At 51.3% G+C, this 118032-nt stretch overlaps 4 protein-coding genes across 12 annotated transcripts; 1 reads left to right on the top strand and 3 right to left on the bottom strand.

Annotated features, from left to right (window-relative positions):
• Positions 1 to 3998: 3998 nt before the first annotated feature.
• PRAM1 (PML-RARA regulated adaptor molecule 1) lies at positions 3999 to 18435 on the top strand. Of its 2 annotated transcripts, none has more exons than XM_030807896.1 (11): positions 3999 to 4203; positions 5306 to 5416; positions 8158 to 9562; positions 9647 to 9713; positions 10126 to 10202; positions 17324 to 17381; positions 17489 to 17597; positions 17728 to 17890; positions 17975 to 18008; positions 18113 to 18147; positions 18258 to 18435. In XM_030807896.1, the coding sequence occupies exons 1-11, from the start codon at positions 4174 to 4176 to the stop codon at positions 18293 to 18295; spliced, it is 2127 nt and encodes a 708-aa protein (XP_030663756.1). In that variant the 5' UTR covers positions 3999 to 4173; the 3' UTR covers positions 18296 to 18435. The 2 variants fall into 2 exon arrangements, with proteins under 2 accessions (XP_030663756.1, XP_030663755.1); XM_030807895.1 differs by having other exon boundaries at positions 5303 to 5416.
• Positions 18436 to 19681: 1246 nt separating this feature from the next.
• Positions 19682 to 63837, bottom strand: HNRNPM (heterogeneous nuclear ribonucleoprotein M). 7 transcript variants are annotated; one of them, XM_030807890.1, is made up of 17 exons: positions 63500 to 63837; positions 54685 to 54854; positions 47648 to 47700; positions 46725 to 46732; positions 46543 to 46636; positions 44550 to 44588; positions 44397 to 44432; positions 43206 to 43359; positions 42035 to 42084; positions 40758 to 40818; positions 38159 to 38260; positions 35858 to 35902; positions 35325 to 35402; positions 26059 to 26112; positions 22398 to 23200; positions 21723 to 21774; positions 19682 to 20105 (listed from the first exon to the last, which is right to left on the bottom strand). In XM_030807890.1, the coding sequence occupies exons 1-17, from the start codon at positions 63610 to 63612 to the stop codon at positions 19942 to 19944; spliced, it is 2076 nt and encodes a 691-aa protein (XP_030663750.1). In that variant the 5' UTR covers positions 63613 to 63837; the 3' UTR covers positions 19682 to 19941. The 7 variants fall into 7 exon arrangements, with proteins under 7 accessions (XP_030663750.1, XP_030663747.1, XP_030663751.1 ...); XM_030807887.1 differs by having other exon boundaries at positions 44397 to 44588; positions 63500 to 63777; XM_030807891.1 differs by lacking the exon at positions 35858 to 35902 and having other exon boundaries at positions 63500 to 63777.
• A 6201-nt stretch (positions 63838 to 70038) lies between these two features.
• MARCHF2 (membrane associated ring-CH-type finger 2) lies at positions 70039 to 97535 on the bottom strand. Of its 2 annotated transcripts, XM_030807668.1 has the most exons (6): positions 97388 to 97508; positions 91970 to 92239; positions 89167 to 89394; positions 82318 to 82513; positions 78357 to 78566; positions 70039 to 70668 (listed from the first exon to the last, which is right to left on the bottom strand). In XM_030807668.1, the coding sequence occupies exons 3-6, from the start codon at positions 89340 to 89342 to the stop codon at positions 70510 to 70512; spliced, it is 741 nt and encodes a 246-aa protein (XP_030663528.1). In that variant the 5' UTR covers positions 89343 to 89394; positions 91970 to 92239; positions 97388 to 97508; the 3' UTR covers positions 70039 to 70509. The 2 variants fall into 2 exon arrangements, with proteins under 2 accessions (XP_030663528.1, XP_030663530.1); XM_030807670.1 differs by lacking the exon at positions 91970 to 92239 and having other exon boundaries at positions 97388 to 97535.
• Positions 97536 to 102025: 4490 nt separating this feature from the next.
• RAB11B (RAB11B, member RAS oncogene family) lies at positions 102026 to 117210 on the bottom strand. The gene is made up of 5 exons (XM_003281079.4): positions 116956 to 117210; positions 107362 to 107557; positions 104194 to 104387; positions 103907 to 103987; positions 102026 to 103041 (listed from the first exon to the last, which is right to left on the bottom strand). The coding sequence occupies exons 1-5, from the start codon at positions 116993 to 116995 to the stop codon at positions 102896 to 102898; spliced, it is 657 nt and encodes a 218-aa protein (XP_003281127.1). The 5' UTR covers positions 116996 to 117210; the 3' UTR covers positions 102026 to 102895.
• Positions 117211 to 118032: the final 822 nt, after the last annotated feature.

The following is a 118032-nucleotide window of genomic DNA, read 5'->3' as shown; positions in this document are numbered from 1 at the left end:
GTCACTGCCCTCCCACCTTCTCCTTGCCCCCCGCCACCCTCCTTGTCGTCTTCCTGAGATTTTTTTTTTTTTTTTTTTTTTTTGAGACAGAGTCTCGCACTGTCACCCAGGCTGGCGTGCAGTGGCGCCATCTCAGCTCACTGCAACCTCTGCCTCCCGGGTTCACACCATTCTCCTGCCTGAGCCCCCCAAGTAGCTGGGATTACAGGTGCCGTCCACCATGCCTGGCTAATTTTTTGTGTTTTTAGTAGAGACGGGGTTTCAGCATGTTGGCGAGGCTGGTCTCGAACTCCTGACCTCAGGTGATCCACCTGCCTTGGCCTCCCAAAGTGCTGGGATTACAGGCGTGAGCCACCGCACCTATCTTCCTTGGACTTTTAATCCACCAATGTGTCCACCTCAGGCTCTGAGCCAAAGCCATCCAGATAGACAAGCCAAGGGCCACCTGCCCCACACCTGCTCAGTGCCATGTCACCTCAAAGATGGACAGCTCTGGGCTCTGGAAGCCCTTCAGCCACTGCAAGGGGCAGGAGGGGATCCTCAGGCCCTTGGGACCCGTCTGTCTGCCCCACTGCCTACCGCCTCACCAGGGGCCTGAAGACTGCTCTGTCCTTGATGGGGCTGTGATGTGACAGGGCGGCAGCCTCAGCTCACGTGGCTTGGGCTGGGTGTCCACTCTACCAGCACCCGTAGGCCCCAGCTGAGGTGGTTGTCACTCAGGATGGGGTAGGACAGGCCATCAGGAGGCCCTGGGGCTCCGAGGCCCCCTAACTTCCCCCTTCTCAGCCAGAAGCCTTGAAACCACCACTGTGGGACCCTGGAAAAGACTTGACCTCCCCGCCTCCCAGTTCCCTCGTCCTTAAAAGGGTGTCATGATGACAAGTGAGTCCTTTGCGGTGGATGGGAGGATGAAAAGAGAGGCCGCAGGGAGAGGAGGGGCTTGGGAAATGTCTGCTGAGAACTTCAGGTCCCGAGCCCATGGCTGCCTGGGACTCTCTCCACCTGGGGAGGAGGGTGGGACAGGGTGAAGGGGCCCATTTTACAGATACATGGAGAAGGTGAGGCTAGGAGACCCCTAGCCAGCCCCAGTTCCAAGTCAGCAGCACTGATTCTGCACCATCTTGGGAGCTGCGCAGTTACCACGGGAAGAGAAAACCCTGCCAGCAGGTCCAGAGGACACGCCCCTGTTCCCGCACTCTGGAGGTCCCTAGATCTGGCTGTAGTCCAAGTCTCTCCCCCATCTCCAGGGACAGTGCTGTGTTCTCTGTCCCCCAGGCCCCTAACCCCTCTCCAGGGTCCCAGGGGCCCCCAAGAGTCTTCGTCCCCATCAGTTTCTTCATTCGGCCACCCCCAGATCTAGGCCATGCGTCTTTCCAGTCTGTCACTATCTTTCCAGAGAGACCTAGAGCCAACACCTCCTTCCAGGGACCTCTCCCCTACCCCATCACCCACGGAGATGGGACAGCCCTTCTTGTGTGTACAGCGGGCCCACAGCCACCACACTACCCTCTGGAGTGAACTGACTGCCACAAGGCCTGGGGAGCTGGGTAACCACCTGGCCTCCGCCGTTCACCCTGTCCATTACAAAAATGACCTCCTACCCTCAAGCCGGCCCCCAACCCGCATGCACAGGAGCCCAGTCCTCTTGGGCCCCGGCTCCGCCCAGCAGGGGGCGCCCAGGAGTCTCAGACTCGGGGGAATGAAAGCCGGACCAGCAGTGGGAATAGTGGGCAGGTTGGCTGGAAGCCGCGGGCTCGCGCTGAACAGCTCTGAGGCCGGCCAGAGGCCTGTGTCTGGCATTTGTCCAGCCCCAGCTGTCACCTGCAGGTGCGGGTCCGGTTACCCTCATTGCGGGCCGGGAGCGGAGAGGTGGAGGGCGCCCTGCGGCCCTGGGATCCGCCGCCCACGTGCTCCCCGGGCACCTCCCCCTGCGCACCGTTGTTCCCGTTTCCGACCCCGCAGAGTCCCCGAGGCGCGCCCTAACGAACTGTCACTCTCCCGGTCCGGGCTCCCTTCTCCGGGATTCTGGAGCCCTGTCGGTCCCTGTCTGCAACCGCGTCGCGCGGAACCCTGCCGGGAGCCCTTACGGAGGCGCCAAATACACAAAGGGGAGTTGGCGGGGAGGCGCACCATGACGACAGCTCCGGGACCTGCGCTTCACCCCCACCCCGGCGCCCCCGTGGGGCCTTGGTGCGCGCGCCCTGGCTGGACCCTCCTAGCTGCGAGAGTGCACGGGTAGTGATCAGCCCAGGCACCGGGGAATCCATGAGCTGTCATCCAATCCTTTAATTACCTTGATTGAGCTCCTACTGTGGCCAAGCATTGCTTGATTGATTGATTGATTTTTATTTATTATTTATTTTGTTTATTTATTTATTTATTTTGAGACGGTGTCTCGCCCTGTCACCCACGTTGGAGTGCAATGGCGCAATCTCAGCTCACTGCAACCTCCACCTCCCGGGTTCAAGCGATTCTCCCGCCTCAGCCTCCCAGGTACCTGGGATTACAGGTGTGCACAAACAGTATTTTTAGTAGAGACAGGGTTTCACCATGTTGGCCAGGCTGCTGTCTAACTCCTGACCTCAGGTGATCCGCCTACCTGGCCTCCCAAACTTCTGGGATTACAGGCACCGCGCCTGGCCACTTGTTCTTTCTTTCATTCTTTCCTTCACTTGCCAAGGTTCTGGAGACCCACAGAGGGCCCATACTGTCCTCCCGAGACTCCTGTTTGGGAGGGCAACCCACATCCGGGAACTGTGCCCCAGGACAGAATGCAAAGGCACAACAGAGATGGCAGAATCCTGATGTCTGTGCTCTTAAAGGAGGCGTGAAAACAAACGGGCAGGCTGGGCACAGTGACTCACGCCTGTAATCCCAGCACTTTGGGAGGCCCACATGAGTAGATTGCTTGAGGTCAGGAGTTTGATACCAGCCTGGCCAATGGTGACACCCCATCTCTGCTAAAAATCCAGAAAATTAGCCGGGCATGTTGGCAGGCACCTGTAATCCCAGCTACTTGAAGCCGGGAGGCAGCCTGGGCGACAGAGCAAGACTTTGTCTCAAAAAAAAAATTAAAAACTTTTTAAAAAATACTTGCTCGGGCCACACCCCAGACTGATAAGTCAGAGTTTCTTGGAGGTTCTGTTTTTCGGTTTTCTTTTTTTTAGATGGAGTTTCACTCTGTCACCCAGACTGGAGTGCAGTGGCGCCATCTCGGCTCACTGCAACCTCCGCCTCCTGGGTTCAAGCGATTCTCCTGCCTCAGCCTTCCGAGTAGCCAGGATTACAGGCATGCGCCACCACGCCGAGCTAATTTTTGTATTTTTAGTAGAGATGGGGTTTCTCCATGTTGCCCAGGCTGGTCTTGAACTCCCAACCTCAGGTGATCAGCCCGACTCAGCCTCCCAAAGTGTTGGGATTACAGGCGTGAGCCACATCGCCCGACCGCCAGTTCTTTTTTTTTTTTTTTTTTTTTTTTTTTAACTGTTGAGGCAATTCCAACATGAGCTCAAACTGAAAACCAGGGCTCTCTACTCTCTTAGCAGATGTTTTCTCCGTTTGTCTACTGTGACAGAGATTACCGATCTCCTGTGGGCTGAGCCCTGTGGTCAGGGCTTGTCCTTATCTGGCCAGTCCTCGGCACCACAAGTGACTGCCTTCACCCCCTCTTGGCATCTGTCTGTGTCTCCTGGTTCCTCTTCTCTCTACAACCTCTAACCTCTGGGAATCTGGTGTGTCCTCGGGTCCTCAGACCCCCTCACTCCTCCAGAACTGCAAAGCTTTTTTTTTTTTTTTTTTTTTGAGATGGAGTCTCTCTCTGTCACCCAGCATGGAGTACAGTGGCGTGATCTTGACTCTGCAACCTCCGCCTTCCGGGTTCAAGTGATTCTCCCACCCCAGCCTCCCAAGCAGCTGGGACCACAGGCGTGCACCATCACACCTGGCTAATTTTATATTTTTTGTAGAGATGGAGTCTTGCTACGTTGCCCAAGCTGGTCTTGAACTCTTGGGCTCAAGTGATCCTCCTGCCTCAGCCTCCCAAAGTGTTAGGATTACAGGCGTGAGCCACGGTGCATGGCCCAGGTGCAAGGCCTTTGACACCACTCACCCACCGACCCCCAAATCTGCTGTACCAGCTGAGCTTTCTGCCCAGGGCGGCAGCCTGGGGCCTCCATGGCCTATGTGATATCTGCCCCAGAACAGGTGAGTCCTGCTCAGAGCCGGGAATCGGATTTCATGAAAGTGTTGAAATGAGGAAGGCGGATGAGCCAACCAGGGCAGACAGCAGAGGCCTCACCCTGTCACATGGGCCCCCACGTCCTGGGCCTCTGGGCCTCCCCAGGAGCCTCCTAAATCCCAGAGCTGTCCGTACCCCTGACCTGCTGAGCTCTCCCCATCCTGTGGCTCTCTAGCCCAGGAGGTCACCAGGCCTGGCATGGAGTCCTCCCTGGAGTCCAGAGATGGGGACGCCAAAGTAGTAGGAATGATGGGGACTACAGAGAGTAAGAAACTAGTTGGCCAGGCGCGGTTGCTCACGCCTGTAGTCCCAGCACTTTGGGAGGCCGAGGCAGGCAGATCATCTGAGGTTGGGAGTTTGAGACCAGCCTGGCCAACATGGTGAAACCCCGTCTCTACTAAAAATACAAAAAATTACCCGGGCGTGGTGGCGCATGCCTGTAATTCCAGCTACTCAGGAGACTGAGGCAGGACAATTGCTTGAACCTGGGAGGCAGAGGTTGCAGTGAGCCGAGATTGTGCCACTACACTCCAGCCTGGGCAACAAAGTGAGACCCCATCTCAAATTAAAAAAAAAAAAAGAAAAGAAACTAGTGACCATGTTAGGAACATGTGGGCAACCAATGCCCCAAGCTTGGGACAGTAGCAGGCAGGACAGGAATTCAAGGGAAATAGAAGTGCCCGGCAGGGGCCAGGGGCAGTGGCTCACACCTGTAATCCCAGCACTTTGGTAGGCCGAGGCGGACTGATCCCTTGAAGTCAGGAGTTTGAGACCAGCCTACCCAACATGGTGAAACCCCTTCTCTACTAAAGATACAAAAAGTAGCCAGGAGTGGTGGCGCATGCCTGTAATCCCAGCTACTCAGGAGGTTGATGCAAGAGAATTGCCTGAACCCGGGAGGCAGAGGATGCAGTGAGCCGAGATGGCACCATGGCACTCCAGCCTGGGCGACGGGGCGAGACTCAGTCTCAAAAAAAAAAGAAGTGGCTGGCAGGATCTGGAGACAGACTGGAGCCTCCCCACCTCCTTCCCTTCCTCCTCTGCCCTCCCCCGCCCCACCTCTAGCAGCCCCCACCCTGTGTGCTGACCGTGGAGCAGAAGCCACAGTCACTTCCTGAAGGCAGCGGCCCCAGCTCGGGTCCCACTCATCCCGTGGCCCATCACCTGCCTGCAGCCATGGTGAGTGTGGGGAGAGGCCTGTGCCTCGCTGGCCGGGAAGCAAGGGACACAGGTGTTCCTGGAAGGATAGGATCCACCTGTGGAGGGGTGGGGGGTGGCTGCGAAAGACATCTGGGAAACGGGAAAGGTCGGCAAAAAGGACCTGAGGTAGGAGACGGCCAGGCACACCCCAGGACAGCACGGGCTCCTGGAGGCTCAGGCTCAGGTTGGGACTGTGAGGGGGACAGATGGGACTCCCCGGGGGGACAACTCCCATCTCCCCAGGTCAACATGAGCAGCCATGTGGGAACAGGCAGCTGAGGTGAGAGCAGTGCTTTCCTGCGGGGTGACAAAGTGGGTCATGGCCCTCCCCCGTCGTCACCCAAGTTATGACCTGCTAACCCGGACTTATCTAGCCCTGTGGTCGCCCGGGAGCACTTCCTTCAAACCACTCGGGGCTTCGACAGGGGCACTTCAGGCCCCAGGTGGGAATCGCTGCCTTTCCAAGGAGCACTCCTGGTCCCTGGTCCTCTGGATGGGGAAAGTGAGGCACACGCAGGAGGCCCTTTCCCTCTCCCAATCTCCTTGACCACAGGTGAAAGGGGCGTTTGTAGGACTAAGGAGGCCTGGCCTACTTGTGAATCTGCCTACCTCTGTGAGGAGTGGTTGCAGGGCCAGCTAGGAGGGCAGCTGGGACAGCTGGGTATGCAGGAGACGGCGCCTGTGCCCACGGTGTCCGCACCAGTCCTCTCAGGCACTGTCAACTGTGAGCATTCCTGACCATCAGCCCACATGTCAGAGACGGTGTGAGAGGGACCGCATAGCCATCTCCAGGCATCTCTGTGTTTTCCTGATGGTCAGGCTGAGTACATGGCTGTCTCTGTGCTGCCTGAATATTGTTTATTTCAGCAAATATTTACTGAGCACCTACTATGTTCCAGGCCCTGGGAAGACAGCAATGAATGAGCCAAGTCTCTGCCTTGCAGAGGCTGAGGAACTGGGGGAAGTTGCGGTGTAGAGAGACAAAAAAAAAAAAAAAAAATCAAGACACATTAAAAACAATGTAAAATAGTGTGATACGTAGGGGTGGGTACGATGGGGAAAATCATGCATGCTGAATGCAGGGCAGTAGTGGGATGGGGTGATCCATTTAAAATAGGGTGATCTAGGCCAGGCGTGATGGCTCATGCACTTTAGGAGGCCAAGGTGGGTGGATCACTTGAGGTCAGGAGTTCGAGACCAGTCTGGCCAACATGGTAAAACCCATCTCCATTAAAAATACAAAAAAGATTAGCCGGGCGTCATGGCAGACACCTGTGTTCCCAGCTACTCAGGAGGCTGAGGCAGGAGAATCGCTTGAACCCAGGAGGCGGAGGTTGCAGTGCGCCGAGATTTCGCCATTGCACTCCAACCTGGGCGACAGAGTGAGACTCCGTCTCAAAAGAAAGAAAGAAAAATAGGGTGGTCTAGGCTGGGCACAGTGGCTCACACCTGTAATCCCAGCACTTTGGGAGGCTGAGGTGGGTGGAGGGTGAATCACCTGAGGTCAGGAGTTTGAGACCAGCCTGGCCAACATGGTGAAACCCTGTCTCTAGTAAAAATACAAAAATTAGCCAGGCGTGGTCGCAAGTGCCTATAATCCCACCTACTTGGGAGGCTGAGTCACGAGAATCATTTGAACCTGGGGGATGGAAATTGCAGTGAGCCGAGATCGCACCATTGCACTCCAGTCTGGGTGACAGAGCAAGACTCCATCTCAAAAAATAAAAATAAACAAATAGGGTGGCCTTGGACAGCCTCTCTAATAAGAAAATATGAGAACAGAGGCTGGGAGGAGGAAGAGGAGAGACCCAGGTGGTGCAGGGACATGTCCTGGGTCAGGGACAGGGCAGAGGCCCTGAGGTCGGAGGGAAGTGTTCAGGGTGCAGGAAGGAGAAGGTGGCTGGGTAGGGAGGCTGGTTCGCCCAGGCCTTCATGAGGCATTTAGCTTGAACTGTGGGGACATGAGGAAGCATTGCTGAGTTTTGAGCAGAGGGACACAAACAGACTCAGGGTTCAACAGGCTTCTGCCTCCGGCTGCCATGGGGGGAACTGACCAGGGAAGGGGGTAGGCAGTGGCCCAGGGAAGGGCTTGTTAGAATAATCCAGGCAGTTGGTTGGGGGAGGGCAGACACTGCCTCCCACTACCTCCTGGGGTGACAGTGATGAAGGCAGTGAGAAGTGGTTGGATTCCGGATGTGTTTTGAAATTAGCACAGAAGGGACTGGGGGCCTGGGCGCGGCGGCTCAAGCCTGTAATCTCAGCTACTGGGGAGGCCGAGGTCAGGGGATCATTGGAGCCCAGGAGTTGCAGGCGGCAGTGAGCTATGATTGCACCACTGCACTCCAGCCTGGGCAATGGAACAAGACTGGAGACATGCAGTGGGAGGGGTGAAAGAACGAGGGGGTCAAGGATGCTGGGAGGGTGGGGTACCACCCACGGTGGGAGGGCTGTGGGACTGGAGGCTGCGGGAGGGATGTCGGGAGTTCCAGTCCTGCTAGAGGAGGTTGGGTGTGGAATCAGCATTAAATGGAGAAGTAGGGAGGGGTGTGGGTCCCAGGATCCTAGGATCCATGGGGGCTCCTCGGAAAGAGAGCTGAGGGCCGATGGGGCCTGGGCGCAGGGGTGGTGGTTGTGGGCTGTGCCTGAGGGTCCCCAGGCCCTTCCTTCCATGCCCCTTCTGTGTGTTTGAGCCCCTGCCTCATTGGCTCTGCGTCTCCTAGGAGAGCCATCAGGACTTCCGGAGCATCAAAGCAAAGTTCCAGGCCTCTCAGCCGGAGCCCAGCGACCTGCCCAAAAAACCCCCGAAGCCTGAGTTCAGTAAACTCAAGAAGTTCTCCCAGCCTGAGCTAAGCGAGCACCCCAAGAAGGCCCCGCTGCCTGAGTTTGGTGCAGTGTCCTTGAAGCCCCCGCAGCCTGAGGTCACTGACCTCCCCAAGAAGCCCCCACAGCCTCAGTTCACTGACCTCCCCAAGAAGCCCCCGCCGCCTGAGGTCACTGACCTCCCCAAGAAGCCCCCGCCGCCTGAGTTCACTGACCTCCCCAAGAAGCCGTCCAAACTGGAGTTCAGTGACCTCTCCAAGAAGTTCCCACAGCTGGAGGCCACTCCATTTCCAAGGAAGCCCCCACAGCCTGAGGTCGGTGAGGCCTCTTTGAAGGCCTCGCTGCCAGAGCCTGGTGCGCTGGCCCGGAAACCCCTGCAGCCCGACGAGCTCAGTCACCCCGCCAGACCCCCCTCCGAACCCAAATCCGGCGCATTCCCCAGGAAGCTCTGGCAACCCGAGGCCAGTGAGGCTACCCTGAGGCCCCCGCAGCCTGAGTTGAGTACCTTTCCCAAGAAGCCCGCGCAGCCTGAGTTCAACGTGTACCCCAAAAAGCCTCCGCAGCCTCAGCTCGGTGGCCTCCCTAAGAAGTCCGTGCCGCAGCCTGAGTTCAGCGAGGCGGCTCAGACTCCCCTCTGGAAGCCTCAGTCCGACGAGCCAAAGCACGACTCCAGCGCCTTTCCCAGAAAGGCCTCCCAGCCTCCGCTGAGTGACTTTCCCAAGAAGCCTCCGCAGCCTGAGCTTGGGGACCTCACCAGGACCTCCTCAGAGCCCGAAGTCAGCGTGCTTCCCAAGAGGCCGCGGCCGGCCGAATTCAAAGCACTCTCCAAGAAGCCCCCGCAGCCCGAGCTGGGCGGCCTCCCCAGGACCTCCTCAGAGCCCGAGTTCAACTCACTCCCCAGGAAGTTGCTGCAGCCGGAGCGCGGGGGGCCGCCCCGCAAGTTCTCACAGCCTGAGCCCAACGCTGTCCTCAAGAGACACCCGCAGCCTGAGTTCTTCGGTGATCTCCCTCGAAAGCCTCTACTCCCCAGCTCCGCTTCCGAGAGCTCACTGCCTGCGGCTGTGGCCGGCTCCAGCTCCCGGCACCCGCTCAGCCCTGGGTTTGGAGTCGCTGGGACACCCCGCTGGAGGTCAGGAGGCCTTGTTCACAGTGGAGGGGCCAGGCCAGGCCTCAGACCCAGCCATCCACCCCGGCGGAGGCCTCTGCCCCCTGCCAGCAGCCTGGGACCCCCTCCAGCCAAGCCCCCGCTGCCCCCGGGCCCCGTGGATATGCAGAGCTTTCGGAGACCCTCTGCAGCATCCATAGGTAGGTGAGGGCGGGCGGCACCGGCAGGAGGGGGTCTGAGGTCCAGGCGGTGCCGGCCTCCCTGCCTCACTCTCTACCCCACAGATCTACGGAGGACCCGCTCGGCCGTGGGGCTCCACTTCCAGGCCCGACAGCCTGAAGACATCCCGCAGTGAGTGTGGGGAGGAAGCGGGGGTGGGTGCGGATTGTGGGCCTCAAAGAGGCCTCATCTTGGCCGGGAGCAGTGACTCACGCCTGTAATCCCAGAACTTGGCGAGGCTGAGGTGGGCGGATCACCTGAAGTCATTAGTTCGACATCACCTGAAGTCATTAGTTCGACAGCAGCCTGGCCAACGTGGTGAAACCTCGTCTACTAAAAATACAAAACTTAGCCCGGTATGGTGGGGGGCACCTGTAATCCCAGCTACTTGGGAGGCTGAGGCAGGAGAAACACTTGTACCAGAGGCTGCAGTGAGCCGGGATCATGCCCCTGCACTCCAGCCTGGGCGACAGAGCAAAACTCCATCCCAAAAAAAAAAAAAAAAAAAAAAAAAAAAAAGGCCTCATCTCAGGTATCCCCACAGGGTCCCAGAAGAGATCTACGAGCTGTACGACGACGTGGAACCCGGAGATGACTCCAGCCCCAGCCCCAAGGGCAGAGGTTTGTTGGTGGCCTGCCCGAGTCCCTGCAAAACATTTGGGGCAAGGCCATTTTCTGCCAGGCTCCTGGTGTAAGAGCAAGTAACATTTTAGGACCTGATGGCTCCTGCTGGGTGGAACTACATAAGGGGAGCCCATAGCTGGGCATGGTGGCGGGCGCCTGTAGTCCCAGCTACTCGGGAGTCTGAGGCAGGAGAATGGCATGAACCCGGGAGGCGGAGCTTGCAGTGAGCCGAGATTGCACCACTGCACTCTAGCCTGGGGGACAGAGCGAGACTCCGTCTCAAAAAATAAATAAATAAGGGGAGCCCAGAGGCGAAGGGCCAGTGAGAAGGCTGTTGTAGGCAGAGGTGTGGCCCAGGCTGGCAGCAGGAGGTGTGGGAGCAGTGGGCGAATCCAGTAATCAAAAGCAAGCATCAGGCCGGGTGTGGTGGCTCATGCCTGTAATCCCAGAGCTTTGGGAGGCCGAGGCAGGAGGATCATTTTTTTAGCCAATCCCAAGGCTTTGTGAGGCCAAGGCAGGAGGATCCCATAAGCCCAGGATTCCAGACCAGCCTGGGCCACAGAGCGAGACCTCATCTCTACAAAAAAATTTAAAAATCAGCCAGGCGTGGTGACAAGCATCTGTAGTCCCAGCTATTTGGGATGCTGAGACAAGAGGATTGCTTGAGTACAGGAGGTCGAGACTTCAGTGAGGCTGTGACTGCACCACTGTACTCCAGCCTGGGCAGCAGACACCCTGTCTCAAAAAAAAAAAAAAAAAAAAAAAAAAAAAAAAAAAAAGCAGGACTTGGTGGTGTATAAAGCAGGGAAGTTTCAAGCCTAGTACCCAACGGCATGACAGAGCTGCCCCTGGGTTGACAACAAGATGTTAGGTTCCATCCATCCATCCATCCATCTATTTATTTATTTATTTTTTGAGACAGAGTCTCGCTCTCTCACCCAGGCTGGAGTGCAGTGGAGCAATCTCAGTTCACTACAAGCTCCGCCTCCCGGGTTCACGCCATTCTCCTGCCTCAGCCTCCCAAGTAGCTGGGACTACAGGCACCCGCTACCTCGCCCAGCTAATTTTTTGTATTTTTAGTAGAGACGGGGTTTCACCGTGGTCTTGATCTCCTGACCTCGTGATCCACCCGCCTCGGCCTCCCAAAGTGCTCGGATTACAGGCGTGAGCCACCACACCTGGCCCTTATTTATTTTATTTATGTATTCGTTTGTTTTTTTGTTTGAGATGGAGGCTCGCTCTGTCGCCCAGACTGGAGTGCAGTGCCGCGATCTTGGCTAACTGCAACCTCCGCCTTCTGCGTTCAAGCGATTCTCCTGTCCCACCCTCTGAAGTAGCTGGGATTACAGGCACGCGCCACCAAGCCCAGCTAATTTTTGTATTTTTAGTAGATATGGGGTTTCGCCATGTTGGCTAGGCTGGTCTCAAGCTCCTGACCTCAAACGATCCACCCACCTTAGCCTCCAAAAGTGCTGGTATTAGTCATGAGACACCGTGCCCGGCCTTATTTTTTTATTTTTAAGTTTTTTGGAGACATAGTTTCGCTCTTATCGCCCAGGCTGGAGTGTAGTGGTGCCATCTCGGCTCACTGCAACCTCTGCCTCTTGGATTCAAGCGATTCTCCTGCCTCAGCCTCCCAAGTATCTGGGATTATAGGCACCCACCACCACGCCTAGTTAATTTTTGTATTTTTAGTAGAGCCAGGGTTTCACTTCTTTGGCCAGGCTGGCCTTGAACTCCTGACCTCGTGATCTGCCCGCCTCAGCCTACCAAAGTGCTGGGATTTCAGGCGTGAGCCACCACGCCCAGCCTGATTTATTTAGACCTGTTGTGTTCAAGGTAGCTGAGGGGATGTCCAGGCAGAACTTGGACCTTAAACTCAGGGGGAGGTGTGGCAGTGGCAGGGGAGGGAGGCTGCCAAAGGTTTCTTAGAAATTTGTGCTGGGCGGCCCGGCGCGGTGGCTCACGCCTGTAATCCCAGCACTTTGGGAGGCCGAGGCGGGTGGATCACGAGGTCAGGAGATCGAGACCATCCTGGTTAACACGGTGAAACCCCATCTCTACTAAAAATACAAAAAAATTAGCCGGGCGCGGTGGCGGGCGCCTGTAGTCCCAGCTACTCCGGAGGCTGAGGCAGGAGAATGGCGTGAACCCGGGAGGCGGAGCTTGCAGTGAGCCTAGATCGCGCCACTGCACTCCAGCCTGAGTGAAAGAGTGAGACTCCGTCTCAAAAAAAAAAAAAGAAATTTGTGCTGGGTGAATAGGGAGCAGGCCTGCACCTCCTGCCCAGCTCCAAAGTTAATGCCTTCGTGAAAACACAAGCAGCTTCCAGGCAAGCACCTTGCCTGCATGTCCCTAAATCTGTACCCTCCACTCTCAAATCCCCACAAGGCAGCAAGGCAATGCATCCCCATTTTACAGATGCACAAGGTTGGCCGGGCATGGCAGCTCACACCTGTAATCCCAGGAGCTCTGGGAGGTCCAGGGGGCGGATCACTTGAGGTCAGGAGTTCCAGACCAGCCTGGCCCGCATGGCAAAAACCCATCTCTACTAAAAATAAAAAAATTAGGTGGGGCCGGGCGTGGTGGCTCATGCCTGTAATCCCAGCACTTTGGGAGGCCGAGGCGAGTGGATCACCTGAGGTCAGGAGTTCGAGACCACCCTGAACAACATGGAGAAACCCCATTTCTACTAAAAATACAAAAATTCGCTGGGTGTGGTGGTGCGTGCCTGTAGTCCCAGCTACTACAGAGGCTGAGGCAGGAGAATCGCATGAACCCCGGAAGGAAGGGTTGCAGTGAGCCAAGATCACGCCACTGGACTCCAGCTTGGGCGACAGAGTGAGACTCAATCTCAAAAAAAAAAAAGAGTCGGGCATGGTGGCACGCACCTGTAACCCCAGCTATTCGGGAGGCTGAGGTGGGAGAATTTCTTGAACCTGGGAGGCGGAGGTTGCAGTGAGCCATCGCGCCACTGCACTCCAGCCTGGGTGACAGAGTGAGGCTCCGTGTCTGTCTCAATTGAAAAAAAAAAAAGGCCAGGCGCAGTGGCTCATGCCTGTAATCCCAGCACTTTGGGAGGCCGAGGCGGGTGGATTGCCTGAGGTCAAGATTTCAAGACCAGCCTGGCCAACATAGTGAAACCCTGTCTCTACTAAAAATACAAAAAATTAGCTGGGAGTGGTGGCAGGCGCCTGTAATCCCAGCTACTTGGGAGGCTGAGGCAGGAGAATCGCTTGAACCTGGGAGGCAGAGGTTGCAGTAAGCTGAGATCCTGCCATTGCACTCCAGCCTGGGTGACAGAGTGAGACTCTGTCTCAAAAAAAAAACAACAACAACAAAAAAATAGGTATGCAAGATTGAGGCTCTGGGAAGGGGCTTGCCCTGGCTTGCACAGCCAGTCCATGAGCTGGATCTGTGGCAGGGCTTTCAGCAGGAACCTGAGCTTGAGCTTCTAAGGTGCTTCTGCTTTCCCTGACAGCCTCAGAGGGCCTGGGGCAGAGAGGCCCCCTCTGCTTCTCCTGGGCTTTCTCCCGTAGTGGCTTGCAACACCTCCCTGTGAGCACACAGCTTCCTGGTGGGGCCCCTCCTTCTTCCGCTCTAGGGGAGGCTCTGTGGCTTGGGTCTGGGGGCCACCCTTGGGGATGCGGATGGCCAGGAGTGGGGCTGCTGAGAGCCTGGGCTAGTGACAGCCTGCCTCCGCCCACTCCCAGAAGCCCTGCTGGAATCCCCCACCTCTTCCGAGGCTAGGAGCATCTCCCTCTCCTCAAACTTCATACAATCCCCACCCTTGGCCCATTGTTCCTGTCACCAACCAACCTTCTCCCCCTTCCTTGCCAGTCATTTGAGATTCTGATACGAAAAAAGAAAAAAGGGGCCGGGCACGGTGGCTCACGCCTATAATCCCAGCTCTTTGGGAGGCGGAGGCTGGCGGATCAGTTGAGGTTTGGGAGTTCGAGACCAGCCTGGCCAACATGGTGAAACCCCGTCTGTACTAAAAATACAAAAATTAGTTGGACGTGGTGTTGCACGCCTGTAGTTCCAGCTTCTGGGGAGGCTGAGGTGGGAGGATCGCTTGAACCCAGGGATGGAGGCTGCAATGAGCTGAGCCGAGGTTGCACCTCTGCACTCCAGCCTGGGCAACAGAACGAGACCCTGTCTAAAGAAAAAAAGAGCCGGGCGCGGTGGCTCACGCTTGTAATCCCAGCACTTTGGGAGGCCGAGGCGGGTGGATCACGAGGTCAAGAGATCGAGACCACGGTGAAACCCCGTCTCTACTAAAAAAAAAATACAAAAAATTAGCCAGGCGTGGTGGCAGGCGCCTGTAGTCCCAGCTACTCGGTGAGGCTGAGACAGGAGAATGGCGTGAACCCGGGAGGCGGAGCTTGCAGTGAGCCGAGATTGCGCCACTGCACTCCAGCCTGGGCGACAGAGCGAGACTCCGTCTCCAAAAAAAAAAAAAAAAAAAAAAAAAAAAGAAAAAAAAAAAAAGAAAAAAAAAAAAAAAAGGTCCCACTTCCCTGGATCTCCCGCTTCTCAGGAGTGACGTGGGCTTCTCACCGTGGGTGCAGCTTCTCAAAGGCAGCTTAGGTTTCTTGGGGCCAGGACTCTGGACTCCCCTCTCCCACTGTCTGTCTTACTTGGAGCAGTGGCAGCTCCACTGCAGAGGTTCCTGGAAGGCAGGGGGCTCCTTTGCAGGTGGGGGAGAGCCCAGCCTTTCCCAGGATCTGAGCTGACCATGCGGGGAAGGCGGGCAGAGGCCTGCTCAGGGTCAGCTGTGGATGAACCAGGGCTGCCTGCATGGCAGTGCCAAGAGGTGCTCTGATGTGGCGGGTTTGCAGGGACCCTGGAGTGCTGAGGTCAGGTTCACTCCTGGTGGAGTGACTGCTCATGGCCGGGGAAGCCTCTGAGAGGCAGGAGCAGCTGGAGGGGCTGTGTGTTCCGGGTGAGACTGTGGATGGCCATGCCTGGTATCTGGCGGGCACGATCCAGGTGCTGCTCCTTGGGCTGCTTGGAGGGACTACAGGCCTGAAATGTCCGGCGGGATGCTTTGAGCCATTTGGAAAGGACATGCTGGGGCTCTGGGTTCTGGATCTTTCACTCACCAGGGTTCCTGGGGCTCCCGCCTGAAGCCAATTCCTTGGCCAGCAGGGCTTTGACTTGGGAGCCTGGTCATTTGCCAGGAAGTGGCACATGGAGGCTGGCACCATGGGAGACCCCTCAGTCCAGAGTCTCATCATCAGTCACCAGTCCAGGACGCTTACCCCAGCAGCATCTTTTAAAAATTATTTTTATTTACTATTTTGAGACAGGGTCCTGGTCTGTCGCCCAGGCTGGGGTGCAGTGGCGCCACCTTGGCTCACTGCAACCTCCAGCTCCTGGGTTCCAGCGATTCTCCTGCCTCAGCCTCCTGAGTAGCTAGGATTACGGACGCCCACCACCACACCTGTCTAATTTTTGTATTTTTAGTAGAGACGGGGTTTCATCATGTTGGCCAGGCTGCTGTCGAACTCCTGAACTCAAGTGATCCGCCCGTCTTGGCCTCTCAAAGTGCTGGGATTGCAGGCACGAGCCACTGCGCCCGGCCACAATATTTTACTGTCAACTATCATTGCCCTACTGTGCAATGGAACACCCAATTTCTTTTTCCTAACTGTAACTTTGTACCCATGGGCCAGCTTCTCCTCATCTTCCCTTCTGCCTTAGTTTTTCACCCAAATCTCACTACAGTAGAACCCTAGAACCCACCAGGTTCGGTGGCTCAGGCCTGTAATCCCAGCACTTTGGGAAGCCAAGGCAGGGGCATCACCTGAGGTCAGGAGTTAGAGACCAGCCTGGCCAACATGACGAAACCTTATCTCTACTAAAAATACAAAAATCAGCTGGGCGTGGCAGTGGGTGCTTATAATCCCAGCTACTCAGGATGCTGAGGCAGGAGAATCGCTTGAACCCAGGAGGCAGAGGTTGCAGCGAGCTGAGATCATGCCACTGCACTCCAGCCTGGGCAACAAGAATGAAACTCCATCTCAAAAAAAAAAAAAAAACGGTCTAGGCACGGTGGCTCACGCCTATAATCCCAGCACTTTGGGAGGCCGAGGCAGGTGGATCACCTGAGGTCAGGAGTTTGAGACCAGCCTGGCCAACATGGTGGTGAAACCCCATCTCTACTAAAAATACAAAAAATTAGCCGGGTGTGGTGGCATGTGCCTGTAATCCCACCCACCTGGGAGGTTGAGGGAGGAGAATCGCTTGAACCCAGGAGGTGGAAGTTGCAGTGAGCTGAGATTGCGCCATTGCACACTCTAGCCTGGGCAACAAGAGCAAAACTCCATCTTAAAAAATAAAAAAGAACCCTAGACCCAACTTGCTTTAGGAGGCAGAAGTGAAATGGCCTCGAAGCCTACAGATAAACCCTGCCTCTACCATTTACAAGCTGGGTGACCTTGGGCAGTTTGCTTGACCTCTCTGAGCCTTTATTTCCTCGTGGACAAGTTGGGCATGACAGTGGCGTCTACTGGCATGAACAAGGTTGCTGAGAGGGCTGCCATGAGGGGTGTGACCCAGCAGTTCCCACCATGCTGAGCACGTGGCAGGAGTTAAGGGAATGGAAGGCAATCCAGAAGAACCCATGACCCCTGAGAAAGGCTTGCAGAAGAAGGTGCGCAGGGAGAGGTTTGGGAGGGGACCTGGTGGAATTTGGGGAGTCCTCAGAACTGACACAGGGAGGCCTCACTCAAGATCCAGCCACCGGCCAGGCGCAGTGACTCACGCCTGTAATCCCAGCACTTTGGGAGGCCGAGGCGGGTGGATTGTCTGAGGTCAGGAGTTCAAAACCAGCCTGGCCCACATGGTGAAACCTGTCTGTATTCAAAATACAAAAATCAGCCAGGTGTGGTGATGGGCACCTGTAATCCCAGCCACTCAGGAGGCTGAGGTAGGAGAATCGCTTGAACCCAGGAGGTGGAGGTTGCAGTGAGCCGAGATTATGCCATTGCACTCCAGCGTGGGTGACAGAGCAAGACTCCGTCTCAAAACAAAAACACAAACAAAAAACAGCTACCAGGGTAAAGGCTGAGCCGGCAGGCCCTGCCTTGACTCGGAGTCCTGACTGTCCCCAGATGAAGCACCCTCGGTTCAGCAAGCCGCCAGGAGACCACCACAAGACCCAGCGCTCAGGTGCCATGGGCAGAGGGCATGGGTGGATGGGGGGGGCGAGCTCCAGGAACCCCCAAGAGGAGCACACCTTGCTCACGAGCACACAATTCCTTGGTGTGGGGTATCAGGAAGGAGAAGGATCCCCAGCCACAGCAGTTGCCACCCATGGACCCAAAGTTGCTGAAGCAGCTGAGGAAGGCAGAGAAGGCCGAGAGGGAGTTCCGGAAGAAGTTCAAGGTGAGGCCTCTGAGCTAAGCAGGAGTCCTGGCAGGGCAGAGACCAGGGTCCCACCGATCCCAGGCTCAGAAAGAAGACAGGGCCCCAAGGGCGGCAGCATGAGCAGAGGCCCTAACATCTCGCGCCCCAGTTTGAAGGGGAGATCGTGGTTCACACGAAGATGATGATCGACCCCAACGCTAAGACGCGTCGTGGGGGCGGCAAGCACCTCGGGATCCGGCGCGGGGAGATCCTGGAGGTGATCGAGTTCACCAGCAACGAGGAGATGCTGTGCCGGGACCCCAAGGGCAAATGTGAGTGTGCCCGGCCCCGCAGCCCTGGGAGGCCCCCCCTGCCACCCTGGGCCTCAGAACCCACCATGCCCTCTCTCTCTGCAGATGGCTATGTGCCCAGAACAGCGCTCCTGCCCCTGTGAGTGCCAGCCCTGACCGTGATGGGGGGAGTGCGGGGTGTGGGGTGTAGGGTGGGGGCAACGGGCCACGGTGCCCCTTGCTGACCCAATTGTGCTCTGCCAGGGAGACGGAGGTGTACGATGATGTCGACTTCTGCGGTACGTGGACACTCTGGGAGGGCTGGAGGGACCCTGGCGATTCCCTGGGGGGGCTGCTCACTATTGGGCTTCTAGGGAGAGGGTCCATGGAAGTCACGCTTCCTCGGCAGACCCCCTGGAAAACCAACCACTCCCCCTGGGACGGTAAGACTGGTAGGCGTGGGCCAGGACAGCCAGCCAGCCAGCCAGCCCAGCACCCGCTCACCCAGGAGCCCTGGATCCCAGCGCGGGAGAGTCACAGAGTTGCCCAGGCTTGTACCTGGCCACATAAAGCCCCAGTTTAAAGCAGTCCCAGCTTCTTGTCTTTTCTTTCCCTCCTGATTGGCACACAATGGAGCAAAGGCACGGACCCCCTGACCAAACACAAAAGGGGGTGTGTCTGGGGTCACCCTGCCATGGTCTCACCCCTCAGGGATAAAAGCCAGGGGGGAGAAAAGGGTGGCAAGAAGCTGGTGAGCGGCCGGGTGCAGTGGCTCACGCTTGTAATCCCAGCACTTTGGGAGGCCGAGGGGGGAAGATCACGAGGTCAGGAGATCAAGACCACGGTGAAACCCCGTCTCTATTAAAAATACAAAAATATTAGCCGGGCGTGGTGGCGGGCGCCTGTAGTCCCAGCTACTCTGAGAGGCTGAGGCAGAATGGCGTGAACCCGGGAGGTGGGGCTTGCAGTGAGCCGAGATCGCGCCACTGCACTCCAGCCTGGGTGACAGTGCGAGACTCTGTCTCAAGAAAAAAAAAAAAAAGCTGGTGAGCAAGGGGGGGCTCTGGGTGATCAGAACCCTATGTGCTGCCAGCCAGGCAGCTGGGCAGGATGTGCCCCTCCACAGCCAACAGAACAGCAGCAGCCAGGCCTCCTTGCCAGGTACGCACACCTGCTTGGCCTGAGTGGATCCTGAGGGTGCTTCACTGGGGGAAGGGGTAGGGCCTATACCCAATTCTGACAGAGCCCAGGTATCAATCAGATTTGGCCTGAGCCTCTGGCAGGACTGAACATGCGTGGAAGGTGGCACACAGTTTGGTCTCTTTCAGCGGGGGAAAAAAAAAAAAAAGCCAGGGAACAAGCCTGACTCAGGCAGGGTCTGTGCCCCAGGGCGTTAACCTCACAACAGGGAGACAGGATGGCTTTCAGGAGGCTTTTTTTTTTTTTTTTTTTTTTTTGAGACAGAGTCTTGCTCTGTTGCCCAGGCTGGAGTGCAGTGGCACGATCTCATTCACAGAAACCTCCACCTCCCTCCTGGGTTCAAGCCATTCTCCTGCCTCAGCCTCCTGAGTAGCTGGATCACAGGCACGAACCACCGCGCCTGGCCTCAGAAGGCTCTAAACAGCCAAACGCTCCATTATCAGCCTGGGGATTACACACAGGAAGGCAGTTTCCAGGGAAGAGTCTCCCCCCATCTGTGGGCAGGCACCCACCCCTGGGGCCTCAGACAAACAAGAGAGGGGATGAGATCCCTGCTCCTTGGACTGGAAGCTCGAGTGACCCCAGCTCCCCACACCTCGGGTGGTTGCCCACACAGCACACACAAGCAGGCCATTTTCAGGAACCGGTATTTATTATCAAAGTCATATTCGATGTCAACAAGATGCCACAACTACAAAAAAAATTGCGCACATTGCAATCTCAATGCAAACAGTCAAATGGAACCCCAGTCATTAAAAAAGTAATTCAAATTACCCCAAAAAGCAACTGAATTTTTTAAACATCTTTATACATCCAGCCAACAAATTAAAATGGTTAACAAGAAAAAATACAAATTCAGAGGTCTCGTATCGATGTTTAAAAAAGGCAACTGCTTAAGCGTTTCTATCAATTCTAACGTCAATCTCTCGGCCACTGAGCTTCATGCCGTTCATCATCCGGCAGGCTCTCTCGGCCACCTCTGGCGACTCGAACTTAACTACACCACACCCCTTGGACTTCCCGTTCTCCATCTTGATGTCGGCGTACAGCACGTGGCCTGGGACAGGGAGGGAAGAAGAGACCACACTCAGTCCCCATTTTGTTAGATTTTGGTGGATATAGTCAAAAAGGAGAGGCCCTGACGCCTGAAGCACAAAGGCTCAGAATACAATGGCGAGAACCAATGACTACGGCCCCCTTGGCCACACTGCCATTCTTCTGCTAACAGAGCCTGCTCCTGCCCCATGAAAAACCTTCCTGGCGGATTCAATGCATGCCTTTACGCTTCAGAAAGCTCAAAAAAGGCGCCGTGTAAAGCCAGCTTTATAGGCAGAAAGTTGGCTATATATTTTACCAAGTCTTCATTTTTGATATGCCACCGCCCCTGGTTACAAAGCCATCCGCAATCCAATGGACATGTCTGTATTGTCCAAACGAAAGCCAGCAGGTTTCACTTATTCATTTGAGCACCCGTTAAGCATCCAGATACGCGTCAATGCTGTGGACAGAGCCCTAGAGGACAAAGGCTCTACTCCAGGAGTACCAAAAGTGCTAGGGCCACAATGCCAGACGCAGGAACTCAGTGCCTAAGAGAGGGCCCACGGCAGGTAGGGTGGAGGGGTCCTCAGGGGCAAGTTCTGAGTGAGTTTACACAGAAATGCACCAGAAAGAAGACTTGCCAGTAGTGGCTCACACGAGAGCATTGCGGGACACGTGCAGCACTTGCCGCTCAGGTTCTGGGACAGGAGGGAGATGGAGGAGGATGGGACCAGGTCTTCAAGGGGCTTGTGAGTCTGGACTTCGTCTTGAAGATACAGGGCCCCTCCAGGCATTGCAAAAGTGGGGGTTGGGGGTGCTGTGATCCCACTGGCCTTTTCAGAATATCTAGCTACAACGTGGAAACTCAGGAGTGGGGAAAGAGGTGAAGAATGGGGCAAAGAGGCAGATCATGACTCAACGGCTTGCCCCAAGAACCATGGAGAAGCAGCAATGGTGGTGAAATCAGAGCCACTGCTGAAACAGGAAGCGGGAGGACAGTGCGGAAGCAGCTGCCCAGCACTCTAGCTCAGGCCCCTCTAGCTAAAAAGAACAGAGGTGGTGCATGAGGGGTGCAGGCTCACCCTGGAGGGCAGGGAAGGAAGATAACTTGCTTTCAGCCACAGAGGGAGCCCTCCAGAAGAGTTGCCCGATGTGCCAGGAAACCACAAGGCCTTAGCCTCACCCTCACAGGAGCTGCTGTGTGCCCAGAGCCTGCAGCGCCTCCCCATGGCACCTGCTGGGCAAAGTGTTCTGAGGCCCCACACCAGCTGTGCTGAGGGGAAAGCGACCTCGTCTGGGATGTATTTATTTAGCCTTGTCACCTAGAAGCCAGGCGACCTCAGAAGGAAGACTCTCCCTGACCCATCTGTGAAATGGGGACACTACTACCTTGTTTCAAAAGCCTCAAAAAGGAAGAAAAAAGGAAATAAGGATGAAATGAGAACACAGTTGAAAACATGTGACACATCACAGGACACTCAACAACCTGCCTGAGCATTGGCGTGGGCAGAACATGGCAAGGCCATAGGTCCTGAGCCGATGGAGGGGGCTGGGAGGGAGGCTTTGCTGCTGACTCGGCTGCGTCACCACCACCAAACATGAGGGAAGCACCTAGAAAGCCGTTCCCAACACTTACCACACTCGTTGAATTTGTCCTTTAGCATCTTCCATGTGAAATCAAATGGGAGCTGAGGGGGGAGAAGAAAAGGGAGACTGATGTGTGATTAAACCAAATCCTAAGGCACGCTTTGCAGCTGGCTCTGAGGGCCACACTAGATTTCTTACTATGCAGAGAAGCTGGCTGCCCTTCAGACTGAGGCGATCAGCAGCGAACTAATAGATCCATGTGAGACAAGGCTGTGAAGCGGCACAGCCAGCTCCCTCCCTGGGGCTCTGCCTGTGGGAGCACCGTGTGGGATGGGACATTCGGGCCTGCGGTGCGCAGCCCACAGTCACTAAATAGTGGCTAAGCGTGGCTGAGCTGGGGAAAATAATTCCGTTACAGCCACTTCTTTCCCTGGATCATCGTGCAAGACGCAGTGCCTCTTTAAGCCAAGCCATCAGAAACTGGAGTCTCTGAGCTTAGAGTCTGCTCCACGTTCTAGCACAGTGGAGAAAGCAGCCCAGGCTCTTTCAGAATCCACAGTTCTCACATTCCTTACTTGTCCCACTAGCATAAAACGTTTGGGACAGGGGCAAGGAGGTGTGGTCCCCTTTAAAGGGTGCCACCTCTGACTTCATCCTGCTCATCTTTGCCTCCCCTGTCCCCTCATGCTCACCACCACCAAGAAGTTCCCCAAGAGCCACTTACATTTCTCACAAATATCTGGCAGGCCTTCCTGGCCACCCCAGGAGCATGGCCTCCAGCTCCACCAAAGGAACCTGCGAAGCTTCCTCCAAAGTTGCCACGCTCCATCTCAATGGCACGGTCAAAGCTGGCACCGCCACCGCCACCCATGGCCAGGCCCATGCGCTCAATGCCAGCACCCAGGGCCGGGCCCATGGCGGGGCCCATGCGCTCGAGGCTGTTGGCACCCATGCGCTCCAGGCCCATGCGCTCGAGGCTGTTGGCGCCCATGCGCTCCAGGCCCATCCGCTCCAGGTTGTTGGCGCCCATGCGCTCCAGGCCCGTGGCCATGCGATCCATCACGGGGCCCATGCGCTCCAGGCCAGCCCCCATACCTGCGGGCACCATGCGCTCCATGCTCAGGCCCATGCGCTCGATGGCAGGGCCCATGCGCTCCACACCAGAGCCCATGCGCTCAATGGTCTGGCCCACACGGTCGATGGGAGCGGCCATGCGCTCAAGGCCGAAGCCCATGCCGGCACCCATGCGCTCCACACCAGAGCCGATGCGCTCCATGGTCTGGCCCATGCGCTCAATGCTGGAGGCCATGTGGTCGAGGCCTAGCGGGCCCATGCGCTCAATGCCGGAGCCCATGCGCTCCACGGAGCCCATGCGGTCCATGACCAGGCCCATGCGCTCGATCTCGGAGCCAACGCGATCCATGCCATGGCCCAGGCCTGCGCCCATGCGCTCCATGCCGGCACCCCCGAGGCGGTCAATGCCAGGACCCATCCTCTCAATCCCAGGGACGCTTCCTCCACCTCCACCTGAAAACAGGGACACAAAACACAGGTGGGTGTCAAGAACTTGAGTGTGCGTGTACACAACACGCCAGACCACTTCAGCTCATGAGCATGGATCAGGGGTAAAGGCCCACCATAATTTACGATTAAGACACCCCTCAAATGTTGACAACAGCTACAGCTGGGTGGTGGGCACACGGGGGCCTCCCAGCATTCTCTCTGCTCTATGCCATAGCTGAGATTTCCATAACACAACTTCTAAAGAACACCCCTATATGTGTGTCTGTGAGGTGCTAGTTAGTGTCTGTGACAAGCTTTGTGAACCATGGACTTCAATTCCTGAGACCTCTGAGGTTTCTCCATCAGCAGACGCTGAGAAATACTCCAGGGGGAGGCATGGACACCCCCCACTCAGAGGGTCACCCAGGGTAATGAACAGGAGTTACGTGGAGACAAGTCAGAGTCACTCCCACCTTCCCCTCCCAGCCTGTCCCTCTAGGATGCTCTGCTGGGGGCCACTCTGGCTGCATTTCCTCAGCGCTCCCAGGGCACAGAGAAAGGATTTTTGGCCACACCACACACCATCAAGCAGAGGTCAAAAAAACACACACCGAGAGATCCTCTGTGTACAAATGCATACAGGTGGCCACTTTTGGGGGCCTTATTGTCAGGGAAACCAGACGACTTGCTGGCTTTGGAAAGATGTTGATGGCACTGCAGAGTGGGCTCTGGTAGCGACTGGGGGTAGTCAGCAGAACAAAGGGACGCCCCCACCTGTGGTGCTTGCAACTCTGGAAAGCAAGGGTCTGGCTCCATCAGCAAGGCCACCCCTTACCACGTGCCGAGCTTGGGGCTCCTCCCCAAAACCCTGTCGCTTGCCTCTGAGAGTGGCCATCAGCCCAGAGCCAGCCTGTGACTGACCCAAGCAGCCTAGTCAAAGATACCAATTCAAGAGGAAACTCAGCAGTTTCTCTAACTGGCTCTATAACTGACCACGGCCAAGTCTCTCTGCTGCTCCGTGCCTACTTCCTTAGCTGCACAGCAGCACAGTGAGCAGCAAAAAGCAGGCCCAACTTTAAGAATGTGTGACTTTCAGAGGGGAGATGTCTCAGAACTTCCCCACAGTACAAGGAACCTAGCGAGAATGGGCACTTTGCCCAAAGGTATCAGAAATGAGGTGGGGCGGCTGGGTGTGGTGGCTCACGCCTGTAATCCCAGTACTTTGGGAGGCTGAGGCAGGCGGAACAAGGTCAGGAGTTTGAGACCAGCCTGGCCAACATGGTGAAACTCCATCTCTACTAAAATTACAAAAATTAGCTGGGCATGGTGGCGTGCGCCTGTAGTCCCAGCTACCTGGGAGGCTGAGGCAGGAGAATCGCTTGAACCTGGGAGGCGGAGATTGCAGTGAGCTGAGATCATGCCATTGCCCTCCGGCCTGGGCGACAGAGTGAGACTCTGTCATTTAAAAAAAAAAAAAAAAAAAAAAAAATCTATTCATGTCTTTTGCCCATTTAAAAAATAAAATTAATAGATTTTGTCCTATTGGGCCAAGCACAGTGTCTCACGCCTGTAATGCCAGCACTCTGGGGGGACGAGGCGGGAGGATTACCTGAAGTCAGGCGTTTGAGACCAGCCTGGCCAATATGGTGAAATCCTGTCTCTACTAAAAATACACAAATTAGCCGGGCATGGTGGCGTGCGCCTGTAGTCCCAGCTACTTGGGAGGCTGAGGCAGGAGAATCGCTTGAACCCAAGAGACGGAGGTTGCAGTGAGCCTAGATCATGCCACTGCACTCTAGCCTGGGCGACAAAGTGAGACTCCATCTCTCAAAAAAAAAAAAAAAAAAAAAAAAAAAAAAAAAAAAAAGAAAAGAAAAGAAGAAAGAAAAGAAATGAGGCAGGGCAACTCCCAATGCCAACAGAAGCAAAAAACTGGGAGGAAATGGTGCTGGTGTGGAGCTCCAGAGCCAGCCCAACACAGAAGTCAGGAGGTGAGATGCCAAGACACTCAGAGGAAAAATCAGGCTGGAAAAGTACATTTGGGCCAGGTGTGGTGGTTCACATCTGTCATCCCAGCACTCTGGAGGCGTGCAGGTCACTTGAGGCCAGGAGTTTGAGATAAGCCTGGGTAACGTGTCAAAATGCCATCTCTACAAAAAATTAGCCAAGCCAGGCAGCACACGCCTATAGTCCCAGCTACTTGGGAGGCTAAGGTGGGAGAATTGCTTAGGCCTGGGCAGTCAAGGCTGCAGTGAGCTGAGACTGTGCTACGGCACTCCAGCCTGGGCGACAGAGCGAGACTGTCTCCAAAAATACTCCAAAAGTACATTTTTGTTCTCAGTATCCATAAAACTGTGTATGAATGAAAGATTCAGAACAAAATGTTTCCAGCACTCATCACTGGGCGATAGGGCTTCAGACCATACTTTCTTCATATTTTCCTATTGAGTACATGTATCTATTTTACAAGCATTTATTACATGTTGGGTGGTGTACTTTCAGTCTTCTCATCAAGTCTAAGGAAAATATATTTACTTTTAGGAATTTATAACGTGGAAAACAAAACCCCCAAATGAGAGGTACTCTAACAATGAGGATGGCCGGCCTGTGCGCAGCACGTGCGGAAGCACTCTTTCACATGCATCCACTCTCCACAGCATCCCTGAGGTAGGTACTATTACACCCCCATTTTACAAATGAGTGCTATGAGAAACAGTGAGGTTCAGTGACTTGCCAAATGTCACACAGCTAGAAAAAGGCAGACCTGCTCCCACCCCAGGCAGTCTGTGTCAGAGCCCGCACTTCTCACCACTAAGCTCTATGGTCCCCAGCGATAACGGCCTGTTCTAAAAAAACAAAACATCAAACTAAGCGGTTCCTACCTCCTCCCTGCTTTGCAATGATCTCTCCTCTCTTCAGTGCATTACTTAGGATTTCTAAGGAAATCAGGAAGAAAAAAAAATTAGCCAAATTTCTCTATAGCAATAGAAATGTGCTCATTACAGATTCCAAATACTACTAATAAAAATGACAAGATAAAGGGAAAGGGGTTTGAGAAACACACGCACAGACAAGATCATTTTACAAAGAACTAGGAGAGTCCTTGATGCTGGGTCACGATGCCAAGACCCCACATAGCTCCAGAGTCTGAGGCCCAGCATGCGGGGTCACCTGCAAATGCGCCCAGCAGAGAGAGGAGCCGTGTGCATTCATGAACTGAGAGCCAGAGCAAGAAGGGGGCCATCGGGTCTTGCTCAGCAGCAGTTTTCTAAAGCTAGTCCAGGTTCTCAGGACTGAGGCTTCCTTGCCTCACCTGAGCTGGAAACTAAACCCCCACCCCCATCCCAGCCAACTTCTTGTTCAGAAGACCGCCCAGCATCACCCACTTGGAGCCCACATTTATCCACCCAGAGGCACCTCTCATCATCATAGAGCAAATTAAAGCTGCAGCTCCACAGACAGCCTCAACACTAACAAATGAGCTCTGCGTGGAAATCCTTGAGCATGCCCGCCCTGCCTGAAATGAACTGGGTGTGCTGTGACTAGGCAACAGATAAGGTTTCAGGAAAATACCTAAATGCACCCCCCGCCAAGTATCCCAAACACAGTGCTGCTGCTCACTTGCCCACGGCTCACCCACACCTCCTTAAGGTTTATCTGATGCTATCACAGCGTTATGTTTCCAAGCTTCTGGTCCATCTTTTGCTATGTAGAAGACACTTGTACCCACCCGCTCTGGTCTCAAAGTATATGCTCAGCAACTTGGACATTAAGCCATGAGGCACATTTCAATTTATGACCATGGCCACAAAGCCATTAAAACCTGTCCCCTGGCCGCACAATGGCTCATGCCTGTAATCCCAGCACTTTGGGAGGCCGAGGCGGGTGGATCACCTGAGGTCAGGATCAGCCTGGCCCACATGGTGAAACCCAGTCTCTACTAAAAATACAAAAATTAGCCGGGTATGATGGTGGGTGCCTGTAATCCCAGCTATTTAGGAGGCTGAGGCGGGAGAATCGCTTGAACCCAGGAGGCTGAGGTTGCAGTGAGCCGAGATCGTGCCACTGCACTCCAGCCTAGGCAACAGAGTGAGACTCTGTCTCAAAGAAAAAAAACAAAAACAAAAAACAAAAAAAAAACACCAAACAACAACAAAAAAAGCACCTGCCCCCTACACAGTTGCTTCTTATATCCCAACTAACTGCCGTGGGACGAGGTGGGAAAGTTCACCAAGAGACACAGACTTCAGTCTACTGGCAGGTACAGCTCATTCTCCCGGAACGCCTGCGATCCTGCCCAGCATGCCTGAGCTGAGGCTGGCTTTCCAGACCAAGCTTGTCCAACACGTCTTACTTTGCTTTGTTCTGTTTTGGGCTTTTTGGTAGCCTGAAACCATGGTTTTTAAGTTTCTGTCTCTAGTAATAAGTGGAAAAGAGGGATGAGGAAGGGGCTTTACTGACCCAAACAGAAACCAACTGAGAACCCATGACTATATTCTCCCGTGCACACCCCTGAACTAGATCAAGCTTTCAACTAACACACCTGCAAGACACCTGCAAAAGCTTTCAACCAACATGCCACTGATTTGAAGAGAATGGCGGAATTCTCCCATCAGCATTCACAGGCCTCCCCACACTGACCACAACTGGAGCCTGTTCTGCCCATGCTCCTCCCCTGCCTCACAGAGACCTGCACCTCCAACCTCTGCACCTGACGCTGCCAGACGCTCTATCTGCACACACCTGCTGCCTGTGCCAAGCCCGCTGGGCCCTCTAGCAGAGCCGATGCCCTGAGCAGCAGCATCTAGAGCAGCGTCTGGCAACCCATGTCTCCACCAGCGTCCTCACTAGGCCACTTGGATGCACAGACCTCTGGTGCTGTCCCAAGCCACCCACCCTTAGTATCGCCTCAGCTACACCTCATCCTTGAAGGTCAAAGACCACAGGCCTATCCAAATTTTTGAAGCAGCAAGTACAGCTGTTTGCACAAAGGAGCACAAAGATCTACTGCCTAGGCACAGGAAGGGGCACCAAGTAGGAAAGCATTATGGAAAGGAGCACCACAATGATTCACCTCTCATGGCAAAGGACACGGGAAAGAGGTCAAGAATTGCATCTTGAAAAACCAACTCAACCACTCAGAACCTGACGAGATCACTTTACTCACGCAGGTCTGATCACAGCGGCAGCAGGGAATTCCGGGACAAAGAGATCACAGTCCCAATCAGAAAGAAGGTGTAACTGCAGCAGGAGGGGTGGCACCCTGCCAGTCAGGACAGGAACAGTTTCCTGTGACCATGTGAAGTGACCTCACAGGCAAGAAGCCCACATCCACCTCTCTGTGTACCACTCATGTGCCACTCCAGAAAGCGGAATTAGGCGAGAGGTGCCGCATAGTGGCAAGGAGCTGAAGGCTCTTAGCAAGAAAAAGTTCCTACAGAAGTAAAGATGCCTTTTTTTTTTTTTTAATTTAGAGACAGAGTCTCACTCTGTCGCCCAGGCTAGAGTGCAGTGGTGCGATCTCAGCTCACTATAACCTCTACCTCCCAGGTTCAAGCAATTCTGCCTCAGCCTCCTGAATAGCTGGGATTACAGCACGCACCACCCACATCCAGCTAAATTTTTTGTGTTTGTAGTAGAGACGGGGTTTCACCATGTTGGCCAGGCTGGCCTCGAACTCCTAACCTTGTGATCCACCTGCCTGGCCACATGCCATCTATTCTTGCCATAGCTATCCACAAATTAGTATTTGCAGGCAAATGACAGTAAGTTTTAATGTGTGTTTTTTTTTTTTTTTTTTTTTTTTTGTTTTTGAGATGGAGTCTCACTCTGTCACCCAGGCTGGAGTGCAGTGGCGTGACCTCGGCTCACTGCAACCTCCGCCTCCCAGGTTCAAGCAATTCTCTGACTCAGCCTCCCAAGTAGCTGGGATTACTATGGGCACCCGCCACCATGCCCGGCTATTTTTTGTATTTTTAGTAGAGACAGGGTTTCACCACCTTGGACAGGCTGGTCTTGAACTCCTAACCTCGTGATTCACCAGCCTCGGCCTCCCAAAGTGCTGGGAATACAGGCATGAGCCACCGTGCCCGGCCAATAAGTTTTAAAATATTTTTCTGGCCAGGTGCGGTGGCTCACGCCTGTAATCCCAGCACTTTGGGGGGCCGAGGCGTGTGGATCATGTGGTCAGGAGTTCAAGACCAGCCTGGCCAAGATGGTGAAACCCCGTCTCTACTAAAAATACAAAAAATTAGCTGGGCGTGGTGGCACACGCTTGTAATCCCAGCTACTCCGGAGGCTGAGGCAGAGAATAGCTTAAACCTGGAGGGGCAGAGCTTGCAGTGAGCCAAGATCGCGCCACTGCGCTCCAGCCTGGGCGACAGTGAGACTCTGTTGCAAAAAAAAAACAAAAATTTTTTTTTAAAAATACACCACCAGCCAGGCATAGTGGCTGTTGTTGCCTATAACCCCAGCACCTTGGGAGGCCAAGGCGGGAGGATCACTTGAGCCCAGCAATTTGTGACAAGCCTGAGCAACATACAGAGACCCTGTCTCTACAAAAAAATCAAAAAATTAGCTGGGCATGGTGGCATGTGCCTGTGTTCCTAGCCACTCAGAGGCTGAGGTAGGAGGATTGCTTCAGCCTGCTACAGTGAGATCGTGCCCACTGCACTCCAGCCCAGATGACAGGGCAAGACTGTCTTAAAAAAGAATCTTGCCCCTCTGATGAGCTGAAGGACGAATCTCATGACTACTTTCTAGGGCCTTCATAAATTTGAAGAATACAGCTAATATAAAATGGACATCAACAGACCTGGCGTGATGGCTCACACCTGTAATTCTAGCACTTTAGAGGCAGGTGGATCACTTGAGGTCAGGACTCAAGACCAGCCTGGCCAACACAGTGAAACCCTATCTCATTAAAAATACAAGAAAATTAGCTGGGTGTGGTGGCGCACCCCTGCAGTCCCAGCTACTCAAGAGGCTGAAGCAGGAGAACCACTTGAAACTGGGAGGTGGAGGCTGCAGTGAGCTGAGATCGCACCACTGCACTCCAGCCTGGGCAACAAAGCGAGACTCCGTCTCGCAAAAAAAAAAAAAAAGAAAGAAAGAAAAAAGAGGAGGAAATCGCTGTCACCTAACCAAAACTGAAAAAATAATTTCTCTGCATACAGATAGGCCTAAATACTCAAGACCTTCCAACTTTAGAAAACCTCTCGGCTGGGTGCGGTGGCTCACGCTTGTAATCCCAGCACTTTGGGAGGCCGAGGCGGGTGGATCACGAGGCCAGGAGATCGAGACCACAGTGAAACCCCGTCTCTACTAAAAATACAAAAAATTAGCCGGGCGTGGTGGCAGGCGCCTGTAGTCCCAGCTACTCGGAGAGGCTGAGGCAGGAGAATGGCGTGAACCCGGGAGGCGGAGCTTGCAGTGAGCCAAGATTGCGCCACTGCACTCCAGCCTGGGCGACAGAGCGAGACTCCGTCTCAAAAAAAAAAAAAAAAAAAGAAAACCTCTCCCTCTCTAGTCGGTCTAGATGCCTCTTTCAAAGGCATCAGCAAGTGCATGACTCACTCCATCCTGCTAACTGGACTGGACACCACAGCACCCTGGGGTAAGGAAACTCCTGCCCCAATTAGCAGGGCCTTGAAACACGCTCCAGGCCTAGGGAGCCAGAGGGTCATGAAACACTCTCCAGGCCTAGGGGGCCAGAGAGTCAAGTATACGCAGCAGTTTCCATTCCCACAGCCTGCACAAGCCTTATGCCAATTTTTTAAAAAGCCATCTGAAAAGACTTAAAGATAAATAATGCTACTGATATAGCAATAAAACACTAAAAGATCTAAAGTTTTTACCTAGGTCTAAAACAACATCTTTTTTAAAAGCTTAAGAAAAAACAGCTGACTCTAAGAGAGCAGGGACATCAGGTGAGCCCTGGCAGCCTGCACCCCAGAGGGCGGACACCAGCCACTGAGGCCCACAGGGCCTTCTTACCCATTCCTCTGCCAAGAGGCTCCCCAAAGCTTCGAGATATCCCCATCTCCTTCCTGGCAAAGTCTCTTTCAAGTCCTCCACCCAAGCCACGCTCCATCTCTGTGGAAAAATCACCCTAGGCCTTTCCAGGAATACCACTGTGTTTGAGACATCAAAAACAAAACAAAATCTATACACACGACAGCCACCACCAAGTCAGCATGTTTAACTCTTCTGCAGGAAACCATTATTCACTCTTTATTCCCTAAAAAACAAAGTCACTACAACTGAATCCCTGAACAACCTACCAAACGTTAGTCCATCAAGTACCAATGAACAACTTACAGCCACACAAACCACACATACTGGGTACACCAAGCACTCACTACCACAGTAACCAAGAGGTCCCCTGCAGTGCAGCTAAATCAAACGTAGGCTGCAGAAGGTACCATCTACCGGGCACTCAACACATGCCCTACCCCAAAGGCTTTGTGTATAATTCCATCAACTCTTCACAACCATGCCACGCATGCCTGTTACCCTCCACCACCACTACCACTTTACAAAGAAATTGAGGCTCACACAATTTATTAACTTGACCAAGGTCACATGCTGGTGAGAGGTGAGGCAAAGGCTGGGACTCAAATCCAGTGCAAAAGCCCATCATCTAATACAGAAGCCTGTGCCCTAACACAGAAGTGAGTGTGCACAGCGAGAAGTATGTCTGCACAGAAATATTTCTCTGCTGACGACTGCAGTGGCTGCATCTACATAATGGGGTTTGGGTCATAACTTTCTCATATTTTGTAAGGTTCTTTTTTTTTTTTTTTTTTTGAGACAGGGTCTCACTATGTCAACCCAAGCTCCCAAGCTGGAATGCAGTGACATGATCATGCTTCACTGCAGCCTCGACCTCCTGGGCTCAAGTCATCCTCCCACCTCAGCTTCCCAGGCAGCTAGGACAGGTGTATGGCACCATGCCCAGCTAATTTTATTTTTTGTAGAAAGGAGGTCTCACTATGTTGCCCTGGCTGATCTTGAACTCCTGAGCTCAAGTGATCCTCCTGCCTCAGCCTCCCAAGGTGCTGGGATAACAGGTGTGAGCCACTACACCCAGCCTTACAATGTCTTTTAAAACAAAGGTCCTAGCTTCTGTAGTGAAAGGCCCACCACAGTGGTCACTTGCTTGAGAAGCCTTTCATGATTCCTACCGCTGGCCACTTCTTTCCTTGTGCGTCCATCTCATGCAGGCTGAAATGGGGATCACACTTTTCATGCTGCGAGGTCCTTGAAGAATCTCTCCCTCCCATGCTGAGAGGGCCTTGAAGAATCTAGTTATTATTAATCTCACTCCTTAGAAATGTCAGATAAGACAGGTGCAATGTAATGAACACCTTGCATTATACAGCCAGAATCCCTATCTTTCAATAAAATAAGCAATTCCACTAGAGATGTGGCAGCAGGAGCACATTATGAATTAACAAAGACTGGCTGCCAATGGTGGGCTTAACATTCCTAGTTTGCATTAACCCAAGTGACCTCATGGTTCAGCATGCTCCTCATGGGTGCTATCTGCTGGATAGCAGAGCCCAGGACTCGGTGGCGGGGGTGGGGCAGGGTGGGGTCTGGGGCGGAGGCAAGGACAGAACCCTGCAGCCCCGCAGCAGCATCCTCATGGAGCTCTGCTGCTCTCCTTCTATCCTGCCACCTGTCTGCAAGAAGGCAGCACCCCACTCCAGATAAGCATGCCACAGGCTGGCAACAGCATGTTGGCAAGGGCCTCACAACTCATCTTGCTGGCTGTCAACAGGGCCCCAGAGCTCAGGGAGCACTGTGAACTCCAATTTACACCCACAAAGGGTAGCATTTTCACTGTCAAACGCTGCCTCACAACAGTCAAGTTTTTGACATTTAACAATCTCTCTTTTTTTTTTAACATTAATCTCAAAGTGCTGGGATTACAGGCGTGAGCCACCGCGTCTGGCCAACATTTAACGATCTTCTGATTTACATTTTTATAGCCACTCTATCAAGATTTGACTCATGCTGAGTGTGGTCCCTGGGAACCTGCATGACCAGCGGTCTGATGGGAGCACCCATGACCATAATGGCTACACTCTAGTCATGAACTAACATTTCACTAAACCCAAACGTCTGCTTCAATTCTTCCTCCAGTGTGATGCACTCCGAGTGCCATATCTCAGAACATCTAAGAACAGTCTAGGAACACACACTCCATTTGTGGTACTTCAGAGAATCGGCACTTGGAATCCTCTGCCACCGCATACCCAGGCTCTGAATCCAGACTGCGAGATTACACCTGCCAGTTCACCACCGACTGTGTCACACAGCTCAGCACAGCTCCCAGGCCAACCCATCCTGGTTTCCATCTACTTCTAAACTGCACCACTCTGCTCCTCACAGCAACAACTCAAATTCCCTTTCTAATGACTAATGTGTTCTTTATAAAAAAAAAAAAAAAAGAAAAAAAGAGATGGGGTTTCGCCATGTTGCCTAGGCTGATCTTGAACTCCTGAGCTCAAGCAATCCTCTTACCCCGGCCTCCCAAAGTGTTGGGATTACAGGCGTGAGCCAGCACACCCAGACTAATTTGCTCTGAGTAACATTTTACCAAGCCAGATTTCTGAAACTTTTTTTAAAAATTAAAATCCCATGCACACACAAGTTACAGGCAAGCTTGAATGTACACTGGAAACACAGACCTTTGTTGCTTTATTACTAATGGTGACGATTTTCCTACATCCTTTTACCAGCTTCTAGAACAAGGCACCCATGAAGAGGGCAACACACATCATGCCCCACTGCTCCCTGTGCACCGGAAGAAGGGCCTGATCATCAGGGATAGCCGCCTTTCAAGCCTGACAGTGATATCTGTCCTTGTACCATTTTCACATCCTCTGTTATGACAGACCTGAAAAGGAAGGTTTATACCCAAATCCCTAATGACTTCCCATTCCAAGCAAGTTTCTGTGTAAAAAAGCAGCAGCTTTCCTGCAGTGAAGGGGAAGGCCAAAGAGTCACCAACACATCAAGGATTTCAAAAAGGAAGATTTCCAATTTCTCATGCACACTCTACGGCCCCGCTGGTGCCCTGGGCCAAGTGCTGTGCTGGAGGCACTTCTAAAAGGCAGGATTCCCACGTGATGAAGTGCCAGGCTCTGGAGCCAGACAGCCTGGGTTCACATGCAGGCACCACCGTTTACCAGTCACTTGACCTAGGCATGTCACTCTCTGTGCCTCAGTTTTGGGTGAAACGGGAATAGCAGTATGCACATATGTGGCTCTCACAAGGACTAAATAAAATACTACCATGTTACTATATTATCATCATATTTCTGTTAAAAAGTTGGGGGCGGGGGGCCAAGCATGGTGGCTCATGCCTGTAATCCCAGCACTTTGGGAGGCTGAGGCGGGTGGATCACCTGAAGTCAGGAGTTCGAGGCCAGCCTGGCCAACATGGTGAAACTCCGTCTCTACTAAACATATAAAAATTAGCCAGGCATGGTGGCACACACCTGTAATCCCAGCTACTCAGGAGGCTGGGGCAGAAGAATCACTTGAACCTGGGAGGCAGAGGTTGCAGTGAGCCAAGATCGCACCATTGCACTCCAGCCTGGGCGACAGAGTGAGACCCTGTCTCAAAAAAAAAAAAAAAAAAAAAAAAAAAAAAAAAAAAAAGTTGGTGGAGGATTTGAATTATACTAAACCAGAATTTGCATTATGTAAATGCTAAATTAAAAGAGCCTGTGATTTTTTATTAACGCCTCTATAGACAACTTGCAGCTGGGGCAGATGATCAAGAACTACCCCTTCCAGCACTCCCAGAGACAGACAAACTTGATCGAAAACTTTAAAGAATCCCTCGTACTCGGAGACCATAACCACAAACGTGTACCTGCTTTTTAACACCGTACTCGAAAATTACTGCAGAGCTTGGGAACACAGGACATCTTAAAAGACTAGCAATCAAGTGAAGTAAGTCTACTATTATGTCTAGTTTTTGAAATATTTAAGGCAATTCAAGAGACATTTGATTCGGCTGAAAGGCAGAAGTGAGAAATCACTTATTCAGTGGGCCTGCAGCCTAAAAGTCACCTGAGAGGCAACAGCCGACAAAGGGCGGGTGAAAGCAGGAAGAAAACACGATGCTTACCATTTATCCTGCCCATGTTCATCCCAGATCCAAATCGACCCATGTTTTCCATACCACCACCAAAGGGCCCCTCCATTCCTGCAAGACAGGTTCACATTTCAGCATCATCCAACAAGACTACTTAGACTGAGCGGGTAAGGAAAAATTCTATGACATGTTTCAACTGGAGTATCTTCTGCCAAGAACTTACCAAGTTTAAGGGCTTTTGAAAAACAAAAAAATGCTAGCACCCTTGTTTAAAAATCACCCATCTTCAAAAAGCTGGTCTGATCCAACCCCCTGAATGAATAGACAAGCAAAAAGAGGCACAGAGATGGAGTGGTCCGCCCAAGGTCACAGAGCTAGTTAGTGAGACAGCCAGAACCAAAAGCCAAGACACCCGCTGGAAGGATGGACAGGCAGGAGGAAGTCATTTCTAGACTCAAACTCAAACCAAAGAGAATTTCATGCAGGGTTTAAACAAGAAAGAAAAGAGGAAAGAGAAAACTATGCCTTAAAGTGATTATGCTTGTACTTCATTTTAAATTTCTTACCTCCCATTTTATTTATTCCAAATCCTATGCCTTCCATTCCCATTCCTTAAAAAGAAAAAGTCAATGCAAACTAAATTATGTCAAAGCAGTAAATAACGTTTGAACTTAAAAAGCATAATTCCAAACCAGCAAATGAACTCAAAAGAAAATCCCTGATGACAAGTTTATATATTTTAATTAGCAAGAAAAAAAGCCCTTACCATTTCAACTGTCAAATATCATATAGCTAAATTTTTTATTTATTTATTTTTTTTAAAGACACAGTATTGCTCTGTCACCCAGGCTGGAATGCAATGGCACAATCTTGGCTCACTGAAACCTCCACCTCCCGGGTTCAAGCAATTCTCCAGCCTCAGCCTCCCGACTAAGCTGAGATTACAGGCGCCTGCCACCACACCTGGCTAATTTTTTTCTGAGGGATCTACATAGTTTAATGACCCAGTTGGGAAGGGTGTTTTTGGTTTTTTTGTTGTTGTTTTGAGACAGGGTCTCCTTCTGTCACTGAGGCTGGAATGCAGTGGCATGGTCACAGCTCCCTGCAGCCTCAACATCCCAGGCTCAAGTGATCCTCTTGCCTCAGCCTCCCAAGTAGCTCCAGCCCGGCCTGACCAACATGGTGAAACCCTGTCTCTACTAAATACAAAAAATTAGCTGGGTGTGGTGGCGCATGCCTGTAATCCCAGCTACTTGGGAGGCTGCAGCAGGAGAATCGCTTGAACCCGGGAGGCAGAGGTTGCAGTAAGCCGAGATTGAGCCATTGCACTCCAGCCTGGGCAACAAGAGCAAAATTCCGTCTCAATCAATCAATCAATCGATCCCTGTTAAAGGTAAAATCTTCAAAATAAAAACCAGTTCCTAAAAACACCAAGACTTCCTCCCCAACCCCCAGTCTTTCTGTTTAGGTGTCAGACACAGGGTGTGTGTTTTGGGTCGGGGGGAAATGTTAAGAGCCATTTGAAGTTGTGGCCCAGAACTTAAGTCAGCCCCAGGGTGACTCTGGAAGAGAGTCTAGGGATATGCAACACTGACAATGGTGGGACAGAGGGGCTTCCATATTCCAATTTCAAAGGATTCCAACAAAGACCAAAGCCTGAGGTCATAAAAATGAAATATTCCTTAATAGAATCAAAATACATCATTACACAGAAATGAAAATGCTAAACAGCAAAGCCAAAGCCTAAGTTTGTTCTACACATCAAAGCTTTCCTGCAGTTTTTTTTTTTTTTTTTTTTTTTGAGACGGAGTCTCGCTCTGTTGCCAGGCTGAAGTAGTCATGTGATCTCTGCTCATTGCAACAACCTCCACCTCCCGGGTTCAAGTGATTCTCTTGCCTCAGCCTCCCGAGTAGCTGGGATTACAGGCGCACACCACTACGCCTGGCTAATTTTTGTATTTTTAGTAGAGACGGAGTTTTGCCATGTGGGCCAAGCTGGTCTCAAATTCCTGACCTCGGGTGATCTGCCCACCTCGGCCTCCCAAAGTGCTGGGATCCCCGCCTTCTTAAAGACAACACCGTCCACATGCTTCCTGTGACGGCCACGTTGTCACAGAGTGAGGCCCTCTCCATCTTTTCTGTCACCCAGGCTGGAGTGCAATGGTGCGATCTCGGCTCACTGCAACCTCCGCCTCCCGGGTTCAAGCAATTCTCCTGCCTCAGCCTCCCAAGTAGCTGGGATTACAGGCATGCACCACCACGCCCGGCTAATTTTTGTATTTTTAGTAGAGACGGGGTTTCACCATGTTGGCCAGGATGGTCTCAAACTCCTGACCTTGTGATCCGCCTATCTTGGCCTCCCAAGTGCTAGGATTACAGGCGTGAGCCACCGCCCCTGGCCTCTCCACCTTTTTTGCATCTATCAATGCCCCTAGCTCTCTAGCAGCAGCTGTGCAAATACCAGGAGGGCCCAAAGGGGTCTTGGTAAGAAGACACTTTTCAGGGTACTGCAGCAGTGCTATGGTCCCGTGGTCAGGAGACCTGCAGCCTGTCACTAACTGACAGTGTGACCTTGAGCAAGATCAACTCTCTGGCTTGCCTCCTCTTATCAAATGGCACAACTACTTCAGCTTAGAAGGTTGTTGTGAGGTTACAATGAAAAAGCATAATGACTTTTTAAAAAAGGACTCAACTTGATAAAAATACAAAATACTGCCTTTATTCAAAATGAGGCAGAGATGAATAAGGAGGGAATTTTGTCCCAGTTAAATATTTATTCCATTTAAACTACTCGAAGTCCAGTTGCCCCAATAATTAATAATTTTCAGTTCCCCAAACCACCAAGCAAGGTGCACTGTCATTCTCACCTGCGGGACCTATGTTTCCCATTCCGATGCCTTTATTCAGGTGATTGGCATCAATGGGTTGCCCTCCTGGTCCTAACCCCATGCCAATACCACCAAGGCCATCTGAAAGGAAAAGAGAAAGAAGCTTAGTTTTCCCCAATTTAGCAAACCTTGATCCTCAAGGGAAAAGAGTATTTAGTGAGTTGCAACTATCCATTTCAGCCTACCCACCCCCACCCACCAGTGACCCCAGGGCCCATTGCAAAATTCAACATCAGCACACTTGGAAACAGAGCCTTGTTCTGGCGTTTGGGATATGTGTGTATACAACAAAGGCGGCTGAAAACCAACACAGGAAAGTTAACAGCCCCCACACTAAGATTCTTGAAAGCCTATCTGTTTCGCTAACCCATGGACTGAGAACTGTCTGATCAAAAAAGGTGACTCAAGACATCAGGTGGCAAGCAGCACAAATGTGCCCAATCCCTAGTAGCCCAAAGGACGTTTCTCATGAAAAAACACGTTACAAACCAGCCAATCAATATCCTGGGTGTACACTACTCTCTGAATCTGGGTGGTTTTAGTAACAATGAAGCTAATGTATGTATTCAAAGAACCTACCTTCCTTCATCCAAAGCTTCCTAACCCACAACTGGATACCCAGCCCACACTCAACTCCATGCCCTACCAATACAAACAGGGACACAGAAATACAGGCTGGTCTCTGGAAACAGCCAAAAGAGCTGACACTTGAAATATTTGGGGTAACCACCATCTGAGGCTTAAACTACAACCAGGTAAGGTTTTAAAAATCGTTAACAAGGCCAGGCGCAGTGGCTCACGCCTGAAACCCCAGCACTTTGGGAGGCCAAGGCTGGTGGATCACCTGAGGTCAGGAGTTCGAGACCGTCCTGGCCAACACGGTGAAACCCCATCTCTACTAAAAATACAAAAAGTAGCCTGGCGTGGTGGCGCGTGCCTGTAATCACAGCTACTCGGGAGGCTGACAGGAGAATCACCAGAACCCAGGAAATGGAGGTTGCAGCGAGCCAAGACTGCGCCACTGCACTCCAGCCTGGGCGACAGAGCGAGACTCCATCAAAAAGAAGGAAAGAAAAAGGAAGAAAGAAAGGAAAGAAAGAAAACAAAATTCATTTAAAAAGTAAATAAAACCTGCCACCACTTCCCAGGCGTTTAATCTGATGAACATTCCATCTTTAATTGCATAGCAACAGCAGCAAGAGATCACCAAGGTTACTTACTCCCCAAAGCACTGAAGGCTTTGAAGTCAAGCCTCTGAAATGGCTGGGAGACCAAGAGCCATGGATAACAGGCTCCCTGGAGCAATGTGCCCCTCCTCCTGCTCCAGCACAAGAGTCAACAAGAGCCATCGCCATGGTCCAGGGTGACCACTGCTCAGGTGAGCACACTGACAATTTATTTGGGAAATGAGTATGTTATTTCCAGGAAATGCAATCCTTCTCTAACTAATGTTGCCTTTCAACAGATGAGCCTTCTCTTGAAGCCACAGATTTCCCTTCAAGATACATCTGTCATGCTGCCTTAATGCTACGCTGCAAAGGTGCTCTGGCCTGGGCTCCCATCCAACTCAGTAAGTGAGTAGGGCCCTGAGCTTAAGCTGCTGCTCCAGACCAGGCCCCCTCAACCCACCTGGTGGAGGCCACCCCAGCACAGCACACACAGGTCTCTCACCGTCACCCGTCTTCCTTCTCCAGGAGAGCTTTACCTGTGCCAGTGATTCCCTGAGTCATCCCACCGCTGTCTGCACTCAGGTTCTTGCTTCCAGCCTCTGGCTTATCTACAACTCTGCACTAATATTTGCCACTTCTACCTATGTGGTGGCCCATCAACTAGCCTTCCCTGTCACAAAACAGATTTTCACCTGGGTGCCACACATAGCCGATCCCTTTCCCCTCTGCATACAAATTATTTGTTCAAGACACTTCACATACCATAAAACTCAAAGTATTCAGTGGTTTTTAGTATATTCAGAGATATGCAACTATCACTACCATTTAATTCCACAAAATTTTCATCACCCAAAAAAGAAATCCAACCTTATTAGCAGTCCCATCCCTACTTACTCCTTCCCGGCCACAGGCAACCACTAATCTACTTTCTGCCTTTATGTATTTATCTATGCGGAGCATTTCCTGTAGATGAAATCAAGGTTCATCCACACTGCAGCATGTGTCTTTCATCCTGCTGCAAACATCTGTGTATGAATTTCTGTGTAGATGTCTAGTGTGCACTGCTAGCCCACATGGGACTAACCAATATCTTCTGAGTTAGAGTGCAGCCTGGTTTTCATTCCCTTCACAGGTTCTGATTCTTCCTTCCCCAGGACACTTTCAAAATGCTTAACAACATCCTCTACATCCTGGTATTACAATCCTAGGATTACCACGAGGTAATCCTAACAATATCCTCAAGTTGTGAATCTCTGCTCATTTCTCACCCTGAAAAATCTATAGAAAAGAACTGGCCAAGAGAACTGAGGACTAACCTGGCACAGGTTCAAGTGAAACTGTAAGGTAATTTTCTGTTTATTAGTATAACTCAAATTCAAACTCTCAGCCCTAATCACTGAAACACTTACGGGGAAGTTGTTGTGGACGCTCAGGAGGGAAGAAATCTCCTTTTGGTAAGGCCCTCTCATCCTGAAAGAGAAAGAAAACGAATAAATCTCAGTATCCAGAGCAGCAGTGTTTGCAATAGCAAAAGACTGAAATGCACCCCCCGCATCAAGAGAGGACCGGCTAAACACATTATCCACGCCATGGAGTAATACGCAAGGGTAGAAAGGCATGTGGAGCGTGCTTCCTATTTATGTCAAGGGGAAAGATCAAAAGACACATGGATATTATCGTGGGGGATGATGGGGACCTGGGCAAGAGGTCCAAGTAGGACTAACACTATCTTCACACTATCTTTTCATGCTTTTTGACTTTTGAGTCACGTGAATCTACCATCTATTCAAAAAACTACTCTATTTAGAGTAATGAAAAAATTGCTTTATAGTTTCTTTTATCTTTTTCCTGAATTTGAGTCCCGACTAGATTGCCCTCAGCATGTTCCAGTCATGCCTGTAGTAATTATCATGTTCGGCACAGCCACAGCAGAGCAAATGTTTATTAAGATTGAAATGCTCCAACAGACCTTTAAAAGCTGTCTGAATCAATGACTTAATTATGTTCACAACAAATTTGATGCTAACCAAACATTATACTGTAATACTTTGAAAAACTGGAACCCCACATATATAACCATTCTTTTGAAACGGATCACTTGCTCAACCAGGATACCCAGGTGACTTCTTGAATGTGCCATGAACAGTCAACTGTGCAAAAGGAAAAATATCTAATGCAGTCAAGAGCTGCCATGAGCAAAATGTTTTTTTTTTTCTGTTTTTTTTTGTTTGTTTGTTTTTTGTTTTTGAGACGGCGTCTCACTCTGTTGCCCAGGCTGGAGTGCAGTGGCACGATCTCGGCTCACTGCAACCTCCACCTCCCAGGTTCAAGTGATTCTCCTGCCTCAGCCTCCCAAGTAGCTGGACTACAGGCGCGTGCCACCATGTCTGGCTAATTTTTTTATTTTTAGTAGAGACGGAGTTCCACCATGTTGGTCAGGCTGGTGTCAAACTCCTGACCTCATGATCTGCCCGCCTCAGCCTCCCAAAGTGCTGGGATTACAGGCATAAACCACCACGCCCGACCAGCAAAATGTTATTTCTCTCACAAATTTGCTCAACATACTGCAACCTATTTAACTTAGACTAATCCATAAATATTTTATAGTGGCTATGTGTACACTCTTATTAATTCCATGTTTTTGCTAGACTTGAGTATATCACAGAGAAAGATCCTACTGACTTACCATCTTGACGTGCATTGGTCTATCAAATAGCAGCTGGCCATTGAACATAGCTGGTATTACAATTAAGGCTATTTCTTGCAATTCTAACAATGTGCACAAGAGAAACACAAAAAGAAAGAAAAATACTCCAACTGCTACCAGTCCCTCTAAGTGATGAATTTATGAGCAATTTCAATTCTTCATTATGCTTTCAACAATAAGCACAAAAGGAACAATAAAGCTGGCAGGGAGGACAAGACAACTTCCGCTTATTCCTTAGGTGTGAAGCTTCATTCGTAACCTTACAATTTCACCAAACCATCCTCTTAAGCAGTGGCATCAAGGTTCTCTGAATGTGGCCAATGGGCCAGGCAACTACCACTATCTAAACTGAAGGACCACGTTTTCTGGGTAAGACACGCAGTGATGGTCTTGTCTGAGTTGCATGAATGTGCTCCCGTGGGGTACTCTCCATGGGATTAAAAACTCTAGGCTAAGCCTAGGGTCAAGGAGAAGTGGCCTCTTCCAAAATGATGTCTACTCACTGGAGAGAGTGAGGTCCTATAAGGTTGTATTACACATGAAACAACAACCCAGTTTCTCTCTAGTAGCACATTCTTTGGGCTTCCTCCTTCAAACCTAGACTCTTCTGAAAAGAAAACAGTAGAAAGACTACTCATGGGCGTATGCCCATGTTCTAACCATCCCCTCTATCCATACTGTATTGAATCAATTCCACCCCCAGAAAACTTTTTTTTTTTTTTTTTTTGAGACTGAATCTCACTCTATCACCCAGGCTGGTGGTGTGCAGTGGCACAATCTCGGCTCACTGCAACCTCCATCTCCCGGGTTCAAGCGATTCTTGTGCCTCAGCCTCCCAAGTAGCTGGGACCGCCACTGCTAATTTTTCTATTTTTTAATAGAGACGGGGTTTCACCATGTTGGCCAGGCTGGTCTCGAACTGACCTCAAGTGATCTGCCCGCCTCGGCCTCCCAAAGTGCTGGGATTACAGGCGTGAGCCACCATGCCCGGTCCGGCCCAGAGAACCTTTTAATTCCACAGTAATGCAGTCCCCCTAGTCACATAAAAAACATGAATACACACAGTCACCTCTTCCTCACACAAGCCTACATTACTAACACAGCAATTTAGGTCAAACTGTTCACAAGTTGAATTCCTGCAGAAGGATACATATAGCTTGCACAGCTTCAATGGACTGTTCAAAAGTAACAGTGCCTATTCCACGACTTTTTCCATCTTTATCTTCAAGAATGTCTGCTCGGACCACCACACCAGCCATACTAAATACTTCCTTCAGTTTCTTCCAGCCAACTTTATAATCCAGCTAATCGAGAGAGAACGGGGTAAAAACCTCAATGTAAACATTTTAAGAAACACAACATTTTTACTACGTGAATGAAACATGCTTTGGTTGGAAAGAAGTATTAGGAAATAATGTCACAAAAACTAATCAACTGCAATGGAAATTTTATTTATTTTATATTTATTTATTTTTGAGACAGAGTCTCACTCTGTCGCCCAGGCTGGAGTCCAGTGGCACAATCTCAGCTCGCTGCAATCTCCACCACCTGGGTTCAAGCGAGTCTCCTGCCTCAGCCTCCCAAGTAGCTGGGATTACAGGCGCCTGCCACTACGCCCAGCTAATTTTTTGTATTTTTAGTAGAGACAGGGTTTCACCATGTTGGCTAGGCTCGTCTTGAACTCCTAACCTTGTGATTCGCCCACCTCGGCCTCCCAAAGTGCTGGGATTACAGGCGTGAGCCACTGCGCCCAGCCAGGAAATTTTAAAATAGGATTATAAAGCCTGGCCTTCGCTGTAAATAAACTGTACTTACAGTAAACATACTGTCTCTTTTCTCAGAAACTTAACTCACCTCATACTTCAAATTAATAACTCATTTTCTGAACATTTTTAAAAAATTGTTTCCCTGATAAGCTTTACCACACCCCATCCCACCCAACCTACTTTCTTCTAAAAATATTTCCCCTTGCAGATGGCAGAGGTATTATCATTCACCCCAGACACAACAAGAGGAAGGTGTCAGTGCACTTCTGCTCGTACAGTCTTACTCTGCACCAAAACTGCACAAAATAAACCAACGGAGAATGCAGACTCGGTTACTGCTTGTGGAAACACCTGCAAAACTCAGGAATCACAGCCCCAATGAGACCACGGTCAAGCTTGTGACTTAGGAATGCAGACAAAGCCCACCTATAAGGCTGATTTTTAAAGAAATCAAGAACACAACCCTTCTTTACATTTTTTCTTCTCAAATGTGAGAATTACTTTTATAACATATTGACAAGGTCATTTCATAAAGTTCTGATTTTCTACTTTAGACGATGGTTCTGTTTACTTACATTTGCTACAAATACTGTGCTTCCAAGTCTTCCAGCCTGTAATGCATGGATAATCTCATTTGGGATGTTGGGATTATTTAGGATACTGGGTGGGATAGTAATCATTCCTGGGCCACCTGGTCCCATACCCATCCCACCAGTCGTAGCCATCACCTTTTGCATTGCTCTCCTGGCATGTTCACCATCAGGATCCTAAAACAAGCAGAAAAGGTGTTACGTTTAACTGACCCAGTGACAACGCAAACCATGCTTGCACAGTAAATGATATTCTCAAGACTTAGAAACTGAAAGGTTGTTTGGAAAGCATCTCTCAAATCTATTAACAAGAAAGTCAAATGAACTCAACTACCAGCTTAGAAGAGTCCAGCTAAAGGAATAGGAAAGGAAGAAAAGGCAGGAAATGTAGCACTAAAAACACAGCTCTCAACTGAACTAAGTAAAAAAGAAAAGCAGGGTAGGGAGGGAAACATGATTAGCTGATATAATGTAGAACCGCCAGACTGAAATTAGAGCTTCATGGGCTTGGTATAGCTGAATCTTACTAATTCATCAATGGGGTTTTGTAATTTCTGCAAACCCCATCAATGGCTTCCAGAAGTTTGAGAAAGTTCTAGACCACACAAGCGCCCCCATCCTTCAAGTCCTTCAGGTGTCGGAGGCGTGTGTGTGAGGGCTGCACAGTGAAACAACATCTGGGAAGGTCTGTGAAGCTCTGTACTGACTCTCTTCTTCAACTCTCTGTCCTGTCATTTACCACCATCAGCACTAAAAAAGACACCATAACACATGAGAGACCTTAGACCCCACCATGCTTCACTCTGAATCTACTCATCTTCCTCCCCAAGAGAAGAGGTGAAAAGAAGACAAGAGGGATGTTTTTTTGAGACAGAGCTTTGCTCTTGTTACCCAGCCTAGAGTTCAATGGCACGATCTCGGCTCACTGCAACCTCCGCCTCCTGGGTTCCAGCGATTCGCCTGCCTCAGCCTCCCGAGTAGACAGATTACAGGCACCCCCCACCACGCCCAGCTAATTTTTTTGTATTTTTAGTAGAGACAGGGTTTCACCATGTTGGTCAAGCTAGTCTCGAACTCATGACCTCAGATGATCCACCCACCTCGGCCTCCCAAAGTGCTGGGGATTACAGGCGTGAGCCACTGCGCCCAGCCAAGGGGACTTAATCAAAACAACCTTCTTCCTCAAGGAATATATTTGATTCAGATGAAATGTGAAAGCAGGTGAGGAATAACAAACTCACTTTATTATTTATTATTTTTTATTATTTTTATTTTTTTGAGACAGAGTCTCGCTGTGTTGCTCAGGCTGGGGTGCAGTGATGCAATCTTGGCTCACTGCAAGCTCCACCTCCCGGGTTCACGCCATTCTCCTGCCTCAGCCTCCTGAGTAGCTGGGACTACAGGCGCCCACCACCATGCCCGGCTAATTTTTTTTGTATTTTTAGTACAGACGGGGTTTCACCATGTTAGCCAGGATGGTCTCGATCTCCTGACCTCGTGATCCGCCCGCCTCGGCCTCCCAAAGTGCTGGGATTACAGGCGTGAGCCACCACGCCCAGACTATTTTTTATTTTTTAGACAGGGTCTCACTGTTACCCAGGCTGGAGTGCAATGGTGTGATCTCAGTTCACTGCAACCTCCACATCCTGGGCTCAAAACGATCCTCCTGCTTCAGCCTCCCAAGTAGCTAAGACTACAGGCATGCACCACCATGCCTGGCTAATTTTTGTACCTTTTGTAGAGATGGGGTTTCACCATGTTGCCCAGGCTGGAACAAACTCACTTTAAAAAAAAAGAAAAAAGATGGGCCAAGAAGGTTCAGACGGAGTAAAACTTAATGGCACAAACCCACGGGCTCACGGTTTGAGAGTCCCTGAGACAACAAGGCCTCAGACAAATCACAGATGTTAGAAGGTGGTCAGCAGCCACTCAGGATCTGCTTGGCCACCACCCCAAAGTCCTTGCAGGGAATGGCTGCTGTAGGCTGTGACCGACACTCTTCATTAGAAACAACAGGCTGGCACTTGCTTTGTAAAATGCCGTCTGGGACCCATGACCGTCTTTCCCTAATTCCAAAGTGGGATCACTCAACAATTACACACAGTATCCACAGTATTAAGCAAGAGCTTACTTCTTTGACTTTCAGTGGTCTTCCACTCAGACTATGCTTGTTTAGGACTTCCGCAGCTTTTTTCATGCTCTCTTCCATCTTGAATTCAACAACGCTACAGAGTCAAAAGGAAACGAGTCAAGTGAAACCAGTCCTACAAGTTAGAAGGCTCAAATACCAATAAGTAACTAGACGATACTTACGCACATCCCTTTGGAGGAAGCCAGAGACCAGTCAGAAGAGCACGGAAGGGGAAAAAGAAAAGAAAAAAATAGTAAATACCAATGACAGTTATAAACAAACTAAAAATATGATTTATGTCACAAAGTTAGTCTTTCAAAATGAACCCTTCTAAGGGGAAGCTGACAGAAGTGCCTCGCCTCGCCTTCCTTGTTAAAAGCTGGGCTCCTTAATATCTCCTTCTCCTACGCATTACCAGCATTGCACTAGAGCTGCTGACGTTTAATAAGCAGACCTAAATTCAGGGTCTCCAAGAAATCACACCAACTTTAGATCTGCTTCCCTCTGTACTCAATCGAGTCCTTACCATATTCCTCCTAAATCCATCCCTTCCGTAAGTTAAGCTCATCCTTTTGATTATTCTAAGCCATTCTATTGCACAACAGAAAATAGTTTATGTTCTCTTTAAACTAGGCCAATTTTGAACATTCAGGTTTTTAATATTTGGTTTACAATTTACTGGCACAAAGGCAACTTTTCGGAATCTTTGGTTCACACAACTTTCAAATTCAGCAAACAACCAAGAGTAACATTTTCTAGACAAGAACACACGTTTTACATTAATTATACCACCGCTAAAATTCCATGCATAATTCACACACAGCCAATTCCTCTGTTAACAAAGAGACAATGCTGCTATTGGTCCCCAGTTATCCAAATTGGGCATCCAAACAGAATACCAAAAAGCTCTTTGGCCAGCCATTTGGAAAAGCGGGACTCCCATTTGCAAATCCCCTCCCACCCCACTCAAATGTTTGGCAAAATCAAACATAGCTACTGTAACATGAGCACTCACTGCCTTCCTGATTTCATTCGATTCCACGCCACCATACAGTTACATTTTTCATGTAGTAAATCCACAGAAGAAATTCTCTCAGACACTTACCCTTGACTTTCCTTCAGCGTCCATTAAGAGCTCCACGTATGTTACCTCACCAACTACAAATCAGTTTCCAGACGACACATAAACCAAGGGAGAAAAGCCAAGAAAACAATGGGAATTTAGAACAATCATCAGCAACCTTGTATGGAGCCTCTGCCTTATAAGAAAGCCCAGAAACACTCCATATTCTCTAAACCACCAAACTAGGCATTACAGGTGTGCAGTAAAAGTAGGTGAAAACACGTTAACAATATGTCCTTGATTTTCCTCCCACCACAAACAAGCTATTCCACAGATTTCCATATCAATTTCCCTGTCTGGAAGACTCATTCATGACTAGAGGCAATCCAAATCTATAGGAAAGAAGTCTGCGTGATTTACTTTTCTGGGGAAGGGAGGAAGTTTTACACATACGCTCTCATTGGTGGCAAGTAGGTGAAATGCATACAAATTGCGATGCCATCGGGCTGAGCTCACATGCTATAAATACAAGGACACACGTATGCGAAGGTATAAGCTCACAGGCACACACGGCCGCCGGGCCAGCTTCACAGGTGAGCAACCTGTGCAATCATACAGAGCCGCGCACTCAGGGGCCCTGAGCTTGGTTTAATGCTGTTATCGCTGCCATGACATTCTTAGCTTTTTTTAACAAGAGGCCCCTTGTTTTTGTTTTGTGTTGGGCCCCACAAATTCTACAGCTGATCCTGCATACAGCACTAGGCTCCACATCTGTAGAGGCAGAATGTTTGAATATAGTAAGATCACAAAACCAGAGCAGCATCTGGATTCTCTTCAGTGAATTAGGCCAGGCTTCATTCTTGCTGCTTTCTAAACCTCCCCATTTAAAGGACACAAATAAATTCAAATTTAGAGCTCAGATTTTGTATCTAAACAGTTAAACAAACTCACATGATTCTAGTCTATACAAAAGGGAAAAAACCAAAGCATTTCAAAAGTTTCTGCAGATTTTCCTCAAGGTTTGGATTGCCAATTCATGACCACCATGACCAGATGTTAGAATCCATCAAGACAACCACCAAAATGGCTGCTGAACTTGAAGATGGCACACAGAAAACAAATGTAAAGTGTTACCCTGGAGAAAACTATCGCTAACCACTCTCCAAAGTCAAAAAATGGGCTTTTGTTGTCCTCTGGATCGGTTTGGTTTAGCAGTACAAGGGTAAAGATAACCCACTTAACGGCCTCAACAAGTCCTGCCTATTCCAACTCTTTTGTTTAAAGGACATTAAAATTATGAGGCTATAGGAAGAAAAAATTTTAATGAAAAACAAGATAAAATTATTTTACAAAAAATTTAAAGATCTGAAGGACATATTTATTAACCACTCTGCACACTGGTTGAAGGCAAGAAAGCCAAGTGTCCAAAGTTTACATCTAGAGCCTCACCCTCTTTGCCCTCTCCTGAAATGTTTCAGAACTAAACTGACACTTTGCACAAAACAGGAGAATCATCAGTGCAAAGAAATGAAGAACGGAAACATGAGGGATCAGTACAATTTACTTTTGGAGTATGTACTCCTGTGGGGCAAACTGAAAAATTATCACAGCCAAGGGACAGTTATACAAAGCGGCTTTATTTAACCCTTAAAAAGTAAAGCAGTTCCAAAAATGCCGCCACCCTGAGGCCACGTTAAAAGCCATTTGTTTCAAGAGCAGCAGCCATTCAAGGACCACCAACCCTTGTCTCCACTTTGATGAAAATGCCACATAGTGTCAAAATAGTGACTGAAGAGGCCCCAAGTTGATTTCCTACCAGCTATGACTACCACCTAATAACCTTTAAAAAATAAAAGACTCACAATAATTAATTCAAAACAGCTGCAACCATGTTGTCGAAATTCAAATCCTAGTTGCATGGGAAGTTTCTAGTCTGTGTCCATAAGACACTTGATCAAAAAGCTGTAATTGCAACCCAGAAACCAAGCAAATCCAAACCAAACTTTTTCTCATGGCCATAACCACTTTAACAAAAAGAGAGGTTTAGAAATTAGGACTTCTTCCACCTAACAGTCTAGTCTAGAAATAGCACACCTAACTTCAATCCTTTGTATTAAAAATTTGCTTAAAACATTCTCCCTCTTTTTACCTCAAATGGTATCATCGTTTAGCAGTCACCCGGGGGTCCAGAATGAGTAGTGCTGTCCCCGAGATCGTAAGTAATGACCATGCTCCTCACAAACTCATAAAATTCCAACCTCTACCCTGAGAGACCACCAATTAAGTGTTAAGGGATCTGCAATAGCTGCTCATTCATAGTTTCCTACAGGAAAATGGAGCCTTTAAAAGACCACCTCCCTTTTGGTTCTACCGTACCAAGGCAAAGATTTATTTCATGTAGTCAGCACAACTATCGACAAGAATGTGAGGGCAAAATTTGTCAAGTAAACACAGTGTGGTCACATTCCATGAAGTGAAGTTTAACGAGCAAACCATCCAGAGCAGATCACACAGTCAGGACTCAGGGGTAGAGGTGACAGCTTGGCAGTAGCAGCAGTCTTACAGAAACGGCACTCGCAGTTATTAATAAAAAATACAGTTGCTCCTCCCCCTGTGTAAACATGGATGGAATTCACGGAATCCCAAGAGTAGGCTAAGACAAATTCTACTGCAGCTTAAAACATCCAAATATTGAAATGAAAAAACTAAGACATTAAAAAATCTAATACCAAATGTTATCTACCTCTATTTAAAATGCTCTAAGAAATCATTTTTGACCAACATTTAAGTGAATTATTAAAAAGACTGCCTTATTCTTAAAACACATCAGGAGGATAAGCAGATGAGCAACCCAAAAAGAACTCAGGCGGTCCCTTGGAGCTACTGTGACCTCACTCTCCTGCACAAACCTTTAGCAAAGTGAGTATTTGTTTTGGTGTTCCCATTTACTGCTCAAGTCTGAAAAAGAAAAAAAGAGGGAATACGGTGCCGAAGCTTCACTGAAGAGAATTCACATGTGATAAGGCCTATATATTTTTTTTTAACAGGAGTTTGGGGGGGGCTTGAAAGTCAGGCATGTTGTCAAACATTCTTCACCTCATAACGGTCAATTCTCAGGCTGCCGCTCTATTGGGGGAGGGGAGTGCACAGAACACATGCACACTCTTTAATATAAAGACACCTTGAAACATGGTAAAATAATTATTCTACACACCTACTTGGCTTATGGCCATGTTAGGAAATGACTGAGCCCACGCTCCTCCTTAATTGCGTGGCAATAACAGAACGGTATTGCTTCCCTAAGACCAGACACCACACAGGGTAAGCTGGACAGGCTGCACTGCTGGGGCTCAACCTAAGTATTCATACATATGAACGCTTTAGCATAACAGGCCTTTCTAAAATGCAGGCTGTGGCCGGGCCTGTAATCCTAGCACTCTGGAAGGCCAAGGCAGGCAGATCACCCGAGGTCAGAAGTTCAAGACCAGCCTGGCCAACATGGTGAAACCCTGTCTCTACTAAAAATACAAAAATTAACTGGGCGTGGTGGCGGGTGCCTAATCCCAGCTACTTGGGAGGCTGGGGCAGGAGAATTACTTGAACCCAGGGGGTGGAGGTTGCAGATCACACCACTTCATTCCAGCCTGGGCAAAAGAGCAAGACTTCATCTCAAAAACAAAATAAATAAAATGCAGGCTGCATTTCCAACAGAGGAAAATATGAAAGAGCAAATAGACTGGGTAGGAATTTTATTTAAACTGAAAATACAGTTCTGCCTAATAGACCCACAATGCAAATTATCTCCAGGAGCCAAGATGGAGGCTTTCTATTGGACTACACTTGCCCTCTGGGCCTTAGTTTTCTGTCAGCTGCAATTTGAAATTTACTTAAAGTGGTGCATTAAATACTAACAGAAGGATTAAGTGCTTAAAAGAAATCTTTGCTTACACAAGTTACACTGACTGCTGCTAAACTTGGGATTGACTGAGGGTAAACTACATTCCCGACTTTCCTTTCTTCCTCAACCTGGGCTCTGTTTACTCACTGCAGGTGCAGCTCAGTCCTGCTCTGGTGGCACTGCCCCACCTGGATGCTGCCGGCTGCCTGGTGAGGTCAGGAGAAGCAGCCCAGCAAGGAGCTTCCTCCACTCACACAGGACTTGATGGTCTCAAACAAATGTAGCACGACACTAAGTTTAAAAGCCTAAGATCGCCTTTTCTCACAGAAATATTTATTTTTTCCACCCAGTCCTTATGGTCAATCACTTTAAGATGTGTATCCCTTTACCTGTCAGGATACAAACTGGGAGCTGTGGCCTGTTAAGTCACTTTCAAAGGCATAAATGACCAGTTTACTTCCTATGTGGATTTTTAATAGGAAATGCTAGAATGCTACTAAATGCTAAAATTAAAGCTGGAGAATATGCAGCTGGTATGAAAGATGGGCAAGAGGATCAAGAGTGAGGGAGGAGAATGTGAGACAATCTCTCCCAGGATTATCCTTAGGAAAAAAAAGCTCCCCTCTTGGCCTAGCTACTTTAGTTCTGAGAGGCTGCAATTAGACAGTACTACAATGACAGAAAATTTCAGTTGAGGACAACTAATTCTAGTTCTTGTTCTACTCATTTCCTGAAACAAGGCTAAGATTCATCAGACCTTAAAACGCAGACTGATAGAGTACTTAGGTTACGACAGCCCAGATCTCTGTGTTTTGGAATTGAGACTAATACTTTTAGGGTTGTAAGTGCCTCTATCTGCCAGTTCTTCTTGTGTATAAAGTCTTCAAAACACTTAAAACTTATGGGCAACAAATTTCAAGTAAATATTTCAGATTTAAACTAACCACTTAAACATTTTTTGTATACCAAAACGGGAATGAAACCATCTTTTTAAAAGCACATAAGAAGAAGAGTATTTCTTAAGAAGTCACATGTATGCAAACACAGTAAATTTCTTTAGACCTCACATACTGAATATAAGCATTATCGTAAAAAGATTACCTTTCTCTTATGAGTCACTTTACCCACAATCCTATACTGCTAATAATTTAATTAAACAGCAAAGTAATTAATTTAACCAGTACAGGGGAGCTCTAAACAAGAACATTTTAAGGCTCATTAAAAATAACTGATTTACTGCACACCTGTAATTCTAAATTACACCACCAAAAATACACTGAGAGGGCTGAGCCCAGGCATTCGTAGCAGTATGCCAGGGGAATATGAGAACCAGTTTGGAAGTATCCCAATCAACCACCAGGCTGGCTCCACACTTAAGAGTGCAAAATAGTGAATTGAGGTGAACTGCTTCTACATCCAGAAACACCATGGCTGCTGCTGCTACTACCAGCTTTAAGGTTTCCCAAACCAAATTACTGAATGGTAAAGCAGTAAAAATGTCACCTACTTTATCCAGCATGTCCCAAAACTGGTTCACACACTCCTAAAAATGAAAAAATAATTTGGCCTGCAATCTCTTACAAAATTCTAACAATTGCATTTTCAAAGCCACATTCCTGGTTCTTGGAACTACTATACCTTATTATCAATGGAAATAGCAATTCAGCGGTTCAACCAAATCACGAGAACACAAATTTGGAGGTTATTCCAAAAGCTAATTCGAATGAGGCCCAACTGTACTGTACAGAAATTCTAAGCTTCTATTGAAGCAGCAGTCCCAAAAACCAAGAACACTGCATCTGGGATGCAGCATGACACGCCCTCAGACAAAAAGAAGAAACTGCACTCTTGCCCTAGGAGCATTGGCAGGAATGATTTGGCTGATCAAGGCAGGCACATCAATCTCACACCAAAACGTTTTTCCATCTGTGTTATCTGGAGAAATACCATGTGGGAGCAGCACGCGTGACTGAACGGAGAGGTTCACAGTGCCTAGTGCTTCTTGCATGTCATGGTCAAAATAAGGGATGGGACAATGATGGCAGTGCCATTCATAATTTCAAAATCCAATGCAGGGAGCACCAGTACACATACCAAAATGGCCTATCCACGGGGCATCTCTGTCACTGAAATGTTAAATCATTTGACAAATCAAGCTCACATCTCTTTTCATAATGAATGCTCCAGAAAACCAATACCTTTCAGTCATGCAAAGACTCCATGAAGGGTAGTTTGAGTCTAGGTTGGGGTGCGGGGGAGGGCGCCTCAAGGCAATATACAAATTGTTCTCTACCACGGTGTTGTCTAAACCAGGGCTGAGCAGTCTCTTTAGTCCTAAGTGCCACCAGCAGGGCCAAGAATCAGGAAAGGAAGACGATAGCAGCACAAGAGGGAAGGAGCAGAGAGAGAGAGGACACCGCAGTGCGCACGGGGGTGAGGATCACAGAGGCAGGCCTCCTCGGGCCTCCTGGTGGCAGCAGAGCTTGGTTGCTTCCCCTGCCCTCGGCTGGAAGGTGGACACCTAGGCTGTGACAATCCACATCCTAAGGCACCGCGTTATAAAGCAGATACCTTATTTTGAGCTCTCCAATGGCCAATCTACTCTATTTTTTCCCAGAGGGGAAAAAGCCTAAAAGTTAAAATACAAGCTAATGTTTTATAGTTTGGAATCTGAGAAGCATAAGGTCCAGCTACCACATTTTGATCCCAGGAAGACATCCACAAAATTTTAAACAAGCTATCTTCCTGTGAAACTTAAAAAGCTTAAAAAAAAAAAGAAAAAGAAAAAAAAAAGAAAAAAAGGAAAGAAGAAAAATCTCTCCCACCTAACGTGCAAAATTCAAAAAATTTCAACACAAAAAAGGCTCCCTGGAAGCCTAATCGAAGCCTTATTAACCATACTAAGCCAGTAAAATCAACTGTAGGCCAAAGGACCATACAAACCATCCTGTTTGACACACAGGGGTATGACCACAAAACAAAACAAAACAACAACAACAAAAAAAAACACAAAACAAACAAACAAAAAAACTGAGGTGGGGTAAGGGGGCTTCACTCTTAAGCCTGAAAAGAACATCCTCTACCCAGAGCCGCTTCCACTGACCAAAAATAACCAAGGAATTAGCCACAGAAAAGATGACACACCAACCTTCTCACCCTACTCAATCACCAGTACCATTACCTTTTTCTTTAACCAGGTCTTTAAGTGACTGCCATTTCACATCAAAAGGTATGTTTGTAATGAAGGCTCTGTATCTTTTAGTTGGATTGGCATATGGCTCAAAGCGATTGCCTCCTCTTTTTATGTTTTTCTCCTTCCTCTTCTCATTCTGAGCAGGTCGTTCTCCTTCACTGAATTCAAGAGAGAAAAAAAGGTAAAGGTTTTATATGTCAGCACAATGTGAAAGACAATTATTTGATTTGCCAGGTTTACAATTCCACACAAAGTTACATATGACACAAGATTAGTATTGGTCAGATGCGGTGGCTCACACCTGTAATATTAGCACTTTGGGAAGCCAAGAAGGGGGGATCATTTGAGGCCAGGAGTTCAAGACTAGCCTGGGCAACACAGCAAGACCCTGTCTCAACAACAACAAAATATATATAAAACTTAGCCAGGTGTGGTGGTGCACTTGCAGTCCCACTTTTTAAAAATCCAAAAAGGTGGGAAAGAAACCATTCCCTACACAACCCTACTACTTTGAAGCTGGGAAACTCGAGTCTGAGCAACGCTGGGAGGTGGAAGACAGCATGCAGACAATCCCACCTTTGACAAAGAAGGGTGGCTGCTTTTCTGGCACAGCCTTCCCATCGCACTCTTTACCTTTGTGTGTTAGGTGCCAACACACTGTAACACCAGCCATTTTTTTTTTTTTTTTGGAGACGGAGTCTCGCTCTGTCGCCCAGGCTGGAATGCAGTGGCGCAATCTCGGCTCACTGCAAGCTCCGCCTCCCGGGTTCACACCATTCTCCTGCCTCAGCCTGTCCGAGTAGCTGGGACTACAGGCGCCCGCCACCACGCCCGGCTAAATTTTTTGTATTTTTAGTAGAGACGGGGTTTCACCATGGTCTTGATCTCCTGACCTCGTGATCCGCCCGCCTCAGCCTCCCAAAGTGCTGAGATTACAAGCGTGAGCCACTGCGCCCGGCCAACACCAGCCATCTCTAGGTAGCAGCCATCAGGCTTGGAAGCCCGGGCACTGGCTGACAGGGCTCCTTCCTCAGCTGCCAGCTCAAGTGCAACCCCTCTGACTACAGGGAGGCACAGATGAAAGCTGACCAGGAACAAGTGAGGAGCCAGAAGCCACCTCAAGTTTCTTAAGCAACTGAGCCTTGCACCTTCTGCTTCCCAAGTCCTGTGTGTCCCACCAGTGAGAATCCAGTGACTCCCAGATCACAGGCTCTACTACAGAATTTGTGATCTATGACAAAACTGGAAAAAAAACCAAAAAGCCAAGACTACAGTATTAATGATTTATAAAAGTATCTTTAACTGAAGAGCCGATCTTTATTCTGGGATGTAACTTTCTTCCGTGGAAGAAAGGTAGTGTTTAAACACCAGATAGTAGCTGGAGAAGCTACTATTTTAAAATGTTAAAATAACATTTTAAAATGTGATTTACTTGAGGCCAGGTGCGGTGACTCCCATCTGTAATCCCAGCACTTTGGGAGGCTGGGGCAGGTGGATCACTTGAGGTCAGGAGTTCAAGACCAGCCTGGCCAACATGCTGAAACCCCATCTCTACTAAAAATACAAAAATTAGCTGGGCGTGGTGGCACATGCCTGTAATCCCAGCTCTCAGGAGACTGAGGCAGGAAAATCGCTTGAACCCGGGGTGGGGGAGGTTACAGTGAGCCGAGATCGCGCCATTGCACTCCAGCCTGAGTGACATGATGAGACTCTGTCTCAGAACACACAAACAAAAAGAAGTATTCACTTGAAACCAGGTATGGTGGCTCACAGCTATAATCCCAGCACTTTGGGAGGTCAAGGCAGGAGAATCTTACTTAAGCCCAAGAGTTTGACAAATAAGACCCTATCTTTATTTTAAAAAATAGTAATAATTAGCTGAGTCTGGTGTCGTGCACCTGTAGTCCCAGCTACTCAGGAGGCTGAGCTGGGAGGATGGCTCGAGTCCAGGACGTCAAGATTGCAGTGAACTATGATTGTACCACTGCACTCCAGCCTGGTTGACAAAGCGAGACCCTGTCTCAAAAATAGTAACGTATTTACTTGGAAAAATTTTAAAGTCAGCAACTTTGTGTAGTCCCCAAACACAAGAGTGCCAAGCGGTATCCCAGCAGAGGTATCACTGGTGTGAGCTACACCCAAATCAACACAAGGTAAAACCAAAGAAAGCAGCTTCCTCTGTGATCTCAACTATACCAATACACAAGCAACAGGCTTCCCTTCCCAAGGGCTGGCAGACGAGGCGATGTTACGGCGGCTCCAATCCCTAGATGCCTAGAACGCAATCTACCTGAGTCCACGAGACTGGCTTCACACCACAAAGCAGATCCCACAGACCTACAACTGTTACCCAGGCCTCTTGTCTACTCCAAAAGAAAGTCCTTCACCAAAGTCTGCCAAATAGAATCTATCTGCCAAATCATCTCCTACTCTTTCCTGGAAAATGATGACGACAGTGTCAGAAAAACTCATAAAACATAACAGAATCTACACATCATGGTCCACCAGAGGATTCACAGATGGAAATGAATTTTAATATTGTTACTTTTGAAGTCCCAAATACTTTTAAGATTTACAATAAAAAACATTCTGACACAGAGTCCATGATGAATATTTCCAGTCTTTCGCCAGACTGCTTAAGCTCACCTATAAACTACAAAATGTATAAATAACTAATTACAGCCAAAGCAGGTAACAAAGTGTCTAACCTATATTCCACAGGTGCATACTATGGCTACGAATAAACTACCCAATCTAACCACAGAAGCTGAGCATTTGGTTTGGGGTTAATCCACATGACATGACTCACCATTGAGAAAGCGTCTCTCACCATGCTTAATGGGCACAGCACCTCTGAAAACAAATCCTTCCCTGGCTAATCATGCCCTCTGAGAGATTTCCTCAGTAAAGAGATTAGAACTATCTCTTGTCATTTCCAACTTTTAAAAATTGACCTTTTTGGAAACCGACCACCAACTAATTCTTGACAGACTTGTAGAGAATGACCCTCAAAGAAATATCATTCAAGACACATATTCAAGCAGACTGGCCACGGTGGCTCATGCCTCTAGTCCCAGCAGTTTGGGAGGCTGAGGTGAGTTGAGTGCTTGAATCCAGGAGTCTGAGACCAGCCTGGGTAACACGGCAAAACCGTGTCCCTACAAAAAAAATACAAAAAATTAGCCAGGTATGTTGGCGCACGACTGCGGTCCCAGCTATGCAGAAAGAAGACAGCCTGGCTCCAGGAGGTCAAGGGTACAGTGAGCCATGATTGCACCACTACACTCCAGCCTGGGGTAACAGAGGGAGACCCTGTCTTAGCAAGGGAAGGGGAAGGGGAGTGACATATTCAAGTTTAGATGATGTGATAGTATAAAAGTGATGTCCTGAAAAGCTCTTTTTTAACATGTCCAATCCTATTTTCTCACTATCTTCAGGATAAAATTAGGGGAATATTCTTCTCTAATCCATGTATATGTATATGTATATAAACTTAACTCTGCAAGTTTTTTTAACTTTTGGCTGGGCACGGTGGCTCACGCCTGTAATCCCAACACTTTGGGAGGCCGAGGCGGGCAGATCACCCGAGGTCAGGAGTTCAAGACCAGCCTGGCCAACATGGTGGAAACCTGTCTCTACTAAACATACAAAAATCAGGCCAGGCACGGTGGCTCACATCTGTAATCCCGGCACTTTGGGAGGCCGAGGCAGGTGGATTATCTTAGGTCAGAAGTTTGAGACCAGCCTGGCCAACATGATCAAACCCCGTCTCTACTAAAAATACAAAAATTAGCTGGGCGTGGTGGCAGGCACCTGTAATCCCAGCTGAGGCAGGAGAATTGCTTGAACCCAGGAGGCGGGGTTGCAGTGAGCCGAGATTATGCCACTGCACTCCAGCCTGGGTGACAAGAGTGAAACTCTGTCTCAAAAACAAAACAAAACAAAACCAAAAATTAGCCGGACATGGTGGCGGGCGCCTGTAATCCCAGCTACTCTCTACTTGGGAGGCTGAGGCAGGAGAATCACTTGAACGGGAGGCGGAGGTTGCAGTGAGCTGAGATCGCGCCACTGCACTCCAGCCTGGACAAGAGCAAAACTCCATCTCAAAAAAAAAAAAAAAAACTAATTAATTAATTTAATTAAATTAAAAATACGATTAATGCCTGTAATCGCAGCACTTTGGGAAGCCAAGGTTGGTAGATCACTTGAGCTCAGGAGTTCAAGAACAGCCTGGGCAACATGGTATAACCCTATCTCTATAAAATATTAGATCGGCATGGTACCATGTGCCTGTGGTCCTATTTACTCAGAAGGCTTAGGTGGAAGGATCACTTGAGCCCAGGAGCTGGAGTTGCAGTGAGCAGGGATCGTACACTGCACCCCAGCCTGAGGGACAAGAGTGAAACTCCATCTCAAAAAAAAAACAAACAAAAAAAAAACCCTAATAAAAAGATTGAGTGCCTAATCTGCGAAAGACCACCAAATGGTGAGTGACTGCCTACCCTCTCTTAAGGTCTTCATGCCGTTCTCATGCATAACACTCACTACTTTTGGAGTTTCTCATCAAGGAAAGGGTGCAATTTGAAATGGCAATCCCAATACCCTGAAATTGTGATCACATCTCCTGAGGGACAAGGACCCCTCTGCCCTTGTGAGAACCATCCCTTATATAAAGTGATTCTTCACAGAAATCCCTTAAGTCCTGCACTGCTCTAATGTATGTAAGGTTTGGAGAGCACTATTCACAGCACCATCCCAGCTCCAAGGCCACCACTGAACTACCCACATGACTCAAGCTCTTTCTGTCTCTAGTGCTTTACCAGCAAAACCAGCCCAACCTGTATGCATGGTAGCTCAGACGGACACTGGGACAATCAACAAAGAATGGCAAAACAAAAAGCAGCTTATCTAGGGAAGCAGTACTGCATGTGGCTAAGAGCTAGGGTCACTATGTCGTCACTAGGCCTCGGTCCTATGGAGGTTACTACCTACACACAGCTTTAAAAGAGACTCTTGGCACACAGTAACTGAGGCAATGATGTATTTTTCTACCAATAATTTTATTGAGAAGGGTAGAGAGGGGGACTGATTCACTCCTAGCCTTCTACTGTTCAGACTTTAAAACTAGTAAACCAGAGCCAAGGCTGAGAAAACCTAGGCATTATAATCATTACAGACTACCAAAGGGACAATTTAGCTTTTAACCCTATGACTGCAAAATATGGTAATGGGGAAGTCCATTGGAGAACCACCCCTCCCAAAAAAAAAACAAGCAAGCTAATCTTTGCAGGCTAGTATCTCTTTCCCTAACCAGAATAAAAGCAAAGAGCCGAGTGAAAGCAAAGGCCTGGCAGCAGGCATTCAAATAATCCAAAACCCTGTCTTCTAATCTTGAGCTTACCATCTGAGATGCCTCCAAAATCCTTTTTACTGAATAAACAATCACTTTTTAAAGTACAGCAAACACTCGAATGCATTGTATAGAGAATCTGATTTAAATAAAACAATTCAAATGACTGTTTACTGAGTGGTTACCAAGGTAGTATCATGAAAGCAGCAAGCTGCCTGGGAGTCAGAATGGCCTCCCCTGGAGTCTTTAGGTCAAGTTTCTGAACCTGGGTTTAAGTGTTTAAAACGAAGTTTTCTTGATTGTCAAACGGAGTCAACTCTAACAGTACGTCCTCAGGAATCCACCCTAAATATATATTTTTATTTTAAAAAATAACCAATCCATCTGTTTCTGATTCACCCACAAAATTACTCAGGAAGGGGCCGGGTGCGGTAGGTCACGCCTATAATCCCAGCACTTTGGGAGGCCAAGAGTGGAGATCAGCTGGCTGCCAGTGCTCCAACCTTAAAACGCTATAGCAACTTCAGTGGGTTTTTTTGTTTTAAGAAAGAGTCTCGCTCTGTCGCCCAGGTTGGAGTGCAGTGGCCCGATCTCGGCTCACTGCAAGCTCCACCTCCCAGGTTCACGCCATTCTCCTGCCTCAGCCTCCCCAGTGGCTGAGACTACAGGGGCCCAGCACCACGCCTGGCTAGTTTTTTGTATTTTTAGTAGAGACGGGGTTTCACCGTGTTAGCCAGGATGGTCTCGATCTCCTGACTTCGTGATACGCCCGCCTCGGCCTCCCAAAGTGCTGGGATTACAGGCGTGAGCCACTGCGCCCGGCCTGTTTGTTTTTTTTTTTTTTTTTTTTTTTTTTTTTTTGGGAGAGACAGGGTTTCACCATGTTGCCCAGGCTGGTCTTGAACTCCTGAGCTCAAACAGTCCTCTCACCTCAGCCTCCCAAAGTGCTGGGATTACAGGTGTGAGCCACTACACCCAGCACAACTTCAGTTCTTAATAAAGCATGCACTTAAATCTCTGCTCTTTGGATACTCTCTTCTCTGCCTCTCCCCAACCATCTTCTTCTCCTCCACTTCATCTTCCTGTCATGAAGGAACAGGTCCCTGCCCCCAGCAGGTGGCGGGGGTCACCTCCTCCACTCTTTCTACCAAGCAACTCCACTAACTTCTATCACAGCATAATTACCTTACTACAAATATGTTAATGGCCTCTCCACTCTGCATGGAGTGCAAAAGTATAGGCTTCTAAAGAGCTTTCTTTGTTAAGACTTGTAATTAAAAAAAAAAAAAAAAAAGTTTTCCACAGGCCCTATCAAAAACATCCAAGTGTTGCCAGCTTCCTAAACTATCCTCTATGAAGCTAGTACTAGACTTTGAGACTTCGAGGCTCTTTCTCACAAAGGCTATTTTATTCTACAACTTTCAGGTTCCAACAGTCCACATGTAGTTGTAAAATGACTCAGTCACAAAATGACTATTTGAAAATGGACAGGGGAAAATGGAAAATTTGAGAAATGCACCCCATATGCTATAATCTATTAATTTACCCTATCACCTAGCAAGTTCTACCAGCACTCCTTCCTGCATACGGTAAATAAATTTATCTTAAAGCCCTCCAAATACCACCCTCAGAAATCCTACCAGCTTCCGTAGATAGATGCTGAAAAAGTCAAAATTAACACATTCCTTCCCAGAGTTTTCAATAGTAAAATGCTGAAAATAGAGGAAGCTTTTCTCATTTCTAAGGGCCAGTAACCATGGTATTTTATTTCTCCCTACCTAAGTAGGGAAAGAATCTGGAATTTTCTCCGGATTTATTATCTAACAATATAGCTAGCACTTAGGGAACGTTCTTAACGTAAGCGTTCAGCTAGGCAGGGCGCAGTAGCTCATGCCTGTAATTTCAGCATTTTGGAAGGCCTAGGCAGGAGGATGGCTTGAGCCCAGGAGTTTCAGACCAGCCTGGGCAACACCCGGAGACCTCGTCTCTTCAAAAAATAAAAAAATTAGTCGGGCATGGTGGTGCCGCGCCTGTGATCCCAGCTACTCAGGAGACTGAGATGGAAGGATCGCTTGAGCCCGGGAGTTCGAGGCTGCAGTGACCTGTGATCGTGCCACTGCATCCCAGCTTGGGCAACAGAGCAAGACCCTGTCTCAAAGAAAAAAATTAAATATATAAGTGCTCAACCACATTCATTTTAATCTCCATAAACTAAGTTTCACACATTACAATATGAGGAAGGCAAAATCACAGACAGAAAGGAAAGAAAACGGAGGAAGTCAGTATTTAATGGCTACACTTTCTGTTTCCGATGGTGAAAAAGTTCTGGACATGAAGTAGTGACGGTTACAGCACACTGAGTCAGTGTACTCAATGCCACTGAACTGTACGCTTAAAAAATGGTTAAAATGGCAAAGTCTACGTTATGTCTATTTTACCATAATGAAATAAATGTCTGGGAAATCCAATGTTTACCCAGGCTTCCCCTTCCTTCCTGGCCGCTGATCTTGGAGCCAAAACCTCTCTCTCAAGTGTCTGTAATCAGAATGAATGAGTTTCACCGGGGCACAAGTCGATGCTTCCTCCTTTAAAGAAACTTGTAAAAGCCAATGAGTGGAAGAGCCCCGAGCAGGTCTCGAAAAGCTGATGAAGCCTGAAAGTAAATGAACCCGCCTCATGACAGAACAGCTTCCCCAGAAACACGGGAAAAAGGGGATTCCTCCCCCGACTTCGTGTCTGTCTGCCTCTGAGGGTGAACGCTGAGCAGCAGATCCCATTTCTCCGCTAATACCTGCGGCGCACCCGGGGAGGAGCGGGAAGCGGCGAGGGACTTGAGCCAGGGCCAGAGCGTGGGGCGAGGGGCGGTTCCGAGGGAGGCACTTCCCGCGGAGCGCGGTCGGCGCGCGCGGGGACTCAGGGGAGGGGCGGGAGGGGAGCCCCCCGACCCGGCCTCGCGGCCCTTCCTGACGCTTCCCTCGCTCGGTTACGGTTGACTCGGGTTGACTGCCCGCGAGGCCCCGGGCGCACACCCCCTCTCCTCCCCCAACGTTACGGATCGGAAAACACACCCCGGGAGGAGAGGGGGTGGAGGGGTGAAACCCGGCCCCCGAGGTCACCCTCCCGAGGAGCGGCCGGGTAGGCCTCGGAGACTCTCCGGTCCGGGCCCGCGCCATCAACCCCCATGCGCAGCGGCTGGGCCTGAGGCCTCGACAACGGGGTTAGCCCCGGCCTGGATGGACTGAGGGTGCCGAGGCTCGAGGCCCGGGGTAGGGGACGATTCTGGAGGCTCCCCCGGCTCCCCGCTTACGGCCCTGGACGCCGCCACCCTGGGCAGGCGGTACGGGAACAGCCGGGGCCGAGACCGCGCGGGGGTTAGGCCGCCAACAGACCTAACTGAGAAGTCGGCCGCGGAGAGGAACCCTTACCCGTGGCAAAGGACCGTGGGATACTCACCCCTTAGGGCCGGGAGCCCCGTTGCCGCTCGGCACGCCGGGCGCGCCGCTCTCTTCCTCCATTTTGATCTCCGTCGCCGCCACCTCGGCCGCCGCTTCGACCCCTGCCGCCATTTTCTCCGCGTCTGGGCTTTGTGTGAGCGAACGGGTTGAACCGCGCTGCGCCTGCGCGCCCACGTGACCCGACGCGACCAGTAACACCTGCGCGCGCAGCTGCCGGCTGCCTCCTTGGCCCCTCCCGCCCCAGGTCACGCCCCCGCCGCGCGCAGGCGCAGACCGCCAGCTGTTGATTCCTTCTCTCTCTAGATACACTCGCGTTAGGCACCGACTGGCTGTTCCTGGCGCCCTTCCTCGGAGAACGATAAAGGAGGCATCTCCCCACTCCACGCCACACAAACACCTAGACCCAGTCATTCTCAGCTTTCTGTAACCAGAGCTGGAGCATAGGGGAAGCAATCATCCTGTCTAGAGATTCCTGGAAGTTTTAGATCAAGCTTGTCCAACCCGCGGTCTGGCACACGATTCGTAAACTTTCTTAAAACATTGTGTCTTTTTGTGTGATTTTTTTTTTTTTTTTTTTTTGTGGTAACGCAATTGCGCGGTTCTCCAGCGCGAACTTTGTAGCCAACAACGGAACGACATGGAATAATATCAGAGTATTATTCGTAATTCGCATTATAATTGCAAACAGTTCGGCCAGAAGAAATGGAAAACTGTTAAAATTCACTAATAAAGGCCGGGCGCGGTGGCTCACGCTTGTAATCCCAGCACTTTGGGAGGCCGAGGCGGGCGAATCACGAGGTCAGGAGATCGAGACCACGGTGAAACCCCGTCTCTACTAAAAAAATATAAAAAATTAGCCAGGCGTGGTGGCGGGCGCCTGTAGTCCCAGCTACTCGGAGAGGCTGAGGCAGGAGAATGGCGTGAACCCGGGAGGCGGAGCTTACAGTGAGCCGAGATCGCGCCACTGCACTCCAGCCTGGGCGGCAGAACGAGACTCCGTCTCAAAAAAAAAAATAAAAATTCACTAATAATGGGGCCAGGCGCTGTGGCTCACGCCTGTAATCCCAGCACTTTGGGTTTGGGAGGCCGAGGCGGCGGATCACCTGAGGTCAGGAGTTCGAGACCAAACTGGCCAACATGGTGAAACCCCGTCTCTACTAAAAATAAAAAAAATTAGCTGGACGTGGTGGCGGGCGCCTGTAATCCCAGCTACTCGGGAGGCTGAAGCAGGAGAATCGCTTGAACCCAGGAGACGGAGGTTGCAGTGAGCCGAGATCACACCACTGCACTGCAGCCTGGGAGACAGATTGAGACTCCATCTCAAAAAACAAAAAGATAACTATTGAGTACTGGGCTTAATACCTGGGTGATGAAATAATCTGTACAACAAACCCCCATGACAAGTGTTTACCTGTTTAACAAACCTTCACATTCACCCCCAAACCTAAAAGTTAAAAACATAAAATTTTTAAAAAATTAATGGCCGGGCGCGGCAGCTCACGCCTGTAATCCTATCACTTTGAGAGGCCAAGGTGGGCAGATCACGAGGTCAAGAGATCAAGAGCATCCTGGCCAACATGGTGAAACCCTGTCTCTACTAAAAATACAAAAATAAGCCGGGCATGGTGGCAGGCGCTCGTAATCCCAGCTACTGGGGAGCCTGAGGCAAGAGAATCGCTTGAACCCAGGAAGGAGGAGGTTGCGGTGAGCCGAGATCGTGCCACTGCACTCCAGCCTGGTAACAGAGCAAGACTCCATCTCAAAAAAAGAGAATAATAATAATAATAAAGAGCGAAAGGACTCTGTTGCAATGTTGCATAAAATGAATCATGACAGAATTCAGGGTGTATTCTGTACTAGGCATAATGCCGTATAGTCTTATTTTTGTACGCATTCGTGGCTTCAGTTTTATGGTGCTGTGCAGCCTCCAATGTGCCATTCTCCAAGTGCAGACAGTCGAATTGGCACCATCAGATGTTACGTGTGCTTGTGGCAACTTGGGCAGTAAGATGCAGCGATTATCTTTTTTTTTTTCTGAGATGGAGTTTCGCTCTTGTTGCCCAGGCTGGAGTGCAATGGCGTGATCTCGGCTCACTGCAACTTCCACCTCCTGGGTTCAAGCTATTCTCCTGTCCCAGCCTCCTGAATAGCTGGGATTACAGGTGCGTGCCACCACGCCCGGCTAACTTTTGTATTTTTAGTAGAGACAAGGTTTCATTATATTGATCAAACTGGTCTCGAACTCTTGACCTTGTGATCCGCCTGCCTCAGCCTCCCAAAGTGCTGGGATTATAGGCATAAACTACCGCGCCTGGCCTTCAATGCAGCGATTATCAATAATACGTCTGTTTTTTTTTTTTTTTTTTGGAGACAGTCTTGCTCTGTCACAGAGGCTGGAGTGCAGGGGTGCCATCTCAGCTCACTGCAACCTCCACCTCCTGGTTTCAAGCTATTCTTCTGCATCAGCCTTCCAAGTATCTGGGATTACAGGCGCATGCCACGACACTTGGCTAAATTTTGTATTTTTTAGTAGAGATGGGGTTTCGCCATGTTGGCCAAGCTAGTCTCGAACTCCTGACCTCAGGTGATCTGCCCACCTCAGTCTCCCAAAGTGCTGGGATTACAGGTGTGAGTCACCGCGCCCAGCCTATCAATAATATTTCAATCTACCTTTGTAAATGATAGCTCACTGCAAACTTGAACTCCTGAGCTCAAGCGATCCTTGCCTGTTTAGCCTGTCAAGTAGCTGGGACTGCAGGTGCATGCCACTGCACTTGGCTAATTTTTTATTTTTATTTTTTGGTACAGATAGTGTCTTGCCGTTTTGCCCAGGATGGTCTCGAACTCCTGAGCTCAAGCGATCCTACAGCCTTGGCCTCCCACAGTGCGTTGTAAGCGTGGGCCACTGTGCTGGTCCTTAGGAGATTATTAAAGACAGGTTAGCACCAAATTAAAACTCTTCTCTATGAAAGTATTGGAATAGATTTGCAAAGAAAACAGTTTTCCTTTTCTCTCTCTCTCTGTTTATCTCTCTTTTTGTAGAGACAGGGTCTTGCTATGTTGGCCAGGATGGTCTCTAACTCCCAGCCTTCAAGCAATCGTACTGCCTTGGCCTCCCAAAGTGCTGGGATTTCAGGCATGAGTCACCCCACCTGGTCTCTCTCTTCCTCGTGGCATGTCCTGAGGCATCTGTACATCAACTCCTGGGGCACCATATGCCAAAGTTGGCCTGAGGAAAGATGAGTGTCAGGCTGTGTAGGGAGTTCAGCTGCAGGGGCAAGGAAGGCCCCCCCGAGGGGCAGGAGAGCTCATGTGCACAGGTGTGATGCTCCGTTTTTGCAGACCACTGGCACGTCAGTCACCCCATGCCTAGGAGGCCCTGCCCATCTCTCTGGCCACCTGCCCCTCAATCACACTGCTCCAGCCCTGGGGTTCCTCCCTGCTGTGCTCTTCCTACAGGCTAAGCAGTTTCCAGCCTCTGGGCCTTTGTGCTTAGCTGTTTCCTCCACTCCCATGGTCACACAGGCTTCTCCTTGCCCTTCCAGTCCAGGCAGAGTTTTTCTTCCTTTGTGAGTGAGCTACATACTAGGTGGGGATTCATATGGAAAACAGACCTTGAGCAATCAGCTCCTCCACTCTGAGGCTCAGTTTGCTTAACTGAAAATATGGTTAATACGAAATGCACCAGGCTGGGGTGGCTCACACCTGTAATCCTAGTAGTTTGAGAGGCCGAGTCAGGTGGATCATTTGAGGTCAGGAGTTCAATACCAGCCTGGCCAATATGGCGAAACCCCATCTGTACTAAAAATACAGAAATTAGCCAGGCATGATGGTGGGTGCCTGTAGTCCCAGCTACTCAGGAGGCTGAGACAGGAGAATTTCTTGAACTCGGGAGGCGGAGGTTGCAGTGAGCAGAGATAGTGCCACTGCGCTCTAGCCTGGGCAACAGGGCGAGACTCCATCTCAAAAAAAAAAAAAGAAAGAAAAGGAAGAGGGAGGGAAGGAAGGAGGGAGGGAGGAAGGGAGGGAGGGAGGGAGGGAGGAAGGAAGGAAGGAAGGAAGGAAGGAAGGAAGGAAGGAAGGAAAGAAAGAAAGAAAGAAAGAAAGGCACCAGAACTCACCTTTCAGGGCTGCCCTGAGCTTTAAAAGCAGACAGATGCCAAGAGCCTTTAAATATAAAAGAATCGGCAGGCAGAAAGCACTCAAGAAGTAGGTGTTGTTATTAGAATAACTGCATTCTGGGCCAGGCTCGGTGGCTCACGCCTGTAATCCCAGCACTTTAGGGGGCCGAGGTAGGTGGATCACCTGAGGTCAGGAGTTCAAGACCAGCCTGGTCAACGTGACAAGACTTCATCTCTACTAAAAATACAAAACTTAGCTGCCTGTGGTCCCAGCTACTTGGGAGGCTGAGGCAAGAGAGAATCGCTTGAACCCGGGAGGCAGAGGTTGCAGTAAGCCAAGATCACACCACTGCACTCCGACCTGGGTGATTGAGTAAGACTCTGTTTCAAAAAAAAAAAAAATAATAACAACAACAACAAAAAACACGCATTCTGCATCTTTCCTGAGTCTTCCTCCAAAAGGAGTCCTGGGGTCACCCCAGCTCCACTTCCTACAGCTCTGGGACCTTAGATTAAGGCTTCCCTGCCCTGGTCCTCAGTCTTCTTACCTGTAAAATGGAGGTAGTAACCACTTCTTCCCTAACAAGTGACGTCAAAGGAGGGAAAGACTCAGAACTATGCCCAATCTATAGTCACCCGAAGTCAGTGTGGATATTGTCACCATTTTTTAAAAATTGTTTGTTTGCTTTAGAGACAGGGTCTTACCCTGTTGCCCAGGATAGAGAGCAGAAGTATAATTATAGCTCACTGCAGCCTGGAACTCCTGGATTCAAGGGATCCTCCACCTCAGCCTCCTGAGTAACTGTGACCACAAGTGCATGCCACCATGTCCAGCTGATATATATATGTATTTATATATTTAGTAAAGACGCAAATATATATATATTTAGTAAAGACAGGGTCTCACTATGTTGCCAAGGCTGGTCTCAAACTCCTGGGCTCAACTGATCTTCCTGCCGAAGCCTCCCAAAATGCTGGAATTACAGGCGTCAGCCACCAGGCCTGGCCCATGTTGGACTCTCTACACTTAACTAAAAACTAATAGTGGCTAGGCGCAGCGGTGCATGCCTGTTGTCCCAGCTGCTGGGGAAACTGAGACAGGATTGCCTGAGCCCAGGAGGTCGAGGCTGGAGTGAGCCGTGATTGTGCCACTGCACTCCAATCTGGGTGATGCAGCAAGACCCCATCTCAAAAAAAAGAAAAAAAGAGGCCAGCATGGTCTGTGGACTGGTAGATGCAAAGTAAGAGGAAATTGTTTTTATGTCTACTTTATTTTTCTATTTTTTATTTTTTGAGACAGAGTTTCATGATGTCACCCAGTCTGAAATGCAGCGGTGCAACTGATCTCAGCTCACTGCAACCTCTGCCTCCCAGGTTCAAGCGATTCTCCAGTCTCAGCCTCCAGAGTAGCTGGGTTTCCAGGCACCTGCCATCACACCCCACTAATTTTTTTTTTTTTTTTTTTTTTGCATTTTTGGTAGAGACGGGGTTTCACCATGTTGGCCAGGCTGGTCTTGAACTCCTGACCTCAGGTGATCCACCCATCTCGGCCTCTCAATGTGATTACAGGTGTGAGCCACCATGCCCAGCCCTTATGTATATTTTAAAAATCATTTCTTTTATAACACTGCTACCTGATTTTCACTTAAAGGCTGAGACTTTGCTTCTTCCCATGGGCTTCAGAACAGATTCCTCAAAACAAGCCAGTGGTTTTTATTGTTTTTTGTTTTTGTTTTTTTTGAGACAGAGTCTCGCTGTCTCGCCCAGGCTAGAGTGCAATGGTGCGATCTTGGCTCACTGAAACCCCTGCCTCCCGGATTCAAGCAATTCTCTTGCCTCAGCCTCCCGAGTAGGTGGGACTACAGGCATCTGCCACCACGCCCAGCTAATTTTTGTATTTTTAGTAGAGACGGGATTTCACCATATTGGCTAGGCTGGTCTCAAACTCCTGACCTTGTGATCCGCCCACCTCAGCCTCCCAAAGTGCTGGAATTACAGGCGTGAGCCACTGTGCCTGGCCAACCAGTGTTTTTTTTGTTTTTGTTTTTGTTTTGTTTTTGAGATGGAGTCTCTCTCTGTTGCCAGGCTGGAGTGCAGTGAGGCCATCTCAGCTCACTGCACCACCTCCCAGGTGCAAGCGATTCTCCTGCCTCAGCTTCCTATGTAGCGCCTGGGATTACAGGCGCGCACCACCATGCCCAAGTAATTTTTATATTTTTAGTAGAGACAGGGTTTCACCATGTTAGCCAGGATGGTCTCAATCTCTTGACCTTGTGATCTGCCCGCCTCAGCCTCCCAAAGTGCTGGGATTACAGGCGTGAACCACCGCACCCGGCGGGCCGCCAGTGTTATTTTTTTACCTCCATGTGGTCCCTCCCTGGGAGGCCTCCTTTGAGAAACATAACTGACAAGTCCATTTTGTCCAGCCAGGGCTCCTTTTATTCATTCAGGGGTGGGTTTTTGAAACGCAGTGCAACTTTTATATAAAGTCGAGGGTGCCAGGAAAGTGGGCCTGCCGGGTGCAGAGAAGCGCAAGAAGCTTGCTGGAATGTTCCAGCTTTAAGGGCGCCCTTGATACACCGGCCACAGCTGCTGGCCCAGAAGGTGCCATGTGGACCTCAGAATGAGATCAGGGTGCCTGCTCTGTCCAGAGCTCAGGACCATGTCCACCTGTCCTCCATATGAACAACAGTGTGCAAAAAAAAAAAAAAAAAAACCCTGAAAATATCTTCACACAGGATCACAGACTAGGCTCCGCATGGTGTCTCTTGGCCTAAGAAGCGTTCAGGCCGTGCGGGAAGTGTTGGGCAGCTTCTGTCCTTCCACAGAACAGGGTATCGCCAGCTACCTCTGGCCTCTCTGCTGCAAGGTCCGGAGAGCCCAGCGTTCATACTGGAGTCTCCTCTGCCACCTTCTTCAGGAGTCCAGCCGCCAGCGGAGAATGCTGGGGGCCCTCGGTGCTGTCTGCCTCCCGGATCTTCAGGCGAACTTTCTGGTTGGTCTTTCTCCACTCGGAGTACAGCTGGCAGTGGTAGCGGAAGGAGACCTGCGGGGCAGTACTGCAGTGAGCGGAGGCGGTGAAAAAGCCTCCACCCCACAAGGGAGGAAAACAAGTCGCCGTGGCACTTGCGTTGGCCCAAACCACGGCTGGGGCTCATGCTTCCAGAAGCAGAGCTGCCTTATGAACATTCCTCCCACAAAGTGCACACACACAGACCCATTCACACTCCTGGTGACACCCACCAGCTTTCAGAGTCCTGCAAAGACAAGATACACCCCACACCCACCAGCAGGAAAGGAGCTCCTTTCCTGCCTCTCAGTGGGAAGGGAGTGAAACAGCCTCTTGGAAGGCATTAAATGTTAACAGGCCAGGTGCGGTGGCTTACACCTGTAATCCCAGCAGTTTGGGAGCCCTGACGCGGGGTAAGATCACTTGAGCTCAGGAGTTCAAGATCAGCCTGGGCAACATGGAGAAACCCTGTCTCTACTAAAAACCCTGTCTCTACTAAAAATACAAAAATTAGCCCGGTGTGGTGGCATGGGAGGCTGAGGCAGGAGAATCGCTTGAGCCTGGGAGATATGGGCAGCAGTGAGCCGAAATCATGCCACTGCACTCCAGCCTGGGCAACAGGGTGAGACCCTGTCTCAAAAAAAAATTTTTTTAATGTAAATCAGTCACATAATTGCCAAATGTGCAACCAAAACGTGCAAAAAAAAAAAGTTAAAAAAGTCACTCAATAGGTGAATGAGGCCAGGCACAGTGGCTCACGCCTGTAATCCCAGCACTTTGGGAGGCCGAGGCAGGTGGATCACGAGGTCAGGAGACTGAGACCATCCTGGCTAACACGGTGAAACCCTGTCTCTACTAAAAATACAAAAAATTAGCCGGGCGTGGTGGTGGGCGCCTGTAGTCTCAGCTACTCGCGAGGCTGAGGCAGGAGAATGGCGTGAACCCGGGAGGCAGAGCTTGCAGTGAGCCGAGATCGCGCCGCTGCACTCACGCCTGGGCGACAGAGCGAGACTCCGTCTCGAAAAAAAAAAAAATAGGTGAATGAATAAATAAACAGTGGTGCTTCCAGATAATGAGATATTATTCAGTGCTAAAAAGAAATGAAGCTGGGTAAGGTGGCTCATGTCTGTAATCCCAGCACTTTGGGAGGTCGAGGTGGGGGGATCACTTGAGCTCAGGAGTTGGAGGCCAGCCTAGGCAACATAGCAAGACCTTGTCTCTACCAAATATTTAAAAATTAGCCAGGTGTGGTGGCCCAGGCCCGTGGTCCCAGCTACTTAGGAGGCTGAGGTGGGAGAATCATTTGAGCCCTGTAGGTTGACGCTGCAGCAAGCTGTGCTCACGCCACTACAATCCGACAGAGTGAGATCCTGTCTAAAAAAAAAAAAAAAAAAAAAAAAAATGCTGGGTGCGGTGGCTCAAGCCTGTAATCCCAGCACTTTGGGAGGCCAAGGTGGGTGGATCACCTGAGGTCCAGAATTCGAGATCAGCCTGACCAACATGGAGAAATCCCGTCTCTATTACAAATACAAAATTAGCCGGGTGTGGTGGCAGGTGCCTGTAATTCCAGCTACTCAGGAGGCTGAGGCAAGAGAATCGCTTGAACCTGCGGGGGAGGGGTGAAGAGGCTGCAGTGAGCCGAGATCACGCCACTTCACTCCAGCCTGGGTGAAAGAGCGAGACTCTGCCTCAAAAAAAAAAAAAAAAAAAAAAAAAAAGCCCTTAAGCCACGAAAATAACCTTAAATGCATATCACTAAATGAAATCAACCAACCTGAAGATGCTGCATACTGAATGACTCCAACTATAGGACATTCTGGAAAAGGCTAAACCATGGAGACAGTAAAAAGATCAGCAGTGGATAGGGGTTGGGGAAAAGGAAGGTGGCATGAATAGATAGAGCACAGAGGATTTTCAGGGCAATGAAACTACTCTGTCTGATATTATAATGGTGAATATGGCTGGGCGCAGTGGCTCACACCTGTAATCCCAGCCCTTTAGGAGGCCAAGGTGGGCAGATCACGAGGTCAAGAGATCGAGACCATCCTGGCCAACATGGTGAAACCCCATCTCCACTAAGAATACAAAAATTAGCTGGGCATGGTGGCACAGGACTGTAGTCCCAGCTACTTGGGAGGCTGAGGCAGGAGAATCGCTTGAACCTGGGAGGCAGAAGTTGCAGCGAGCCAAGATCGCACCACTGGCCACTCCCAGCCCTGGCACCAGAGTGGAGGACTCCTGGTCATAAAAAAAAAAAAAAAAAAAAAAAAAAAAAAGTGAATATATGTCATTATACATTCATCAAAACTTATAAATGTCCAACAGCAAGAGTCAACTCCCAGCCTGGACAACATGGCAAAACCCCATCTCCACCAAAAAAATACAAAAATTAGCCAGGCGTGGTGCGCACACCTGTAATACTAGTTACTCAGGAAGCTGAGGTGGAAGGATCAATGGAGCCTGGGAGGTTGAGGCTGCAGTGAGCCATGATCACGCCACACTGCACTGCAGCCTGGGTGACAAAGCACAATCCTATCCCCTGCCCGCCACACACACACACACACACACACACACACACACACACACACACGCCAGGTGCGGTGACTCACACCTGTAATCCCAGCACTTTGGGAAGCCAAGGTTTGAGCCCAGGAGTTTAAAACCAGCTACAACAACATAGCAAAACCCTGTCTCTACAAAAAATACAAAAATTAGCCAGGTGTGGTAGTGGGCACCTGTGGTCCTAGTTACTCGGGAGGGCTGAGGTGGGAGGATTGCTTGAGCCCAGGAGGCAGAGGTTGCAGTGAGCGGAGATCACACCACTGCACTCCAGTCTGGGAGACAGGGCAAGATACCATCTCAAAACAAACAAAAACAGTGAATCCTAATGTGAATTATGGCTTTAAAGGGATAATGAAGGTTCACTGATTGTAACAAATGCACTGCTTGGGTACACGATGTTAATAGTGGGGGAGGCTGTGCAGGTTGTGTGTGTATGGAGCCGTGTGATATACAGGAACTCTCTGTACTTTCTGCTAAATTTTGCTGTGAACCTAAAATTGCTCTAAAAATTAGTCTATAAAAAAATTTAAAAATGGCCTGGCATGGTGGCTCACACCTGTAATCCCAGCACTTTGGGAGGCAGAGGTGGGCGGATCACAAGGTCAAGAGATCGAGACCATCCTGGCCAACATGGTGAAACCCTGTCTCTACTAAAAATAAAAAAAATTATCTGGGTGTGGTGGCGCACACCTGTAGTTCCAGCTACTCGGGAGGCTGAGGCAGGAGAATTGCTTGAACCTGAGAGGCAGAGGTTGCAGTGAGCCAAGATCGCATCACTGCACTCTAGCCTGGTGACACAGCAAGACTCTGTCTCAAAAAAAAAAAAATTTTAAAAAAAGTCGCTTAGCACAATGACTCATGCCTATAATCTCAGCATTTTGGGAGGCCAAGGTGGGCAGATCACCTGAGTCCAGGAGGTTGAGACCAGCCTGGCCAATATGGTGAAAACTCGTCTCTACTAAAAATACAAAAATTAGCCAGAGATGGTGGCAGATGCCTTAATCCCAGCTACTCGGGAGGCTGAGGCATGAGGATTGCTTGAACCTGGGAGGCGGAAGTTGCAGTAAACCGAGATCGCACCATTGCACTCCAGCCTGGGCGACACAGTGAAACTCCAGCTCAATAAATAAATAAATAAATGTCACTGGTTCACATCATTTGACCAAGCAAGTTCCCAAGAAACATTTGCATGGACAGTGCCCAAAGCACTGTTCATAATGGGAAAAAAAAAAAGGAAGAAGTAGAAATAAAACCATACACACATTGGAAAAAATCCCAGTGCCTGTCAAAAGTGATTGGTTAAATAAATATGGTCCACCCATACAATGAATGTCTGCTGGGTGGCTGCCTCGTTGTGTGTGTGGGTTTTTTTTTTTAAAGAACACCAGCAAAATGAAAACAAGCAGATGCTAAAATAGTAGCTATGATTTCATCCTATTTACATATTTTAAAATATGCTGGTAGGGGCAGGGCGTGATGGCTCATACCTGTAATCCCAGCACTTTGGGAGGCCAAGGTGGGTGGATACCTGAGGTCAAGAGTTCGAGACCAGCCTGGCCAACATGGCGAAACCCCGTCTCTACTAAAAATATAAAAATTGGCTGGGTGTGGTGGCGCATGCCTGTAATCCTAGCTACTCAGGAGGCTGAGGCAGGAGAATCGCTTGAGCCCAGGAGGCGGAGATGGCAGTGAGCCAACATTGCGCCACTGCACTCTAGCCTGGGTGACAGAGCAAGACCCCGTCTCAAAAACAAAAAAAATGCTGGTAGGTTCATTGAAAAATACTTTGTGAGGCAGGGACTCCCCTACAGCTGGACAATAGTGGTTGTGTCTGAGGGGTGAGATTTGGGGGAACTTTTGCCTCTAAGCAAGGGTTCTGCTGCCTACCAGAGGCCTAGAACAATACCTCACACCCCCATCATTCTGTCAGCCTCTCATTCAGGCTTTTTTCTTTTCTTTTTTTTTTTGAGACAGAGTCTTATTCTGTCACTCAGGCACCCAGGCTGGAGTGCAGTGGCACGATCTTAGCTCACTGTAACTTCCACCTCCCGAATTCAAGTGATTCTTGTGCCTCAGCCCCCCGAGTAGCTAGGATTACTAGCATGTGCCACCACAACTGGCTAATTTTCTTTTTTTTTTTTTGAAATGGAGTCTTGTTCTGTTGCCCAGGCTGGAGTGCAATGGTGCAATCTCAGCTCACTGCAACATCTGCCTCCCAGGTTCAAGCGATTCTCCTGCCTCAGCCTCTTGAGTAGCTGGGATTACAGGCGCGCACCACCACACACAGCTAATTTTGTATTTTTAGTAGAGACACGGTTTCACCATGTTGGTCAGGCTGGTCTTGAACTCCTGACCTCGTGATCCACCCCCTTCAGCCTCCCAAATTGCTGAGATTACAGACGTGAGCCACCATGCCTGGCCAATGTTTTATATTTTTAGTAGAAACTCCTGACCTCAAGTGATATGCCCGCCTCAGCCTCCCAAAGTGCTGGGATTACAGGCATAAGCCACTGCACCCAGCCTTTTTTTTTCCTTTTTCTTTTATTAATATTATTATTTGCTTCGAAACAAGGTCAGGCTCTATCACCCAGGCTGAAGTTCAGTGGTGCAATCTCGGCTCACTGCAACCTCTGCCTCCAGTGCTCAAGCGATCCTCCACCTCAGCCTCCGGAGTAGCTGAGCCTGCAGGCACACACCACCACGGCCGACAAAATTTTGTATTTTTTGTAGAGATGGGGTTTTGCCACTTTGCCCAGGCTGGTCTCGAACTCGTAAGCTCAAGCAATCTGCCTGCCTCAGCCTCCTAAAGTGCTGGGATTACAGGTGTGAGCCACCATGCCCAGCCCCTATTATTATTTTTTGAGATGGGGTCTCACCATCTTGCCCAAGCTGATCTTTTTTTTTTTTTTTTGAGACGGAGTCTCGCTCTGTCACCCAGGCTGGAGTGCAGTGGCACGATCTCGGCTTACTGCAAGCTCCGCCTCCCGGGTTGATGCCATTCTCCTGCCTCAGCCTCTCCGAGTAGCTGGGACTACAGGCGCCCGCCACCACGCCCAGCTAATTTTTTGTATTTTTAGTAGAGACGGGGTTTCACTGTGGTCTCGATCTCCTGACCTCGTGATCTGCCCGCCTCGGCCTCCCAAAGTGCTGGGATTACAAGCGTGAGCCACCGCACCCGGCCACCAAGCTGATCTTGAACTCATGGGCTATGGCGATCCTCCTGCTGCAGCCTCCCAAAGTACTGGGATTACAGGCAGGAGGCACCACACCCAGGCTTTTTTTCTTTTTTTGATACTGGGTCTTGCTTTGTCACCCAGGGTGGAGTACAGTAGTGTGATCACAGCTCACTGCAGCCTCAAACTCTTGGGCTCAAGTGATCCTCCTGATTCAGCCTCCCAGGTAGCTGGGACTACAGGTATGTGCCACCATGCCCAGCTAATTTTTAAAAATTTTTTGTAGCCACGGGGTCTTTCTATGTTGCCCAGGCTGGTCTTGAACTCCTGGCCTCAAGGGATTTTCCCACCTCAGCCTCCTAAAGTATTGGGATTACAGGTGTGAGCCACCATGCCCAGCTAATTATTTTCCTTTTGTAGAGATGGGGGTCTCCCTAAGTTGCCCTGCTAGTCTCAAACTCCTAACCTCAAGACATCCTCCCACCTCGGCCTCCAGAGTAGCTGAGACTAGAGGTGCACACCCACTAATTTTTAAATTTTTTATAGAGATGGGCATCTTGTTTTGTTGCCCCCTCCTGGTTTTGAACCTCCTTGCTTCAAGCAATCTTCCTGCCTCAGCCTCCCAGTGTGCTAGGACTGCAGATGTTACAACCACTGGGCCTGGCCTCACTCAGTGTTTTCATCTCAGTTCCTCTCTCTCTTCCCCTTCAATTTCTTTTCCTTTTTTTTCTTTCTTTCTTTTTCTTTTTTCTAAGACAGAATCTCACTCTGTCGCCCAGGCTGGAGTACAGTGGCAGGATCTCGGCTCATTGCAACCTCTGGCTTCTGGGTTTAAGCGATGCTCCTGCCTCAGTCTCCCTAGTAGCTGGGATGACAGGCACATGCCACCACACCAGGCTAATTTTTTGTATTTTTAGTAGAGATGGGGTTTCACCATGTTGGCCAGGCTGGTCTCAAACTCCTGACCTCAAGGAATCCGCCTGCCTCAGCCTCCCAAAGTATGGGGATTACAGGCGTGAGCCACCACACCTAGCTTTCCCCTTTCAATTTATTTTTATTTTTATTTTTATTGAGACACAGTTTTGCTCTTGTCGCCCAGGCTGGAGTGCAGTGGTGCAATCTCAGCTCACTGCAACCTCTGCCTCCCGGGTTCAAGTGATTCTCCTGCCTCAGCCTCCTGAGGAGCTGGGATTACAGGCACCCACCACCATGCACAGCTAAATTTTTGTATTTTTAGTAGAGACAAGGTTTCACCATGTTGGCCAGGCTGGTCTTGAACTCCTGGGCTCAGTTGATCCACCTGCCTTGGCCTCCCAAAGTGCTGGGATTAGAGTGAGCCACTGTGCCTGGGTTTTCCCTTTCAATTTCTTTCTTTTTTCTTTTTTTTTTTTTTTTTTTTTTGAGATGGAGTTTCGCTCTTTTTACACAGGTTAGAGTACAATGGCACAATCTCAGCTTACCGCAACCTCCGCCTTCCGAGTTCAAGCAATTCTCCTGCCCCTCAGCCTCCCGAGTAGCTGGGATTAGAAGCATGTGCCACCACACCTGGCTAATTTGTATTTGTAGTAGAGATGGGGTTTCTTCATGTTGACTAGGCTGGTCTTGAACTCCCGACCTCAGGTGATCAACCTGCCTTGGCCTCCCAAAGTGCTGGGATTACAGGCATGAGCCACCGTGCCTGGCCTCAATTTCTTAATCGATATATATTTCCCCACTATCTTGTTCTCCCCTAATCTCTCTCTCAGGCTTTTGCTCCTCTCTGCCCCCCTCCTAATCTTGGGGGTTCATGGATGGGGGATACTGCACTCAGGTCAAGGTTCACACCTGGCTCAGGGATTCCCTAGACCTTTGTCACATTTGGAATCTGAAAGGCCATAGACAGAGGCAGCCAGGGAGCCCCGTACCCCACAAGCCAGGGGCCAAATCCTTGGCCCTGCTGCTCCCAGCGGCAGAGCTCCAGATGCATGCTGCGCAAGTGCGGCCACTCACCAGCGTCCAGAGGACATAGATGGTGAAGAGGGCGATGGTGAGGGCAATGAGACCCACGGCCTCCAGCTGGCTGTGGAGCCGGAGGTGGTCCTGGGCCCCACGCAGGCACAACCAGCCTGAGATGGCGGCCAGCGGCGTGATGAACAGGAAACACACCATGTCACAGCACAGTGTCCGCTTCTCCGTCCGCGGCCCCGGGTCCTTCAGCCACTGCAGGGGAGAGGATAGGGGAGAGGGGGCAGAGAAGGGGCTACTGAGGGGGAGGGGTCAGGACCTCCAGGCCTAGGCCTCCCTCTGTCCTTTCCTTCTTTCTTTTTTTTTTTTTGAGACAGATTCTCACTCTGTCACCCAGGATGGAGTGCAATGGCGTGATCTCGGCTCATTGCAACCTCGACCTTCTGGATTTAAGCAATTCTCCTGTCTCAGCCGCCGGAGTAGCTGGGATTACAGGCAAGCGCCACCATGCACGGCTAATGTTGTACGTATATATATTTTTTGAGACAGAGTCTCGCTCTGTCAGCCAGGCTGGGGTGCCGTGGCACAATCTTGGCTCACTGCAACCTCGACATCCCAGGTTCAAGCGATTCTCCCACCTCAGCCTCCTGAGTAGCTGGGATTATAGGCAAGCGCCACCACGCCCAGCTAATTTTGTATTTTTAGTAGAGTTGGGGTTTCACCATGTTGGTCAGGCTGGTCTCGAACTTGTGACCTTAAGTGATCTGCCCACCTCGCCCTTCCAAAGTTCTGGGATTACAGGTGTGAGCCACCACGCCTGGCCCTTTCCTTCTTCCAAACATTTATTGAGCCTGTGAGGAGCCAGGCGCTGCCAGGTGCTGGGCACTTTTACCCCCATTTTACAGATGGGGAAACTGAGGCACAGAGGAATTAACTCAAGTGAGCAAACTCACACAGCTACATAGTCCACAAAGCTGGGGTTCCAAACTGGGAAGTCTTGCTCCAGGGCCGAAGCATCCTTGGCTACTAATCTACTATGCTTGGCCTCCCCCAGATGACAGGCCAAAAGAAATGGGCTTTAAAAAAAAAAAAAAAAAAAAAAAAAACCCTGGCGTGGTGGCTCACGTCTGTAATCCCAGCACTTTGGGAGGCCAAAGTGGGTCAATCACTTGAGGCCAGGAGTTCGAGACCAGCCTGGCCAACATGGAGAAACCCCGTCTCTACTAAAAATACAAAATTAGCCAGGTGTGGTGGGCACCTATAATCCCAGCTACTCGGGAGGCTGAGGCAGGAGAATTGCTTGAACCCGGGAGGTGGAGGTTGCAGTGAGCCAAGATCGCGCCACTGCACTCCAGCCTGGGTGACAGAGTAAGACTCTGTCTCAAAATAATAATAATAATAATAATTTCTTTTTTTTTGTATTTTTTTGTAGAGACAGGGTCTTGCCGTGTTGCCCAGGCTGGTCTTGAACTCCTGGCCTCAAGTGATCTTCCCACCTTGGCTTCCCAAAGTGCTGGGATTACAGGCATGAGCCACCGCACCCAGCCAAGAAATGGGCTCAATTTATGAAATTCGGGTGGATGAGACAGAAAGGGCCCCTGCTCTCCCATGCTGGCAGTGGAGCTATGAAATGAGTGAACGGTCACATAGGGCAAGGCATTGCCAAGGAGGTGACATTGAAGAGAACGGAATGAACAGAAGGAACCACATAAAGAATGGGGGAGATGGGGCTCTAGGCTGCAGGGGCAGCAGATGCAAAGGCCCTGGGGTAGGGGGAGGCCGCCTAGACAAGCTGCGTGCGGAGGGGGCCATGTGGCTGTAGACCCAAGTGGGTGTGGGAGGGTGTGTAAAGGGGGCTGAACCTCCCTCCCACTTTTCTCCTTACACCTTGGCTCCCAGATGGGCTAGGGGCTTTTCTAGGGTTTTTGTTTTTTGTTTTTGTTTTTTTTGAGACGGAGTTTCGCTCTTGTTGCCCAGGCTGGAGTGCTGTGGTGCAATCTTGGCTCACTGTAACCTCCACCTCCAAGGTTCAAGCTGGGATTACAGGGCCCCACCACCATGCCCAGCTAATTTTTGTATTTTTAGTAGAGACGGTGTTTTACCACGTTGGCCAGGCTGGTCTCAAACTCCTGACCTCAGGTGATCCACCCGCCTCTGCCTCCCAAAGTGCTGGGATTGTGAGCCACCACGTCCAGCCTTGTTTTTTTTTTTTTTTTTTTTTTTTTTTGAGATAGAGTCTCTCATTCTGTTGCCCAGGCTGGAGTGCAGTGGCGCTATCTCAACTCACTGCAAACTCCACCTCCCAGGTTTAAGTGATTCTTCTGCCTCAGCCTCCCAAGTAGTTGGGATTACAGGCATGTGCCACAACACCCAGCTTTTTTCTTATTGTTTGAGACAGAGTTTTGCTCTGTCACCCAGGCTGGAGTGCAGTGGCTTAGTCTCAGCTCACTGCAACCTCTGCCTCCTGGGTTCAAGCAATTCTCCTGCCTCAGCCTCCCTAATGGATGGGATTATAGGTACCCACCACCATACCTGGCTAAATTTTTTTTTTTTTGAGACGGTGTCTCACTCTGTCACCCAGGCTGGAGTGCAGTGGCGTGATCTCAGCTCACTGCAAGCTCCGCCTCCTGGGTTCAGGCCATTCTCCTGCCTTAGCCTCCCGAGTAGCTGGGACTACAGGCGCCTGCAACCACGCCCAGCTAATTTTTTGTGTTTTTAGTAGAGACAGGGTTTCACCGTGTTAGCCAGGACGGTCTCGATCTCCTGGCCTCGTGATCCGCCCGCCTCAGCCTCCCCAAGTGCTGGGATTACAGGCGTGAGCCACTGCGCCCGGCGCACACCTGGCTAATTTTGTATAGCTAGTAGAGACAGGGTTTTGCCATGTTGGCCAGGCTGGTCTTGAACTCCTGACCTCAGGTGATCCATGCACCTTGGCCTCCCAAAGTGCTAGGATTACAGGCGTGAGCCACCGCGTCTGGATTTTTTTTTTTTTGTATTTTTAGTAGAGATGGGTTTCACCATGTTGGCCAGGCTGGTCTTGAACTCCTGACCTCAAGTGATCCGCCCACCTTGGCCTCCCAAAGTGCTGGGATTACAGGCATGAGCCACTGCGCCTGGCAGCTTGTTCTTTTTCATCTCTCAGGTCTCAGCTGGGGGGTTCACCTCCTGTTGAGGCCTTGCCTGACACCCCAAGTCGCCCCACCCCCTGTGACATGTTTTTCCCTTATTGCACTATTGCTCCTAGAAACCAGTTGCTTTGTTGATTTTTTTTTTTCTGTAACCTCATATCAAAAGCTATGCTTCAAAGTCCAGATTAAAGTTACTGGACTTTAATCTCCATGAGTGTCCAGCCCTATGTGTCTTGTTGGTGACTGGGTCCCCAGTGCCTAACAGAGTGCTGGGCATGCTGGAGGTGCCCAGGAAATCTCTGCTAATGAAAGACACAGGCTGGGCACAGTGGCTCATGCCTGTAATCCCAGCCCTTTGGGAGGCTGAGGCGGGCAGATCACTTGAGGTCAGGAGTTTGAGGCCAGCCTGGCCAACATGGTGAAACCCCATCTCTACTAAAAATACAGAAAATTAGCTGGGCGTGGTGGCGCACACCTGTCATCCCAGCTACTTGGGAGGCTGAAGCAGAAGAATCACTTGAACCTGGGAGGCAGAGGTTGCAGTGAGCCAAGATCGCACCATTGCACTCCAGCCTGGACAACAAGAGTTAGACTCTGTCTCAAAAAAAAAAAAAAAAAAAAAGAAGAAGGAGAAGGAAGAAGAAGAAAGAAGAAGGAAGAGAAAGACTGAACGAAAACGGAGAGGGTAATGGGTCTGAGAGCTCTTAAACCCCATGCCTGGTTTCTGACACACAATCAGCAGACCCACCCGGTGGACAGGGGCAGTAGGGAATTCTGCTCTAGGGAGACCACCAGATTGCCCGGGGCAGCTCCTGCCTTTGGCCCCCACGTCTGCCCTCTCCCCACTGCCCACCGCACTCTCAGACTCTTAAGGGTACCTCTGTGAGGGGTCGAGGCCGTTTCTCCACTGCAAACTCCGTGTGGCACAGCTCGCAGTAGCTGGTGTTAGATGAGGAAAGCCACCTCTCCAGACAGCTCTTGTGCACGGCACCCAGCGTGCCGGTGCAGCCACACGGGGACAGCAAGCACTCCCCGTTCGCTCCCTCATGGCAGATCCGGCAGAAGGGACCGTCACTGGACACAGAGATAGGACCCGTGAGCAATGATTGGGCTTCCTGTCTATACCTGCTTCACTACCCACTGGATCACAAGCTCACCCTTACCCCATGCTGCCACTTGGTGAACTCCTACTCATCCTTCAATGCCCAGCTCCAAATGTCCTTGCCTTTGGAAAGGAGATGCAGGGAAGGTAACCTTGCGAAGCCTTCCCAGACTCCCACAGGTGGAGTGATGTGTTCCCTTCCCAGGAACCCTGCAGCACCCTCTCAGACCCAAGATGGGCATCTGTTATACCCGCCCCCCAATGTCCTCTCCAGATTTTCCTAAAATACCCACCCTGATTGTCCTGCACAACTTCCCCACCTTCAACTCTTTTTTTTTTTTTTTTTTTTTTTTGTGACAGAGTCTCGCTCTGTCGCCCAGGCTGGAGTGTAGTGGTGCAATCTCGGCTTACTGCAAGCTCTGCCTCCCAGGTTCACGCCATTCTCCCGCCTCAGCCTCCCGAGTAGCTGGGACTACGGGCACCCGCTACCACGCCCGGCTAATTGTGTTTTTGTATTTTTAGTAGAGACGGGGTTTCACCATGTTAGCCAGGATGGTCTCGATCTCCTGACCTTGTGATCCACCTGCCTAGGGCTCCCAAAGTGCTGGGATTACAGGCGTGAGCCACCGCACCCAGCCTCCAACCCTCGATGCTTAATCCTCAAAGACCAGCTGAGTGAGGTGGCTCATTCCTGTAATCCCAGTACTTTGGGAGGCCGAGGCAGGAGGATCACGAGGTCAGGAGTTCGAGACCAGTCTGGTCAACATGGTGAAACCCTGTCTCTACTAAAAATACAAAAATTAGCTGGGCGTGGTGGTAGGTACCTGTAATCCCAGCTACTGGGGAGGCTGAGGCAGGAGAAATCACTTGAGCCTGGAAGGCAGAGGTTACAGTGAGCCGAGATTACACCACTGCACTCCAGCCTGGACGACAGAGCGAGGCTCCGTCTCAAAAAAAAAAAAAAAAAATCCTCAAGGATTAGGGCAGAGCAGACAACACTTCTCATGACCTCAGGCCTCACACTGGACCAGTCAGAACACCAGGTCAGGCTCAGTAGCTCATGCTTGTAATTCTAGCACTTTGGAAGGCTGAAGCGGGAGGATCACTTGAGCCGAGGAGTTCAAGGCCAGTGTGGGCAACATAGTGACATCTCATCTCTACAAAAAAAAATTTTTTTTTTTTTGAGACGGAGTCTCGCTCTGTCATCAGGCTGCAGTGCAGTGGTGTGATATCAGCTCACTGCAACCTCCGCCTCCCAGGTTCAAGCGATTCTCCTGCCTCAGACTCCCGAGTAGCTGAGACTACAGGCACATGCCACCACGCCCAGCTAATTTTTTTTTTCTTTTTTTTTTTGAGACGGAGTCTTGCTCTGTCGCCCAGGCTGGAGTGCAGTGGCGCGATCTCGGCTCACTGCAAGCTCTGCCTCCTGGGTTCACGCCATTCTCCTGCCTCAGCCTCTCCGAGTAGCTGGGACTACAGGCGCCCGCCACCACGCCCAGCTAATTTTTTTGTATTTTTAGTAGAGAGGGGTTTCACCGTGGTCTCGATCTCCTGACCTCGTGATCCGCCCGCCTCGGCCTCCCAAAGTGCTGGGATTACAAGCGTGAGCCACCGCGCCCGGCCAATTTTTTTTTTTTTCTGTATTTTAGTAGACATGGGGTTTCACCATGTTGGCCAGGCTGGTCTCGATCTCCTGACCTCGTGATCCGCCCGCCTCAGCCTCCCAAAGTGCTGGGATTACAGACGTGAACCACCACGCCCGGCCCCAAAAGTTTTTTTAAAGACTTAGCTTGGCGTGGTGGTGCAATGTTGTGGTCCCAGCTACTTGGGAGGCTGAGGCGGGAGGATCACTTGTGCCCAGGAGTTCAAAGCTCCAATGACCCATAATTGTACCACTACACTCCAGCTTGGACAACAGAGTGAGACCATTTGAAAAAAAGAAAAAGAAAATAGAACAGCACGCACCCCTGCTCATAGCGACCAACTCAGGCTTGTATGATACCATCAGAGTCACCGATAATCTATTCCTAAAATTCTTTGTTTCCCCGTAAACTCCAGAACTGCCGGCCACAAGGCGGACAGAAGCCTAGAGCTCCTGCAGCTCCCTAGTTTCTGTGTGGAGCCTGTGAATGATGCCAGCACAGAGGAGAGCAGAGCCAAGAGACAGGGAAAGGTAGATTCCTTTTTTTTTTTTTTTTTTGAGACAGAGTCTTGCTCTGTTGCCCAAGCTGGAGTGCAGTGGCGCGATCTCGGCTCACTGCAAGCTCGACCTCCCAGGTTCACGCCATTCTCCTGCCTCAGCCTCCGGAGTAGCTGGGACTACAGGCGCCCGCCACCACGCCCAGCTAATTTTTTGTATTTTTAGTAGAGGCAGCGTTTCACCGTGTTAGCCAGGATGGTCTTGATCTCCTGACCTCGTGATCCACCTGCCTCGGCCTCCCAAAGTGCTGGGATTACAGGCGTGAGCCACTGCGCCCGACCTGGGAAAGGTAGATTCTTAAGGACATCTTTGCAGGCCCCTGGATCTAATCACACCTGAAGCCCATGCTATCTGAGAAACCTGTGCATCCAGACAGAAGTGCTCACCTGCTCCTCTGCCCTTGTGAGGGGGAAATAGAAATAAAAAGCATCTGCAGAAAGCTGCCTCGGAAAAGTCTCCAGCCCTGGCCCAGTCTCTGGGGATGCCGGGTCCTTCCCGGGGCAGCTCAGGAGGCAGGGGGCGTGGCCCAGAGGCCAAACAGCCATGAGTCACTGTTTCCCAAACATTTCTGGCCAGAAGGCAGACTGTGAGGTCGCACAAAGAAGAGCTATTTTCCAGACAATGCCAATTTCCTCTCGGAGAGACTGTATTCTTTTTTCTTTTTTTTGTTTTTGAGTCACCCAGGCTGGAGTGCAGTGGTGCAATCTCAGCTCACTGCAACCTCGGCCTCCTGGGTTCAAGCTATCCTCCTGCCTCAGTCTCCTGAGTACCTGGGACAACAGGCACTCGCCACCATGCTTGGCTAATTTTTGTATTTTTAATAGAGACGGGGTTTCACCATGTTGGCCACACTGGTCTTGAACCCCTGACCTCAAATGATCCACCTGCCTCAGCCTCCCAAAGTGCTGGGATTACAGGCATAAGACATCACGCCAGACCTTCTTTTCTTTTTTGAGACAAGGTCTGGCACTGTTGCCCAGGCTGGAGTGCAGTGGTGCAATCACAGCTCACTGCAGCCTCGGACTCCCTGGCTCAAGCGATCCTCCTGCCTCAGTCTCCTGAGTAGCTGGGACTACAGGCAGCACCACCCCACACAGCTAATATTTTTTAACTTTTTCTAGAGACAGGGGTCTCACTATGTTGACCAGGCTGGTCTTGAGCTCCTGGGCTCAAGCGATCCTTCAGCCTTGGACTTCCAAAGTGCTGGGACTACAGGCATGAGCGACCACGTCTGCCTGCAAATGACTGTTTTCTATCCTTCTCTCAGATTCTCATGCTGCGGGGTGGGGTTGGGCTGCTTTAAAAAGAGCCCAACAGGCTGCTCATGGCTGCTTTCTCAACAGTCCTGTCCCTAGACTGCTATTTCCTCCTGCAATGGCAAAAGCGCATGCCTGCCTGCCTCCTTTCTGAACCCATACCCTGATCCCACCCTCCTCCCAGTACACACACAAACAAAGTTAACAAAAAAGGAACTCCTCATCCGGAAACCAACCCAGGGAAACAGAAGTGACGAGAATCTTGAGAAAGAATCACGTCAGTTTGGAGCTTGTGCTGGGAAACTGTGAAAAAAGGCCGGGCGCGGTGGCTCACGCTTGTAATCCCAGCACTTTGGGAGGCCGAGGCGGGCAGATCACAAGGTCAGGAGATCGAGACCACGGTGAAACCCCGTCTCTACTAAAAATACAAAAAATTAGCCGGGCGTGGTGGCAGGCGCCTGTAGTCCCAGCTACTCGGAGAGGCTGAGGCAGGAGAATGGCGTGAACCCGGGAGGCGGAGCTTGCAGTGAGCCGAGATTGCGCCACTGCACTCCAGCCTGGGCGACAGAGCAAGACTCCGTCTCAAAAAAAATAAAAAAATAAATAAAAAATAAAAAATAAATAAATAAATAAAAAGAAAAAAAAGAAAAAGTTTGGGAGAGCAACTTCAGAGAAGAGGCCAGGCACAGTGGCTCACGCCTGTAATCCCAACACTTTGGGAGGCCGAGGTGGGTGGGTCATCTGAGGTCAGGAGACCAGCCTGACCAACATGGTGAAACCCCGTCTCTACTAAAAAAAATACAAAAATTAGTTGGGCATGGTCGGGGCAGGGGCGGGGGCTGTAATCCCAGCTCCTTGGGAGGCTGAGGCAGGAGAATCGCTTGAACCCAGGAGGCAGAGGTTGCAGTGAGCTGAGATCACGTTACTGCACTCCAGCATGGGTGACAAAGTGAGACTCTGTCTCCAAAACAACAAAATAAAACAAAAAAACAAATTCAGAGAAGAGAGGAAAAAAAAGCCTTAATATTTGTTGAGCACTTACTATGTACCAGGCACTATTCTTTTTTTTTTTTTTTTTTTTGAGACAGCATCCCGCTCTGTTGTCCAGGCTGGAGTGCAGTGGCGCGATCTCAGCTTACTGCAAGCTCCGCCTCCCAGGTTCATACCATTCTCCTGCCTCAGCCTCCCGAGTAGCTGGGACTACAGGCACCTGCCACTGCGCCCGGCTAATTTTTTGTATTTTTAGTAGAGATGGGGTTTCACCATGTTAGCCAGGATAGTCTCGATCTTATGATCGCCTCAGACTCCCAAAGTACTGGGATTACAGGCGTGGGCCACTGCGCCCGGCCGTACCAGGCACTATTCTAAGAGCAACATCTGGATTAGTCTGTCTCATTCTATAAGGAAGGTGCTTTTTTTTTCTTTTTTTTTTTTGAGATACAGTCTACTCTGTCACCCAGGCTGGAGTGCAGCGATGTGATCACGGTTCACTGCAACCTTGACCTCCCAGGCTCAAGCGATTCTTCCACCTCAGCTTCCTGAGTAGCTGAGACTACAGGTGTGTGCCACCACTCTTGGCTAATATTTTGTATTTTTTTTTTTTTGGTAGAGACGGGGTCTCCTATGTTGCCTAGGCTGGTCTCAAACTCCTGAGCTCAAGCGATCCACCCACCTCGGCCTCCCAGAGTGCTGGGATTACAGGCAGGAGCCACTGTGCCTGGCCATCAGGTGCTATTTTTGCTTCCATCTTACATATGAGAAAATGGAGGCCAGGAGGAGTGAACTCATTTCTGCAAACTTACAGTCAGGAGTCCATGCAGCTGGGACTGGGACCCGGGAAGTCTGACTCCAGGGCAGAGTACCCTAGGCTGCTGTGCTGTGTGCACTGCCTGCCTCAGATGCTGCGCTAGGGAAATGGGCTTTGCTCATGAAATTTTGGCAGGGAAATAATGCAAAAGATACAGATTAGAAGGAAATGGGGGCCGGGTACAGTGGCTCACCATGTCTACTAAAAATACAAAAAGTAGCCAGATGCGGTGGCTCCCTCCTGTAATCCCAGCTACACAGGAGACTGAGGCAGGAGAATCTCTTGAGCCCAGGAGGCGGAGATTGCAGTGATCCGAGATTGTGCCACTGTACTCCAGCCTGGGCGGGTGACACAGCGAGACTCTGCCTGCCTCAAAAAAAAAAAAGAAGGGGCCAGGCACAGTGGCTCACGCCTGTAATCCCAACACTTTGGGAGGCTGAGGTGGGTGGATCACGAGGTCAAGAGATCGAGATCAGCCTGGCCAACATGGTGAAACCCCATCTCTACCAAAAATACAAAAATTAGCTGGGTGTGGTGGCGCACGCCTGTAGAACCAGGTACTCAGGAGGCTGAGGCAGGAGAATCGCTTGAACCCAGGAGGCGGAGGTTGCAGTGAGCCAAGATCACAACACTGTACTCTAGCCTGAGTGACAAAGTGAGACTCAAAAAAAAAATTTAAAAAGAGGCTGGGCACGGTGGCTCACACCTGTAATCCCAGCACTTTGGGAGGCCGAGGCGGGCAGATCACCTGAGGTCAGGAGTTCGAGACCAGCCTGGCCAACATGGCGAAACCCCGTCTCTGCTAGAAGTACAAAAACTAGCCAGGTGTGGTGACGGGTGCCTGTAATCCCAGCTACTCAGGTGGCTAAGGCAGGAGAATCACTTGAACCTGGGAGGCGGAGGTTGCAGTGAGCTGAGACTGCACCACTGCATTCCAGCCTGGGCAACAAAATGAGACTCTGTTTCAAAAAAAAAAAAGACAGATACAGTGGTGAAGTAATTTGTCCCAGGTCACTCTGGGAGAGAGAGAGGTGTCCACTCAGGGTCAGGGCCCAGGAACTGAGCCCACAGCCTGCACTCCTGACCACCCCCTATACTGCCTCCCAAAAGTGTGTTACTTGACAACATTTGACCTTCAGATTTCACATAATAATCTGGAATTTCAGCTTTTCCTAAAGAATCAGACCTGGCCAAAGCTAGGCTTCTGTTTCCACAAGGCGATAACTGTTTGTGTCTCTTTCTGTATTTACCTACTCAGCCCTCTGTCAATGGTTGGACTTCTGACCTCAGGCTGGAAGAAAGTCACTGCGCCCAGAGAGAAGAGGCAACAAAGGCCAGGACATCCATGCAGTCACCACTCACCTCGGTGTGTCCAAGGCACGGATGACGGTGGAGAGGAGCCGGCCATCCCTTGAAGTCACCTGTGCCACATACTGGGGCGGTCCGAGGCCCGTAGCCTCCACAACCTTGGAGAAGGCAGGGCTGCCGGAGCAGTCACACAGGGAGCCGGGGAGGTGGCAGCAGTCACCCGTCGTCATGGCCACAGGGAGCCCTGTATCCTCAGGGCCTGAGGCCCATGGTCCCAAGAGCCTGGGAACAGGCCAGTGCGGAGGTTAGGAGCAAGGTTAGTGAGCCTGACGGACTAAGGTTTGAGTCCCCGCTTGTCAAGGCTGTAGGGACCACTAGACCGTTTACATCTCTGAGCCTCAGTTTGCACGATCTGTAAAATGCGCCTCTGCGGGGCCAGTGAGGATTCAAGGAGACGATGCACGTAACTCAGCACGAGGCTGGTATACAGCAGGAGCTTGGGTTGTATTATTTCTCACTCTCCTAAGAAAAGCTATGCTTCCCTGGCCAGGCATGGTGGCTGATGCCTGTAATCCCAGCACTTTCGGAGGCTGAGGCAAGTGGATCACGAGGTCAAGAGATCGAGACCATCCTGGCCAACATGGTGAAACACCGTCTCTACTAAAAATACAAAAAAAAAGAAAAAAAAAAAAAAAGAAAAGCTAGGTTTCCCATTCTGGCTAACACAGTGAAACCCTGTCTCTACTAAAAATACAAAAAATTAGCCGGGCATGGTGGCACATGCCTGGCATCTGCCCACCTCCCAGCTACTTGGGAGGCTGAGGCAGGACAATCGCTTGAACCCAGGAGCGGGAAGTTGCAGTGAACCAAGATCCTGCCACTGTACTCCAGCCTGGGCGACAGAGCAAGACTCTGTCTCAAAAAAAAAAAAAAAAAAAAACAGGAAAGCTAGGCCTGGCCAGGTGTGGTGGCTCATGTCTATAATCCCAGTGCTTTGGAAGCCAAGGTAGGAGGATTGTTTGAGCCCCAGGAGTTTGAGACCAGCCTAGGCAACACATCAAGACTCTATCTTTACAAAGAATAAGAGAATTAGGCCAAGAGCAGTGGCTCACACCTGTAATCCTAGCACTTTGGATTCAAAACAATCCGCCTGCCTCCGATTGCCTCAGCTCTGGAGTTTGAGACCAGCCTGGGCAACATGGTGAAACCCTGGCTCTACAAAAGAAAGCCAAAAATATTAGCCAGGTGTAGTAGCACAGGCCTATAGTCCCAGCCACTTGTGAGGCTGAGGTGGGAGGATGACTTGAGCCCAGGGGTTTGAGGCTGCAGTGAGCTATGACGGTCGGTGCCCACTGCACTCCTGCCTATGTCACACAGAGTGAGACCCTGTCTCTAAAAAAGAGAAGACAAGAAAAGCTAGGCCTGCTCTTACCCTCAAAGCCTCCAGGGCCAGGACCACCTTTCAACTAATATCACCTTTCCAGATATGGTATCAGAACCAGTTCTTTTTTTTTTTTTTTTTTTGAGACAGAGTTTCGCTGTATGGCCCAGGCTGGAGTGCAGTGGCACGATCTCGGCTCACCGCAAACTCCACCTCCTGGGTTCAAGCGATTCTCCTGCCTCAGCCCCCCAAGTAGCTGGGACTACAGGCGTGCACCATCACGCCTGGCTAATTTTTGTATTTTTATTTATATATATATATATATTTTTTGAGATGGAGTTTCACTCCTGTCGCCCAGGCTTTGGCGTGATCTCCACCTTACCTTACAGGTTCAAGCGATTCTCCTGCCTCAGCCTCCCAAGTAGCTGGGATTACAGGGGCCCACCACCAGACCCAGCTAATTTTTTTTTTTTTTTTTTGAGACAGAGTCCTGTCTGTCGCCCAGGCTGGAGTGCAGTGGCGAGATCTCAGATCTCAGCTCACTGCAAGCTCCACCTCCCAGGTTCACGCCATTCTCCTACCTCAGCCTCCTGAGTAGCTGGGACTACAAGTGCCCGCCACCACACCCGACTAATTTTTTGTATTTTTAGTAGAGATGGGGTTCCACCGTGTTAGCCAGGATGGTCTCCTGACCTTGTGATCCACCCGCCTCGGCCTCCCAAAGTGCTGGGATTACAGGCGTGAGCCACCACGACTGGCAATTATTTTTATTGTATTTTATTTATTTTTTGAGACGGAGTCCAGCTCTGTTGCCCAGGCTGGAGTGCAATGGCGCGATCTTGGCTCACTGCAACCTCCGCCTCCCGGGCTCAAACAATTCTCCTACCTCAGCCTCCTGAGTAGCTGAGACTACAGGCGCATGCCACCACGCCCAGGTAATTTTTGTATTTTTAGTAGAGATGGGGTTTCACCATTTTGGCCAGGATGGTTTTGATCTCTTGACCTCGTGATCCGCCCGCCTCGGCCTCCCAGAGTGCTGGGATTACAGGCATGAGCCATCACGCCCGGCTAATTTTTGTATTTTTAGTAGAGATGGGGTTTCACCATGTTGGCCAGGCTGGTCTCAAACTCCTGACCTCAGGTGATCCATCTGCCTCGGACTCCCAAAGTGCTGGGATTACAGGTGTGAACCACTGCACCCGGCCTGGCCGAGAATTTCATTGAAGAAACAAGAGCCCTTTCTGGAGACCTCCTTGAAGCCAATACAGGTGCCCCGGGGCCAAGGATCTCTGTCCCCAGCTTGTCCAACCCCCAAGAGCTATAATGTCCAGAGCCCCTGCAGCCCCTAAAGTGTTCAGAAAGTCCAAGCAAGGGAGGCAATCAAGTACTCAGCAAAGTATTCCCACCCCCACCCCAAGTCAGCTTTTAAACTGCCAATCAAAATCCGAGCCCCAGACCAGGGGAAGTTGTTCATACCTGTAATCCCAGCGCTTTGGGAGGTCCAAGCAGGAGGATCACTTGAGGCCAGGAGTTTGAGACAAGCTAGGGCAACAGAGAGAGACCCTATCTCTCTGAAGTTTTTTTTAATTAGCCAGGCATGGTGCTGAAAGCCTGTAGTCCCAGCTACTTGGGAGGCTGAGGAAGGAGCCTCAACCTCTTAAGCCCAGGAGTTCAAGGCTGTAGTGAGCTATGATCACACCACTGCACTCCAGCCTGGGTGACAGAGCAAGACCCAGTCTCCAGTCTCTAAAACAAAACAAAAGAAAGCAAACAAACAAACAAACAAAAACCAAATCTGAGCCCCAGTCTGAGCCCCAAAGTGGGGAGGTGAGGGAACAGGGGAGCAATTACTAACTCTTGCGCTAGGACAGTTCACTGCTGGATAAATGCCCTCTAAACAGCTCAGCCAGCAGCCTTCCCGGCCTCACATGTTCTTCTGAGCATCATAGTCAGGCCTCTGCAGGCCAGATAAGCAAGTATTGCCCAAAGGCAGGGACCCAAGAGGAAGACTGCAGGCCTGAGATAACACCCACAGGGCAGCGGCCGGGCCTGACACAGGGTGCCTGCTGCTGTCCCTCCCAAGTCCCTGCAACCAGAACCTTAAGCTCAGAGGCCAAAGGGGAAGCGGCTGGGCTCTTTATGGGAAGGCAGGCAGAGGCGGGTCCTTTCCTCCAGCCCAGCCCCTCTGAGGATAGGTCTTTACATTTCTTTTTTTTAAGACAGGGTCTTGGCCGGGTGTGGTGGCTCACGCATGTAATTCCAGCACTTTGGGAGGCCGAGGTGGGCAGATCACCTGAGGTCAGGAGTTCAAAACGAGCCTGACCACATGGATAAACGCCGTCTCTATTAAAAATACAAAAAAATTAGCCAGGCGTGTTGGCGCATGCCTGTAATCCCAGCTACTCGGGAGGCTGAGACAGGAGAATCGCTTGAACCTGGGAGGCAGAGGTTGCAGTGAGCTGAGATCGCACCATTGCACTCCAGCCTGGGTAACAAGAGTGAAATTCTTTCTCAAAAAAAAAAAAAAAAAAAAAAAAAAAGACAGGGTCTTGGCCGGGCGTGGTGGCTCACGCATGTAATCCCAGCACTTTGGGAGGCCGAGGCAGGCGGATCACCTGAAGTGAGGAGTTCGAGACCAGCCTGGCCAACATGGCAAAACCCCATCTCTACTAGAAGTACAAAAATTACTTGGGCATGGTGGTGGGCACCTGTAATCCCAGCTACTTGGGAGGCTGAGGCAGGAGAATCGCTTAAACCTGAGAGATGGAGTTTGCAGTGAGCCAAGATCACGCCACTGCACTCCAGCCTAGGTGACAGTGAGACCTCAACCCCCACCCCCCAAAAAAAAAAGACAAGGTCTCACTCTGTTACCCAGGCTGGAATGCAGTGGTGTGATCTCAGCTTACTGCAACCTCAGCCTCCTGGGTTCAAGTGATTCTCCTGCTTCAGCCTCTCGAGTAGCTGGGACTACAGCTGTGTGTCACCACACCCAGCTCGTTTTTGTATTTTTAGCAGAGACAGGGTTTCACCATGTTGGCCAGGATGGTCTCCAACTGCTGACCTCAAGTGATCTGCCCACCTCGGCCTCCCAAGTGCTGGGATTACAAGCTTGAGCCACCACTCCTGGCCTGGTCTTTACATTTCTACAAATAACTGGATATTACAGGAACTATCCCAGCTACTGCATATGGTATTCTAATATTTCTTCTATCAGGAAGAAAAAAAAAAACACGGATAAATCTGCTAATGCAAGGCCTGCAAACCACCAAAATTATACTAGCAGCTTCTATCTATTAAGAACCAGATACTGTGCCAAGCAATCTCCATACATAGTCATCATCTCACTGAACTCAGAACAGTTGTTATAAGTGTCTCCTTCAAAGGTCACCTTCCTGAAGAAGCCTTCTCAACAAAGGTGTCTTCTCACCAATGCTGTCTGGGATCCGGTGCATTGGCTCATGCCTGTAATCCCAACACTCTGGGAGGCTGAGGTGGGAGGATCGCTTGAGCCCAGGAGTTTGAGAGAAGCCTGGGCAACATAACCAAGACCTCGTCTCTACAAAAAATACAAAAATGAGCCAGGTGTGGTGGCGTGCACCTGTAATCCCAGCTACTCAGGAGGCTGAGGTGGGAGAATCGCTTGAACCCAGAAGTTTGAGGCTGCAGTGAGCCATGATTGCACAACTGCACTCCAGCCTGGGCCACAGAGCAAGACCCTGTCTCAATCAATCAATCAAGTGCCAGTGGGGTCCATTTGATTCCACTCGTGGCATGTGTCCCTGTCTGAAACATTCTACTTATTCATCTATGTATTTAGCCACGTGTGTTGTCCTACCCTGCAGTGAATTCTGTAAAAAAGAGACCCTGTCAGATTGCCTCCCACTGTCCCCAGAACCTGGCCCTCTGTCTAGCCCAGAGCTGCTGCATTTCTGGTTGCTGCTGCAGTCATTTTTTTTTTTTTTTTTGAGACAGAGTCTCGCTCTGTTGCCCAGGCTGGAGTACAGTGGCCGATCTCAGCTCACTGCAACCTCTGCCTCCTGGGTTCAAGGGATTCTCCTGCCTCAGCCTCCCGAGTAGCTGGGATTACAGGCACCCACCACCATACCCGGCTAATTTTTGTATTTTTAGTAGAGACAGGGTTTCACCATGTTGGCCTGGGGCCAGTCTCGAACTCCTGACCTCATGATCCGCCCACCTCAGCCTCCTAAAGTGCTGGGATTACAGGCATGAGCCACCGTGCCAGGCCATGTTGCAGTCATTTCTCAATCCTCATTCTGTTTAAGAACAGCATCAGAGAGCCACATCTCTCGACCCTCCGATCCTGGCCAGCCAGCCCCTGTGGTGGGCATCAGAGATATTTAGAGGCTAGAGGTCCACTCAAACCACAGAGGCCCAGGCCTGGAAGAGGCCAAACTTGAGGCTGGACACAAAGAGAGGGTGACTACAAGTCGGACTCAGCTCTGAGGCTGCTGAAATGGGAGAGTGATCCGATGGCTCCAGCAAACTTGGCCCAGTGCCCAGGAGATTTATTTCTCTTCTTTCTTTTGCCTGTTTTTTTTTTTTTTTTGAGGTGGAGTTTCATTCTTGTTGCCCAGGATGGAGAGCAATGGCACCACCTCGGCTCTCTGTAACCTCCACCTCCCAGGTTCAAGCGATTCTCCTGCCTCAACTGCCAGAGTACCTGGGATTACCGGTGCCCTCCACCCACAGCTGGCTAATTATTTGTATTTTTAGTAGAGATGGGGTTTCACCATGTTGGCCAGGATGGTCTCGAACTCCTTATCTCAGGTGATCCACCCGCCTTGGCTTCCCAAAGTGCTGGGATTACAGGCATGAGTCACCGCGCCTGGCCTATTTCTTTTCTTTCTTTTGTCTGTTTTTTTTTTTTTTTTTTTTTTTTTTTTTTTTTTTTGAGGCAGGGTCTCAATCTGTCACCCAAAAGGCTGGAGGGCAGTGTAGTAATCACAGCTCACTGAAGCTTCCACTGCCCCCAGGTTCAGGTGATCCTCCCACCTCAGCCTCCTGAGTAGCTCTGCACACCACCACATCCAGCTAATTTTTGTATTTTTTTGTAGAAATGGTGTTTTGCCAAGTTGCCCAGGCTGGTCCTGAACTCCTGGCCTCCAGTGATCTGCCCGCCTTGGCCTCTCAAAGTGTTGGGATTTACAGGCATGAGCCACCATGCCCGGCCTGGAGATAGATCTCATTGAGTCTTCACAATAAACCAATAATTACACCCTATGATGGGGAAAGAGGCTGAAGCTCAGAGAGAGGCACCTACTTTCCCAAGGTCATACAGCTAGGAAGGGGTGGTGTCAGAATTTGAACCTAAAACAGTCCAGGGAGTGGTTCTGGACCTCAAGAGACCTGGGTTCTTTAACTCCTGGCCCTCCTGGCTCTGCCACCGATGCTGGGTGTCCTGGTTCAAGTCACTTTGCTTCTCTGGGCCTCATTCTAATGATGGAGCTGGTGGACTCTGTCTGTGGAGGGGTCTCCTGAGAAGGATCCTCCAGGCTGAATTCATCAAGTAAAGCTCACCCTTAGCTAGGCTTGTTTAGGGTGGCACTGAGGCCCCCCAGTCTTTTCCATACCTGCCCAGGCTCCTTTACCTGAAGGTAGGAAACACAGGGCAGAGGAATCAGAGGGCCCTAAAACTCCCTACAGTGTGGTCTCAGGCAGCTGTTTTACTCTCTCAGCCTCAGTATTCTCATCTATAAAATGAGTGTTATAGGCTGGGTGCAGTGGCTCACGCGTGTAATCCCAGTACTTTGCGCACTTTGGGAGTTCAAGAAAGGTGGATCACTTGAGGTCAAGAGCTCGAGACTAGCCTGGTCAACATGGTGAAACCACGTTTCTGCTAAAAAGACAAAAATTGGCTGGGCACAGTGGCAGGCGCCTGTAATCCCAACTACTTGACCAGGGTGAGGTGGGAGAATCCCTTGAACCTGGAAGGCAGAGGTTGCAATGAGCTGAGATCGCGCTACTGCATTCCAGCCTGGGCAACAGAGAGAGACTCTGTCTAAAAAAAAAAAAAATGATGGGGAGTCATAATGATATGTAGTTCATAAATTAGTAAAAAATTAAGAAGTTAATTAACTATTAGCTCTTATTATAATTACTATCGTCAGCTTGCAGAGCTGTTGATGAGAGGTCACACAGTCAACCCCTGGCACACACAGTGAGTGCTCAACAAAAGCTCTATTAATATTTTTTAGGGTAAATGTGGAGGTGGTTATTGCATTCATTCCTCCCTGCATGAGAAGCAAGGTTCCAATCCCAGCTCTACTCCTTATGTGCTGTGTGGCCCTGGGCAAGACACTTAACCTCTCTGAGCCTGGACTCTCTCATCTGTATAACAAGGGACATTTCTAATGCTTCCACCTACTCAGTATGGTTTCAAAAGAACTGAATGAGCTCAACGTGCCCATTTGACTCCCCTGTTTTGAGCACCCACATAGCACAGGGCATCCTGTTTGAGCATCTTTGTGCAAAGTGGCTGGGTCATTATATTATAACTTACTATTTTGCAGGCAGAGCCGCTCTGAGAAGGAGGTTGGGGAAGGGCACTGGCCACTTAGCAGTTGCCTACTGTGTGTCAGGCGTTTTCTGCACCAGCCACCTCCTGAATCCTCCCAGGAGCCCCATCAGGTTGGCAATGGGATGACCCAGTTTCACAGGTGGGGAAACCGAGGTTCGGAGAGGTGCCTATGTGTGCCGGACCCCGGAGACCTCCCACCGGCCTTGACACGGGAACTGAGGTCCCCGCGTCCCCGAGAAGGCTGTGGCCAAGGGATCGAGCCCAGCCATCCCGCCCGGGTGCCGAGCTCCGGCCTCGAACCCGGAGCCGGCCCGCGGACTGGCGTCCTCCGGCCCTACCTGCAGGCCCGTGCCTACCTGATCCGTGGCCGGGCCGGGCGGCCGCGCAGGCCCCTCCGTTCGCCTCGGCCCCGGTCCCGGCCCGGCCCGGCCCGTCGGCGCCACTAGCTCCGCTCCGGCCGGCACCAGCGTCCGGGCACCGCCCTCCGAGCCGACAGCGCCGCGGGCCAATAGCGACCGCCTCTCGCCTGCACTCGCCAATCGCCGTGCACGTCCCGCCCTAAGAGGCGGGGCCGGAGGCCGCGGAGACGCCTTGGGCCGCACAGGCCCCGCTGCGCCGCAGCCGCTGGCTCCGCCCCTGCCGCGTCTTGGCTCCGCCCCCAGCTCCGGCTCCGCCCCAGCACTGGCCCCGCCCCAGCCCAGCCCCAGGCACGAGGGGTGCTGCTGCGCCACCTGCAGACTGCCAGCGTCCTCTAATAAATAAAACCTCTGCAGAATTGCAACTTTTTTTTTTTTTTTTTGAAACTGGCCGGGTGCAGTGGCTCACGCCTGTAATCCCAGCACTTTGGGAGGCCGAGACGGAAGGATCGCTTGAGGCCAGATGTTGGGGACCAGCCTGGGCAACATGGTGAGATCCCGTCTCTACAAAAAATTTAAAAGTTAGGATGGGCGCGGTGGCTCACGCCTGTAATCCTAGCACTTTGGGAGGTCGAGGCGGGCGGATCACGAGGTCAGGAGATCGAGACCATCCTGGCTAACACGGTGAAACCCCGTCTCTACTAAAAATACAAAAAAATTAGCCGGGCGTAGTGGCGGGCGCCTGTAGTCCCGGCTACTCGGGAGGCTGAGGCAGGAGAATGGCGTGAACCCGGGAGGCGGAGCTTGCAGTGAGCCGAGATCGCGCCATTGCACTCCAGCCTGGGCGACAGAGCGAGACTATCTCAAAAAAATAAATAAATAAATAAAATAAAATAAAATAAAAGTTAGCCAAACGTGGTGGCCCGGGCCTGTAGTCCCAGCTGCTCTGGAGACTGAGGCAAGAAGATCACTTGAGCCCAGGAGTTCGAGGCCAGTCTGGGCAACATAGTAAACTTACCCACCCCCATCTCTGAGACAGATCAATTTTTAAAAAAATACTGCACTATATGTTCACTTGGTATAAGCACACTTTTGCACATAATCACAGTATAACCTTCAAAATCAGAAAATTAATTTTCATCTAATATTATCATGTAATTCCCAGAGCCCATTCAAAGGCCAGGGGCAGTGACTCATGCCTATAATCCCAGCACTTGGATCATTTGAGGTCAGGAGTTCGAGACCAGCCCGGCCAACATGGTAAAACCCTGTCTGTACTAAAAATACAAATAATTAGCTGGGTTTTGTTGTGGGCACCTGTAATTCCAGCTACTCAAGAGAATTGCTTGAATCTGCAGGGTGGAGGTTGCAGTGAGCGGAGATCTTGACCTGGGCGACACAGCCAGACTCTGTCTCAAAAAAAAAAAAAAGTTTCCAATAAAGTCCTTTAAAAATCCAAAGTCCAGGCCAGGCACAGTGAGTCATGTCTGCAATCCCAGCTCTTTGGGAGCCCAAGGCAGGAAGGTCTCTTGGGTCCAGGAGTCTGAGATCAGTCTGGGCAGCACAGTGAGACCCCATCTCTACAAAATAAAATAAAACATATTTCCCAGTTGTGATGGCATCCTCCTGTGGTCCCAGCTACTTGGGAGGCTGAAGTGAGAGGATCAACTGAGCCCAGGAGTTCTGGGCTGCAGTGAGACATTCCCTCACCACTGCATTCCAGCCTGGGCAACAGAGCAAGATCCTATGTCAAAAAACAAAAAATCCCAAATCCATCCCAGGATCGAGTGTTGTATTTTGTTGTTATGATTCTAATTTAGTCTCTCTTTCTGGAACATTTTATCAATCTTACCTTCTCTCCATGACATCAATATTTTTCAAAAATTCCAGGCTAGTAATTTTGCAGAAAGTCCTTCCATTGCTATTTGTCTAATATTTCCTCATGATTTTGCATTTGTGGCAGGAAACAGATGTGACATTGTGTTTTCAGGATGCATACAATGTTGATTTTGTCCATTATCGATTGTGCTCACTTGGTTCAAATGGTGTCTGCCAGTTTCTCCAGTGTGAGTTAGTATGTTACACTTTGGTGTTTTGTTGTTGTTGTTGTTGTTGTTGAATATTTTATTTAATTTTTTTTTTTTGAAACAGAGTCTCACTCTGTTACCCAGGCTGGAGTGCAGTGCTGTGGTCTCAGCTCACTGCAACCTCTGCCTCCCAGGTTCAAGGGATTCTCCTCTCTCACCTCCCGAGTAGCTGGGATTATAAGCATGCACCACCACGCCCAGCTAATTTTTGTGTTTTTAGTAGAGACAGGTTTCACTATGTTGGTCAGGCTGGTCTCGAACGCCTGACTTCAAGTGATCTGCCCACTTCGGCCTCCCAAAGGGCAGGAGCCACCACGCCCGACCAATTTTTTTTTTTTTTTTTTTTTTTTTGCGATGGAGTCTCACTTTGTGGCCCAGACTGGAGCGCAGTGGCACCATCTTGGCTCATTGCAACCTCTGCCACCGGTTCAAGTGATTTTCCTGCCTCAGCATCCTAAGTAGTTGTGATTACAGGCCCGCACCACCACGTCCAGCTAATTTGTGTATTTTTAGTAGAGATGGGGTTTCGCCATGTTGGCCAGGCTAGTCTCAAATTCCTAACCTCAGGCATGAGCCACGGCACCTGGCTTTACACTTTGTTAATAAGTGCTTTCTGGGGAGATACTTCGAAAGTAATTAAATAGCCTGTTCCTCAACACATTCAGTTTCCAAGAACTTAATATCAATTGATGACCCTTGCCTGAGTCAGTTATTACCATAATGGCAACCAAATGGTGATTTTCTTTTTTGAGACAGAGTCTTGCTCTGTTGCCCAGGCTGGAGTGCAGTGGCGCGATTTCGGCTCACTGTAAGCTCCGCCTCCCGGGTTCACGCCATTCTCCTGCCTCAGCCTCCCGAGTAGCTGGGACTACAGGCGCCCGCCACCACGCCCAGCTAATTTTTTGTATTTTTTTTAGTAGAGACGGGGTTTCAGCGTGTTAGCCAGGATGGTCTCGACCTCCCGACCTCGTGATCCGCCCTCCTTGGCCTCCCAAAGTGCTGGGATTACAGGCTGGGATTATAGTGCTGGGATTACCATGCCTGGCCAAAAAAAAGGTAAGTTTTATGTTATGTGTGTGTTGCCATAATAATAAAAGATTTAAGAACACATTCTGGCAGAGTGAGCATGATGTGCTTATTAAATCACTGAAATCAGAGTAATTAAACTGGCATTGCTGGCCTCTGACTCTTAAAGGGACATAGAGTATGTCAGTCAGTCTCCACCTCAGGCCTAGCAGATAGTGGAGGCTCTAGAAATATTTGTTGACCTTTTGACTGCTTGAAATTCAAGGTGCTAAGGCCAAGCACGGTAGCTCACACCTGTAATCCCAGCACTTTGGGAGGTCAAGGTGGGTAGATCATCTGAGGTCAGGAGTTCAAAACCAGCCTGGGAAACATGGTGAAACCCTGTCTCTACTAAAAATACAAAAATAAGCCAGGTGTGGTGGCACGTGCCTGTAATCCCAGCTACTCTAGAGGGTGAGGCAGGAGAATCCCTTGAACCTGGGAGGCGGAGGTTGCAGTGAGCCGAGATCACGCTACTGCACTCCAGCCTGGGTGACAGAGCAAGACTCTGTCTCAAAACAAACAAACAAAATACTCAAGGTGCTTTCTTGCTTAGCACCCAATGCCTCTGTCCACCACATGACCTGACCTGTCCAAACCCAGGGGAATCCATGTCCCTGGGGTCTCTGTGAATGGGCCTTGGAGCCCAGGATGCCCGGGTGCCTCCAATTCTGCCAGTTAGCTCTGTGCCAGGCTGCTCCCTGGGCCTGGAGCGCACCCCTTGGCTCACTCCAACTCCCGTGTCTAAACAGCTCCCAGCGACCTGGAGCTCTTCTGGGAAAAGGTGTCTGCGATCCCCTATCCCTCCAGGCAGGGCAGCCAGAGTCTAGAATCGAGAGGGAATGGTGCTGTCCTCTCTCATGGGTCCCCAGGGTGTCCAGGGTGTGGGGGGCCTCTTCAGCTAGAGGCTGGAGCTTTTGGGCAGCTGCTGGCAGCTCACACTGGTCCCAAGGTCACTGCAGGGGTGAGGTGGAGGGAGACGCTGGATCCTGGGAAGAGGAACTCCATGCCACACGTTTTGCTGTCCCTGGCATTTCCCCACTGGGCCCTCCTCCGGTGTCAGTCTAGGGTGGAGACAGCTGGCATCACCAACATCCACTGGGCAAGGCACCCTCGTCAGGACCCCAGGGGAGGGGAGGCCCTGGCAGGAGACAAAGTGATGAACCCTGGCCACTGCCCTTGGCTCCCGTCCCCACCAGGGGGCGCCCGCAGGCCTGGGGTCCTAGGACCCAGGAATTTAAGGTCAAGGACAAGCGGCAGCCTTCCCTCCCTCCCTCCCTGCCACAGGGACAGCTTGGCGAAGGCCCACCCCAACTGCGCTGGCCAACTTCCACGCTGCCCTTGGCAGGTGCTGGGGTCCTCTCGCTCCCTGTGGGGTGGGTCGGGGAGACACGGGGTCTGGCCTGCATTGGGGAACGTGCAGCGAGAGGGGCCTCGGCCCAGGAGCTGGCGCCTGGCGGAAAAGAAAGAAGACAGAGGCGCAGCGGCAGGTTTCTGTACAGGAAGTCAGATTATACATTTCAGTAATGGGCGGGGTGACAGGGACCGGGCAACAGTGCAGGGGCCACAGGGAGAAGAAGAGATCGAGAGCTGGGGTTTGGCGTAAATCTTACAAAGTGTATAAAGAATCTGTGTTTCTCTACATTAACAAAAACCAAAGGCTACAAGAGCGGTTGTATATACAAAACACGGAGATATTGCTTCACTTGCAAACAGGTTCCAGACCAGATGGGGAGACGAGACAAAGGAGGGGGACAAGGAGGGCCGAGAGGGCGCGTTGCGTGCAGGAGAGGGGAGGGCGGGGGGCGGGCTTCTCCCTGCATCGATCAACAGGCAGAGGTGGGAGGCCTGTGCGAGCTGCTGTGCGCGGAGGAGCAGGTGGGCGCTGAGAGCCCGGGGGGTCCGCCTGCCCCGGCCCCCGCTGCCTGGTTCTTCGGGTTGGCCCAGAGCAGGGCTCTGGGTGGGGGTCAACGGGCTGGCTGGGCCACCCGGCCACAGAAGGAGGGAGGCAATCGCTCCCTGGAGTCGGCCGAGGAAAAGCGGAGAGGCCGGCGCCGTTCGCCAGTCCTCCTCACCTCTGGCCAGCCCCGTCCATCCTGCCGCCCTCCCCACCCCGCCAAGACGCTCGCGGGGACCCAAGTTTCATGGGTGCAGCAAACCGGGGCTTCTAGCTTTTCCCCGGGCAGGACGCGGGTAGCACTGGCTCCTGTCCTTCCTGGGCCCCGGCCTGGCCGTGCAGAGCTCACTGGGAGGGCTGGAGCGAGCCGGCCACAGAGGGACAGCAGGGAGGGGCCGGAGGACACCGTGGCGGGGGCAGGCGGAGGACGTGCACGCACGCTGGGCGGAGGCGCGGGGGTCACAGGTTCTGGCAGCACTGCAGCTTGTTGGGCTTCTGTCCATCCGTGGTGGGCGGCACGCTGATGTCCACCACGTTGTTCCCCGGGGACTCGTCGTGGGCAGCGCGGTCTGCAATCTGTTTCTGTGACACGATGCGGTAGATCTCTGCAAAGGGGGTACAGGGGGACGTGGGGTGAGCCAGCACGTGCCCTGCCTGCCGAGGGGGACCCCTCCCTGCAGGACTCCAGAGCCCCTCTCCAGACCCCCACAGCGCCCCCATCACATCAGGGGTAACAAGGACAGGGGCTGCGCACCCAGCCAAGGCAGGACCCACATCTGGTCACAGCCAGCCCAGGCCTCTCGCTCCCTAAGATCAGAAGCGCCCTCCTCCCTCAGAGGTAAACTCCCAGAAGCCAAAAGGCTCCAGGTCCCTGAGGCTACCCACCTCCCCGCAGCGCCAAGAGTTAAGGCAGGGCCCATCCCCAGGAACTGGGGCCAGGGGGTCTCTGTGTCCCCAGTGCCAGTAAGGGCTAGACCTGGTCTGACTCTGGGAAGTGTCCAGGTGGACCGGCAGGTTTAACAAGCAAAGGTTAGGGGCAGTGGTGGAAAAAAAAAAAAATCAAACAGGCCAGTGCAGTGGCTCACGCCTGTAATCCCAGCACTTTGGGAGGCCAAGGCAGGAGGATCACTTGAGCCCAGGATTTCGAGACCAGCCTGGCCAACATGCTGAAATCCCGTCTCTACTAAAAATTACAAAAATTAGCCGGGTGTGGTGGTGGACACCTGTAATCCCAGCTACTCAGGAGGCTGAGGCAGAATTGCCTGAACCTGGGAGGCGGAGATTGCAGTAAGCTGAGATCGAGCCACCCCACCCCAGCCTGGGCAAAAGAGCAAGACTCCATCCCGCCCTGACAAAAAAAAAAAAAGAAAGAAAAAAACAAGCAAATGAACAAAACAAGCGAAGGTTCTGAGGCCGTGTTCCACCCTGCCTGGCTGGTGCCCTACGCACACCCATTCGGTCCCCAGCCACCTGTGAGGATATTCTTGAATGCTTCCTCTACGTTAGTGGAATCCAAGGCTGAGGTCTCGATGAAGGACAAGTTGTTCTTTTCTGGAACAAAGAATACTGCCTAGGTGAGTGGGGAGGCAGGGTGACAGGCTCCCACATGCTCTCAGGGACCCCGCCCACCCACTTGGCCCATCCCCAGGCCACTCCTCAGGGAAGGGAGGCCAGGGCTGTGGCCTGGGGCCTCAACACTGTGAGGGGCCTCCTGCCTTCCAGACACCTCTCTGATGCCTGTGTCTCCGTCCGCTCACCTGCGAAGGCGCGGGCCTCGTCAGTGGGCACGGCCCGCAGGTGGCGCAGGTCACTCTTGTTGCCCACCAGCATGATGACGATGTTGCTGTCTGCATGGTCCCGCAGCTCCTTCAGCCAGCGCTCCACATTCTCATAGGTCAGGTGCTTGGCGATGTCGTACACCAGCAGGGCGCCCACTGCACCACGGTAGTACCTGCGGGGTCAGGGGCCCATGAGCCTCTCTGGAGGACGACCATGGGCAGCAGCGGCCTCACGGGATAACAGCACACGTCACGCCCAGGGTAGGTCGTCCACGGCCAAGCCAAGGGGCAGTCATTGTGGCCTCAAGGGAAGGGTGTGTGTCTGGAGGCCCCAGCGCTGCTCCCTGGATCCAGCTCTGAAATGTGGGGGTCTCAGGAGTGAGTTTGGGAGCTGGAGGTAGAAGATACCATGAGGTCATCAAAAAAAGGGAAGAAGGGGCTGGGCGTGGTGGCTCATGCCTGTAATCCCAGCACTTTGGGAGGCTGAGGCGGGCGGATCACTTGAGGCTGGGAGTTTCAGACCAGCCTGGGCAACATGGTGACACTCCATCTCTACTAGAAAAATACAAAAATTGGCGGGGCACGATGGCTCATGCCTGTAATCCCAGCACTTTGGGAGGCCAAGGAGGGCGGATCACCTGACATCGGGAGTTCGAGACCAGCCTGACCAACATGAAGAAACCCCGTCTCTACTAAAAATACAAAATTAGCCAGGCATGGTGGCACATGCCTGTAATCCCAACTACTAGGGAGGGTGAGGCAGGAGACTCGCACCATTGCACTCCAGCCTGGGCAACAAGAGCGAACCTCTGTCTCAAAAAAAAAAAAAAAAAAGGCTGGGCGCGGTGGCTCACGCTTGTAATCCCAGCACTTTGGGAGGCCGAGGCGGGTGGATCACGACGTCAGGAGATCAAGACCACGGTGAAATCCCGTCTCTACTAAAAATACAAAAAATTGGCCGGGCGTGGTGGCAGGCGCCTGTAGTCCCAGCTACTCGGAGAGGCTGAGGCAGGAGAATGGCATGAACCCGGGAGGCGGAGCTTGCAGTGAGCCGAGATTGCGCCACTGCACTCCAGCCTGGGCGACAGAGCGAGACTCCGTTTCAAAAAAAAAAAGGAAAAATACAAAAATTAGCTGGGTGTGGTGGCATGTGCCTGTAATCCCAGCTACTCGGGAGGCTGAGTGGAAGGATCACTTGAGCCTGGAAGGCCGAGGTTTCAGTGAGCCGAGATCACGCCACTACACTCCAGCTTGGGGGACAGAGCGAGATAAAAAAAAAAGGTGGGGGGCGGGGAGAAGGAAACAGCAGCAGCACAGAGAAAAGGGCACTGCCTACCATGCAGGGCCAGACTCAGCCCACTGAGGAGACAGACACCCACTCTCAGCACTTTGGGAAGCTGAAGTGGGAGGATTGCTTGAACCCAGGAGTTCAAGGCTGCAGTGAGCTATAATCACACCACTGCACTCCAACCTGGGCAACAGAGCGAGACTTTGTCTTTACAAATAAATAAATAGGCCGGGTATGGTGGCTCACGCCTGTAATCCCAGCACTTTGGGAAGCCGAGGCAGGTGGATCACGAGGTCAGGAGTTCAAGATCAGCCTGGCCAAGATGGCCAAGATGAAACCCCGCCTCTACTAAAAATACAAAAATTAGCCAGGCGTGGTGGCAGGCGCCTGTAATCCTAGCTACTCGGGAGGCTAAGGCAGGAGAATTGCTTGAACCCTTGGGGCGGGGAGCAGAGGTTGCACTGAGCCAAGATTGTGACACTGCACTTCAGCCTGGATGACAGAGTGAGACACTATCTCAAAAAAATAAATAAATAGGCCGGCCATGGTGGCTCACACCTGTAATCCCAGCACTTTGGGAGGCTGAAGCGGGCAGATCATGAGGTCAGGAGATCGAGACCATCCTGGCTAATGCGGTGAAACCCCGTCTCTACTAAAAATACAAAAAATTAGCCGGGCGTGGTGGTGGGTGCCCGTAGTCCCAGCTACTTGGGAGGCTGAGGCAGGAGAATGGCGTGAACCCGGGAGGCGGAGCTTGCAGTGAGCCGAGATTGCGCCACTGCACTCCAGCCTGGGTGACAGAGCGAGACTCTTTCTCAAACACTAAAACTAAAAAATAAATAAATTAATTAATTAAATTAAATTAAATTAGCCAGGCATGGTGGTGCACGCCTGTAGCCCCAGCTACTCAGGAGGCTGAGGCAGGAGAATCTCTTGGTTCAAGGGGGCAGTGAGCTGCAATTGTGGCACTGCACTCCAGCCTGGGCGACAGAGCAAGACCCTGTCTGTCTCCAAAAAAAGAGGAGGTGACAGCCAGGCACGGTGGCTCACGCCTGTAATCTCAGCACTTTGGGAGGCCAAGGCGGGTGGATCACCTGAGGTCGGGAGTTTGAGACCAGCCTGACCAATATGGAGAAACCCCATCTCTACTAAAAATACAAAATTAGCCTGGCGTGGTGGCATGTGCCTATAATCCCAGCTACTCGGGAGGCTGGGGCAGGAGAATCCCTTGAACCCATGAGGCGGAGGTTGCAGTGAGCCGAGATCGTGCCATTGCGCTCCAGCCTGGGCGACAAGAGTGAAACTCCATCTCAAAAAAAAAAAAAAAAAAGAGGAGGTGACAGAGAGACAGACGTACCTGAGGGATGAAGGAGATGGGAGAGAGCCCAGAGGACCTCAAGACGGTGGTGGGAATGGCTGGGGGGCTTGGGAGGGGTCCAGAAAAAGGCAGCTGAGTGGGTCCTGGTGGTCGGGAAGCCTTTGCAGGGAAGGGGAGCCAGGCCCAGGTGGGACGACAGGAGGCGTGTGGGACAAGGTGTGGGCACCAGTGAGGAGGGAAGCTGAGGGAGGAGGAAGGCTGGGATGCTGGCTGGGCAGGGGCAGCGGCAAGGCGGAGTGGCCTGAGCCAGGTCCTCACTGCACTTGGTACCCAGAGATACCCTGGTGTGGCCAAGGCCGGGCGCTGGTCAGCCTGAGGGTCCCACGGCGCATGGCTAAGGTGTTCTTCCAGCCTCACTCCCTGCTCTTGGGAGCACACTCTCCCCTTCTCCTGCCCAACTCCTACACATCCTTCCAAGCCCACGCGCTACATGCCCACACTCCCGAATCTCGGCGTCCCTGCCCAGGCTGCTGACACGCACGCGGAGGTGATGGCCCGGTAGCGCTCCTGGCCGGCGGTGTCCCAGATCTGCGCTTTGATGGTCTTGCCGTCCACCTGGATGCTGCGGGTGGCGAACTCCACGCCGATGGTGCTCTTGCTCTCCAGGTTGAACTCGTTGCGGGTGAAGCGCGACAGCAGGTTGCTCTTGCCCACGCCCGAGTCCCCGATGAGCACCACTGGGTGGGAAGGCGAGGTTCTGTGAGTCCCCACGCTCCACCCACTACCGCCCCCACAACCTTCCCGCCAGTTCCCTGGGTGCTGCACCAACACGGCTGCGAACGGTGTGGAGGAGTCGGAGATGCCTGGAGCCCAGAGCCTGCAGGCGCTGTGCTAAGTGGTGCAGAAGTGAAGGAAGGCTCCTGCCTTCCAGAAACAGCCACTGCGGATAGCACACCTGCCTGTCTCTGGTCCTCAGAGCAGGGCTGTCCCAGCTGGAGCAAGGGGACCCAGGAAGCCAGGTAGGCAGAGCAGCTCGAGACTCATCAACCCTGAGCCTCCACCTGCAGCCAGACACAGCTTGAGAAGGCTCCTGAGCAGGGTGACCTTGGGCAAGTCACTTCACCTCTGGACTACTTTTTCCAAATGTGTGAACAGGGGGGCAGTCACAAGAGGAGGAAGTAAGAGCAGGCATGGCCAGGCACGGTGGCTCCCGCCTGTAATCCCAATGCTTTGAGAGGCCGAGGCGGGCGGATCACTTGAGGTCGGGAGTTTGAGACCAGCCTGGCCAACATGGTGAAATCCCGTCTCTATAAAAAATACAAAAATTAGCCGGGCGTGGTGGCTCACACCTGTAATCCCAGCACTTTGGGAGGCCGAGGCGGGAGGATCACCAGGTCAGGAGATTGAGACCATCCTGGCTAACATGGTGAAACCCCATCTCCACTAAAAATACAATAAAATTAGCTGGGCGTGGTAGCGGGCGCCTGTAGTCCCAGCTACTTGGGAGGCTGAGGCAGAAGAATGGCGTGAATCCGGGAGGCGGAGCTTGCAGTGAGCCGAGATCGCGCCACTGTACTCCAGCCTGGGCGACACAGCGAGACTCCATCTCAAAAAATAAAAAATAAAATAATAATAATAATAATTAGCTGGGCATGGTGGCTACTGTAGCCCCAGATACTCAGGAGGCTGAGGCAGGAGAATCACTCGAGCCCAGGAGGTGGAGGTTGCAGTGAGCCGAGATCGCATCACTGCACTCCGGCCTGGGCAACAGAGATTCTGTCTCACCCCACAAAAAGAGCAGGCATCGCACAGGAAGGGATACGAGTGGGCAGCTGTCACGATTGTTGTGGTTTCTGGTCAGGGCATGGGAAGGGTCACTGCTCCAGGTGAGTGACAGGACATCAAACCCCACCTCAACCCCCACCTCTCTGGGTGCAGCAAACCCACATCCAGCTTCGGCACAGATGGCTGAGTGGGGAACAGGAATGTGCCCTGAGGACGCAGCCAGGAGGAAAGAGCCTGCAGCCACCTCCCACCACCCCTGTCCCCAGGGTCAGGTCCCCTGCTGAGCTGCAGGGAGCTCCAGCCAAGGCCAAGTCCTCATTCAAGGGGCAGTCCGCGCGGCAGTCCATGCGTGTGCACAGCTCCTCACGAGTCTCCAACACAGGTATGCATTGTCCCACGAGGTGGGTGCGCGGCAGAGCGGCTTGCCAAGATGCAAACCCTGGCCCAGAAAGGAGTCAGCGCAGCACAAACCGAAGGGAGATGAGGGTTTGTGGGCAACAGCACCCAGGGACAGGGGGCCTGAGCCCAGTCGACACGGGGTGTGCAGCAGGCCTGTCTCATGCTGGCCAAGGAGCACCAGGAACGCGTTCCCTGAGCAGAGCAGGTGCCGGCTGGTCAGGCCAGGGGTGAGCCGCTTTGTAAACTGTTTCCTGTCCCAGCCATGGAAGCACTGTCGCTACGGGCCCAGCCACCCCAGGCTCTGGGGTGGGGTCTGGGTGAGCTGTCCCCAGACCCAGAGCATACTATGTGGGGAAGATCAGTATGTGTGCGTACATTTGAATACAGCCAACCAGACGCCCCAGCCAGAAGCCCCGTGGACCCCCAAGCCTGGGCCTTGGGCCCTGGCACCTGAGGGTGGGTTGGCTCAGTGGCTTGGTCACCCCTGGTCCCAAGGAGTTAGGGGGCATCCACTGAGGATGAGGCTTCCTTGTCCGGGCAGAGATGGGCATGGCTGCTGCTCCTGAGCTCGGGGAGGTGCTGGCAGCCAGGCTGAGCCCTGGCTGACCCAGAGGTCCGCTGGCCCCACCCGGGACCCCTGCTTCATTGAGGGAGCAGGGCCTGGAGCCCACCAGGCAGCCGTCCTCTGCCCTTCCCCTGGCCACACTGCGGGTCTGCACCCACACGCTTGGAATTTTCCCTCTAGAAAACATTCTCTCCTGACCCAACTTCCTGCCTCGGGCACTGGAAGGTATCGTCTACACTCACTCATTCCACCTCCTGTTCCCCAGTCCTAGAACTCAAACCAAGCATGCTTTTGCCCCCACAGTCAGCGTCAGCCTCAGCCACCCCCACTCCCCTGGGCCTGTGCAGCAGGCACCCAGCCAGCTCTCCCTCCTTCCCTGCCTTCAGGGGCTCCACACCCCGACTCCTCTCCTCACAGTTACTCCCACTCAGTCTCCCACTCCACCTTCGAACCTCAGGGAGCCTCAGGACAGGCATCTCTGTCCACACCCAGTCCCCAGGTGACCCCGTCCAGGCTCATGGCTGTAAATACCAGCCATGGGCTGGTAACTCCTCTATTACCTCTCTCCCTAGAAGCCCAGACTGGCGTGCTCACTGTCTCCTCAGGGGCCCCAGGCCCCTCTTACCCAGTAGAGCAGAGCCAAGCTCCCAATCACTCCCTAAGCCTGCTCACCCACCCCTCACCTACCCTCCTTATCTTGGTTAACTTTGGCTTGGTCCTACCAGGCACTCACGCCAGAAACCTGGAGTCATTCTTGACTCCTTCCTTTCTCTCGCATCTCAGAGTCAATCCTTCAGCACATCCAAAACAGATCCAAGAGAAGGGAGGATGAGGGGTGCACCCCACCATGTCTCCCTGGGCCATTCCATTCCAGACTCTCAGACCCTGGAAGGTATTGTCTGTGCGGTCCCTGTGTTCAGGCTCATCACCAACCAAAAGGCTGTCCTCCTTCAGCAGCCACCAGAGGGCGCCCGGGAGTACAGAGCCGGGGCACCTCCCTCCCTCCCTCCCTCCTCTGCAGGCAACCCTCCGTGGCCCCCACCTCCCGCAGGGGAAAAGCCCCCGTCCTCTCCACTGCCCACAGGGCCCTCCCCTCCTCCCTCTCGCCTCCTGGCTCACTCTGCTCCAGCCACACAGGCCTCCATGCTCTTCCCCCAACACGCCAGGTGCGATCTTGCCTCAGGGCCTTTGCACGGGTTGCTCCTGCTGCCAGAAACGCTCTTCTCCAGGCACCCACCTGGCTCCCTCCCTCATCCCCTTCGTGTGGCCCCTTAAATGCCACTTGGCCAAGAAGGCCCTCCCTGCTATGCTACTAAAACTCTACTCTCCGAATTACCCTGCTCCCTGGCCCAGCTCTTCCTCCGTCACTCTTGCCACTCTCTCACCTGTCAGGTGGCATTTATCTTTTGCCAGTCTGCTCCAAAGGCAGGAATCAGGTCCTGGCACAGTGCTTGGCACACAATAAACACCCAAGAAAATGTCTGTCAAGTGAACAAACAAAACGCCAAAGAGGCTGGCAGAGCCTCCCAGGCATGCCCCCTGCCCCATACCTAGAGGATGCCAGGTCACCACCCTTGGGCCACAGGTGAGGAGGGCAGGATCAGGCAGCCCCTACAACCCCACCTGGTACCCCCTCTGGTTGGCTGCTTGGAAGGCAAGAATAACAAGAACAAGAATATTCGATGAGCCTGTGCTAACAAAGCTCTTGATGTGCATTACTTCGCAGAAGCCTCATGTAGCCCATTTTTACAGATGAGGAAACTGAGGCTCGGATGGGGATCGGGGTGCGGGGCAGAGCAGAACCCTGAAGCTATGTATGTTTGTGGGCTCGCCCTCACCTCCCAACGGTGCTCCCCAAGTGACTTGTCTGGAGCCACCGCCTGGGAAGTGAGCCAGGCAGGATTTGAACCCAGGTCTTCTGCATCCACAGTCCAAGTTCTTCCTTCGCACTCACTGCCACACTCACTGTCCTACCCCAAACCCCAGCACGTGGCTCGGGAGTCGTGGTTCTGCCTTATGGGGTGGGCATTGAGGCTCTGGGCACCCCAGCTCCCACCGCATGGGGCAGCCTTTCCCCCTGGGGCAGCCAGCAAACTCCTACTCATCCTTCAAGACCCCTCGGCTCAGACCTCTCCTCTCCCCAAAGACCACTGCTTGGCCTGGCGTGCAAGACCTAAGACAACGGGGCTGGCATTCTCTCACGTCACCATGGGTGCCCAGCACAGGGCTACCAAGTGGACTTCAGAGAAAGACGGAAAGATGGCCGGGTACAGTGGCTCATGCCTGTAATCCCAGCACTTGGGGAGGCCGAGGCAGGCGGATCATTTGAGGTCAGGAGTTCGAGACCAACCTGACTAACATGGTGAAACCCCGTCTCTATGAAAAATACAAAAATTAGCCGGGTGTGGTGGTGGAGGCTGACGCAATAGAATCATTTGAACCCGGGAGGCAGAGGTTGCAGTGAGCCGGGATCGTGCCACTGCACTCCAAGCTGGGTGACACAGCGAGACTCCATCTCAAAAAAAAAAAAAGAAAGATGGAAAGAGGTGGAGTGAATGTAGGCGTGTGGCCCAGCACCTCCCAACCAAGCCAGTAGGGATGAGAATTGGCTCCCAGGCCACTGGGGGCCAAGATGGACTCACTGTGGGGGCTCCCATCTACACCACTCTACACCACCAACCTTAACTGCCTTTCCATGGCAGCTACGGGAGCCTGGCCAAGGCCAGGGAGGTCTGCTCAGTTCTCACGTCCTCAGGAAATAAGACAGGAAACTCGGGCCCTGCCCAGGCATTCCTGACACCCTCACACCATTCCAGCCTTGCCCCAGCTGTACAGCCTTAGGGGCTCCTCAGCCCCTAAGGCTCAGTTTGTCTGTTTTTGGTTTTTGTTTGTTTGTATTGAGATAGAATCTCCCTCACCTAGGCTGGAGGGCACTGACACAATCTCAGCTCACTGTAATCTCCGCCTCCTGGGTTCAAGAGATCCTCCTGCCTCAGCCTGCCGAGTAGCCGGGATTATAGGCGTGCACCACGACGCCCAGATAATTTTTGTATTTTTAGTAGAGATGGGGTTTTGCCATGTTGGCCAGGCTGTCTCGAACTCCTGACCTCAAGTGATTCACCCACCTCAGCCTTCCAAAGTGCTGAGATTCCAGGCGTGAGCCACGGCACCCAGCCCCATCAGTTTTGCCCTCAAGCACCTTGGCCAGGCTGGGTCCCCAGTGCTTTGCAGGCCTCAGCTGTCCACATTCTCAGGGCTGCCCCAGGGACAGATGTAAATATTATCATTCTCCCTGAACAGCTGGGGACACTCAACCCAGAGTGACCAAGTCAGAGCAAAGGCCAAACGGCCACTGAATAGATCAATGGCAGGCCAGATGCAGTGGCTCCCGCCTGTAATCCCAGCACTTTGGGAGGCCAAGGCGGATGGATTACTTGAGCTCAGGATTTCGAGACCAGCCTGTCAACACGGCGAAACCCCGTCTCTACTAAAAATACAAAAATTAGCTGGGCGTGGTGGTGGGCACCTGTAATCCCAGCTACTCAGGAGGCTGAGGCAGGAGAATCATTTGAACCCGGGAGGCAGAGGTTGCAGTGAGCTGACACTAAGCCACTGCACTCCAGCCTGGGTGACAAAACAGATGAATGGCAAAGAGGCTGAGCTGCCCAGCCAGTCCCTGGCACTGGGTGCCCGATGCAGAGAGGTGGCCAGCGGGGCAGCGGCGGGGCTGGTCCAGGATGCAGACTGGGAATGAAAACGTCATTGTCTAGGACACAAGCAATCTGTTGTCTTGGGGAAATAAAGAGCCCTTGAGGACACAGCTCCGAGCATTTCCACAGAAGTTGGTGGCTTCACTGGCTGGGAAGCGACCCCCCTACCCCAGACACGCCACTTGGCTGACAGAGCAGGCAAGCCCAGTTGGCAAAAACAAAGAACTGGCACCTCTGAGAAGTCCTGGGTGCCCTGGCCTGCCCCATGACAGTGTGGTGGCCCTGGGGGCCCAGACCCTAATGCTCAGGCAGACTGAGAGGCCCTTCAGGGGAATGGTGCCCCCATTCCGGCAGAGCCTGGTGGAGCCAAGCAGTGCCCCATCCCTCCCCTGGAAGCTGGTCCTAAGCATCCTAGGCCCCAGGGACCGGCACTGGGGGCCACTCTTGTCTCAGCTCTTCTCTGGGGAGGTGTACAGAGCCAGGGCACTGGAGGGACCTCCATTCTAAATGGGGAAGATGGTATGTGTGGGTCCCCAAACAGCAACTGGAACAGCAGGCCCACTGTGAGGTCTGCCCAGGCTTGAGGGCTGGGAGCTGCCTCGGGAGCCTTAGCAGAGAAAGGGAAGCACCAGGCAGGCCCGTTCCCTGGGGACAGGGGCCACCTTGTCCTTGGGCAGGGCAGGGGTGGACAAGACCCAGAGGACAGGGCCTGGGGCAGCTGAGGCCTGTTTCTCCCACGACCCATGTCCTCCGGGGCCAGGTGAGCCCTGATTGGTCAGGGCCTCTAGGGCAGGGGAAGGGCTCCGAGAGGGCCTCAGTGGCCCTTAGGGACACAGCTGCACCCATGGAGCCCCGAGTCCATCAGAAAAGAAATCTGGGGTCCCACGGCAATTAGTGGCAGGCTATGAAAATGGCCCGTGGCTAAAGGAGAAAATGTTAGGAGAATAAATGTGAGGCTCTATAATTAGGTACAAATCAATAGGGTCATTCCTGGGGGAGGGAAAGAACATTCACGGAGGAAAACAAACGGCACACGGGGCATCACCCGGGGGATCTGCTGGCCTCGGCCGCTGAGGTCAAGGGAGCCAGTGAGTGATGTGGCCACCAAAAAAAAAAAACAAAGCCAGGGGCCAGGCGTGGTGGCTCATGCCTGTAATCCCAGCACTTTGGGAGGCTGAGACAGGTGGATCACCTGAGGTCAGGAGTTCGAGATCAGCTGGCCAACAAGGTGAAACCCCGTATCTACTAAAATACAAAAATTAGCCGGGTGTGGTGGGTGCTTGTAATCCCAGCTACTCAGGAGGCTGAGGCAGGAGAATCATTTGAACTCGGGAGGCGGAGGTTGCAGTGAGCCGAGATTGCGCCACTGCACTCCAGCCTGGGTGACTAGAGTAAAATTCTGTTTCAAAAAAAAAAAAAAAAAGAAAGAAAAAAAGAAAGATAAATATTGAAAGAGAATAGAGGAGGTCCTCTGATGAGGCACAGCTGTGAAGGTGAGACGGCAGATGACCATTTTGGGAAACACTGACCTTTTGGGTTAGATTTTTGCTATCAAGTGGCTTCAGAAGGTCAGCAGGGCACCTGCTAGACTCAGTAAAAGGAGGCCAGTGTGGGGAGGGCAGCGGGGCAGGCACCCCCCCCACCCCCCCGCCACCCCACACCGCCTGCCTGCCAAATGCCAGATGCCGCAGAAGCTAGATGAGTGTTTCCAGGAAGCAGTCTCTGCAGACGAGTCCCGGGAACCACACAGCCTCTCCGTTGCTCCTGACCCAGTAACTGTTCTGCTGGGAATGCACTTCAAGGAAATAATCCAAAGGGCAAAACCATGACTTGGGCGAACACTCGGAGCTGGGTCATTTAACACAGCAAAAGGGCGAAAATAACAAGGAGGGGATAACCACAGAAACCTGGACGGGGCACGTGGGGAGCAACACCCCTGCCCTGGCAGTGCCACGTCTGGGTGGGTGCCCAGCCAGGACCTGGGAGCAGCTGCCTCAGGGTGGGCTGAGTGGAGATGGCACCCGCTCAGCAGGATCCAAAGTTTAGTTCCCCTGTCTCCAGATGGCCCTTTAGAATCCCAGTCTCCAAAACCCTTCCAAAGCTTCCTCCTGCCATGAGGGCGAGACCTTGGGCCTGGCACCTGCCGACCACAGAACCTCACCCACCAGTGACATTATCAACCTGTGTGCAGCTGCCAGAGCCCTCAGTGCCGCAGGACGACTCTAGGCCCTTGCAGAGGCACTTCCTCTCCCTCTCCTCGGAAGGCTTTCGCCACACGGACAGCCCAGTTGGGGTGACCTCTGCCCCATTCCCCACAACCACAAGACGCTGGATGAGACCAGACACAAGGCCCAGCTAGGCCTGGTGCAAGCCACAGAGCACACTCGGAGGAACGGCTCAGCGAGGTGAGGATAACAACAGCTGATGTGGGACGCAGGCCCTTATAGAGCAGGCCGCAGGGTGAAGGCACCTTGGATCCAGGGGTTAGCCCTCAAGGGCTGCCATTGTCAGCCAGGGAGCCCTTCAACCAGGGCAGACCACTAGGCCAAAGTGTAGCTGGGCATAGAAGGCTCAGCTGAGAAACAAGGGACTCCAGCTTCCTCCAGCTAGAGGAAGCTCCCCAGCTGTCGCCAAAGGGGCAATGGCTGCCTGATCTACCTAGGCCTTATTTGATGCTCCTAGAGCCCCCTCAGTCTCTCGGGGAGGGAAGACCCTCCAGCAGCCTGGCTGGGGCCCTGGCCACCAGTGCGCACATGTTGGAAGAAGTTGGTCTAACAACCCTAAGTCCCAGATGCTGGCCACAAGCCCCCTAAGACATGCTTCCTAAGTAGTAAGGCCTACAGGTGGCCTGGGCTCAATCGGACTCCAACAATTGTAAACTGTGTCTTTGTCACTCTGGGCCTCAGTTTCCCAATGTGTAAAAAGAAAGGCTGGTTAATATCAACCTCAAAGGGCCGCAGTGAGGATTTTAGTTAATTCGCGTAAAGTGCTCAGAAAAGTGCAGGTACTGGCTTAGCGCTGTTGAGAGTTCTGAGTGAAGAGATGGAATTCTTGCTGCACACACGGGTATCTTTCCACTCAATCCCAGCTTTGCACCCCAACCCAACGCTCCTACCACCACACACCTCACCCCCAGGCCCTCATCTCGGCCCAGCCCCCATTGCCTGCCCCGCCCCTCCCAGGCCCCACCCCCAAACACGCTGCCCCAATCAGGACTGGCCTCGTGAGAGCCCCGTCCCCCATTTGCCCAGGCCCAACCCACCTCTTGGTCACGCCCATCACGCCTTAGACCCGCCTCTAAAAACCCCGCCCCCATCCCGAATCACGCTTTCAGCCCAGCCCGGCCCGCCAAATCTTGGGAAGGCTCCACCCCCTTCGGAGGCCCCGCCCTAATGGCCTCTCCCACCGCTCCGGGCCCCACCCCCTCTAGGCCCCGGCCCCGCCCCGGCGCATCCTGGGTCCCCCAGGTCTCTCGGGGCCTCCGGCTCCGTACAGCCGCGCATCCTAGCCCGAAGGTGATGCTGCCCGGTTGGCCCCGGCCTTCTGGGCTGCCTGACCTGCCGGGCCCCAAGCCCCGGGCTCCGGCCTGGGCCCAGCGGCCTGGAGCGCGGCCTTGGCCCGTCTGCCCGCCGCCTCGCCGCCACGACCTCGCCCGTCTGTGCCCCACCGGCCGCACCTTTGAATAGGTAGTCGTACTCGTCGTCCCGGGTCCCCATTGTCCTGGCGCTTCCGGCGGGATCGGCGACTCCGCAGCCCCACCACAAACACCCGACGGGGGCGGAGCCGGCGCCTCGCAGAGCGGCGGTTGAATGGCCTATCAGCGGCGAGTGGAATAGCGACGGGCACCCAGCAGAGCCAATCAGAGATGGAAATAGTGCTCTGAGGGCGGGCGCCGCTTGGTATCCACCCTCCTCGCCCTCGGTGTCCTGGAGAAAGGCGGAAGGAATGCGGACCTTTTTGAAGTGACGGGCGCGCCAGCCTATCAGGGGCGAGCTTAAGAGGGCGGGGCGGAAGACTGCAGGAATGAAATGGATTGACAGACCAACTAACTAATGAGAGGCTTGATTGAGAACCTACCCGACTATCAGAGGACCTGTCCGGGAAGGGAAATGTGGCTACGTCCAGGTGATGCTACGATGCTTAACTTCCCGATGACGTCATAGGTCAGCGCGCGCTGCCATGGTCACCTCCCAAGCCCATAAATGACCATTTCCGGGGACCTCAGCGCTGGGTCCCCTTTCTCAGTTGCAGTTTCCATCTCTATATTGGGACTCATTGGGTTATCCTTCTGTGCCTCAGTTTCCTCCTCTGTACACTGAAGAAACCCGTCTTATGGAATCTTTTGAAAATAACCAGATCAGCCAGGTGCAGTGGCTCACGCCTATAATCCCAGGACTTTGGGAGGCCGAGGCGGGCGGATCACGAGGTCAGGAGTTCGAGACCAGCCTGACAAACATGGTGACACCCCGTCTCTATTAAAAATATAAAAATTAGCCGGGCGTGGTGGCTGGTGCCTGTGATCGCAGCTACTCAGGAGGCTGAGGCAGGAGAATCGCTTGAACCCGGGAGGTGGAGGTTGCAGTGAGCCGAGATTGTGCCAAGAGTGAATCAACCATCCACTTTCTGCTATTCTTTGTTAAATAAATAATTTTAAATCCTTATTGGACACCAATGCTCTCCAACAGGACCTCCTACCACTACCACTCTTTGTCCTATATTTTACCACATAGGTAAAATATAAATATAGGTAATA

The sequence above is a fragment of the Nomascus leucogenys genome, unplaced genomic scaffold (assembly GCF_006542625.1).
Source record: "Nomascus leucogenys isolate Asia unplaced genomic scaffold, Asia_NLE_v1 Super-Scaffold_241, whole genome shotgun sequence".
Classification (NCBI taxonomy): Eukaryota; Metazoa; Chordata; class Mammalia; order Primates; family Hylobatidae; genus Nomascus; species Nomascus leucogenys.
This window is presented reverse-complemented; position numbering and strand designations above follow the sequence as displayed.

Excerpts from the sequence above, each read along its gene's own strand:
- RAB11B (XM_003281079.4), bottom strand. The coding sequence starts at position 116,995 with ATGGGGACCCGGGACGACGAGTACGACTACCTATTCAAAG. Across the intron at positions 107,558-116,955 it reads GTACGACTACCTATTCAAAG|TGGTGCTCATCGGGGACTCG; the intron begins GTGCGGCCGGTG and ends CTTCCCACCCAG. Across the intron at positions 104,388-107,361 it reads TACCGGGCCATCACCTCCGC|GTACTACCGTGGTGCAGTGG; the intron begins GTGCGTGTCAGC and ends CTGACCCCGCAG.
- MARCHF2 (XM_030807670.1), bottom strand. The coding sequence starts at position 89,342 with ATGACGACGGGTGACTGCTGCCACCTCCCCGGCTCCCTGTGTGACTGC. Across the intron at positions 82,514-89,166 it reads CGTGCCTTGGACACACCGAG|TGACGGTCCCTTCTGCCGGA; the intron begins GTGAGTGGTGAC and ends CTCTGTGTCCAG. Across the intron at positions 70,669-78,356 it reads TCTATGTCCTCTGGACGCTG|GTCTCCTTCCGCTACCACTG; the intron begins GTGAGTGGCCGC and ends ACTGCCCCGCAG.
- PRAM1 (XM_030807895.1), top strand. The coding sequence starts at position 4,174 with ATGGCCTATGTGATATCTGCCCCAGAACAG. Across the intron at positions 9,714-10,125 it reads CAGCCTGAAGACATCCCGCA|GGTCCCAGAAGAGATCTACG; the intron begins GTGAGTGTGGGG and ends GTATCCCCACAG. Across the intron at positions 17,382-17,488 it reads CCACAAGACCCAGCGCTCAG|GAAGGAGAAGGATCCCCAGC; the intron begins GTGCCATGGGCA and ends GTGGGGTATCAG.
- HNRNPM (XM_030807887.1), bottom strand. The coding sequence starts at position 63,612 with ATGGCGGCAGGGGTCGAAGCGGCGGCCGAGGTGGCGGCGACGGAGATC. Across the intron at positions 35,403-35,857 it reads TGGAATAAATAAAATGGGAG|GAATGGAGGGGCCCTTTGGT; the intron begins GTAAGAAATTTA and ends CCTGTCTTGCAG. Across the intron at positions 20,106-21,722 it reads GGACAAATTCAACGAGTGTG|GCCACGTGCTGTACGCCGAC; the intron begins GTAAGTGTTGGG and ends TCCCTGTCCCAG.